Genomic DNA, 144,179 nt, shown 5'->3' with positions numbered 1-144,179 from the left:
GAATTAATTAGAGCAGGGAGGCTGAATTAGGCGAATTCACCAACCCCGTGTAAAAGGGGAAGTACTTGATAACTTTTTGAACAATGTTTCAGAAGAGCAACATAGACATGTCATGATTACACACACAAAGTGTTAAGTGAATGAGTATTAAAGCAACATCTTGTTGACATTTGACGTTGTCCACAAACTGAAAGCTGTGTCACTTGACCTTAGGATTGTGGGATAATAGTGGTTGGAATGCAATGGAATCAAATGAAACTTCTCAATTTTGGTTCAAAAGCAAATACCAAATTCTGGTTTAAGGTAACTTTTCGCATGTGGGCATCTTGGTAAACTAGTCACACATTGCTGGGGGCGCCGGGGGGGCGGGGGGGATATATATGTGAAAATTTGGGGACCAATAATTTTTAATAAGCACACTTGGTCTTTTTTTTTTAACATCATAAAAATATACTGATGGTTAAGTACTTACCAACAAAAGTAAAGAATAATATTAGATGATTATTATAATTTTTTATTAATAATTAGTTAATAATATTTAAAAATAGTAATAAAAAATATATATTAAATTACTAGAGTAAAGATATTGAACTAATAGTTAAAAGTGTTGATTAATATAAAATAAAAGTACTAGTCCTTAATCTTTTTTCAAAAGTAAATTGTGTTTGCACACCAAAATCTATAATTTTTTACACGGTCTAACTTATTTTTAGTATATATTTAATATTTTAATGTGGATTAATGTATACTTATATATATATATATAATATATATATATATATATATATTTAAAATTCATCGTTTTATTATTATATGACAAAGTGTGACACTTTACTATATAATAGTAAAATGAGAAATACCAAAAAAATTAAAATAAATCATGTTATCACTGCCATAAATTAGCTCATTCTCTCAGTCTCTGTTGTTCTCATTCACATGCCCTCATTCCCATGCCACTAGTTTTTTTTTTTTTCTTCATTTGAGAACAGAGACAAAAAAACACTCATTGGATTTGAGATGACCCTTTCTACCTCTTATTCTATATTTTTTTCTGGTTCTCCAAGATCCTATTCCAACCATAGATACACACAACCTTAGGACCAAATCCAACCGTTGGATACCACATGTTACTCATCTTTTTTTCCTTCAATTCTCAACAAAAAATTCTTACCATATTATAATAATAATAATAATAATAATAATATAAAAACATATTCCAGTGCATAACTGCACATATTATCTTCTCAGCATTTACATGCTTCATTTTGTTCTTTCCTCTGTTTTTCATGATGGATGCAACTGCTACCACCACCACCACCATGAGCACTGCACAGATTTTTGAAGATCATAAGAGCAAGAACAATGGCAAGCCTGAAATAAGCAGAGAAGAAATCCAAACAGCCATAGCCAAAGCAGTGGAGCTAAGAGCACTACATGCTGCTTTGACACAAGGAAGTAGCCCTGCCAATGCTAGATTCCCATCACCTTCCCCTGCTTCTCACTACTCTGCTCATGATTACCCTGTTTTCACACCAGTATGACCAATTCTCCTTCACTTTCTTGCTTCTCATCATGGCATTTTCACCCTCACCATTGTTTAATTTCTAGAAACAAACCAAGAAAGGAGTTGACTTTTGTTTTTGTTTTAAGCTTTTGCTTTGTCTTGCTTTTGTGATGAATATTATGTATCATTGACAGAGCTATGAAGATGACCCTTTGGCAGGAGGGTATCATCATCAGAACCCAACAAGATCGGAAAGTTGGGATGAGAACCCCTTAGAAGGAGGAAACACCACCATGGAAAACATTGCTCCAGATTACAAAGAGAAATCATGTTCAAGAAAGGGATTACCTTTTGGTTTCTCCAACTTAGATTCTCACACATGTTCTGCTGAAGATAGCAAATCCGTGACCGGTTCTTGTGCAAACAACATCACAGTTCTTCAATCCTCACCTGCCAATGACTACTTTAAATCAAGAAGAAGGAACAGCTTGGAAGATTTGAGGCCGGTTTCGTCGTGCAATCGGTGCAAGCCTGCTATCATTACTAGTGAATTTGAGAGCACAAGGAACAGCAGAAGCTCCAACATTGTTGTTCCACTCACTGATTCTCATGCTTCTTTCCAAACACAGCCTAAAAGTAAAGGTGTTATGTCATGGCTATTTCCTCGGTTCAAGAAGAAGCATAGCAAGAATGTGATGATGAGTTCCCCAAACAGAACTGAATCTGAGGAAGTTTCTCAAGTTCTTAAGGACATGGGAATAGTTTCAATTGAGACACTCAAGAGGGAGTTAATGGAAGCAAATGAGAGTAGGGATGCAGCATTAATGGAAGTTTCTGAGATGAGAACTTCATTGGGGGAACTCAAGCAGAAGCTGGAATACTTGGAGAACTATTGTGAGGAGCTGAAGAATGCATTGAAGCATGGTGTGGCAAGAAAAGAGTCAACACAGAGAGGAGCTTTACATGAGGGGAGCAATGGAGAAGAGAATTTGATGCCTGTGAATGAAGAAGTCATGGTTGAGGGATTCCTACAGATGGTATCCGAATCGAGGCTATCAGTGAAGCAATTCTGCAAGCAACTTATCTGCCAAGTTGAAGAAACTGATCAATGTTTGATTCACAATTTGAACTTGCTTCTTCAACCATACAGGCTTTCACTCAATTCAAAGTACTCAAAAGCAGTATTGTATCATTTTGAATCCTTCATAAACCAATCTCTCTACCAAGACTTCGAGAATTGCGTGTTCCAGAAGAATGGCTGTGCCAAGTTCTTGGATCCTAGGCAGGATAGGCAGGCGCAATTCTCGTCTTTCGTGGCGCTGCGAAACTTGAGCTGGAATGAAGTGTTGAAGAAGGGTACAAAGTATTACAGTGAAGAATTTAGCAAGTTCTGTGATCAGAAAATGAGTGGTATAATCACATTACTGAATTGGACTAGGCCTTGGCCTGAGCAACTTCTTCAAGCATTCTTTGTGGCAGCAAAATGCATATGGTTGCTGCATTTGTTGGCATTTTCTTTCAACCCTCCATTGGGAATCTTAAGGGTAGAAGAGAATAGGAGCTTTGATCCTCAATACATGGAAGATATGGTTAATGATAGGCAGAGATCACAGGGTCCAAATAGGGTTAAGATCATGGTGAATCCAGGATTTTATGTTCAGGATAGGATCTTAAGGTGTAAAGTTCTTTGCAGGCACAAGTCTGCACCTTAATTATTAAGTCATATCTATGTTAGTGTGCATTTTTTATTTTGCTTTTGTACTTTAGACTATCTCTTCAAGTTTGTAACTATCCTAAATTGAATGTCATAATTAATAATGGCTCAAATTTGTTGTATCCATTCCCAACTACATTTTATGAGGCTTAGTGAAATTCCATTTCCTAGGTAGGAGATATGCCATGTTAGCTAAGACTTATTGGCTATTAGAATTTAAGCCTCTATAAGTTCAACTCCTATTGGGCCTTGGAATAAGGGTATTAACCAACTCCTATTAGTGCCATTAACATTGGGCTTGATATTGCTTGGAATAAGGGTATTAACCAAGTAATTGCGGATTCAGATTTCAAAGGAGCATAAACTCTAGAAATTGTTATAAAATAACTAAATAAATAAATAAGAAAAAGGTAACAAATATAAAATAAAGAAATATAAAGAGAGAAGAATGTGGTAATCGAATGAGAGAGAGACAAAATTTTTATTGTTGTATAGAATATCTCAGTTGCTTCTCTATTTATAGGCAAGGAAGTTTTTTTTTTTCAACTTCAATAATTTGGTTTGTCTTGAGAAGTTAAACTATTCAGTATTGAAATCAAACGTCCATATTAATGATGGTCATCCACCTCATCTTTTATCCTTATCATAACACTCCCCATTGGATGACCATTTAAGATTATTGCCTCCTTAAAATCTTACTAAAGAAAAATCCAGTGAAAAAAAATTTTAGTGAAGGAAAAAGAGTACAATATCCTTTAGTGATGAGGACTGTCTCATTAAAAATCTTGTCAAGAAAAACCCAATGGGAAAAAACCCTTACCAAGGAAAAAAGAGTACAGTCTCCCCTTCTTGCCGACATTATTTTATATCTCAAAATCGGCGTATCCCAATCTATGTACCAATCTTTCAAAAGAAGATTTTGGGAGTGACTTTGTGAATAAATCTGCCAGATTATCACTTGAGCGGATCTGTTGGACATTAATTGTCCCTTGATTTTGAAGATCATTAATGAAGAAGAATTTGGGAGAAATATGCTTTGTTTTATCACCTTTGATATATCCGCATTTAAGTTGAGCAATACATGCTGTATTATCTTCAAACAGGACAGTTGGAGCTATCTTCTGATCAATCAGTCCACATGATGACAAAATATATTGGATCACACTCCTCAGCCAAAAACTCTCGCGACTAGCTTCATGTATCGCTAGTATTTCAACATGATTAGAAGATGTTGCTGCAATCGTCTGTTTCGTGGACCTCCATGATATAGCTGTACCACCATATGTGAATAGGTATCCTGTTTGAGATCTCCCTTTATGTGGATCAGACAAATATCCAGTATCTGTATAGCCAACTAATTGTGGATAAAACAATCACATATCAACCGTTCCATGAAGATATCGAAAGATCTGTTTGATTCCACTCCAATGTCTTCTGGTTGGAGAGAAACTATATCTTGCTAGTAAATTCACAGCAAATGACATATCAGGTCGTGTATTATTAGCAAGATACATTAGTGCGCCAATAGCACTAAGATATGGTACTTTAGGACCAAGGATATCTTCATTCTCTTTCTTAGGACGGAATTGATTCTTTTCCACATCCAAAGATCTTACGATCATTGGGGTACTCAAGGGATGTGACTTATCCATATAAAATCTTTTCAAAATCTTATCTGTGTATGTTGTTTGATGAATAAAGATCCCATTTTTTATATGCTCGATCTGCAGGCCGAGACAAAATTTAGTTCTTCCAAGATCTTTCATCTCAAACTCTTCTTTTAGAGCTTTTATAATTGTTGGAATCCCTTCAGGAGTTCCAATGATATTTAAATCATCAACGTACACAGCAATTATAATGAACCCAGATGCAGATTTCTTTATAAAAACGCATGGACAGATATCATCATTCTTGAATCCATTTTTGGCCAAATACTCAGTAAGACGATTATACCACATTTGTCTAGATTGCTTCAAACCATATAAAGATCTTTGCAATTTGACTGAGTATAACCCTTGCAAATATTCATTGGATGGTTTAAATATCTTTAATCCTTTAGGAACTTTCATATAGATATCACGATCTAATGAGCCGTACAAATAGGCTGTATCCAACAGGTTTACATCTTCTGGTGTACGGACTACAGGTCCAAAGACTTCACATTTTGCAAGTGAGTCTAATTCAGCCTTCATGGCTTCTTTCCATTTTGGCCAATCATTCCTTTGTCGACATTCTTCGACTGATCTTGGCTCAAGATCCTTACTTTCATGCATGATATTCAATGCCACATTATATGCAAATATTTCATTGACAATTGTCTTATTTCGGTCCCATTTCTTTTCTGTAAAGACATAATTTATCGAGATCTCGTCATTTTCACAATTTTCAGGTACCTGAACGCCTTCTGGCGTTAAAACTATATCAGAATTTTGGACAACTGTAAGTATTTTTACTATGTCTTTTTCAACAGGAATTGTATTTACCTCTTCTTTTTTGAGGATTTTTATCTTTGGAACCGATAAGCCTGCCACGCTTCTGGCGTGAATTTGCTTCAGTGGCTACTTATCCTACTAGGACATCAATTCGAATTAGGGCATTTTTCGCTGGTATATAAGATTTAGGAAAAACAACCATTTGTACCCATGAACTTTACGAACGCTGACAAAAGTACCCATTAAAGAAGGAAACTAACGTTGTATCCATCAAAGATAGATTCCGTACGACAAAAGTAGCCAAATCTTAAATTTATGTTGACTTTTTAATAAAATTCCAAAATTACCCCACCATTATCTTCAACCCCTCCTCTCTTCTTTCCCAAATCTCAAACACCTTCATTTCCTAAAAATCCTAATTTCAATACCTAAAAACCTCAAATTATCATTTTCTTAACCCTAATCTTAATACCTCTTTCAACAAATTTCAACCCTCTCTTTATTCAACAATTTAACCTTTCTTCTTCTTCTATGGCTTCAATGAACTTGCTGGGTTTCTCTCTCCCCTCAAGAACAACACACTACTACTACTCATCATCATCAAACTCGTTTTGGGCTATTCAATCCCACTGCACAAGATGATGTAACTGCTGCTGATGATGAAAATTGCTTCGATCTCACTCCTTCCACTCATGCCGCTACTACTCTCAACCTCTCTCCTTTTCCCATTTATCAAGAACCCTTCAACAATCATCATCACCTTTCTACTCAACAAGGTTTATTAATTTCTTTTCTCTTTTAATTTCTCTATTATTATTATTATAAATTACTCTTTTTTTTAATTTTCCTTTATCATCATAGATTGGAAGGAGAATAACTATATCAACCAAATCCTGCAATTGAAAACTTCATGCAACAACAATAATAATGTTGACAACAACCACCACCACCATCACCAACAACCCAAACTCGAGAACTTCCTCGGTGTACACTCCTTCGCCGATCATCATCATGATTACAGTGCCAACTCATCGGGAGACTATCTCTTCCAAAACTGCTCTCAGCCGGAAGTTACAGCAGGAGGAGGAGAAGGCTCTGCCGGCGGTAGTGGTGGAAGCACAAACTCAATACACCATCAACACATGTTGGTGAATGAGGTGGTAAAATTGAAAAGAATAAAGAGAGGGTTGAAATTTGTTGAAAGGGGGTATTGAGATTAAGGTTAGGAAAATGATAATTTGGTGTTTTTAGGTATTGAGATTAGGGTTTTAGGCAATGGAGGTATTTGAGATTTGGGAAAGAAAAGAGGAGGGGTTGAAGATAATGGTGGGGGTAATTCTGGAATTTTATTAAAAAGTCAACATAAATTTAGGATTTGGCTATTTTTGTCGTACGGAATCCATCTTTAATGGATACAACGTTAATTTCCTTCTTTAATGGGTACTTTTGTCAGCGTTCGTAAAGTTCATGGGTACAAATGGTTGTTTTTCCTAAGATTTATTTATCCTCTTCGTATCGAAAAATGCATCAGGCAATTCATTTGCTATTCTTTGCAAATGTATAATCTTTTGAACTTCTAGTTCACATTACCCTGATCGAGGATCTAAATGCATCAACGATGATGCATTCCAATTAAGTTCCTTTTCAAGAAGCTTATTCTCTCCCCCCTAATGTTAGAAATTTTTATTCATCAAAATGACAATCCACAAACCGGGTTTTAAATACATCTTCAGTTTGTATCTCAAGATACCTCACTATAGAGGGAGAATTATATCCAACATATATCTCCAATTTTCTTTGGGGTCTCATTTTGGTGCGATTAGGTGGTGCAATGGGAACATATATCGCACACCCAAATATTCTTAAATGGAAAACATTTGGCAACTGGGAAAAAGCTAATTGCATAGGAGAGAACTGATGGTAACTCGTTGGCCTCAAAAGAATAAGTGTTGCGGTATGTAAAATAGCATGCCCCCAAACCGAGGTTGAGAGATTTGTTCTCATAAGTAAGGGTCTAACAATTAATTGGAGGCGCTTAATAAGTGATTCTGCTTACCCATTTTGTTTGTGAACATAAGCTACTGGATGTTCAACACTTATTCCATTAGCCATACAATAAGCATAAAAAGTTTGGGAAGTAAATTTACCAACATTATCAAGACAAGTTGCTTTGATTGGATTTTCTAAAAATTGTGCTTTTAATCGAATAATTTGAGCCAGTAATCTCGCAAACGCCAGGTTGCGAGAAGATAATAAGCACACATGTGACCATCTCGAAGATGCGTCTATTAGGACCATAAAATATCTAAAAGATTCACATGGTGGATGAATAGCTCCACATATATTACCTTGAATCCTTTCTAGGAATTCAGGAGACTCAAATCCAATCTTTACTGGTGATGGCCTTAAAATTAACTTCCCTTGAGAACATGCAACACAACAAAATTCACTAGATTTAAGAATCTTCTGGTTCTTTAGTGAATGTCCATGAGAGTTTTTAATAATTCTCCTCATCATGGTTGTTCCCGGATGACCCAATCTATCATGCCAAGTTATGAATTCATTTGGGTTAGTAAACTTCTGGTTTACAATGGCATGTGATTCAATTGCACTAATCTTGGTATAATACAATCCAGATGAAAGTGAGGGTAACTTTTCTAATATAACCTTTTTATTTAAATCATGAGTTGTGATACATAAATACTCATGATTTCCCTCATTCATTGTTTCAATATGATATCCATTTCGGCGAATATCTTTGAAACTCAACAAGTTTCTCAGAGACTTGGTAGATAATAGTGCATTATTTATTATAAATTTTGTTCCTACGAAAAACAAAATTATAGCTCTTCCGAGCCTTCTATCACATTGCCTAAGGCAATAATAGTATTAACATATGCTTCTTTTGGTACAAGATAGGTAAAATATATAGTACTTTTAAGAATAGTGTGCGAACTTACACTATCCGTAAGACAAATATCTTCAAAATATGTCCTTGCCATTTAATAAAATGAGTAGAAGTACATGCACAGTAAAATTATTCACATGAATACTTAACAAACACATACACATATCAAACTATTCCATCATTGATCAAATAGCCAATATTTCCTTCAGAATATTTAAAGAATTAGATACATCATAATGAGTGGTAGAATTTTCATCATTTGAAACAAAATTTATTTCCTTTTCTTTGTCATCCTTTTTCAAGGATACTTGATCAAGATCAACTAAGTGCCTTGGGGTACGACAGATACGTGATCAATGGCCCTTTCACCACAACGGAAGTATTTATCCTCAATTGATATACTTTGCTCATTGTTTCTTTCTTTATCCCACTTCTGGTGAGATCTTTTCTTGTGAATATAATTTCTTTTCCTTCCATAATTTTTTCTTGTTATCAAAATCTTGCCATTTACCTATTCTGGGGTTATAATTTGCCGCATTTGCTTCAAAAAATGGGGTGGTGTCAGCTGGGCGCGCTTCATGATTTCTTAAGAGCAACTCATTGTTGCGTTCAGCAACAAGAAAGTAAGAAATTAGCTCAGAATATTTTTTAAATCCTTTTTGTCGATTGCTACTGCAGGAGCACATTCGAGTCATGGAATGTCGAGAAAGTTTTCTCTAACATATCGGGCTTAAGGAAGTATTTGATGATTGTACCTTTTTTTAAGGTCTTTCCACAGATCTGTAGGATCTTTTAATGTGGGATATTCATTTTTCAATCATACTTCAAGATGACGACAAAGAAAAATCATAGATTTGGCTTTATCCTTTTGGGGTGTATTATTTTTCAGCCTTAATGGTATCTCCAAGATCCATTGAATCAAGATGGATTTTAGTATTTAGTATCTATGATAAATAATTATTTCCAGATATATTAAGAGCATTAAATTCAAGATGAAAAAGATTCGACATAATGAAAATTTGTTATCTGGGGTCTTTCTAAAATTTCGTTAGAGTTTCGTGCTGATAACGTGTTATAAAATAACTAAATAAATAAATAAATAAGAGGTAACAAATATAAAATATAGAAATATAAAGAGAGAGAAGAATGTGGTAGTCGTATAAGAGAGAGAGAAAATTTTTATTGCTGTATGGAATACATCAGTTGCTTCTCTATTTACAGGCAAGGAAATTTTTTTTCAACTTCATTAATTTGGTTTGTCTTAAAAAGTTAAACTATTCAGTATTGAAATCAAACGCACATGTTAACGATGGTTATCCATCTCATTTTTTATCCTTATCACAACAGAAATTACTCAAATTAGTTGCTAAATATTTTAAAAGTGGATACTTTAGTTTTTTTAAAAAAATTAATATATAGATTAATTTTAAAATTTTACTCCAACAGATAAATCAGTTCCAATTTATTTTTTAATAGAATAATTATCCAAATCAGTCTCAATTTTTTTTTTTAAATTATAGTGTTATTCTCTTCATGTTGCTTTTTCCAAAAAATTAATTTGCAGCCTCTATCCATTGTGGATGAACCAAAAACTTCTTCTCTTTCACTGCCCACCGGGCTTTTTCAGTTCCGGCACCAGTAGCCACCACATGTGTCACGGAGGGGTCAAGTTCCAAACAAGTGGCTCCCAACTGCTCAGCCATCTTCCGGAGTGATGGTAATGCTCCATGGCAGATACGGCTGAAAACAATCACGCATCCGCTCAACACTTCCATTCGAACTGATTTCAAAATCTGCCTTACATCTCGTTCAGCAATATCTTCTTTAAGCTCATCAAAGAATTTATAATGGACTTGCTTAAGAACTTTAAGGATTTTAGTGAGTGCTCCTTTAGCTTCGTCTTTGTCACTCTTCAATTCAGCTAAAGATTTGCAATTGAAACCAAATTGCCGGCAACTTGAACCAAAAAGTGGTATCTTTCCATCAGAATCAAATTATCTTTATGCTTCACCCATGCCTACATCATTAGCACCGCCATTAAAATGGAAAGATCTTAGCACACATATGTCAATGAAGCACTTGAATTAAGTAATTCCGTATTACTTGACAAGTGTCAATGCACTTACGTGTTCTGTATTGCGCAGTCTAGATATCTCCTTATCATGGAGTCTCAGTCCCTGCAAATACAGAAAATTTCCATCACTATGTTTTTGTGAACCAACTCAACCACATGGCTGATAAAAACCATGAAAAGGAATATAGGATTTCAGATTTCCTAAGACTACGAAATGTATGTGCAGTTCAAAATCCACTAACTTAATAAATGTAAATACCTATAAAGCATAAAGAAGGAATTAACATGGAGCCTCAACAATCTAACTTGGACCTGATTCATTGTTTGTAAACTTATTGAATACGTTAGCATATTATGTTTTATTTATATTAGGGACAATTACTTCAAATACACTAGCCAAATTTGTAAATCTACAAACTATTGTGCATCATTCCTTCTGAGATGTGCATACCTTGTGTAACACCAGATTCACCATCCAACTTTTGCCCACAACGTATACACATATCTCCAAATGAACCAGGATGTGTACACACATCTTCTTCTACAGATTCTTCTGCAATAACAAAAAATAGTGGCCACTTGCACTTTCAATGGAAGGATTCTATTACTCAGCATTGAGAAAAGATAGTGACTAAACATTTAAAATTACCTAAATTCTGTTCACGATTCCTTCTGAAGTAGACTCCTCAGTTTCCTCGTCACTTTCAAACTTGCGCCTTTTTATTCTGCTTTAAAATTCATTGATTAAATAGTAGCCAAAATTATTAAACAAAAAAAAAAACAAGATCCATATAGATATATAATAACCCTCTAATGAATCATGACCTGATATATGAATATGTCTTGCAGCACATATACCTAATCCACAGCAATTAATTTGTGAAATTAACATATAAATTGTAACAGCTATGAAAAAGATCACCTGACACTTTCCAGCTCATCTTGATTTTCATCTTCTTTATGGGATCACGCATCTGGCGAACTTGCAGCTAATGCATCATCAAGATAGGCAATGAAGTCATCAATACTGGATGAATGTACCAGAGACAGAGAGTCTGCTGCAACACTTGACTCATGGAAATTACTAATAGGAGAATAAGTAAAATTTATCAGCTCGGCCATGGGAAGTGGGCTTGGACTGATGCATAAGGGTGAGGAGTTGGCTAGGTTCCACGCGACTAATTTCAAAGTCTGAGCGTCTAAAAAAATTCAACATCATTACAGTAGCAACAATCAACACTAGACCTTCAAAGAATCTGACAACTTAGATCAGATCAGAGGATGAAAACTAAAAGGTAGCATTTGTTTTGAGATACACTGAGATTTAGTATCATATTTATTGGTTCAGAGATTGGTATTGAAATTTCTGTCTCTGTCTTTTAAATTTTAGTATTTTAGTACCTCAAAAAGTGGGAACACAGAGACTAAAATTTTTAGAGATGGAGACTGAAATTTTAATAATATTTTATACCTAAAATACTCTCATTTCAATTAATTAATTCTAATTTTATCCTTTGTGCAAATTAAGTTAGAGTTTAATTCTTGTTTTAATTTTTGTCTCCATCTTGCACTAAAGAAAATACTGAAATTTATTTCAATCTCTATCTCTTAGTGTGTGTTTGGATTGTAGTTGGTCAAACTGGAGTTTGAATAAAAGTGATTTTATAGAATTGATTTTGGATAGAAGTAAGTTTGTGTCAACATGATTTATGTTTGGCAACTCTTTACTAAAATTGATTTTGATAAAATAAATTTTGTTTGGATAATATTAGTTAAAATTACTTTTAGATAGATAATTACTTAAAAGGACATGACATTAAATTATAATATTATTTTTTTATACATGTTTAATTTTTTTTATATTTTTTCTTATATATTTTTTATCTAGTATATTTTTAATACTCTTAGTACTCTTTTTTAGTATATTATAATTTTTAACTATTATTATTATTATTATCTAATGGGATCAATAAATTCTATTATAAAAAGATAATAATAAATATAATACACAAAAATTATAACTATAAAAATATATAATATCAAATAAAAAAATAATAAAATTTATATAGAGAGGAATAATAAGAATTCTATAAATAATGTAATAATATGTATAAAGGATAAAGTTGGTAAAAGAAAAATAAATATTGAAGGTATTAGCTAAAAGCACGTTAGTGCAGCTAGAAATTATTGCTTCTTGTAAACGTGGGTTTAGGAACAAAAGCACTTTTGCGTTTGTAGAGAAAAAAATTAGCCAAACAAAAAAGTGAAGCTTTCAAGAAGTTCTAACGTGCTTTTTTCTTTCAAACATGGTTACCAAACACACCCTTAGTCTGTCTCTCAGTCTCAGTCTTTCCGTCTCTGTCTCTCCCGCAAAGAGACTAGCACATATAATTACTTTAGTATTAGATCCTTCAATTTTTTTATACAAGAAGTCAAGTAAATTACTCACCTCACTTATTCACACTATAAAAATGCATAAAACAATTGAAAATTTTATTCATTAAAGTTATGTAGATGTCTCAACAAAAGTATTTAAATAGTCCCTAATAAATTAATTAAAAGATAAGATAACTTAATTTAAATCTTCTAAATATAAGATAACTAATTTAAATCAGATTTAATCTTATTAGATTTGATTTAAATTAGAATTTTTAAAAATATAATAGCTAATTTAAATTAAATTTGATCTTATTATATTAGATTAGATCAAATTTGATATAAATTTAAAATTTTTAAAAATATTACTAAATAAATTAAAAATAAATAAAATCTTTTAACAAATTCTAAAATAAAAATAAATTAAAATAAAAAATAAATTCAAAAATTAATAACTAATTTGTATCCTTCACTAGACTTAAAAATACCGTTGGATCTTCTACTATTTTGATATAGCCCCCAATAAACCTTATAAATTTAGATCCACCAAAAATGGCCTACCAATTACACTCATTACTCATTAGCATTAGCATTAACTTCTGCTAATTATAACACCCGAAATGACAAGCTCATCGTGCTTCTGTTTTAGATTCAGTCATTGTCCCCAATTCTCTTAGCATATAAGCCATGCATATAGAAGTAGTTCTTTTTTTTTTTGGTTTTTTATGGTATCTCCCAACCTGACAGGTCAAGGATTAATCCGTCGCTGATTTGAGTTTCATTTAAGGATCTGTCGCTAGTCAATGAGTTGCTGCATGCATAAGGCAAGATTTGATTTTTCGACACTTGCTTAAGCGGACGAGTGAGTTGACCGCTCGACCAATTCAAGTTAGTTGAATTCCTTTCCTTTTTTTTTGGTTTCCCACGGTATCCCCCAACCCGACAAGTCAAGGACTAATCTGTCGCAGATCTGAGCTCTATTTAAGGGTCTGCCGACTGCCACTAGCTAATGGATTGCTGCATGTATAAAGCAGAATTCAAACTCTCGATACTTGCTTAAACAGACGAGTGAGCTGACCACTCGACCAACTCAAGTTGTTGAATTCGTTTCTTTTTATCACGTTAGATCAGGATCTTTTCGGAGATTTTCACAAATGACTAAATTTGGGCCCAACTTGATAAATTTAGACATTAACCCAGCTTATAGACTTGGGCCAAGTATAGCACAACTATATACTTAAGCCAAAAATTCAACAATAGTTTTACCCAAAATCCAATCGGTTATCCAGCTAAGATTTTAGTTGAATGGCAAAATATAATGTCTTTTAATATGTTGTCAATAAATAGATAAAATGATTAAAATCCTTCAATATGTGAACGAGTGCAAAGTGTATAATGCTAATGATTGGGAGATGGGAGGTGTCTAATTCATCTCTATTCTGTTCGTGAGCAGTCGAGGTATGAAGATTTTTTCTGTTGACGTTTAGTTTTGGTGGATAATTATACATCGTTATGGATGAAGGATGAAACATCTCGGCGAAATAAAACACTACGGCAGAAGTACCTGCAAAAAGTACTCCAACGCTCAAATTAGAATAAGGCGTTAAGAAAGCGATGTAAAGAAGAAATAAAGTGGATTGTGTGACCTGTCGTTCTCCGAGCTTATTTGCTCGTTTATATAAATGAGTAAAGTATTAGCTTTCTTTTGTTTATTCTGATCTTTTAGTAATATTGTGGGTACCGTTATTATTGGTAACAGACTGTAGATAATGTTTAACTAATTTGAAACTGCAACTGAGTTGCGTGATTGAGCTCTTCTGTTATAATCCCCGAACTGTTTGATCAGTTTTGATTTGATCTTATTTCCAAGTTTATAGGGTACACGTCATAGGCCCAAGCTTGTCTTGCTTTGCAAAAAAGCAATAGGCAAGCTTTTAATATATTCGCCTTAGATATTTTTATCGGCTTTGTCCGAGGTGTTAGTAAATGAACAGTTTCGCGTTTAATGTTTTTTTTCGTGCCTATTGATTTGATTGATTTTCAGATGTGGCGCGTATTTCGGTGTATCCCTGACCACTGTATAAGTTGAGGTGCGAGTTGAGCTTTTTGTAGGTTATTCCTCGGCTTAGTGCATGACCTTTTGTTCTCCCCAAGCTTAATGATGCACCAAGTTTTATCAAGCTTGGGCTTTCCAAGAGTCGTTTTTAAATGGTGAAATAAAATAAAAAATATAAAAGAAAGAACAAAAAAGAGTTTTAAAGACAGTTTTACCTTGTTAAACATGTTACAATTAATGCCTTCTCTTTTCTTTCAACCTTCTCTCACCGTTTGGGTTTTTGATGCTCGAGCAGTTATTGCTTGCGTTGTCCACTAAGTTGGTGGACTTGTAATAATACATTGTTGCTGTTTTGGAATTGACGTTTTGATTTTTCAAATTTCTTTTTCAAGTTGAATTCAGTATGACTTCCAAAGGTTAGTGTCTTCTTCTTTGTTTTTTCCGGTTTTTAAAATGGTGAGAGAGAAAGAGAGAGAAAAACAGAAAGTGGTTGAAGTAAGAAAAGAGAATCCATATCATTGGGTACATGATGATGTGAGGACTCATTCCTCGTTGTATGTGGACGCCGAGTCTCTTCGTGAACTTAAGGGTTTGAAACTTGTGAAAGATTGTTCGGGTGTGGCTGTCGAGCTTCTTCACTGTTCTGGTGAGGATAGGGTTTGTGAGAGGAGAGTAGATTGGAAATATTTCTATATGTACACTCCTTGTCTTACTGAACTGCGCGTGAGGTTTCCCTTTTCTGGTTTCGAGTGCGATGTTCTTACTCAACTCAACTGTGCACCCTCGCAGTTGCACCCTAACTCTTGGGCGTTTATGCGTGCTTTTCAGTGTCTCATGGATTTTCTTTTGTTTCCTTGTTCTTTGTCTGTCTTTTTCTCGTTGTTTCAATCCAAAGGATTGCGAAAAGTGTTATGGGTGTTTCTGAGTAGTTTTCATGGTCGTTCCCCTTTTTCTGCTATACAAATCTTCCTTTAAAAACTTTAAGTCCCTGTTTGTTAAGGTGTGATCAGTAGAGACCGAGTACCCTTTTTATCTTGATGACGAACTTATAGAAAAGTTTCCCCTTTACTGGTGCTCCGAGCCGATTCAAATTCTTGAGGCTACTAAGCAGAGAGAAGAGGAGGACTGTCTTTTAGATTTTTTGATAGAGAGCTGTGCTATTGGGGAGTGTTTGTCGATTTCTGAACTTCTGCATTTTTATGATACTGATGACAAAGAGGGTTTGAAAACTTATATAGGTAATACTTATTTGTATTCTCCATTACAGATTTTGTATTTTCTGACTTTGTGTCGTATCTGTAGGTGGACGAGTGCACCTCCTTAATCCTTCTCGGCTTCGATCTTTTCTTAAGAAGAAAAAGGAGAAAGATGCGGGTAGCTCCGGAGTTCTGAAGGAGGGTGAGGGGGATGCTGCTTACTCTACTGCCGAGCCGGCGTCGTCATTTAAATGAAAAAGGGATGACACCGAGAAGTCTCTGGAAGTTATATCGGAAGGTGATAAGGAAGCTGTTGGTAGTAAATCCGCCTTTGATAGGCAAAAAAGGCTCCATGGTTTCATTCCTGGTACGAGTCCGCATTCACTGTGGAGTGATCAATTTCCCTTTGCCAAACTTTCTGATAGGGTTTTCTAATACCCTGGTGATATGCTTATGCCCGCCGAATTGGCATGGAGGAGATGGGAAAGTTTATTCAGGTCAACTGTATATTTTTTGGTATCTATGTTTTGCTTTGTGTTTTTTTTGTTATCTCATTGTTTGTCTTTCACTACAGATTGTTGCTTCACGTTTGATGTGTGTGGGTCGGACGACCGAACTGCTTGGAGCCGAGCGGCAGGTGGCCATGGAGAGAGTTGTTGAGTTAGAGCAGTCGTCAAAGGAGAAATACGACGTCATTATAGATGTGACGGCGAAAATGAAAAATTCCGAAGAGGAGATCATCCACCTTCAGGATCAAGTTCGGCTTCTTCAGGCAGAGATGAAGGAAAACGTTAAGAGTAAAGGGCAGTTGACTTCCAGGATCCATAAGCTGGAAGAGGAGGGAATGGAGATGTTTACCTCCAAATTTGATCGTGTTGTTAGTTAGGTTGCCGTGCTGGCTCTTGAGTTTGATTGCGGTCAGCTTAATATGACCAAGATTGTCATTGGCGGCAAGCTGTTTGTAGATGGAATTGTGGAGGATCACGATGAGAATGTTCCTCCCTCTTGATATATTATGGGTTGTTTGTTTTTTGTTAATACTTTTTGTTTGCTGATTCTAGATCAGATTGCTATTTTCTTTTGCTCTAACTGCGTTTAAGTCAGGTTGACACTTGGATATTTTGATAATTAAAAGTACGCATGTTTGACTACTGCTTATTTGCATTTGCGCATTTATTTGAAAGTAGAATAGGGATAAAAGATCGTTTATTCATACGTCAGTAAAAACTCTGTCCTCGTAATAATTGACAATTTGATATTTGGGCATCCGGCCTCATTAAAACCCTCCTTAGGTAAAACCCGTATTTGGGAAAAAACCTCTAAGGGGAAAAAGAGTACCTTCATCCGCAGATTGAAAAATTTATGATCTATACAACTTTAGTGAGGAGATATTCTAGTTCCCCGATAATGAGTCGCCTTTTAGTGTTTGTAATTGGTAAGCCCCCATTCCGAGTACTTTTGCAACCCGGAATGGTCCTTCCCAGTTTGCTGCGAGTTTGTCGTGTGATAGAGGTCGCCTTGCTTCCTCTGTTTTTTCTGAGGACGAGGTCTCCTTCATTGAATGTTCTGGGTACCACCTTTTTTATGTTGTCTTTCAATAAGTTGCTTCATTGCTCTTTGTTTTATAGCCGCGATCTCTCTGTCTTCCTCCATGAGGTCTAGTTCGGCTTTCCTTGTGTCAATATTGTGGTTTTGACTGTATAGCTCAGCCCTTACGGTCGGGATGCCGATCTCAATTGGTATTAGTGGCTCTGTTCCGTATACCAATTTGAATGGAGTCTCGCCTGTAGTGGTTTGTATTGTCGTGTTATAGCTCCACAGTATTTCTGGGATCAAGTATGCCCATTCACCTTTTGCATCAGTGAGCTTCTTTTTCATTGCCTGCAAGATTACTCGGTTAGCAGCTTCGGTCTATCCATTTGTCTGTGGGTGCTCGACCGAGCTAAAGTGATGTTGTATGTTAAAATTTTTCAGGAATGATGCAAGATTGCTGTCTGTAAATTGCCTACCGTTGTCTGATACTATTTCTTTAGGTATTCCAAATCTACATATGATATTTTTCCATATGAAAGACCATACCTTTTCGGCTGTTATTCTTGCTAAGGGCTGTGCTTCTATCTACTTTGAGAAATAATCTATTGAAACTAAAAGAAATTTTACCTGTCCTTGTGCTTTTGGGAATGGGCCGAGGATATCGAGCCCCCATTTATAGAAAGGCCAGCTTACCTCCATGCTGTGTAACACTTAGGCAGGCCTCATTGAAATAGCGGCGTGCTTTTGGCAGTTGTCACATGTTTTTACCTTTGATATGCAGTCCCTTTTCATTGTTGGCCAGTAATATCCTGTTCAGACAATTTTGGCCGCCAGTGCTTGTCCTCCTATATGGTTGCCACACACGCCCTCGTAGATCTCGGTCATGACTTCGTTGGCTTCTTCTTTGCCGAGGCATTTTAGTAGTGGTTGTGAGAAACCACGTCTATATAGCTCTCCTGCCACAGCTATATAAAAACTTGCTTTTCGTCTAAAGATTTAAGGACTGGTCTCGTCTCTGGGAATGGTCCCTGCACAAATATACTCAAGAAAAGGCATTCTCCAGTTGTTTGTGTGAGTGATGTTCATTATGCAAAGTGATTCGATACTAGGATTTTCTAGTGTAAGTTGTGCTAGTGCTGACATGTGTGTGTTTGCTCTAGTAGCGAGTTTAGACAATATATCTGCTCTAGTGTTCTTTTCTCTATGCACATGTGAGATAATGAATTCATCAAACTTTGAAATAAGATCCTTTGCTATGAGCCAATACCGCTCTAACAGAGGATCTTTTACTTGAAATTCTCCTTTGTTTGCTGAACTACCAATAGGGAATCACAGTATGCTGTTAGGCGGTGTACATGGAAACTGAGGGCCTTTAGACATGCTATGAGTGCCTCATACTCGGCTTGATTATTGCTTGCCGAGAAGTGGAATTGAAGTGATTGTTCGACCATTACTGTTTCTCCTTCCTTTAGTACTATCCCAGCTCCACTCCCCTTTGGTTTGATGCTCTATCTACCTGTAACTTCCAAACCTATTCATCATGTTGCTCATCTGCTGTATGTTCGGAAACAAAGTCTGCCAAGATCTGTGATTTCAGTGTGGGCCTTGATTGAAACTGAATGTCAAACTCAGAAAGTTCGATGGACTATTTGGTCAGCCGTTCTGCCAATTATGGCTTTGTCAGTATCTGCCGTAATGGGTGGTTCGTCCTTACCATTATTGTGTGGCTCTGGAAGTAGTGCCTTAGCCTCCTTGCTGTTGTTACCAATGCTAGGGCCACTTGTTCTATTCTGGGATACCTTTTCTCGGTTTGTTTCATGACTCTACTAATGAAGTATACTGGTTTTTGTGCCTTTTCTGTCTCGATAACCAGAACTGAACTTATAAAATGATTAGAAATAGATAAGTACAAATACAAAGGTTTACCGATCTCTGGACTTTGTAATACTGGTGGTGAGGATAGGATAGCTTGAAGCTCAGAAAATTCTGTTTCAAACTCTTTGGTCTATTCGAACTTTTTATTCTTGGAGATCGTCTAGAAGAAGTGGTATGATCGGTTTGATACTGCAGGCATGAATCGTGATAGTACGGCCACCCTTCCTGCTAACTGTTGAACTTCCTTGATTGTTTTTGGACTTGCCATATTGAGTATGGCCTCAAATTTTTTGGGGTTCGCCTCAATCCTACGTGAAGTCAGCATAAAACCGAGGAATTTTCCTCCTTGTACCCTAAAAGTGCATTTCTCTGGATTGAGTCTCATATTATATGCTCGGATCTGTTTGAATATTTTCTCTAGGTCGTCACAGTGCGATCCTTCTGATGGAGTCTTGGCGACCATGCCATTTATATAGATCTCCATATTCCGACCTATTTGCTGATGGAATACCTTGTTCATTAGTCTTTGATATGTTGCACCTGCATTCTTTAGGCCAAATGGCATTACCTTATAACAAAAATTTCCATGTTCTGTTATGAAAGCTGTTATGCTTTGGTCTTCTGGATGCATAAGAATCTGGTTGTAACCAGAGTATGCGTCCATGAAGCTTAAGATTTTAAACCCAGAAGCATTGTCTACTAGTTTGTCAATACAAGGCAATGGGTAAGCATCTTTTTGGCATGCCTTGTTAAGATTTGTAAAGTCGACGCACATGCGCCATTTACCTGAGTTCTTTGTTACCATTACCACATTTGAAAGCCATGTGGTGAAGCGGATCTCTTTAATGAAGTCGGCATTAAAGAGCTTCGTGGTCTCCTCCAAGGCTGCCTTCTCTTTTTCTGCTCCGAGGTTTCTTTTCTTCTGGGCCACAGTTCGTATTGTTCTGCCGATGGCGAGTTTGTGGCAAATGATGCTCGGGTCTATCCCTGGCATGTCTACTGGGGTCCAAACGAACAAGTTGGCATTGTCTTGTAATACCTTTATTAGTTTTGATTGCTCCTTTCCTTCTAGAGCTCGGCCAATATATGTAAACTGTTCTGCTTTTGAGGTCAGAGGAACTCTTTGGAATTCATCTGCTGGATGAGGTCTTTCTTGGGAATCTTCCCGAGGATCGAGGTCTACTAGTGACAGTACTTCATTTGTGCTGTGGACAACCTATATTTCTTGTTGAGGTTTTCCCCCTGTGTTGGCCCCTTTTAGGCTTGCATTGTATCATTGCCGAGCTTGTTGGCGATCTGAGGGTATTGTTGCTATCCTGCCATCCTGTACCTAAAACTTAACACATAGATGTAAAGTAGATGCCACTGCTCTAAATGTGTTCAGAGCGGGTCTTCCAAAGATAATATTGTAAGGACTAGGGCAGTCGACTATAAGGTATTGGACATCAATAGTCCTTGATAATGGGGTGTTTTCCATTGTCGTTTTTAGCCATATGTAGCATTTTATTGGGTCCCTTTCCCCAGAAAAACCAATCAGTTCTCCGGACGAAGGTTGATGGCTTTTTCAGATAGTTTCATTTTCTGGAAAATAGAATAAAATAGGACATCAGCGCTACTACCTGGGTCCAGGAGGACCTTTCTTACCAACAACTCTCCTGTTTGGATGGAAATCACTACCGGGTCGTCGAGGTTTGGGCCTGGAGAAGATAGGTCAACCTGATTGAAGGTTATTTTGGGCTATGCTGTATCCACCTTTCTTTTTGGTACTATTTCTTCAATTGCCAGCATTGACCTGTAACTTCATTTCCAACGAATCCTCCGGATATGCAATTTATGACTCCCTTTGGTGGATTAGGGTTGGACCATATGTTGTCATCTTTTTCTTCCGAGGTTCGTTGACGCTCTTCTCGGTCCCGAGTGCTTTCCTTATTTCTTCGTCCTTCGACATACTTGTCTAGGAGACCTTGTCGGGATAATCTCTCTAATAAGTCCTTGACAATTATGCATTCCTCTGTTGTGTGTCCATACTTCTGGTGGAAAGCACAGTGTTTGCTTTTGTCTACAAATCGCTGGTCCTGATAACTTCTTGCTCAGGCAGAGGGGTTTATTATTTTGGCATTGAGAATCTCTTTGATTATTTTTTCTCTCTTTGTATTGAATTTGGTGTAAGTATCAAATTTTGGTGTGAGCTTGAAAGGTTTCTTTGATTCCTTGTTGCTTGGCGATCTAAAAGTCTTCTCATATTCTCTTTTGGGCGGTTGTCTTTCTGTTTTCTCAACTTCACGGAGCTCTTCGACCTCCATTTACCTTGCAGCCCTTTCTCAGAACTCTTCCCGCGTCTTTGGTTTGGTTATTACAATCATCTCCCGGAACTTACCAGGTCTGATGCCGGTTTTAAGGGCGTGTAGGTGGACTGCCGGGTCTAAGTTTGGAATCTTTATGGTTGCCTCAGCGAACCAAGTCATATAATCTTTTAGGCTTTCGTGTTGTCCTTGTCTGATTGTGCCCAGGTAGTCTGATCCGTGCACATATTTTCTTGATGCGGCAAAGTAATCGATGAAAGATCTCGCCAGCTCCTCAAAAGAAGAAATTGAACCTGCAGACAATTTGGAAAATCAGAGTAATGCACCACCATCAATATAAGTAGGAAAAGCTCGACAAAGCACAAGTTCATTGTTAGCGCCGTTAAAAAACATCATAGATTGGAATTTCTTACCATGAGCGCGGGGATCGCCAAACCCCTTGTATGGTTCAAGGGTGGTAGGTAACACGAAGTTTTTCGGCATCTGATACTTGGTGATCTCCTCGAAGAAAGAGTTGTCCAAAGTTAACTTTTCCTTTGGCGGGCTAATGTTCAGAGGGTCTGTATTGCCCTGAGCCGAGCTTTTGGAGTTTCCAGCATTATTGGCGGATGACAATTCGGCTATCCTTCGAACTTCTGTCTGAAGCTCAGTAATCTGAGCTAGGAGCTCTGCCTCTATGGGTTGTTGGATTCCATTGTCGGCCATGCTTGAGGATCGAAAATCTTGTAAAAAAGAGTAAAAAGTCAGGCAAAGAAAATAGTGGGGTTAGATAAACTCGGGCCCTACGATGGGCGCTAAATGTTCTGTTCGTGAGCAACCGAGGTATGAAGATTCTTTCTACTAACGTTTGGTTTTGGTGGAGAATTATACGTCGTTCTGGGTGAAGGATAAAACATCTCGGCGAAATGAAATACCATGGCAAGAGCACCTGCAAAAAATATTCCGACACTCAAGTCAGAAAAAAACGTTAAGAAAACGATGTAAAAAAAAAGTGAATTGTGTGAGCTGTCATTCTCCGAATTTATTGGCTCGTTTATATAGATGAGTAAAGTATAAAAAAAAATGTTTGACTAATTTATAACTGCAACCAAATTACATAATTGAGCTCTTCTGCTATAATCTTGGAACTATTTGGTCAGTTTTGATTTGATCTTATTTCCGAATTTACAGGATACACGTAATCTCAAAAAAAAAAAAAAACAAAAATTGTTATAAAATAATATAATAATTTAATAAAGAAGAATTCAGTTAATGAATGGTTAGAAAATAGGATTGGCATGGGTTCCACGATAATTGAGGGAGATTCAACTACTACTTTGAACTTTGACCACGGTCCCCGCTTTTTCATAAAATCAACTTTCCATCCATAATCACTCTGAAACGGCAATGGCGGATCAAAAACAAACGATAGTGATGTTCCCATTCATGGCGCAAGGCCACATCATCCCTTTCCTCGCCTTAGCTCTCCAACTCGAAAAGCGATCAAATCACTACCGCATCATAATCGTCAACACTGCCCTCAACATCAACAAGCTCCGATCCTCTCTCCCACCGCACTCCGCCGTCACCCTCCACGAACTCCCTTTCTCCAGCACCGAACACGGCCTCCCTCCCAACACTGAGAACACCGACACTGTCCCCTACAACCTCGTCATCAAGCTCATCCAAGCTTCCACCTCCCTCAAGAAACCCTTCAAGAACCTCATCCAAAACCTCCGATCCCAAAGACTCTGCATCGTTGCTGATATTTTCTTCGGTTGGACCGCCACTGTGGCTAAGGAGCTTGGCGTCTTCCACGTCGTCTTCAGCGGTTGCGGCGGTTACGGCCTCGCGTGTTACTATTCCCTCTGGATGAACCTCCCTCACAAGCGCGTGGACTCACGCGAATTCACGCTCCCGGACTTTCCAGAAGCGCGTTCTCTTCACGTGACGCAGCTACCAACTAACATAGCGGAAGCGGATGGGACTGACCCGTGGTCAGTTTACTTAAGGGAGGATAATTTCTACCACTGGGTTAACTCGGACGGGTTACTCCTCAACTCGGTCCGCGAACTCGACGCGTTCGGATTCAGCTACTTCACAAGAATCTTAAACCGGCCGGTATGGTCGATCGGACCGGTTCTCCTCTCGACCGGAAACGGTTCACGTGGGAAAGGGGGCGGCATCAACCCGGAGCTGTGCAGAGAGTGGCTCAACAAGAAACCCTCGAATTCCGTTCTGTTTGTTTGCTTCGGATCCATGAACACGATCTCTGCATCGCAGATGATGCAACTTGGAACGGCATTGGAGCGTTGCGGGAAGAGTTTCGTGTGGGTGGTGAGGCCTCCGATTGGCTTCGACATAAACTCGGAGTTCAGGGCGGAGGAGTGGTTGCCGGAAGGGTTCACGGAGAATGTTCTAGAAAGTGGAAGAGGGCTGATCGTTCACGATTGGGCGCCGCAGGTGGAGATTCTGTCGCACTCGGCAGTGTCGGCATTTTTGAGCCACTGCGGATGGAACTCGGTGATGGAATCGCTGAGTGAGGGGGTTCCAATTTTAGGGTGGCCAATGGCGGCGGAGCAGTTTTTTAACTGCAAGCTTTTAGAGGAAGAGGTTGGGGTTTGCGTTGAGGTTGCGAGAGGGAAGAAGTGTGAGGTTAAGTGGGAGGATTTGATGGCGAAGATTCAGTTGGTTATGGATGAGAGTGAGAAAGGCATTGGGATGAGGAAGAAAGCTCTTGAGATCAGAGATTTGATTAGGGATGCAAAGAAAGATGATGGTTCTTCTGTTAGGGCCATGGATGAGTTCTTAGCAGCTGCTGCACTCTCCACCCAGCACATCACTAATGGAACTTTATGAATAGAGTTCTCATTTTTACTTGATAATAAGTTTTATAATTGCTTTTGCGGTTATGTTATGTATGTATATTGAATGAGGATCTACATGGTACTTTAACTAACTAGAGCAAATGCTTGTGTGTTTAAAGGGTCTTACTAGTGTGTAGAAAGAAAAGATCTTCTACATGTGTAAAAGACAGATGTCACTTCCTTGATTAAAGTTTTTGCAAAAAACAAGTACTCTGAAGGGACATTTGTTGCAGTGGTTCAGTTGATGCAGAAGGTAGCCATATGAATTAGTGCTATAACCATGGTTAATTAATGTTTGGTTTAAGTGTTTAATATAATCAATACAAATTTCATATTTGTAAAATATATATGTGGGCCGGGCGTTGGGTCTAATATAAATGTTTATCTTACAAAAATACTCTAATGACTTTAAGACAAAACTATAATATAATTTAATGATTTTTCTATAAAATATTAGAATAAAAATTAATCCTATTAAGGTTTAAAATTGCATGAATAAAAATATTATTAAATAACTAAAAATATTTAACTAATAATTATTCAATTGTCTTAACTAAATTTTTAATATATAATTTTAATATATAATATATAAACCAAACTTATATATATTATATAAATATTAAATTTGCATGTTTATATTAAAGACTAATAAGAGATTAATTAATCATTGTTTTAACATTATGGCAAATTTTATATTGCTTATAAGTTTTTGCCTAAACTTTGCTTAACTTATTTTTTGTAGTAAGTTTTAATTTTTTAAAAATTATTTATTCTTATATCTTTTAAATTAAATAATAATTTTTAACTCTTTTTAGTAAATAGGCACTACTTTTTAGACACCATAACATTCATCTAATATTATTTTATGTCAATTTTTGTACAACTGTGGAAATTGTCCCCTAAATTGAACATTAAAAGTAGCTGCTGCATCATTATTGTTTTACTATTAATATAAAAAATGAATTAATTTATATTATTAATTATTTTTAGATTAAAATAATGAGACTCACAAATAATAAATGTTACAAATTTAAAAAAATTAAAATATTATTTTATTATTTTACTAATATTATTATTTGAATATTTTTTTATAAAAAAAATAATCCTAATAGATATTGCTATATAGTTGTATATTAACAAAATTTACGTCCAAAAAGATAAATCTAAGTTAATATTAATATATAAAAGCCACATATTTAAGAAGTACTATAGAAAATAATATATATATATATATATATATATATATATAAATTAAAAAATAAATCAATTTACTTATTCTAAATCATAATATGAAAAATTTTAAGAATTAAATTAATATTGTAATTATTATGGTATTATTGGAGATTGGTCACTATAAAAAAATTAATATAATATTTCAATTTAAATGTTAAAAAAACAGTAAAAAATTAATTTAATAAAAAATTAATCTATTAAAAAGTTAAGTTAACAAATAAGATAAAAATAAAAAACAATAAATTTAAAAAAAATTTATAAGTAAAAAATTATATATTAAAAATTTAGTTAAGACAATTGAATAATTATTAGTTAAGTATTTTTAGTTATTTAATAATATTTTTTATTCATGCAATTTTAAACGTTAATAGGATTAATTTTTATTCTAATATTTTATAGAAAAATCATTAAATTATATTATAGTTTTGTCTTAAAGTCATCAAAGTCTTTTTTTAAGATAAACATTTATATTAGACCCAACACATCATATTAAACCCGGCCCACATATATATTTTACAAATATAAAATTTGTATTGATTATATTAAACACTAAAACTAAACATTAATTAACCATGGGTATAGCACTAATTCGTATGGCTACCTTCTGTATGAACTGAACCACTGCAGCAAATGTCCCTTCAGAGTACTTGTTTTTTGCAAAAACTTTAATCAAAGAAGTCTGGAAGTGACATCTGTCTTCTACACATGTAAAAGATCTTTTCTTTCTACACACTAGTAAAGCCCGTGTTTAAATTGCCGCAAGCACGCAATATGTAGTTCAGATTTACATACTAGACTCAGATTGGCTGCAGTGGATAATATGAGAATATATCTTGTGTATTTTAGTATATATTATATAATACTTCGTTTATGTTTATATATTTGAATTAATAGTGAAATTCATCCTTAAAAAATCACTTATTTTTTAAATTAGTCATCAAAATTTTCTTTTATCATATTAGTCCTTAAAAGATAAAACGTAAGTCAAATTAGTCTTTTCGTTAGTTAGATGATGTGGCAGGTTAATATCACATATCATAATATGATTGGTTGACATGTTATGTTAGTAACACTTAACATGTTACGTGTAAAAAAATTATTTATAATCAAAATAGTCTCGAAAGTTTAGACATAAGTAATTTTCATCCTTAAAATTTTAAAAATTAATACAACTAAATTTTTAAAGACTATTTTTATTATAAATAATTTCTTTTCATGTCAAGTGATTGTCACTGACCTCATGCATTAACCAATCATCCTGTGACACATAGCATTAACCTACCACGTCATCATGCCATTATCATTTAACTAACGAAAGGATCAATTTGACTTACATTTTATCTTTTAAGAACTAATATGATTAAAAAAAGAATTTTGATAACTAATTTAAAAAATAAGTATTTTTTTATGGACGAATTTAATTATTAACTCTTATATATTTCATATAATTTTGATAGTTGTAAAGAAGAAAGAAGTTCTAAATATAATATTCTTAATTTTATTAGATAATTAAATTAAGGGTGAACCGTTGAAAATGTATTCAATTATTTTGATTCTCATATAAATATTTTAAATTTAGTTATTGATAAAAATATTTTTAAATAATTTAAAATTATATCAAAAATGTTTAACTGTAATTAAAAATATAATTTGTTAATAAAAAAAGTATAATATAACTCACTTATCGCATAAAAAACTTAATTTGTTATATCATTATTTTTTATTAATGTAGAATGTCTTAATTTAAATATACATATTTTAATATTTTTGAATAATTTAAGAATATTTTTATTAATAATAAAATTTAAAAATTATCAGTAAACAAAAAGTTTGGGTAAATTTTTTGAGTTTATCCTTAAATTGATATTTTGATTTTTATATGGCGATTAAACTAGTCTTTTAGTTTTTAAATTGAGCAACTTGTCTAATTATATTTCAAGGAGCAGAGTTAATATTCTGCTTAAATTAATTGGGTTTAAATTATTTTATAGCGTTATGAAGGGTAAACGTGTCATAAAGAAATTTGGTTCATCAAAATAATAATTTCAATTAATAAAATTAAATTCAATTCCATAAGTTTTGTTAAGCAATTTTAGTGCTTGTTTAGTGTTATTATTTTAATAAAAAAAATATTTTTTAATAAAAAGAATTTTTTATTTTTTAATGTATTTAATAATTTTTTAATAATAAAAATAAAAATATTAAAAAAATAAAAAAATATTTTTTTAAAAATTTATAATTTATATTTTTTTAAAAAAAATATTTTTTATATAATAAATAAATAAAAAAATATTTTTATATTATTATATCAAAATATAATTAATAAATAAAAAAATAATTTTATATAAAATATTCTAACATAAAATTATTTTTACTATTTTATAAAATCTTTTAAAAAAGATAACTCAAAAAAAATATTTTCTTAAAGAGTTACCAAATAAGCAACCCTTAAACATTAGTAATATACTTTTTCTTCTTTTTGGGGGTAAACCTGATATGAACCTTCTCCTCCATAAGTCGGTCGGAAAACAATCAGAAAGTTAGAAAGGGCTGCGTGCCGCCACCTTGGTCGCAAGGTCCAGTTGATCAGTTGAAGCAAAACGGCGTCGTCCTTCAAGTCTCTCTCTCCGATTCCAACGTATTGAGCCTCAGCGTCCCCCTAATTTTTTAATATCGAAGCTCACTTTCGTATTTTCCCCTAAATTGCTCTGAACTTCACAATTAGGGATTTTTTTAATTCATAATTGAGCTTGGAGCTGCTCCTTATCCAAATCCAACTTGCATCATGGAGGTTAGTATCATATTCATGGTTATTTCCGTTTTTCAAGCTAAATGGATCGAGATTTTTGTTTCTAATTTATTCGTTATTGTTTATGAGTAGAAAAATGGAGTTGTTGACATTGACAAGACCACGGAGACCATGGAACCGGAGAAGTCCACTGGTGGTGGACTTTATGTTCCCGGCAAGGACAGAGTGGTGTACGTGCCTCAAGAAAGAAAATCTCGTTTAGGTATTGTAGTTTCTTATGCATTTTGAATTAGGTATGTTTCTGATTTAGTTCCATTGAGCATAGATTAATTGTTTGGTATTAATGAATGACTTCAATAGGACTAGATGCCCTTGCGATTGCAAAACGTGAAGGATCTCAAAATGATGGAGTGTTCAAGGTCCCGAAACCAAGGACCATTTCTATTGCAGCATCTGCAGAAGATGTAGATAAGTCTGAGTCTACTGTCATTGAGGATGAAAGCGGGCTTGGTGGAACTGCTAGTAAAGACAGACGAGCTAATACGAGATACCGGAAATCAACCAATGAATCATCACAAGCAGGTTATAATTTTTAAAAACCAATATCTCTTCGTTTTGCTATCGTTTGGATTTATTGATAGGTTTTTTCAGTTGTGAAAGATCAATGTGTAGGAAAAAAGATATTGTTCAAAACTCATACTAATGTTGGAAGTTCATGTTATTGTGTTGTGTTAATGGTGCCGTGTTTGAAGTTGCAAACGCATGGCATGTGTTTGGAAGTTTTGTTCTTATATTCATATTTGATGCAAATGAATGCATTTGGTAGCAGTAAGGTGGACCTTTTATTTTAGTAATGGGTACTCATGGTTTATGAAGGTGTCACACTTGACACTCATTAAGATAGTTGCTACTATTTAGGGGATTTTGTGTCTTGCTTAATATTGGAAAAAAGAAAACGGGGGGGGGGGGGGGGGGTCAGTATGGGAGTTATTGAAGGGGGAGATATAGATAAAATGGTCCTTATAAAGCTTTTTGGAAATGCAAAGGGAAAATGTGAAAAGCGTTGTTGTACTTACAAGGGCTAATTCAGTTATTATAAAGGAAAATTTTCAAACTCAACATGTTTAATCTATGCAGAATGATTATTTCAAGCTGTCTTAGATAAAATATGAATGTGTATGGGTTGTTAGTATGCATAAAAACAATTATCTCAGATGGTTCTCTGGCTTTGTACATGCAGAAAGTTCTGTGACTGAAGATCATGATGCTGATTCACATGGGACTCGTTCAAAGGAGCATCGGGGTTCAGATGTAAGATTATTCTCTCTTTTTCTGGGTTTTTGCTTTCATATTTCATGGCCCTATTCCTTTTGCTCTTTTAGGAGAAATATTTAGTTTGCCATGATGTTGTCCTAGTGCCTAGTATATTTTTTATGAAACTGACAGTGTATATTTGTTTTATGAAGGACATGAAGAATATTTTGAGTCATTATTGAATATGCTAATAATTGCTTTTGTTAATCTCTGCAATAAAAAATCAATACAATATTTTTCTGTCCAAAATAAGTGTTCCTACATTTTCACTGCTCAATATTATATCACTTCTTACTGTTGCTTTCATCAGTTAGCAATTTTTGTTCAATTAAAATTTAATATTTTGAAGTTTTGCTGCATGTCTCATTATGATATTTCAACTTTGAAGGTCCCTGCTTCACCTTCTGGATATGAAAGGGAGAATTATAGGAATGAGAGGAGGCATCACAGAGATGAGTCAAGAAGTGGTAGCAGAAGAGTGCAACATGTAGACAATTTTGAAAGTAAGGAGCCTTATTTTGAGAGGGATTCACGTAGTAGGTATGGCCATGAATACAACAGGAATAGGGAGCGTTATTCTGAGAGGGATTCACGTAGTAGATATGACCATGAGCACGGTAGAAGTAAGGAGCTTTATTCAGAAAGGGATTCCCGTAGTAGGTATGACCATGAATATGGTAGAAAGCGAAGCAGATATGAGGGTTCCAGGAGAACACCTGGTATGTTATTGTTATTATTCTGCTTCTTGTAATTTCCCGTATTAATCCAATTACTGGAGCCAGATATGCAGTAAATTAATCCAAATTTGAAATGCTAGAAAACTTTCTGCATTTTTAATTTTGTATCGTTATACCGAACAGAAATTTAAGAAAATATCATTTTCAGAGTATAATATGCAAGTAATCCCCAACACATTTGTAAAATCTGTCTTAGTATTATCATCATTATCATCATCATTATTACTTCTGAGTTACCAGTGTTTTATTTGCAGGCAGGTCTGACTGGGATGATGGGCAATGGGAATGGGAAGATACTCCTCGAAGGGACAGTGTCTCTAGTTCTAGACATCATCAACCTTCACCATCCCCTATGTTTCTTGGTGCCTCACCTGATGCACGATTGGCTTCTCCATGGTCAGGAGGCAATACTCCTTATTCTTCTTCTCCATGGGACCATGTGTCTCCATCTCCTGTTCCAATACGTGCTTCTGGATCTTCAGTTAAATCTTCTACTTCTAGACATAGTGGAAGGTCCCATCAACTTACTTTTTCTTCAGGAACTTCAAGTTCGTATGAGGTATATCTTGTGCTTAATAATATCTGTTTTGCCCTTGTTTAGTTGATAATTGATCTGAGATGCTTTAAATAGATGATTTTAAGCTGATCACTAACAAAATGTCTAGAAAGATTCCATGGTTTCATTATGGTCGTTTCTAATAATATGCATGTACATCTTGTCATGTGTCCAGGATGAAGTGACTGATAAGTCCGAGTTTGGCGAAGAACACAAGTATGAGATTACTGAAAGCATGCGTGCAGAGATGGAATATGATGCTGACCGGGCATGGTAATTATGCTAATTAAACTTCATTTTGAGAAGTATCCATTTTGATGTTGTGTTAAATCCTTGTATTTGACATGTGTGGTGTTAAGTTCTTGGAAAATAATTTGGTTCCTTTTCTATGCTCGTCTTCTATAATACGTGCTCGGTCAAATTTAGGTTAAAATTTAGTTCTTTGAATAGATCCAAAATTTGAGATTTTGACTCATCATACAAGTTTGACCTGTGATAGGGTTGAAGTTATAGATGACCTTTTAAGCCGTAACATATATTGTGTAATTTTCAAACTTTCACTTCTTGATGTATAATACATCAATCTGATTAAGATTATCTTTGTGTAGGTATGATAGAGAGGAAGGTAGCACAATGTTCGATGGAGGAGATAACTCATCACTTTTTCTTGGAGACGAGGCTACCTTTCAAAAAAAAGAGGCTGAGCTTGCCAAAAGACTGGTAAATAACTAAATATTAAGAATTCTAATTATATGTAAACTAATATTTGCTGCAAACTGTTATACATACAAAGCTTCTTGTTACTTGCAAATTTTTCTTGGATAAATTAAAGATAGTTCCTTGTCATAAGTAGAACTGATACATATTAAAACTGAAATGTCACATATGAAGATGTTCTATACACCGCGTTATATATCTTATATATGCAGCATGGATTGTGCATGGTTTTTAGCAACTTGCATTTAGTTATCTTGTTAAAGTAATCAGTTGTTGTTAACAAATAACAGACTAGAAGAGATGGGACCAAGATGTCCCTTGCTCAGAGCAAGAAGTTGTCTCAGCTCACAGCTGATAATGCTCAATGGGAGGACAGACAACTCCTGAGATCAGGAGCCGTTAGAGGTACAGAGGTTCAGACTGAGTTTGATGATGAGGAAGAACGCAAAGTTATTCTTCTGGTGCATGGTAAATCTTCATCTCGCTAATTGATGTTTTATGCAGTTTGTATGGCATACACCTCTTTAAACTGATTATTTTTACCGACATTCGCAGATACAAAACCTCCATTCCTTGATGGCAGAGTTGTTTTTACTAAGCAGGCAGAGCCAATTATGCCAATAAAGGATCCAACATCTGACATGGCTATAATTTCTCGTAAAGGATCTACTCTGGTCAGAGAAATACGTGAGAAACAGAGTTCAAATAAGTCTCGCCAACGTTTTTGGGAGCTTGCAGGCTCAAAACTTGGCGATATCTTAGGTGTTGAAAAGACAGCAGAACAGGTATTCTTCTGGAACAGTTGTGATCTTTGCTTTCTCTTACTGGTGTATAAAGACTTATCCTTTTTAAAAATCCTTTCAAATGCAGATTGATGCAGACACTGCTACAGTGGGTGAACAGGGTGAAATAGATTTTAAGGAAGAAGCTAAGTTTTCACAGCATTTGAAAAAGGAAGAGGCTGTGAGTGATTTTGCCAAGTCAAAGAGTATTGCAGAGCAAAGGCAATATCTGCCCATTTTTTCAGTGCGAGATGACCTATTACAGGTTGGTTTTTTCTTTATTGTATGTGTATCTCATAATCAGCTAAGAGAAAAAATGTTTTGCCCTCTCACTTGTGAAGAAAGTGAGAAGCAAATAGAGCCAGCGGTTCATATATGTTGCAATAATTTGTTGATATACACTTGTGTAGGTAATTCGAGAAAATCAGATCGTCGTAGTGGTTGGAGAAACTGGCTCAGGAAAGACAACCCAATTGACACAGGTGCATTGTCCTTTTCCTTTTCTTTTCAATTATTTACATGATCATGTTTGTCCAATCAAGACAGAAATTTGACATTTGAGTTTTTTGAACAGTATCTGCATGAGGATGGCTACACTATAAAAGGTATAGTAGGTTGCACCCAACCCAGGCGTGTAGCAGCTATGAGTGTGGCCAAGAGAGTCAGTGAGGAGATGGAGACAGAGCTGGGTGAGAAGGTTGGCTATGCTATACGGTTTGAGGATGTGACTGGGCCAAATACCATTATAAAGGTAAACACTTATTTTATAACACTGGAACTATTTTGCTATTGAGTGTGGTTTCTTTTCATTGTATTTATCCTTTGAGCATACACAAGTCTAACATATGCATTAGTTATGTGGACACATTAGTAACTTTTGTTGCTATATACTCTAAACTTAAATTGTTGAATTTTACAGTACATGACAGATGGGGTTCTTCTACGAGAAACACTTAAAGACTCTGATCTAGACAAGTATCGGTATGAAAATATTGAGAAAATTCACCCTCAACAATGACATTTATGGTGTTTCTGCAAAAAAAAAATAACGTTAGTATCTGAAACTGTTGCAGGGTTATTGTCATGGATGAAGCCCACGAAAGATCATTAAACACGGATGTTCTTTTTGGAATATTGAAGAAAGTTGTTGCTCGACGTCGTGATTTTAAGTTGATCGTCACATCAGCAACTCTGAATGCACAGAAATTTTCACATTTCTTCGGAAGGTGAGTTTCAGCTCCTCAATCTTGTCTAATATCTCGTTTTCCACATTTTGGTTGGTTCACGATCTAATTAGGGCATTCTTGCAGTGTGCCAATTTATCATATTCCTGGGAGAACATTTCCTGTGACTACATTATGGAGTAAAACTCCAGTTGAAGATTATGTTGAAGGTGCAGTGAAGCAGGCCATGACAATTCACATTACTAGTCCTCCAGGTGACATTCTTATCTTCATGACTGGCCAAGATGAGATTGAGGCAGCTTGCTACGCCCTTGCAGAAAGAATGGAGCAGATGGTCTCTTCTTCAAAGAAAGCAGTCCCTAAACTCTTGATTCTACCTATATACTCTCAGCTTCCTGCTGATTTGCAGGCTAAGATATTCCAGAGAGCTGAAGATGGAGCCCGAAAATGCATCGTTGCCACTAACATCGCTGAGACATCATTGACTGTGGACGGTATCTTCTATGTCATAGACACAGGTTATGGTAAAATGAAGGTGTATAACCCAAGGATGGGTATGGATGCTCTCCAAGTCTTCCCCGTCAGCCGTGCTGCTGCTGATCAGCGTGCTGGTCGAGCTGGTAGAACTGGGCCTGGTACATGTTATCGACTGTACACAGAGAGTGCTTACCTAAATGAAATGTTGCCCAGTCCTGTCCCCGAGATTCAAAGGACTAACCTCGGCAATGTGGTCTTGTTGCTGAAATCTCTTAAAGTTGAGAATTTACTTGATTTTGATTTCATGGACCCACCTCCGCAAGATAATATTCTCAATTCTATGTACCAGTTGTGGGTATTGGGTGCCCTTAACAATGTGGGTGCCTTAACAGATCTTGGCTGGAAAATGGTTGAGTTTCCACTGGACCCTCCACTTGCCAAGATGCTTTTGATGGGTGAACAGCTAGGGTGCCTTGAGGAGGTTCTGACAATTGTTTCCATGCTTTCAGTACCGTCAGTTTTCTTTAGACCCAAGGACCGAGCAGAGGAGAGTGATGCTGCACGCGAAAGATTTTTTGTGCCAGAATCTGATCACTTAACCCTGTACAATGTCTATCAGCAATGGAAACAGCATGATTACAGAGGTGACTGGTGTAATGATCATTTTTTGCATGTTAAAGGTCTAAGAAAAGCCAGAGAGGTGAGATCCCAGCTGCTTGATATTCTCAAGACACTGAAGATCTCTCTAACCACCTGTTGGCCTGATACAGACATAGTCAGAAAAGCAATTTGCTCAGCATACTTCCACAATGCAGCAAGATTAAAGGGTGTTGGAGAGTATGTCAACTGCCGGACTGGGATGCCATGTCATCTACACCCCAGTAGCGCACTCTATGGCATGGGTGCAACTCCGGAGTATGTGGTTTATCATGAGTTAATCCTAACCACGAAGGAGTATATGCAATGTGCTACAGCCGTGGAGCCCCAGTGGTTGGCTGAGCTTGGACCCATGTTTTTCTCTGTTAAGGAGTCTGATACATCATTGCTGGAGCATAAGAAGAAACAGAAACAAGAGAAGACGGCCATGGAGGAGGAGATGGAGAATTTGAAGAAGATGCAAGCAGAGATTGAGAGAAAACAGAAGCAGGAGGAGAAAGAAAAGTTGGCTAAGCAGCAACAGCAAGTCTCCATGCCAGGTTTGAAAAAGGGCTCTTCCACATATTTGAGGCCAAAGAAACTTGGTTTGTAAATAAAGTTGTATTTTCAAGTGAAGTATTTAGTTACAGACTCACCAGAGGTAGAAAAAGAAGTCTTGTGCCAATTGTAACAAGAAGTAAGAGAAAGCATGAATTTTCAATTCATTATTGCGGTCTCTTAGAGCAATACGAATTCTAGGTGAAGCACTTCACATTTGATTTTGCTTTGCAATCTTACTTTGATAGTGACATCTACTAGGTGAAACAGTATGTCAATATAGGCCTCAAAATTACTTTCATGGAAGATTCAAATATCAACTGGACATTGTTTCTTTCATTTCCTTTTAATTTATTTAAATGCTATCTTTGTCGGAGAGGACATTTCAAAGTGGGTTGGTGACGAAACTACCATGTGGCATCATAATTTTATTATGGTTTAGAGTTTAGACTGTTCGTGTGCAAGTGGATGAGGCGAAACAAGTTGCTACCATCGGAAAGCCGACTTTATCGAATTTAATGATGATGTCAGACAGAGAAGAGGAAGTAACCTGATCAAACATAAACATCAATAATACTACGTATGTAACTGCTTCCACCTTGAATGAATCTAGTAACAGGGACTTCCATTGTTATGTACAACTTGTTTCATATTTGAACAAAAGGTAAACTCCTCAAAATTATTTTTATAAGATTAAAATGATAAAGATATCTTGAAAAGCTTTAAAAATATCATAAAAATAATAAAATAAAATGCTATTCTTTTCATAAACAGTAAATGATTTTTCTATTTAATAAATAATTTGTAGATTTTATCTGAATTTTTGTAGAAACATTTGAATAAGTGGTGAACATTTCCATTGAAGCACTTTGCCTGCAAACAAGCTTCACAGAAACGGAGCCTTTGCTTTTCAAAATCAAGACATGATATGGGAGTAACATCCATGGTTCTACTTAAAATATCCAAATTGATATAAGAAAGTAAGAATACAACAACGGTTCTAATTTCTCATGCATCAATCAGCCTCTGAAATATACACAGTTGCACATCTTCCCAACCTACAAAGAGCACAGGAGGGAGCATGAAGACATTGATCATGAATTAAACTTGAGGCAACCCTTTTCCAAAGAAATTCACCTAAATATCCGTGATACTTTAGCTATTCCAACAATTGTCACATTTATACACAAAACCCCAAAATATATTTATTGTTGTGGAAAATGGGGCAATCAAGAGAACAAAATTATGTTATGATTCTCCCTGTATATGAATTGATGAGTTGTCAATTGTTAAGATTGTATTCCTCAACTTCCAACTTCATAAATACTACCACCAACAATCTGCGAACCCTCACGCAGCTGGGTAACAAGTTTTCGGATTTGAATAATACCTGGAAAACGATGAAACAGCCGCAGTACAAAGTCAAGATACATAGGATAACCGAGAAAGCATAATTTAAGAGAGGAATAGCACTTACAATCATTGCCGAGTCACTAGTTCCATTAATCTATGCTCCAAAGTACTGGATCATTTCATCATCACCCAAGAAATCATCCAAATGGAATGGTGGACTGTTGAATCCTCCAAAATCTAACGACATGCTACTGATTGGCGATCCAAAGAAAGAATGATCTATAGGTCTGTCAAGCTCATTTTGGAATGCATCTTTACCAAAATATTGCAAATCTCCAGTAATTTCATCTCCTTTCATATTATGTTCTGGTTGCATAGAGACTGCATTATCTGGCTGCATTGGTTCATCATTTCCGGGCTGCAACTGCTGTCCATCATGACTAGGGTCATACCCTGCCACTGGATTATAAATATTGTAATTAGTTCCTTGATGCATGTCGGGGTTTTGCACCTCAGGATAGTGCAATTGCCTCCCACTCATATACATGCTTTCCGAGGGAACTAAGTTGTTCGAATGAAGATAAGAGAAATGATCAAATCCAGTTGCCGGTAGTTGAGCTGGCACCTCAGGTCCTCTATCCACTAGTCTCATAGAAGTATCTGTATCATTACCGTGTTCATTTCCATGAATCTGCCCAACCACCTGAGCTTCTGTCTGGTTCTCACTGGGCAAAGTGCTTACTGGCTCAACTTGTAAAGTTTCATTGTGAGGTTGTGGTGGTAATTTGTTAGTGGTATTTGACCTCAATCGAGGTCTTTTTCTCCTGGGTTGTTTCTCAGCTTGATCTTTCTCTTGAATAGAATTCCTTCGCGAGTTATCTGATGGTTCAGCATCTGTAACTTGATTTCTCCTATCTTCTTTAGAAGAAACAGAACCAGCACCATCATCAACGCCATCAACATCATAATTGCTATCACTACTAGCGGCTGGTTGCTTATTTTCAGCAGGAACAGCAGGCGGCACGTCTGTAATTCCAGACGTACCATTATCAGTACTATACTGCCTAATAAGAGCTTCTTCTCGACTTAATACCCCTAACCAAATTGCACTTTCCTTTGCTGTCATCTTATCCTGCAAGCATTTTGACTGGCGAACATGCCTCCTTATTTTTGCAATATCAGGTGACATGTGCTTTATAACAGAAGTTAGCACTCCCACTTTCCACATCTTTTTCAAATCATGCGGCTTCTTATAAGGAGGACTCTGATTATGGGGTAAATTTGATTGGATCCACCAATCTTCATTCCCGGTTGGCCACCAAGGCGGGGGAATACCCTTTTCCAATGGATACTTCCTCTGAGGAGGATCACAATGTTGCATCAAAGAAGATAAGAGTGACCCAAGTGTTGCATCTTGCAGGTCTTGGAGAGTGCTCTGAGAGTTCCCATTTCGATTGTTATCAGCCTCACTCATAGCAAGACACTCTGCTTCATACTTTGTTATGGCAGCAGGGCCATTCTTATCGAACTTTACCTTCTCTTTCCACCAAGCTCTAATGTTATCGGAGGAACCACTCACCGGTTTTCCCTTTTCAGGAATGATTCCATACACAAATCCACGAGCTTTACAGACTTCCATAAGCTTCAGCATATACTTAAGAATACCATCTTGTGCTCTGGACATCTTCTTCCTCCGAGCTTGATCAGTGGTATGCCTCGGCTTTGCCTTCTCTGCAGCTTGCTGTGCTGCAATCTTTTGTTTTTCCTTGAGTCTTTTGAGTTTAATTCGATCCTTCCACATCCTCCTCTCCAATTCTTCTGCTTCAATCTCTTCATCACTGACATCTTTCTCCGCTATATTATGGCATCTAATATCATCAACATCTATATCTGAGCTGTAGTTCAACATGTCATAATATCAGAAGATGCTCTATTCAATAAATTGGGGAAGAAAAAAAAAAGCACCAAAGAAAAAACAAAACAAAACAAAATCGCTCAGTTAGGTTTCTTTTAAAAGGATTCTATTAACTTGGTCCCTCCAAAACCACGAATCGACATCGCATGTGCCAAATTATCATTGCATATATAGCAAATAAAATCTAGCTTGTTAGTTCCGGAATAAGTATAACTAATTAACAGTCAAAATTTCATTCCCTTCTCTATTCTGTAACATTTCCCCAAAAGTAATACACTGAAGCAGACATTGTTTTCAATCTATAAACTCCCCAACGAACACTCTATTCTGATGAGATATATTCCTCACTGAAATTCAAGAAAACTAACTGATATTCAATATGGAATTTATAGTTCAGCAACTATTGGACATATCTATAGGATGAATCCCAACAACACCAACACAGTTAAAGCTAATAGTGATTCACAGAGCAAATATATGATTCACCAAATATTATAGTACTAAAAAACCCCACACAAAAAAAAATATATATAAGCACGCATGAAAAATTGAAGTTGTGGGTGGCAATTTAAAAAAAAAAAGGAAAAAAAGGAATTTGAAGACATACCAAACATCAATTGCAATTTCTTCGATTTCTCCCATCTACAAATACTTAGAGGCACGTGGTTGGCGATATTATCTGCTGGTTGCAATCACCCAAAAGGAGAGGGAGAAAGTAAATACCCAGAAAAAAAAAACGATTTTTATTTAGGTTCCTTTTGCTTTTTGATTATGATTATTGATTATGATGGAGAGATAGCGAATTCAGCAAAAACAATAAGAACCCAAGAAAAGGGTTTTGCTTTCGCTACCCAAAGTTGCCCAAAATTGAATGCTATGCTAAGCTACGATTCTGCGGAGAGAGAGAGAGAGAGAGAGAGAGAGGAAATGATGAGAGAGACAGAAACAAAGACACAGACACAGAGGAGAGAGATGACAAATTTAGCTCAAAGTGTTCCATTCAATGTTTTCGATCCTCTGTGTTGCGCCCATTCTATCCACTCTGCACCCCTCTCCTTTCAAACCTCAATCTTTTATTTTATTTTATTTATTTTTTGAACCTCAAACAATAAAATTTATATAATACTTATAAAAATAAAATTAAAAAAAAAAGTAAAAACTTGCAGTTATTTTGAATTAATAAATTTTATTAAATTATTATTTAACAATTTTTAATTATCAATTTTACATAAAAATAATTATACGGAAGTCCCTATCAATAAAAAAATAATAAAAATAAAAGCCTTATACTTATTTGTTTTGATTTGATATTTCTCTGCATCTGTAATTCGGTATATTAGTTTTTGTTATAATAAATAAATAATAAGAACAATTGATATGCTTTTTTGCATGTAAAGAAAGCCATCACTTTTTTACTGCTTGATTCATGAACCATGGTTTTCCACACGTGAATACAGATACAAAGTTTTTCCCCAACTGCACTTTGAATTATTTCCATGTCCAAATTTGCAAACTAGTTTCTTAGTTAAAGATTTTTGAATTCTAACAGGGAACAAAATTTTAAAATTGTGTTCCACAATATATATTTAATTTTAATAGATCTATAAGTTATTTTTTCTTTTATTTTCTTTTTTTTCCCATATCAAAGAAAAGGGAGAATAGTAGGCTATATATATTATTATTCTAAATTTAAATGAGGTATCTAAAAGACTTAATTTCTAAATTATAGAGTCAATTGCAATAAATTAAATAAGTAGGTTATTTTAAAAATTAATAACTTTATTTTATATATATTGACAATGTACATTTATAATGTTAGTGTTATTTATATATAGTTGAACTATATACTTTACTTTTCTTTATATATTTTACTTGTCTTTGGAATTAAACGTTATTTAATTAGATATTGATATTGTCTTTCTGTATGTATATTCATATAACTATATTATATGTAAAAAAATTAGTTATCAAATTAATTATTAGTATAAACTATATATTAAAAATATGTAAAATAAGATATATATATATATATAATATATATATATATATATATATATAATTATATATAACTAATTTGATCATTAATTTTTTATATAGATATTTTTTATATTCATAGGACGTTTAAAATAATGAACTAAATTAATAAATTTTATTAACGTGGTAATGAATAATTATTTATTTATTTATTTTACTTTTTTGTCCTCACATATGTAGATAATTAATTAATTATGTTATCATTCATACCGATTAAATCTGACCTTACAGTATTATTTTGAAATAAAAATAGAAAATTATAATATTATATAATGTAATAAATATATGGAGATGGCCGATATGTAAGAAAATCTAAAAATAGTAAAATACTAAAATACCGTAATAATGTATTTAGGCAATTTAATGAAAAAACAATGAATTTGGACGGAATAACGTGTAGGTGCATGGTCAATTCTTTACATTCTATATTCGTCAATTCATTTTCTCTTTTCTCGTCACATGTTTTTAAATATATCTAACAAATAGATTTCGGTTCGAAGAAGCCAATTACTTCGAAATTCGAATCATCTACGTGAAATTTTATGGTAGAAATTCTGAGTACAGTTAATGTATCAATGAATTATGAATTGTAAGTTGAAAAAAGTTTGAGAAACAATAAATAAAAACTAATACAAAGCATTCTAAAATTATCTTATTTTATTATTTTATTTTATACTTATTAATTATTACTAAAATAATTGAATAATATTAAATATAATAAATTTATAATTATAAATATTATATATATATAATTATATATAATGATAAAAATTTATATACAATTATTTTTATATAAAATTAATAATTAAAAATTATTAAATATTAATTTTGTCAAATATTTTAAATTATCTAACTATTTTTAAATATCAACTTCATATAAATAACTGCATTGCATTGTATATAACTTTGAATATCATGTTTATCAATTTTTTCAGTCAGTGTTTCCTAAGAAATTGTTAAGAGACTTTTCTTAGTCATTGGTATCTTCCTGCTAACATCACTTTGTTATGTTCATTATTAGTCTTTGTGGAATTGTGGAATTTACAATTAAGTAGCTGTTATTTCTTTCCTTTTCCTTTCTTTTTTAGGTTAAGAATTCATTTTCTGAGTGAGCCTTATGTAGATTGTTACACCCCCATTGTTTCTCAAAAATGGAGATGCCATTGTTTCTCAAAGCTAGGGGTGACTGAAATGAGAGCTCCTTGCAGTATATCTATTTGCCATTTTAATTCATTCTCACTGTAATACCCTCGCTATCAGAAGTCACGCTTCCGGATGCGCTATTCTGATAGCAAGAAGTATTACGACCACTTTACATACTAAATACTAAAATAGGAGTCTGTGACTCGACACTATGTGACTTCTGATAGCACACTCACTCTTAAGTTTTGTTATGGTCTCATGTTGGATTTAAAGTTGTGTCCGGCTAAAGAACATTCTTTGAGGACATGCCGACGGTCCATAAAAAACATAATCTGAATCATGTTCACATAAGAGTTATTCGGATCTTTCTCAGATTTACTCTTCAAATACTATAAATAAATGGTTTAACGCATATTCAAAATATAATATCTACCATAATTCTTATACTTCTTAAGTTATTTCTTAAGCTATTACTGACTTAAGCGTTACAGTCTCTTACAGGTACACTTTTAGAGATGCCGACCCAATACAAAGAGACTCGCTGCAGCTTCATATCCCGATCCTATAAATTTATGACTATGAAAGGTAATCCTAATTTTACCTTCGGAGTAAATTTAGAACTCATTCTGTTGATATTGAAGTGAACCTAAATAGCAAACTAGAAAATAGATAAACATAAATGGAGCAATGATCATATCATTAAAGTTTTACATTGCATCACATGATTTATTCAAGGTGAACACAAAAACAGTCTAATAATATCTTTTGAGGAAGTTTTTGAATCATTTTGCAGAAAGCTTATTATATCTCTTCTGACCATTTTTTGTAATCCACATAATTTAGTCCAAATCTCACAGTATAACCTGCACTCCATTCAAAGTTGTCCAGCAATGACCATGCAAAATATCCTCTCACATTTGCACCATCCCTTACAAATGAAAATGGTAAAGTTTAACGGATTTGGATCTTCTAAATTTTGAATTTGTACTTTAGAGGGTAAAGTGTAATCTTCTACCCTTGAATGATTTCTCTCTCATATTTATTTTTGGTCTCATCTATGAAATAAATGGTGAGAAATCACACTTTACTCTCTAGAGTGAAATTCAAAATTTACAGGATCTAAATCTAAGTTTAACAGATACTTCAAAAAGAAAGAAAGAAAGAAAAGATTGAACAAATATATATAATGAGAAGCAATAACTTACTTAATAGCATGTTGAAGTTAAAAGAGATGACGATAATAAAAATCAACTCTGAAGGTATCTAAAAGGGCCTCCTCAAGTGACAGTGTTGGATCATTGTACTCATCAATACCTACAAATTCAACTATGCTATGATTCATAGAACAAATTAAAACATGCAATGCAATAATGTAATAAGTTTATTTTTACCATTTTCTGTGATATAAATCAAGGGGTTGTTGTACTTTTTCTTGGTGTGAAGCAATAGTTCTCGAATTCCTTTTGGATAAACATATAACCAAGTTGAAGCAGCCTGCACATAAATATGATAATGTCAATCTTATGTTATTGAAAATGAAACATATACATGCCCTTGGACCTATAGGAACACCATTGCATTCAGCTGCCATTATTATAGAAACAATTTACACACCATTAGTAAAGTCTAACACATATATATTGAGATTAATTGAAAGATAAAGAAAAGTGTCTTTGCTTGCAAAATTGACATGAGAATCAGTGGCATAATTTGGTTTTCCAGACAATAGCCTAGGTGCATTGGAACCATAGTTGGTGGTATAATAGTTCAATCCAATGAAATCATATGAATGTATGAGTTGCTTAGATCGAATTGCTGTTTAGAGAACTTAGGCAATCTACTTCCAACTATAGATTTCATGCTTTCTGGATAATCTCCTGTTGTCAAAGGTTCCATAAACCTATATAAAATAACAAATAACTGTTTTGCTTAGATTCTAAGAACCAATCAATAATTTAAAAGCAGGGGTATTAGTATTAATATTAGTATTAGTACTTACCATCCATACATAAAGTCAAGTGATCTTTCAGCAGCACTTGTATCAAGTGGACTATTTGAAAATGGCATGAATCAATGAGACACCAAGGTTATGCCTATGGTGCCTTTTTGAGATGCCTGCATTTGTCAAACAGATTTTATCTTTCCAATATGGCTAAACTTTGATAATCATTATTTCAAACTTGTAAGGCTAAAAATGAACCTGATATTTATTTGAGTCAAATAAATCTGCATAGTATATAGTATCTTTGATTCTTTGTGAATGTTGAAACTTTACGGTACTCACACAATGCGAGGACTTAAGAAGCCACCATACTCATCCTCCAAAGCTTGTGGAAGATCCCAATGAAAAAGAGTAACAAATGGTTTTATGCCTGCAAAAGAGAAAGAAAATTGTTAGGGAAAATTAAAAAGAAGTTGGATGGAATTATTTTGATGATGACCTTTAGAGAGTAGCTCATTAAAGAAGCTGTTGTAATGATCAATTCCTTGTTGGCTTATCCCTCCACTAAGCTTTCCTTCTGTTTGTGGCAAATGTGAAATGGTTAATCAATGCAAAAGAGTAATTAATTACTAATTAATTAACTAACTAAATAAACATCAGCTATTTACTAATTGGTGGAAATTCAAGTGCAGTTAACTTAATATGAAGTTAAAGTTAAATGATTTGACAAGTTTGACTGAGTTGTATATCTAACGATTCTTAACTATCAACTTCGCGTGAAGTTAACTGCGATGACTCACTTGAGCGTATCCTAGGCCAAGAAATGGATAATCTGTAAGCATCTAGATTCAAATCCTTCATGATCCCAACATCTTCCTTATAGTGGTGATATTGGTCATTTAATTTGCAACATCTCCATTGCTTCTATCTTCTATCTTTTCTGCACGTTGTTTCCACAGTAAGTTAATTATATGCTTAGTAAAGTAATTAAATATGAAAAATTACAGACTAACAATATATATCTTCAAAATACACAAGAAGATTATTATACACATAACCTTGTCCTTTTTCATTCAATAGGAAAGAAGAAAATCGAGTAATGAATACAGAGAGAAACAGAGTTGTTAAATTACCTGGATATTTATGGGTGAAGGTATCTCAAATACTTAAGCCTTTACCACCTTCAAAAGCAGCACCTTCATACTGTAAAATATAATGTTATTGTTATTATTATTATGAGTAACTTAATTGGACAACATTACTTGTAATTTAGAACATTTTAGATTATTGTTTTTGGAGGAATTTAATTACTTGTTGGAAAAAGGCATAATATATAGATTGCTAAACTATTGAATCATAGCTAGCCAGTTACCTACACATTTTAATAAACTATAAAAATAATCTCACTGGTTGTCAAACTCTCCAGTCAACTCCTAAACTCGTATGAATTTATGGATCCAGGTCATGGAATCAAGTTGACTTATTTAAAACTCGTTTCTGGATAAACTCAGGTCGAGTCGGGCTAAGCGAGTTTAACAGCCGTTTACTTGGCATTATTTTAGTTAACTAACTAACTAAATATGAATTTTGATCCCATAAAAACCTGGTAGGATGCAGATGAAGCTCCAAAGATGAAACCTGGTGGGAAGCTGCTTCTGTTGAGTGAAGAAACATCAAGAATGGCGGAAACCGGTGGAGCTATTTTTGAAGTAGAAGAAGAAGTGGTTAAAAGAGCAAAGAGGAGAAGTAAAACGTTGTCGAATTCCATATGGTGTATGTAACTATGTATGTGTGTGATTATTAAGCCTCTACCTTTATATAATCAATTATGGAAGTGGTGGATCACCCTCCTTACATTCACATCATCTTAGTCAAGTCAAAACTAAAAATAGGTTTGGTTAGGGAGATTGAAATTAAGAGTCAGAAATTAAAATTAAAATTTCAGTCTCAATTTCTAAATTTCAATTCTTTGAATATTTCTAAAAAGTGAAGATATAAAGGATTGAAATTTTAATAATATTTTTTATTAAAAATATCTTCATTTAATTTTTTAAATTCTAAATTTACATCTCAATTTTTATATTTAATTTAAATTAAACATAATACTGAGACATAACTTAATTCAGTATAATACTAAATATAATATTAAAACTTAATTCAATTTCATTTTTTTAATTTTTATCTCCCCATCTCAATCTTTTAATTTTAATCTTTCAATTTTAGTCTTTCTTCAAACACAGTCTCAATGATGTCAAAACTAAAAACAGGTCCTAACAAAAAAAAAGTGAAAAATACAATTATCCACTTTTATACTTCAATTCCATACACACAGAGATTTATATAATTTACATTAGACTATTAATCCGTCTATTATCAAATGAGAAAAGCCTTAAGACAATGTAGTATAACTAATTGAATTAGTTCATCATTATAATTGAATTAGCTCATGTTATTAAGGATTACTGGATTAGTGCCCACGTTAACATAAAAAATTCTTCAAAAGCCAAACAAATTGCTCCAGCTGTTCGTTCAGCTTGATCACATTTATGGAACTTGGAAGTTGAAAGAGTACTAGGGTCTCTCTATCTATATATATAGATCAGCTTTTCTTTTTTAATAATTTATGTGATTCACGCTACTTGGAGAATCCTTTCTTAATTATTATAGTACTGTTATACTGTACTCGAGGTCAAACTTTATGTGATTCACGTTTACTTTGATTTGGTGCACTTTTGTATATTCTGTTTTTATCTTTAGAGTCATTAGTGAAGTTGAAATTATTTACATTCATAACCAAAAGAGAATGAAGTTGTTCTTCCATTCCATGGATACAATGTTAACACTTCTACACTTTTAGATACTTACGGTAAAAAATTGTGAAACAAATCAAATTTATTTAAGATATACTTTGATATTATTATTTTTGTGAGTATATATGTATATAAATAGTTAGAATTTCATTCATGCAATGGTATTATGTGGTGATGGACCGGTAGTAACCCACATGTACATAATGTTGGAAAATATCAATCTACATATGCTTAGCACTTATACTCAAAATCGGCTTCTAAATTAACCAATAATATATAATATATATTAAAATAAAAATATACATTAAAAATAAGATTAAATATGATTTTGATTTCTAAAATGTAGATATAAAATTTTTTTTATTTTTAACCTTTTTTTTATACAAAATCGTCTCTAAAATTTAAAATCAAGTTTTAAAATTGTTCTTTTTACTTAAATATTAAAATTTTGGACCAAATTATTCAAAATAAAAAATTATAAAATTAAAAAAAATAAGAAAAAGAGAATGTTTCTGCTCCTCCGAAGAGAGAAGGAAAGAAGAAAAAGAAGCTATCCACGATTCACCTTGCCTCTGCTTTCGTCGTCACCTTGGTATATTTTGATTTCTAAGTTAAGCACGATTTTAAAATTAAGTTAAACTTTAGGGATAATTTTATATGCAAAAAAAATTATGGACAAAAAAATTTTTAACATATACTTTAGATACAAAAATCGTACTTAACCATTATATATATATATTAATTGATTTAGTAGATAATTTTCAGTGTGTTACAGTATTTGTTATATCCATATATATAAATTCATGGTTAAAATTTTTTCCTCGGTTTTTGTGAACTAAAAATCAAATTTATTTTTACCGATTGAATGAAGAAGCATGAAGAGTGATCATCAATAACAACTTAAATAAAAGAATTTTATATCTATGGCTATAGTTTCAATATAGTTTCAATAACAGCTTATTGTTGGATGCCATAATTTCTTAGCTTCGAATATTGTATTGCGAATTTGTGACCATTTTTATAACAAGAAAATACGTAACCTTTATTAGGCTTTTAGTTTTAGCTACATAGGTTTTATTTGTCATTCTTGTTGATCCACCCGTTATAACTTAGTCGTAGCTGTTATATAACTAATAATTTGGGTATCAAAACTACTCTATATATAATTTAATATCATATCCGATAAAAGAATTTTATATCTGTTATTACTAAATGGTTATAAGACATGTTTAACTTATAAAAATAAAACAAATAAAAAAAGATACCTTCTAAATCCATTTTTTAATCTTGCGCACAAGAACAATTATATTTCTTGTAACTACCAAAGCAAGAAAAAATGACTAAAACCTCAGAATAGGTAGGTTAATTTAAGAAAAAAGATAATAATTTTTTTATAATATTTGAAATTATATCCATAAAAAATTACTGCAATTAACTTTTATCATATTCATTTATAATGTTATATTAAATTTTATTAAAAATAATGCATAGTTATTTTAAAATATCATCTTTGACTTTTTAATTTTATTTGAAAAAATAGTTTAAGCCAAACTAAATACTAATTATATTGTGGCTTATACATATTTTTATCATTAACACAATCAAATATTTCCCTTTTAATTTATCCGAAAATAATTAATAAATGATAAACATAAATTAAAAAATAGCAAATATAAATTAAAACTATAAAAAAATACATATTGTTCATACACTGGCCCAACACTAAGGCCCAGGTCCAAATACACCAAAAGGCCCAATCCAAAGATTGGCCTTTGTTATTCACCGACCTCCTCAAAAGAGGTCGGACTCAACACAGACTTCTTTCCAAAGAAGTCGGGTTCAAGAGATAGCTGGCAGATAACGCTTATTCAAATAAGTAACTGCCCCTAAAATCTCTCTAACCACTTCTAGAAGCCATATCCCAACAATCCCTAGATAAAGGGACGGTTATCCACCTAAAAAGGTGGCACTACTCCAACGGTGGTTATTGGATCACCACTATAAATACCCTGACACCCCTCAGGTATCTCTAAGTTCCAATACATTCTAAACCTGCTTTACCCCATGCTGACTTAGGCATCGGAGTGTCTTTGCAGGTACCACCCCCCATCTCTTGGAACACACAACTCGGAGGCGGCTCCCAGACGTAAACCAAGTCGGAGACCACACTCCTCCAGCGCTTGGGCCTCAAACAAGTCCAACCACCGTCCGGTTCTAGGTAAGCCCCGGAACATTGGCGCCGTTGCCGGGGACCCGGAGCTCAATCCTTGATAATGGCGGATGATCAACAAGATGGTCGGACAACCTCTCGACATGAATAAGATGAAAGCATGTTAAAAAGAAGCTGGAGTACAGCTTCTATGGATACCAGAAATTCCGTAAAAACTTCTCCCAATGGGCAGAGGATATCAAATAGGGATGACGATTCTACTTCTACAGTTAAATTGGATTAAAAGAGAAGAAAACACCGTCCCAAGCCATTGTAGAAGGCAAACCAAAGACGAACTCGAAAGCCAATTGAATAAAAGAATTTTCAATTCAGAAAATTCAATTGGCAAAAGAAGTTACGTGAAAAAAAAAAAAAAGACGAACTTGAAAGCCAATTGAATAAAAGAATTTTCAATTCAGAAAATTCAATTGGCAAAAGAAGTTACGTGAAAAAAAAAAAAGACGAACTTGAAAGCCAATTGAATAAAAGAATTTTCAATTCAGAAAATTCAATTGGCAAAAGAAGTTACTTGAAAAAAAAATGAACTCGAAAGCCAATTGAATAAAAGAATTTTCAACTCAGAAAATTCAACTGGCAAAAGAAGTTACGTGAAGAAAAAAAAAAAGAGGAAAAGGGAACGTGACTAATCCCAACCTCTTCGTGAAATAGGATGGACAATGACATCTGTGCCGACTTACAATCTCGGAAAAGTCCATGATACCCACTCATGGAATGGAGCAGTTGCATGTTCCAAATTCACAGGTTTTATAAATAAATAAAATATCCCATATAGTCAGTAATTGAAGAAAGAAGGGAAAACGTTGTTGATAAAAACAATGAAACCTTTCTTTTCAACTTATGCCAAAAAGTGCAGCATCAATCCATTTGAATGCAACCCAATCCGACAATGAAGTGATGAATCCAGTTTTTTCTTCGTTGGATTCACATATCAATTACAACAGAGTAGTGAATAACACGAAAAATTCACATGGTACATCTTTCGTTGGTTGCTCACAAATTACATCACTGCCAATGAATATGGAAAGAAATATTCCTGCGGTAGAATTTGATGTTGTTTGCACACCAATAAAGATGGATGTCTTCCAGGAAGAAAACTGGAATCTGATCCAAAGAAAAAAGAAAGTCGGAGCGACAAAGGCCCAGTCTTCATTGGAGGGAATAATGGTCAGACTTTTCTTTAAAGGTCGGATGAGTTGGGAGCTCACCAAAGAAAATCCGACCTCTTTTAGAGAGCTCACAAATAAAAGTCCGACCTCTTTTAAAGGTCAGACTTTACAATAAAGTCGGATGAGTTGGGAGCTCACCAAAGAAAATCCGACCTCTTTTAGAGAGCTCATGAAGAAAAGTCCGACCTCTTTTAAAGGTCAGACTTTAAAATCCGACCTCTTTTAGAGAGCTCACAAATAAAAGTCCGACCTGTTTTAAAGGTCAGACTTTACAATAAAGTCGGATGAGTTGGGAGCTCACCAAAGAAAATCCGACCTCTTTTAGAGAGCTCACAAATAAAAGTCCGACCTCTTTTAAAGGTCAGACTTTACAATAAAGTCGGATGAGTTGGGAGCTCACCAAAGAAAATCCGACCTCTTTTAGAGAGCTCATGAAGAAAAGTCCGACCTCTTTAGTATCCGACAAAGAAAAAATCCGACCTCATTTTGGAGTCTGTAAAAATCCGACCTCTTTTACGATCAACTCTACAATGAGGTCAAAAACCTCGAAGAATATCAGAAAGAGGTTCCGACTTCTTTTAAAGATCAGAGTCTACAATGAGGTCAAAAAACCCCAAGCTTAGAAAGAAAGCCCGACCTCTTTCCAAGCTTAGAAAGAAGAATCCGACCTCTTCTAATATCCAAGCTTATGAAGATAATTTGACCTCCTCTGAGGATTCAAGTCTACAAATAAAAATCCGACTTCCTTTAAGAGCTTACAAAGAAAAGTCCGACTTCTTTCTTGAGCGGACGAAGAAAAGCCAACACCAAAAGGAAAAGATCCAACAAAGTCACTTAAGACTTGAAAAAGAACTACTACAACATACTCAACTTATTCGAAAACAATCTACCTAGATTGTGCCATGTTTACAACAAAAGGGATACTACAGCTAGAAAGTGCACCTTACTCCTTAATGCACACTTTTTCTGACTTGAAGTGATGAGATCCAAAGTGGCATAAGAAGTTATAAATGCAAATCGTGGTCCGACCCCATTAAGCCACTTGTACTAAATCAAACTGGCAAGGGGCAAAGCCTAAAACGAATTGCACAAATAACTTAAGGGCAACGTGATCATAATCAAACATCAACACGAAGAGGATGTAAACCCGACGTCACAACAATTTGTTTAAAACAAATTGAGAAAGGATGGCGATTTATAAGGATGCCTCCTCAAGCCAAGAGATAAGTATCCAACCTTGCTAAGTTGACACAACAAGTATAAAACAAGTTATCCGACCTCCCAAAAAGAGAGTCCAAAATAACTTGTAAAAGTCACATAGCAACAATAGTAAGATTCAAAGAATGGCATGACTGAATACTCGAGTCCGACTTTATGAAGCTCGACCTCGAGTAGGGGCACTGGCTTATCATGAAAGCTAAGTCCAAAATTATTAAAAACTAAAGACAACATTCTACAATGATGCTAGAGCACGAAAGAAGAACGTGGCCCCCTTCCAGAAATCTGAGAGCAAACTCAGATAAGGAAAGAGCTCTTGAGACAAAGGATGGCTACGAGATTCGCCGCAAAAGACCTCATCTTGATAAGAAAAATATCAGGCTACTGAGTTCGGGCGAATGAAAGCTGACAACAAAAAGGATAGGACCCTACAAGATTACTGAGATCTTAGGAAAAGGTTATTACAAGGTGACTGACTTAAACAGCACCGAGCTACCAAGGTCGTGGCATGAAAAGGTACTAAAAACGAACTCTACTCCCTGATGTACTCTTTTTCCAACTTCATGATTTTTCCCAAAATTAAAGGATTTTTTCTGAAGAAGGGTTTTTAACGAGGCATCGTAGTAGAGACTAAGGGATCATAGATAGTAAAAAACCCTTAGTAGCAATAAAAGTACCTTCGCAAATAAATAAAGATCTTTAATCTCTTATAAATTCCTTCTCGTTTTTCTTTCTTTCTACGAAACGCACCGACTTAAGCTCGACAAAGCGTGAAAATCCCATGAACCGACCTAGATGGTCGTCAGGATAAAACGACGAGGTACAAGTCGGTGTAAAGAGGTTATAAAAGTCGATCGTAATAAACTCGAAAATTATCTGACTTACAAGTCAGAAAAACCGAGAAAAAAAGAAACGCATCGCAAAAATAACCTAAATCATAAGAGCTCAATAAATCAAAAATTGAGTGTAAGGAATACCAAAAGAGATTAGGAAACCTATTGAAAGCACTAAGGCAAAAGGCTGTCCCGAGTTGTTAAAGAAAACTTAAAGAAAGGGACAGTCAGCCAAGTAAAAGGTTTTCCAAAAACAAAGATCAAAAAGGTTTTTTCTAAGATTACTGAAATCTTAGAAAAGGGCTACTACAAAGTGTCTAACTTCGAAGGTGAAAAACTATCCAGGTCGCAACACACCTCCAACATAAGGAGATAAAACAATTCCTTATGAAAATTGATTTTCTACAATTAACACACACCAATTGAAGCTCGATAAACCGCGAAAGTCACGGGCCGATCATATAGAAATCGCCTGGATGAAGCGACGAAGAACCAATTGGTGGAAAGAAGTTACATATGCGAATTGGAAAGAAAACACCTCGAAACAGCTCGGGCCAAACGGGTTGAAAAGTTGTGTTTAGAACAAGTCGCAAAAGTAACTTAATATGCCCCTTGAGGCATAAATACGATCTAACAACTCGATCCACACGGATAACAAATGGATCGTACAAAATCTCAAGCCCAGAATCTCATCTCTACAAGTTCTAAAAATAAACGACCTAGTCGTATAAAATGGAACACTTTCACAAAAACAAGTTGTTCCAAGAAAACTCGTTCTAGCATTCACAACAACATAAGGATAACTTGGATAAAACGAGTTATGCCAGTCAACCATATTTTCAACGAAATTGTGTCAAGCACAAGTCGTGTCTATCTAAAAGCAAAGCTTTAAAAGTGATTTGTATCAAAATGAATCACTTCAAACGACTCGTATAGAAACGAGTTAAAAAGGAAGGATTGTAAACGTTTTTGAGCAAAATCGAAACGTAAAAACTATCCTCCAAAACAACTTGGATAAAACAAGTTGTATCATACACAAGGACGACAACCTTGTAAAAACTAGAAAGGGGAGGGAATAAGCATATAATCCCTTCACCTAAGGCGCCAATTTATGCTCGACAAAACGCAAAAATCACGAGTTGGCCTTTTCAATGGTCGCTCGGATAAAGCGACGAGGTATAAATTGGTGTCCAATGGTTATAATACGGCTTGATGATTTAAAACAACTCAAGCCCATGAGTTGAACAAAATCGAGTAAGAAAATAACCATATGATCTAAGTAATTTAAATTGCGCAAAACAACTTGATATATAACGAGTTGTGCTTCAAAAAAGTGACTTGTATAAAAAACAAGTCATCTAGAAAACTCAGAATGAATGAGTTCAACAAAAAAAGGCTTCATTCGAAAATCCTTTCTGCTTGATTGCTCGAGTCCGACTTCATAAAGCTCGACCTCGAGCAGGGGCATAATGGATAAAGCAACGAAGTCCGATGGTTATAAAGATGATCTGATAGTTTAAAGGGACTCAAAATAAACAATTTGTACTTGAAACAAGTTGTGAAGTCCTAAAAAAACAGCTCGAATTCAAATGAGTTGTATGAAATTAGATCAAGAAATAGCCACGTTTTAATTAAACGATTTGAAATGAAACAAATCGTAAGACCTTAAAACTACTCGCATCGAACGAGCTAGATGAGGTTATACTAAAAAATACGAGTTTTGAAATAAACGATTTGTATCAAAACAAGTCGTAAGAAATCAGAATAAGTTTCAGAAAGGTGATTTGTATTAAAACAAGTCATGGATCCTCAAAACAACTCGAATTGAACGAGTTGTATGAAACTAGGACAAGAAATATTCTTTGGTTAAGTAAGATGTGCTAAAACCAATTATACAGAGCCTACAAGCCCGAGTTTAAATACTCGAATCCAACTCTTAAGAAAAAGAGATTGAACTCGAGTAGGGGCACTGTTCATACACTGGCCCAACACTAAGGCCCAGGTCCAAATACACCAAAAGGCCCAATCCAAAGATTGGCCTTTGTTATTCACCGACCTCCTCAAAAGAGGTCGGACTCAACACAGACTTCTTTCCAAAGAAGTCGGGTTCAAGAGATAGCTGGCAGATAACGCTTATTCAAATAAGTAACTGTCCCTAAAATCTCTCTAACCACTTCTAGAAGCCATATCCCAACAATCCCTAGATAAAGGGACGGTTATCCACCTAAAAAGGTGGCACTACTCCAACGGTGGTTATTGGATCACCACTATAAATACCCTGACACCCCTCAGGTATCTCTAAGTTCCAATACATTCTAAACCTGCTTTACCCCATGCTGACTTAGGCATCGGAGTGTCTTTGCAGGTACCACCCCCCATCTCTTGGAACACACAACTCGGAGGCGGCTCCCAGACGTAAACCAAGTCGGAGACCACACTCCTCCAGCGCTTGGGCCTCAAACAAGTCCAACCACCGTCCGGTTCTAGGTAAGCCCCGGAACACATATATATTTTAATAAATATCTTGCGATGTTTTCTACTCTAATTGTATTTTATTGCCAGCATGGGGAAAAAAAGAAGTTCAAAAAAAAGGAAAAAAAAAACGAGACCCACACCAAAGAGAAAGCCATACCTAAGTCACGAAGTAAAAAACAAAAAACAAAAAAAGACGACAAAAAAAACCATACTCACGGGCTTTTATACCCGAAACTGATCCCAAAACAAGAAGTCAAAAAACGAAAGAAATATAACCAAACAAAATAAGAAAGAACAAAAACTCATCTACACATGGGTGAGGGGGAACACCTCTGGGTGGTGACTGCTGCTTGTCTAGGTCTTCCTAATGCAAGGAAAGAAACCGCAACGAGAACTCCGAACAATAGGCCGAAGAAGAACGGAAGATCTTGGTCTTCTATGAACGCCCATGAAAAGGTTAAGTTGAAAAAGAAGGTTAAGTTAAAAAAGCCTAGAGGGAGATCGATTCCCACTCGCATAGTTGATGACAGACAGAACTCTAGCAAGTGATTTAAAAAACGGTAACAATTTCTAAGGAGTCGGAGTGAATAAGGAAGCGCTGCATGTCTTTATATAGGCGTATCTATGGATCGGATCCGATCCGTATATCTGCGGTGTTTATCCGAATCCGATCCAAAAATTGCGGATATGGATCTGATCGGATCTGCACACTAATAAGATCGAATTGTGGATTTTGTGTTGGTATCCGTGTATCCGCAAAAATAAATAAATAAATAAATAAATATTCTTTTTATATTTTATTTCAACTAATAATTATCATATATGTTATATTATTTTAATTTATTATTTAAGAAAAGTATGTTTAATATTATTTTAAAAGTAAACATATTTAAAAGAATAGAAAAAATAAATTTTATTGATATTTTTTTAATAAAAATAAGTTTTTAAAAATATTTTTGTGTTTTGCGGATATATCCGATATCGGATCCGATCCGCACATTTGCGGATCGGATCCAACCTTAAAAACTGCGGATATCGGATTCGATCCGATCCGATAATTTTAATGTGAATCAGATCGAAATTTTGGCCATATCCGATCCGATCCGATCCGCGTACACCCCTATCTTTATATAGATAATCCTAATTTGATTTCATAACTAACAAAATCATGATTTGATTCAAATTTTAAATTAAAAATTACTTAAAATTAATTAATTGTCTCTCATTTAATTTTAATTTCAATTTAATTCCATTATATATAATGTATAAAATATACATTGGTTCTCGTACTTTTCCATATAAAAAAAACTACTAAGACTTGGGCATATCTCTGAGCTTATTTCTAAATGCTACAAGCCCTCCCTCGAGTTTCCTTCTTCTAACCCCCTTTACCCTCTTCAAACTAAGTAATCTAATAACCTCTATCCCTACCAAGACAGATATCAAGGTTGATATATACTAATTCAGACAATACTATTATGGCTGGAATGGTCTGTTTTTTTGCAGCTCATCTTTTGAAATTTGTTTATCTAGATGAATATACCATTCTTATTTATACCATAGTGTATACTTTCTTCTGCTCCCTTTCCTTCGAAAGGGGAGTGGCATCCTACTGTAGTTCTTTGATGTATTTATTATCGTTGCAACTTGCAAGTGTTTTGGTGTTAGTATTAATTTAAGTACTTGTGGATTTTAACTCATCAGAATGGAGATGCCCGAAACTTGGGAGATGTTAAACCAAGAATAAGTCAAAGATATGTCTGTAAAGGAAGGAAAGAATGAGTTAATGATCACCAAAGAGAAACAAAACGATAATGGTGGAAGGTGGAAGGTGGAGGAGCACCTGGGGTGGCTGCGTGGATACACAAATTGAGAAGTGATGGACAATGTTATACCGTGACATTATAGTAAGTTAGTAACTAAAAATGGCTAAGCTTTGACTGACTAATGAACACATAACATGTGAAGAGTTGGGTGAAAGTTATTAGTTAGAGTGATAGGCCTTATTGTTAGTGAGTAGTAGGGTAAAAAACTACTTTTGAAAAATAAAAGTTTTTAGTTTGGTAAAATTTTTATTTTTTAAAAATAGCTTATAAAAGTTACTTTTTAAAAATGACTTTTTTAAAAGTTGTAACATTTATATTTGGTAAATCAAATTAAAAATTACTTTTAATAAACATAAGTAACAACAATTGCATTTAGTAAAGGATAATGCTAGGGAGACAAAAAAAACAGTCAGAACTTGCCTTGTTTAGCATTCATTAATTGTCGCAACAATTAATGAATGCTAAATGAAATAAGTTATGGGTGTTTTTGGCTGATTTTCTTTGGTTACCAAACATTTCCGTTGGTAAAATAGCTTTTAAAATTTAAAAATACTATAATAGACATAAATGAAAGCATTAAATTTGAAAATTAGTTAACATATGAGGTTATATTAGACTTTTAAATTTTGAAAAGTACAAGCCAACTTTAAAAAGTTTTATCATAAATGCTTTCAAAAGTACTCCGATCTTTTAAAAGCTACAAGTACAAGCACATAATCTTTTTTATTTACCAAACACAAAATGAAGTGCTTGAGCTTTTAAAAAAGACAAGCACTTCTTCGAAAAGCTTTACCAAACCAAGCTTAAATAAACTGACCAAAATGATGTGTATATCATATGGACATTTGTTTTGAAGGAAATAAATCTGTTAGTATTTTTTGAGTTGATAAATTTAAAATTTGAATGGTTGTGGTTTAGTGTGAAAATCTATTATAATGTTAGATCAATAAAATTAAAGTAGTCATGAACTATTAATAATGAGAATAATAAAAAAAAACAAGAACTAAATCATGTAATATTTATGTGAGCTCTTACTATTAATGTATTTGTGGCATGAAATTATGAGAGTATAAATTTATAAATTGTTAAAATTTTATAAGAAAATATTTTTATTTTGAATAAAAATAATTATTAAATAGTATTGTTGATATTATCATAGTTATTATTATTTTTGTTATTATTATTATTATTATTATTATTAAAAGAGAAATTTTTGAAAATTAGTATTTTTTAGTTGTTTTGTTTATCTTTTGGTGAATATAAATACTAAATTATGTTTAACAGATAAATTTTATTAATATATGTGTTCAAATTTTGAAAATTTTGAGTGCAAATGATAATGATTCATATGTGCAAAATTTTAATAAACATAGGTGTAAATTGTATGTTTATTGTGTACAAAATCTCTATAAATATGGGTATAAATTATTATTGATTAAGTGCTGACAAAAAATGATAATATTTATTAGTCATATAGCATTGTTCTTATTAAAAATCTTCATAATAGTTTTATTAATAAGATTTACTTTTTTTACTTTGTGAATCCACTAAAACTGGCATCCATAAATCTTGAATTCATAATGTCATACCTTCTATAATTTACTTAAATAAACTAGTTAAAAATCAATCATATCATATTGTCGTGAACAAATGGAAATCAGTTCATCCGTATATTCTGGTCAATAAGTATTGATATCCGACCAAAAAAGTTAACCACTCCCTGCATCTGTCATTAGAGGGAAATCAGTTCAGCATATGCAATGTTAAGTCTTCAACAACAAAGAATTTTTGTTCATGGCAAATGAAACCAAAGGGGATGGAAGTGAGAGAGACAAGCAATTTTTTCTTTTAATTGCACAATATAGAAAGGAGATTATGATGCCCGTTGTTCCCGATAAGCCCCTTTTGGATTGGTTGTTTGCCATCCAGGGAACTTGCAAGGCAGACTTATGAAGTGGTTGAGCAGTTCTTGAAACCTTTGAGGGAAGCCGGTTATCCGGAGCTGAGGCCGTTGCTTTGTCTTGGTGAGATGGACACGAGATCACAGGTGGATATTGTGAAGAAGGGTGTTCACATTGTTGTTGCCACTCCTGGAAGATTGAAGGATTTGCTGGCAAAGAAGAAGATGAATCTTGATAGTTGTAGGTACTTGACTCTGGATGAGGCTGATAGGTTGGTGGATTTGGGGCTTGAGGATGACATTAGAGAAGTCTTTGATCACTTGAAAGCTCAGAGGCAAAGCCTTTTCTTCTCTGCCACCATGCCAACCAAAATCCAGAACTTCGCAAGGAGCGCTTTGGTGAAGCCAGTTATGGTGAATGTGGGGAGGGCAGGGGCTGCAAATCTTGATGTGATTCAGGAGGTAGAGTATGTCAAGCAGGAGGCTAAGATAGTGAATCTCCTCGAGTGCCTCCAGAAAACCCCACCACCTATTTTGGTGTTCTGCGAAAACAAGGCTGATGTGCAGGGATGGTTCTAAGTGTAGTATTGTGGGGCAAAGCGTCTCGCTATAATTTGGAATATTTTGAATAGTACATAATAATAATATTTATTTGTCTCTGTTAGATTATTAAATTTGACTCTATATTAATTTTTTATTCAACTTTTAGTACTTAATTGTCAATTTAAAAAATTTCATATTAGATATTTGTTAGAATGAGCAATTCTCAAATTTAAACGAAATTAGTGTTCTTTCTTAAAAATCAGCTCAAAAGAATATTATTTATCTTCTTTTAAAATTAATTTTAATTTTTAAGTAATAACTATATTAATTGAAACAACTTTTTTAACTATGAATATCAATAAGAGTCGATTTCTAATTGTGCTGGAAAGTGAATTTCTAAATAATTGTTTAGTAATATATATAGAAAGAGAGAAATTTTGATGGTAGTGTTAAGAAAAAAATTACTTAATTTTTTAAAAATATAAAACCTAATAATAAAATTTTAAATAATATATTATTATTTAAATTTTTATTTTAGTATTTTAATTTATATATTAGATATTTTAAAGACTAATTGTATTTTACAATAACAAAATACTAGGGTTGTCAAACGGGTTAACCCAACCCATTTAGGTCCGGCACGTTAAGTCCGTGGGTTAATGGGCTGGCCCGTTTAAGCCCGCTTTATTCGCGGGTCAAAATTTTCTAGTCTGGACCGTTTATGGTCAGTCTGATGGGTTAAACGAGCCAGCCCATTTATCATTTTATTTTATTTTTTAAAAAATATTTTGAGAAAAAAATCACTTTTAGGTCAAAAACAATTAAAAAATATTCTTTTTAGTTGATGGGTCGGATTTTCGGATTGGATCGGAAAAAATATTAGCTAAAGTGTAACTTTTTTTTTAAAAAAAATTAAACAGACCATCCGTTTAGTCTGTGGGCTAACCCGTTTAACCCGTAATTTTTTTCGGATTAATCGGACTCAGCCCGTTTAGCCCGAAATTTAAACGGGCTTAATTTTAGAGGCAAAATCCGTCTATTTAAACGGGTAAATGGACTGGCACAATGAGTTTAGCCCATTTTAATAGCCCTACAAAATATAATCGTAACTATAATCATGCTAATTTTTTTTGGTGACTCTATAATCATGCTATATGTGCATAAAAAATAATTATTCGTATAAAATATATATTAAAATATAAAATACACATTGAAAATAAATTAAACAATATATAGTGATGAATAAATAATTTAATATTTAATTTTTTATATACCCATACTATTTTTATTATAAAAATTATTATTATTTTATATAAACTGGTCTCACCGCCAACTGCTCATGTGGATGACATTCGTGCATATCTTCTAATGAAAGGAATGGAGGCAGTTGCCGTTCATGGAGGCAAGGATCGAGAAGAACCCATAACAAAAAGAAAGAAGAAAACCCTCCCAAAAGAAAAGTCAAAAGAATAAAGAAAGAACAAAGTCTCACTGGTGAGATCAATACAATGAAAAAAGGAAGTTCAAAAAAGAAAAAGAAAAAAATAGATCCTAAATTAGAAGTGACAAACGGACTTAAACTCGTCGGATTGAAAAAATTGAGACCGCTAAATAGTAAAAATTTGTCTAATTCATACCACTTTTCCGTCAAGCTTAATATTTTTTTTACAAGGAATATTTTTGTAATTTTTGTTTGTCAAAACCCAATTCTTCCCACTCAACTTACAAGAAAATAAATATGAAAATTGAGTGTTTTAAATTATGTTTATTTTATTTTGGAGACAATATTTATAATTATGTTCGGGGTTATGTTTATTTTATTTTGGATAAAAACTTAGTTTATAATTATATTTATTAGATATTTATAATTACAAAAACTTTAATGTTTGTGAATATAAAAATCATAATTTTTTTATACCTTTAAAAATTATAATAATTAAAAGTAAAAAAAAAAATAAAAGAGATTTTTTATGCCTTTATATATATTATTTAATAGTTAAAAAAATATTTAGCGTCTTTAGCCCGCCAGCCTGCCAAAGAGTGAGCTTCTGGCGGGCGGGGCGGGCTTTTCCGCTCACCACCCCTACCCGAAACAAAGAGGAAGCCATATCCAAGTCACGAAGTAAAAAAAACAAAAAAAAACTAAGAAATTAAGCATTGAAGTTGTTCCGTTCTGCTTGAGCCGAGGTATAAAGCCCCGAAGGATTACTCGAGATTCAGGTGGAGCTATACGTCGTCTAGGGGCTGAATCAGGAACAGACCTCGGTCACTCGAAACACAGCGGCGGGAGCACCTGCACAAAGCATTCCTTTTGTGGCATATGGGGCCTGGCTTTATAGGTGCGAGTTGTGTTGGAATTCCGGTTTGTTTGCCAAGTGCTGTTATTGGTATCTTTGACTTGTGTTCGGTTATTCAGAGCTGATTCTTCGGCCGAGTATATCTCGGTTAGTCAGTGCTGATTCCTTGGCCGAGTATATCGGGGTTAGTCAGTGCTGATTCCTTGGCCAAATATATCAGGGTACACGTCATAGCCCCCAAGCTCGGCTGGTGTATGTTGTGCTAGGAACGGCAGCTGAGCTTTTGAGAATTTTGAATTTTTAGTTTTTCTTTTTGCGCGGTAAATATATGGTGGGCCTGCTTGAGGGGTTTTTTGTAGCTGGTCTTTCATTTTAGTAAACCGTGTCGTTTTTATTGCGCATTAATGTCGTTTTGGTTTCCCACGTTTGTAATGGGTATGATTTTAGTTTTGCCCACTAAAATAGTGGGCTTACAATAATCACATCTTTTGGAACTTACGCTTTACTGCTTTGTCTTCTCACCGTTTTATCCTTGCTATGTCTTCGAAAGGTTAGTGTTCTCTCTCTTCGTCTTTTACTGTTACTGCCTCTGTGAGTTCATGGCAGGGGAAAAATTGAAAGAGAAGCTCCAGGCTGTTGAGGTTAGGGAGGATGATCCTTACCATTGGGTTAATGAAGACGTTAGAACCCGGTCATCTTCTTTTACTAGTGTTGACTCCCTTTCTGAGTTGAGATGATTGAATTTCGTAAGGAGTGGTTCTGGGGTCACTATTGAACTTCTCCCGTGCTCTAGTGATGATAGGGTTTTTGAGAGAAGGGGGGACTGGTTATATTTTTATATGTATACCCCATGCATGATTGAACTTGGTGTGAGATTTCCATTTTCATCCTTTGAATGCGACGTTCTTATTCAACTGAACTGTGCCCCTTCGCAGTTACACCCTAACTCCTGGGCGTTTCTTCGCGCCTTTCAGATTTTAATGGATTATCTGTCTTTTCCTTGTTCCCTGACGTTGTTTTTCTCACTCTTTCAAGTGAAAGGTACTCGAAAAGGATTGTGGGTTTGCTTGAGCAGTTTTCCTGGTCGTTCTATATTTCTTCTTTACAAATCTTCCTTTAAAAACTTCAAATTCCTTTTTGTCAAAGTCCGGTCCATTGAGTCCGACTATCCATTTTATCTAGACGATGAGCTTAGTGAAAGGTTTCCTCTTTATTAGTGCTCTGAGCCGAGTCAGATTCTTGAGGCATCTGAGCGGAATGAGGAGGAGGAGTTTATGTTGGATTTTTTGGTTGAGAGTGTTGCCGCTGGGGAGTGTATATCTATTTCTGACATTCTGCGTTTGTATGATTCGAGTGACATTGAGGGTTTGAAAGTATATATAGGTAATATTTTGTTTGATTTTCGTCCATACCACTATTTGTTTGGTTCTACTGATGTTGTTGGTTATTTTGTAGGTGGGCGAGTACCTCTGCTGGACCCCTCGAAGTTGCAATCCTTTTTAAACAAGAAAAAGGAGAAAATTGTTGGTCCTGCCGAGCATAAGGAAGGTGGCGATCAAGCTTTTTCGTCTGTTGGTTGTCCGGCTTCTTCGTTCAAGAGGAAGAGGGGCGATGTGTCTTTGGAGGTTATTTCTGAGGCTGACCAGGAAGTCCTCGGCGGTGGTGACCCTGTCTTTGAACGACAGAAAAAATTTCATGGCTTTATTGCGGAGTCAAGTTCTCATTCTCTTTGGAGCGAGTAGTTCAACTTTGCTGAACTTTCTGATCGGGCCTCTCAATACCCAAGAGATATGCTTATGACTCGCCGGATTGGTATGGAAGGACTTAGCAAATTCGTTCAGGTTTGTTTCACGTTATTTGAAGTCCGCTTCATTCTTTCTTTAGAGTTTTGTCCTTATTTTGGTGTGGTGGTTACAGATCATTGGTTCCCGCTTGATGTGTGTCGGTCGCACTGCCGAACTCATAGGTGCTGAGCAACAGGGGGTCGTGGATAAGGCTGCGGTTGTGGAGAAGTCGTATAAGACAAAGGTGGAAGAATTGGAGAAGTCAATAAAAGAGAAGAATGATGTTATTGCGAAGGCAAAGGAGTCAGAAAAGGAGGTAGCTCGGCTGAGGGATCAGATTCGGCTATTGCAAGCTGAAGTGAAAGAAAGTGATGTTGCGAAGGGAGGGCTCACAGCTCGTATTCATGAGTTGGAAGAGAACGGTATGGAGATGTTCTCCTATGGCTTTGAACGGGCTGTGAGCCAGATTTCTTTATTGGCTCCTGAATTTGATATTGATCGACTTGATATGACGAAGATAGTGGTAAATGGGAAGTTGGTTGTGGATGGGACTGTAGAGGAGCATGATGAGAATGTTCCTCCTCCTTCTTAGTTTGGATGTTGTTCTTTTTGTTTTCTTTGTAAGCGAACTTATGTAATTGTGGACGAAGTGTTAGCTAGTTTGAACTTATTTGCTGGTTCCGACCATGTTTAGGTCGGCTTATGTTTTGTGTTTGGGATCTTACTTTATTATTATAGTAAGTATGATAGTTGGTAACGGTATCATTCGTAGTTGAATCTATATTTTGAATATTTTGATGATGAAATATGAAGTGTTTGATTAAATTTGAATATTGATGATGAAGTATATTGTGCGTCAGGCCTCGTTAAAACCCTCCCTAGGCAAAAACCCTTTTGGGAAAAAAGGCTCTAAGGAGAAAAAAGAGTACCCTCATCCGCAATTTGTACAACTTAAGATTGGTACATCTTTAAAGAGGAGATATTCCAGGTCCCAGATATTGGGTTGCCTTGTAATGTTTGTAATTGATAAGCCCCTATGCCGAGCACCTTTATTACTCGGAATGGACCTTCCCAGTTAGCGGCGAGCTTTCCATGGGCTGGGGGACGTCTGGCCTCTTCTGTTCGTCTGAGCACTAGGTCACCTTCTGTGAATGTCCTCGGCGATACTCTCTTGTTGTGTTTCTTTTCGGTTATTTGTTTTATTGCTCCTTGTCTAATGGCTGCTAGTTCCCTGTCTTCTTCGGCTAGATCAAGCTCGGCATTCCTTGCATGCAAGTTGTGCTGCTCGTTGTATAGCTCAGTTCTCAGGGTGGGGATGCCGACCTCAATAGGGATCAGTGCCTCGGACCCATAGACTAGTTTAAAAGGTGTTTCGCCCGTGGTGGTCTGTATTGTTGTGTTGTAGCCCCATAATATTTCTGGGATCAGTTCCGCCCATTCTCCCTTAGCATCATTTAGTTTTTTCTTTATCGCCTGCAATACAACTCTGTTAGCAGCTTCAGCCTGCCCATTGGTTTGTGGGTGTTCGACTGAGCTAAAATGATGCTTTATGTTAAAGTTTCTTAGGAATGAACCGAGCTTATTGTCTGTAAATTGCCTACCATTATCAGATATTATCTCCCTAGGTATTCCAAATCGGCATATAATGTTTTTCCATATAAATGATCGTACCTTTTCGGCCGTTATTTTTGCTAATGGTTGTGCCTCTATCCATTTTGAGAAGTAGTCTACTGCTACTAAGAGAAATTTTACCTGGCCTGGCGCTATTGGAAATGGGCCGAGTATATCGAGCCCCCATCTGTAGAATGGCCAGCTTACCTCCATGCTATGTAATAGCTCGGCTGGCCTTGTAGATATAGCTGCGTGTTTCTGACAGTTGTCACATGCTTTGACTTTTGCTATGCAATCCCTTTTTACGTTGGCCAGTAATACCCAGTTCGGACGATCTTAGCTGCAAGTGCTCGTCCTCCAATGTGGTTTCCACAAACTCCCTCGTGTACTCCGTCCATTACTTCTTTTGCTTCGTCTTTGCTTAGGCATTTTAGCAGTGGTTGTGAGAATCCTCGTCTATAGAGTTTTCCTCCTATGCTTATGTAAAGACTGGCCTTTTGTCTGAAATGTTGAGGTTTGAGCTCGTCTCTTAGTATGGCGCCTGTACTAATATATTCAAGGAAAGGAGTTCTCCAATCATGGAGGTGGTTAATATTTATCACATGTAATGTTTGGTGCTTGGTTTTTCTAGTGAGAGTTGTGTTAATGTGGATGTTTGTGTGTCTGCCCTAGTGGCTGCGAGCTTGGATAGTACATCTGCTCTCACATTTTTTCCTCTATTAACATGCAGTATGCTAAATGAATTGAATTTTGAAATGAGATCCTTTGCTATGAGCCAGTATTGCTCAAGCAACGGATCTTTTACCTTAAATTCTCCTCGGATTTGCTGGACCACGAGGAGGGAGTCGCAATGTGCTGTCAAGCTCTGTACTTGGAAGCTCAGGGTGAGTTTGAGTCCTGCAATGAGGGCTTCATATTCGGCCTGATTGTTGCTTGCTGGGAAGTGGAACTGGAGTGCCTGTTCGGCTATTACCTTGTCTCCTTCTTTGAGGATGACCCCTGCTCCACTTCCTTCTCGGCTTGATGCTCCATCGACGTGCAGTTCCTAAAACTTGTCGCGTTCATCGGTCGTTAGCTCTGAGATGAAGTCGGCCAGTACTTGTGCTTTTAAGGCCGACCTGGGTTGGAACTGAATGTCAAATTCTGAAAGTTCAATGGACCATTTGGTGAGACGTCCGGCCAGCTCTGGTTTCGTCAGTATCTGTCTTAATGGTTGGTTCGTCCTTACTATAATTGTGTGGCTTTGGAAGTAGTGTCTTAGTCTCTTCGCTGCGATTATTAGTGTCAGGGCGAGTTGTTCTATCTTCGGATATCGTTGCTCTATTGGTTGCATGACTCTACTGATGAAGTACACTGACCGTTGTATTTTCCCTGTTTCGAGGACAAGAGCCGAACTTATAGAATAATTTGAAACAGAAAAATATAAATATAGAGGTTTACTGATTTCTGGCCTTTGCAGCACGGGTGGTGCTGATAGGATTGCTTTGAGCTCGGAGAAAGCCTTCTCGCCCTCTTCTGTCCACTGGAATTTTTTGTTCTTCGATATTGTTTGAAAAAGGTGATATGCTCGGTTTGACGCCGCGGGTATGAATCGAGATAATGCAGCTATCCTTCATGCCAACTGTTGCACTTCTTTTATTGTTTTAGGGCTCGCCATATTGAGTACTGCCGAACACTTTTCGGGGTTTGCCTCGATTCCCCGTGAGGTGAGCATGAATCCGAGGAACTTTCCTCCTTTTACCCCAAAAGCACACTTTTCCGGGTTTAGTCTCATATTATATGCTCGGATTTGTCTGAATATCTCGTTGAGATCTTCACAATGTGATTTTTCTTTTATGGTCTTGGCGACCATGTCGTCTACATAGATTTCCATGTTGCGTCCTATTTGGTGATGGAAGACCTTGTCCATCAAGCGTTGATAGGTTGCACCTGCATTCTTTAAGCCAAACGGCATTACTCGATAACAAAAGTTTCCATGTTCCGTTATGAATGCTGTCTTGCTTTGGTCTTCAGGATGCATGAGTATTTGATTATACCCAGAGTATGCATCCATGAAGCTTAAACTTTTGAAACCTGATGCGTTGTCTACAAGCTTATCAATGCATGGTAAAGGGTAGGCATCTTTAGGGCATGCTTTATTCAAATCTGTAAAATCGACGCACATGCGCCATTTACCTGAGTTTTTTCTTACCATTACCACATTTGAGAGCCATGTGGTGAAGCGGATTTCTCTGATGAAGTTGGCTTGTAAGAGTTTGCTGGTTTCTTCTAAGGCTGCTTTTGATTTCTCTGCTCCTAGGTTTCTTTTCTTTTGAGCTATAGGTCGGCTTGCTGAGTTCGTGGCAAGTTTGTGACAGATGACGTCTGGACTTATTCCAGGCATGTCCGTTGGGGTCCAAGCGAACAGGTTAGAGTTGGCTTGTAGTAACTTTATGAGATCCGACCTTTCTTGGCCTTGTAGCGCCTGACCGATGTATGTTATCTGTTCTGGTTTTGATGTCAGTTGGATTTTCTGAAGCTCATCTGTTGGTTGAGGTCTTTCTTGTGCGTCTCCCCGGGGGTCAAGTTCGGCTAGGGGTAAGACTTCCTCCATAGTTTGTACTGCTTTGACCTCGTGTTGTTTCTTCCTCGTATCCGACCTTTTTAGGCTTGAGTTATAACACTGCCGAGCTTGTTGTCGGTCTGAGTGGATTGTTGCTACTCTGCCGTCTTGTGCCTGAAACTTAGCACATAGGTGAAAAGTTGATATCACTGCTCTGAACATGTTCAGAGCAGGTCTCCCGAGAATAATATTGTAAGGACTAATGCAGTCAATTATCAGGTATTGTATATCGAGGGTTCTGGATGATGGATTTTCACCTATTGTCGTTTTTAGCCATATATAGCCTTTTATTGGTACTCTTTCTCCGGAGAATCCTACTAGTTCTTCAGAGGAGGGTTGTATGAGTTTTTCAGATAAATTCATTTTTAAAAAGGTAGAATAAAAGAGAACGTCTGCACTGCTACCTGGGTCCAGAAGGACCTTTCTTACCAGTAACTCTCCTGTTTGGATGGAAATTACCACTGGGTCGTCTGCGTGCGGTGTGGCCGAGCATATGTCTGCTTGGTTAAAAGTGATCTCAAGGTCATCCACTTCTTTGTTACTGTGTGGAGTTGTTCCTTCGATTGCTAGCATGGTGCGGTAGCTTCGTTTTCGTGCTGAGGCTGTTTCTCCGCCACATGCGAATCCTCCTGATATGCAATTGATGACTCCTTTCGGGGGATTGTTGCTCGGCCATTTGTCGGTTTCTTTGTTCCTCGGAGTTTGTTGTTCATCTTGATCTATCTTTGTTCCTTTGTGCCTCGTGCCTTCGATGTATTTGTCTAGGAGTCCTTGTCGGGCTAATCTTTCCAGCAAGTCTTTGGCTATGATGCACTCGTCGGTGGTATGACCATATTTCTTATGGAAGGTGCAGTGCTTGGTCCTGTCCACGAATCGTTGGTCCTGGTAGCTTCCGGCCCTAACAGGGGGTTTGATGATTTTGGCGTTGAGTATTTCCTTGATGATCCTTTCTCTTTTTGTGTTGAACCTGGTGTAGTTGTCAAACTTCAGTGTAAGTTTAAACGTTTTTCTGGTGTCTCTGTTGTCCCCTGATCTGATTGTTCGGTTCTCTTCCTTTTGGGGTTGCCTTCTGTCTACTTTCTCGGCCTCGCGGAGTTCTTCAATTTCCATCTGCCTTGCGGCCCTTTCTCGGAATTCCTGCAGGGTTCTCGGTTTTGTGACGGCAATTGTTTCTCTGAATTTTCCGGGTTTGAGGCCGGCTTTTATGGCGTGAAGATGGACAGCAGGGTCTAGATCGGGTATCTCCATTGTTGCGTCAGCGAATCTGGTTAAATAGTCCTTCAAGCTTTCTTGTGGACCTTGGCGGATGGTGCCGAGGTAATCTGACCCGTGCACATAAATGCGTGCAGCCGCAAAGTAGTCTATGAAGGATCTTGCCAATTCCTCAAAAGAAGAGATTGATCCTTCAAGTAGTTTTGAAAACCAAAGGAGGGCCGCACCGTCGAGGTAGGTCGGAAAAGCCCTGCAAAGAATAGGTTCATTTTTAGGTCCATTAAAGAACATCATAGACTGAAATTTCTTAATGTGAGCTCGGGGGTCACCAATCCCCTTATATGGCTCGAGTGAGGAAGGTAATGTAAAATGTTTTGGCATTTGGTAATTGGTAATCTCCTCGGAAAATGGGTTATCCAAGGTCAGTTTCTCCTTTGGTGGGTCGATGCTCAGTAGGCTCGTGTTGCCTTTTCCGTTGTGTCCATTGTCCTCTTGCTTGTTGACGTTATTCTGAGTGGATAATTCGGCAAGTCTTTTTACTTCTGCCTGCAGGTCAGTTATCTGGGCCATGAGTTCGGCCTGAGTGGGTTGAAAGACTCCATTGTCCGCCATGGATAGGAGCTGTGAAATCCTGCGTAGAAGAATACAAAGCAATATGTGGTTAAACAAGAGTGGGGTTAGCGTAACTTTCGGGCCCCACGGTGGGCGCCAGATGTTCCGTTCTGCTTGAGCTGAGGTATAAAGCCCCGAAGGATTACTTGAGATTCAGGTGGAGCTATACGTCGTCTAGGGGCTGAATCAGGAACAGACCTCGGTCACTCGAAACACAACGGCGGGAGCACCTGCACAAAGCACTCCGACGCTCAAGTAAGTATGTGAGTAATAAGGTATAATAAGAATAATATCAGAGCAAGTTTTTGTGACCTGTCCTTTTGTGGCGTATGGGGCCTGGCTTTATAGGTGCAAGTTGTGTTGGAATTCCGGTTTGTTTGCCAAGTGCTGTTATTGGTATCTTTGACTTGTGTTCGGTTATTCAGAGCTGATTCTTCGGCCGAGTATATCTCGGTTAGTCAGTGCTGATTCCTTGGCCGAGTATATCGGGGTACACGTCAAAAGTATTAAGAACATCAGAAACTACGAGGATAACAGGGTACAATAATTTTTAATTTTATCAAAGAAAGGTAGTATACTTAAATGAAATTGAAGAGATATATATTTGAAGAATAGGGTGTTGTTTGGTATTGTTCATACCTAGTCCAATGCCAAGGTCCATATCCAAATAATATAAAAAGGTCTAATCCATAAAATTGGTCTTCTTCCACAACCGACCTCCTCGCAGGAGATCGGGATCGACACAGGCTCCATCACAAGAAAGTCGGACAAGGGGGTTAGCTGGCAGATAACGCTCATTTAAATAAGTAACTGCCTCTAAAATCTCCCACCCAACTTCTAGGAGTCAAACCTCAACTTTCGCAAGATAAAGGGACAGTTATTCTTTTTAAAAGGTGGAACTACTCCAACGGTGGCTGTGGGTTCACCCTATAAATATTGACACCCTTTAAGTATCCTTTTCCATATTCTCTAAACTTGCTTAGATCCTTGCTGACTTAGGCATCGAAATGTCTTTGCAGGTACCACCCCGTTCATTCAGACGCACACAAGTCAGACGGAGGCTCTCAAACGCGAATTCGGTCAGAGGACATCTCCTTCAAGTGATTAGGCCGGTTACTCATCGTAACAGATATTAATAAAAAAGATGTCATTGAAGAGTGTTAAGAGGAGATAATACATCTGACGTGAATAGGTTCATTTATTATGAGTTTGAGTTTTGGGGAAAGGTGAAGCATGAATTTTGGTTTGGCACTTATCATTGAAAGTTTATGAATTTTTTAGAAAGTGAAAGTCTAGCTATGTTAGTCTCTAAGAGTAAATATTTAATTGATATTTTTTTTTTTGAGTTTTTTTTGTAATCTTTAAGATTTGAATTTTCTGTTGTTGGTGTAAGGTTTTTTGTATTTGACTTTGACTTGATTAGTTTTTGATTGACTATTTATCTTTAATGGCAATTCTCAAGAGAATTTTAATTAATTAAAGATCAGTCTTCGTAGTTTCTCCCTATTTTGGATCGAGATTGTAACTTAATAATTGAAAAAAAAATAGTACTTAAAATTATATCCATAAAAAATTACTATAATTAACTTTTATTATATTCATTTATAATGTTATATTAAATTTTATTAAAAATAATGCATGGTTATTTTAAAATATCATCTTTGACTTTTTAATTTTTTTTTAGAAAAAATAGTTTAAGTAAGACTAAATATTAATTATATTGTCGTCTATACATATTTTTTTCATTAACACAATTAAATATTTTCCTTTCAATTTATCCAAAAATAATTAATAAAATTGACAAATATAAATTAAAACTACAAAAAAATACATATATATTAAAGTATATTTTTTATTTTGAAATTTGACAAAAATTTTAAAAATATCTATAAGTTTTATTTTGTTTTAATTTTGTTCCAAAAAATTTTTGATTTGCATCAAATATACCCCTAACGGCTTATTTTTTAAAAAATTTATCATGTATTATTATTAGATTGATCTTAAATTTTTTGAAAATTTAGCCATCGAAGGTATATTTAATACAAATCGAAAACTTTTAGGACAAAATTAAAACAAAATAAAATTTAGAGATATTTTTTAAATTTTTATCAAACTTTAAAGACAAAAAATATATTTTACCCTTTTAATAAATATCTTACGATGTTTCCTACTTTGATTGTATTTTATTGCCAGCGTGTGCCTCCTCCCCTTAATAAGATATCAATCCGTTCGTTTGTTAGTTATAAACACAATTCTATTACCCAATTTAACGTTGCAGATTTAATAACGTTGAAAAGTTTGCTTTCATGCTTTGTGTGCTTTGAAGTTTTACTGTGTGTATAGTTGGTTTAATTTGTACCCAATTGTATGTCTAGTTAATTGTTTATATGTGTATGTTTAGTTTAATCTTTTGTGCATTAAAAGTTTAATTCCGTCTATATATATATTATATAACTAGTATTTTTATTCGTAATAACATTACAAAAATGTAAATTTTTTAAAATTATGTCGATTTTATCATGACATTATAGATTATATTACAAAAAATTTATAAAATCAAATTACTTTTACAAAAAAATTGTAAGAGACAAAAGTTTCTATCGGTTGAAAAGATTGAGAAGACCTGAAACTTCGTAGATAAAAAAATTAAATAATAAAATTTTTAGTTATTATTTCTATGTGAAAGAGTTTAATTCTAAAGTAATAATTAATTTTAACATTTATTATCTAAAATTTAAAAGAATTTAATGTATATACTTTTATATTTGATTAAGTATTAAGTCTATTGCATGAATAGAAATAATTAATTTTTATATTTATTATTTAAAAATAATATTTTTTCTCTTTATGTATATAAAAATATAATTGGATATTAACATAAAAAATTTTATATCAATAATTATAAAATTAACTCAAATTTTTTTTAAATAATTAAATTTTAATTCTAATTTTTAATCATAATATTAATATTCTTTCTAAATTTTATATGTTTAAATGTGTATGTTTAGTTTAATCTTTTGTGCATTGAAAGTTTAATTCCATCTATATACATTATATAATGCAAGTCAATATCCATTTGTCTAGGAAGAATTTCCGGCGTAGAAAATAACCTCATGCCACTATTTTATCTTTATAGCTATAGTCTCTAGACAGTAATAAGAGGATCTTAATCTTATTTGATTATCATACTAATTGCGATACAACAACAAAAGTAATAATTAATTAATTAATTAATTGAAAAGATACATCTACATACAGTGACACAATAACGTAAAACAATTTTAAAAGAAAATTACATGCAAGCAATTATGATATATAATCATTCAAGGTTTACATAATATTGTTTGTTGGAATCACTAGAATTGTAATATAAGTCTAATATTTTTTGAGAAAGTTCTTGAACCATTTTGCGGACAGTTTATAATGTCTTTTCAAACCATTATTATAATCCACAAAATTTATTCCAAATCTCACTGTGTATCCTGAAGCCCATTCAAAATTGTCCAATAATGACCATGCGAAGTATCCTTTCACATTTACGCCATCCCTTATTATTATAATGCCAACAAATTGAACAAAATTAGAATTTTAAAAGAAAAATAATTGAACGTTGAATATATAAGATATAATTATTTTGTTAATCACTATAATTTTATTAAAATTATAATTAACTTTTTATATTTTTTAATTTTATAATTAGATTTTTTTTAACGTAAAATATATTAGAATATAATTAATTGAATATATATTTTTTTGTAAATTAAAAATATTTATAATTAAAAATTTAATTAAATTTGTTATCATATATATTTTAAAAAAAATATTTCGTTAATTTTAATATTTTTGACATAAAAATAATCTAATTATAAAACTAAAAAAATATAAAGATTTATTATATATATATATATATATATATATATATATATATATATATATATAGTGGTGGAGCTTAGTTCAGACAAGGGGGGTCATGGCCCCCCAAACTTTTTATAAAAAAATTAGTAATACTTTACTATGACTTAAAGTAATCAATAAGTTCAATAAGCAACACTTTCTCTACCTTTAAGTTCAAATATAAAAAATTAGATATTTTTATTTATTTAATTTAATATTATTTTATATTTTACTATTTATTTAATTTAATTTTTTATATGATAAAAAATAATAGAATATTCAATAAGTATTAATATTATTGTATTTGTATAAATTGATAAAAAATTCAATAAATATTATAAATTTTAATATTTGTCCTTCTAACTTCTTCTTTACATATTTTATAGGATATATATTCCAATTTTTATATAAAATAATAATAAAAATTCAAAGAATTGATGATTTTTTAAGAGGAAGGCTAATATTTAAGAAGGAGAACATATAACTTTTACAATATCAACACATGTAGATAGTTCTTCTACTTTAATGAATCACGAAAAAAGTAAGATACAACCTTCAAAAGTTTAAAAGTTACATCTGATGAGTTTGACCTTAATTTTTTGGAACGAGACATTGAAAAACGGCTTTAAATTTGACAATATTATCCAAATCAGAGAGATGAAATTAGACGAATTTATCTTAAATTGGATTTATATCAAAAGCTTTTTAACAATTATTTTCTATCATGGCCCCCCAAAATTTTGTTTCAAGTTCTGCTACTATATATATATATATATATATATATATATATATATATATATAATAACCTAATTAAAAATTGAATAAAATTATAGAGATTAACAGAATAATTAAATTATTATATAATAATAAGAAGCTACTAACCTTATTGCGGACTGGAGATAAAATAGATGACGATAATAATAATCAATTCTAAAAGTATCTATAAGAGCTTCTTCAAGTGATAGTGTTGGATCATTGAACTCATCTATTCCTACAAATTAAGACAAGCATATATAAAAATTAAGAAAAAAAACGATAATTTAAAGGTAACAAAAAAAAAATTAATGGTTTTCTGACTTTTCTCTCTTACCATTTTCAGTTATATAAATCAAAGGGTTGTTATATTTTTCCTTGGTGTAAAGTAATAGTTGTTGAATTCCTTTTGGATATACATATAACCAATTGGAAGCAGCCTACAAACGTGTAAAAAAAAATAATAATTACAAATATAATGCTAGGTAATAATAAATTATAATAAATAATACGTAGCTTTTTCAGTTATTTGATGAGACTATTTATACATACCCTTGGACCTATGGGAACTCCATTGCGTTCAGCTGCCATTAATTAAATAAAAAATAAAGAGGTGACATTTGGAAATTGAATATGTATTATGGTAATCAATTAATTAATTATATATTGGAACAATATATAAAATTAATGTGTGCTTATTACTTGTAAGATTGGCATGGGAATCAGTGAGGTAATTAGGTTTGGCAATTGTGAGCTTATGTGAGTAAGCAGCATAGTTGGTGGTATAATAATTTAACCCAATAAAATCAAATGAGTCTTTCACTACTTTAACTTCATCTGCAGAGAATTTAGGCAATCTTTTCCCTACTAAGGATCTCATGCTTTTAGGATAATCTCCTCTTGTCAATGGTTCCATAAACCTGTAGCAAATACATTTTCATAAGAATAACTTTTAAAAAATACATATTATTATTAAACATATTTTTGAAATATAGATAACTTTTGGAAATATATTTGATGACCTATACATGCAAATATAATTTTGTAAGTAAAAGACTGAATTTTAAATCTAAAAAAATTATATATATATATATATATATATAATAAAATTTAAATATTTAATATTTATTTAAGTGAACGAATAAACTAATTATTCAATCAATATAAGTTCATCAATATGGTATTAGTAAGTTCGTCAACAATATAATGCAGATAAAGCAATGTCATAATATAATAGAGGATTTTTTGGCTTTTGAAAAAGTTATACCGGATTTAAATTCCGAATTAAACTAAAAATCTATAAAAAATTTATAGTAGTGTAGGTAAGTAAATGTGTATTATGTAAGATAAAAAAAATTATAAATATATAACAAAACAAATTAAGGCAAGGTCAGTAGGCAAATAAAGTTTTCTTCCCTTTTTTTAAAAAAAAAACTTTTTATAAATCTAACACTTAATACAGATTAAAAGAGAAGTCCAAACATTATAATTTAGTTTAGTAGAGAACAGTGTTTGACAAAAAAAAAAAAACATTGTTTAGAATGGTGCAGTGGGAAAGATATATACATGAAAGGTTTTTCTGAAAATGGTTGGTAATCTGATAGTAGAATCGCTCTTTATAAATCAAAATTCATATTTAAATCTATATGACTGATTTGTTCCATTATTTATTGTCCACCATTGAAGAAACATACTCAATGAGCTAGGAAAATTATAGTAGTATTAATTAAAATTAAAGTTTAATTTCTCTACATGAATAATGATGCTGGATATTATTCTCCGACCAATTATTGAAAACTATGAATGCTTTATGACAAAATGATGTACTTTTTATATTTAATTCTATTATTCTATTTAAGTCATAAAGTAATAAAGTGTAATTTGTTACTAGAAAAAGAATTAGCGATAAAGCACCAATGTTTTTCAAATAAAGAGAACAAATTAAAACTATTATATATATATATATATATATTAAATGCAAGATTGCAAGTACTTACCATCCGAACATAAAGTCAATTGCTCTCTCTGCAGCCATTTGATCAAGTTTGCTATTTGAAGTTGGCACAAACCAATGAGACACCAAAGTAATACCTATAACACCCTTCTGAGATTCCTGAGTTATGCACAAATAAATAAATAAATAATATCATAAAATTTCTTCTCAAAAAATATAAACTAATAAAAAATGCATAAATAATTAAATATTTAATACATTATTTTATGCAAGAGTCTATCTTTTAATTTGTATAATTTTTTTTATTTTTTCTCTTTTTATTTATCTTCATGTAAACTTTTTTTACGATAAACAATAATTAAATTATAGATTTTTATCATAAAAATTTAAGGTTTAATTACTCTGTCAGTTCCTATAATTTTACTGAATTTTTAATTAGATTTTTGTACGGTTTTTTCTTTTCAATTGAGTTCCTATAGCATATAAAATTTTGTAATTAAGTCCCTACCATGATAAAAACGTTAGAATCAACAGAATATTTCATTAAGCAAAACAAATATATCTAACACTTAACTGAATATTCTATATAGTTTAACAATATATTTCGTTAATTTTAGAATTTTTGTCACGGTAGATATTTAGTTACAGAATCTAATATGGTATAAAGGCCTAATTGAAAAGAAAAAAAATATAGGAATCTAATTAAAAATTTAATAAAACTATAAAGACAAATAAAGTAATTAAACTAAAATTCAATCCATATCTAGTAAATATTTTAAAATTTTCATCTTTATCTTATTTTTATTCTTTTTTTTTTTTTGAATAAACAACAATTAAAATATAAACTTTTGATCATAAAAATTCTATATAATACCTGATAGTTTTTCTTGTAGAGTTGCACAGCAGAAGCATGAGAAAGAAGTTGATGGTGTGAAACCAAATAGGGTTCAGTAGCAGAATCACCAGCACTGCAATTTGGATTCACCCATTTTGAACATCTACCAGGTGCAAGCATGCCACTTGCATAGCCACCTTGGCTAAATGTCCATGGTTCATTCAAAGTGATCCAATGCTTCACTCTATCTCCAAATTCTTTAAAGCAAACCTCCGCGTAATCTCGAAAATCATTTCTAAAAAGAAATTATAATAATATATGATAGCTTGCTTTATTATTTTGGATGAAAATTATGTTATTTTATTTTTTTGTAGCACTTACATAATGTTAGGACTTAAGAAGCCACCATACTCGTCTTCTAATGTCTGGGGAAGATCCCAATGAAAAAGAGTTACAAATGGTTTTAAACCTGCAAAAATATAATTTTATTGAGATTATTATTCATAGATTTATATCAACTGTTACAAAAATAAAAAATGTAGGTATAATAATCAAAATAATAACTAAAAAATCATGTTTTTTGATAATTTGATTTTTAAAAAAATAGACGTCTTAAATTGATTTTTGAAAATACAATGATGTATTAAACTAGTTCTTTTGCTAATTGGTTGATAATAATGATTATTTCACATATCATTATGTGAGAAATAAAAAGACTAATCTAATTCACAATTATACTTTTTAAAGATTAATTTAGAATACTTAATATTTTAAAAACTAAATTAATACACATTTAATCTTTGAATAAAGCACTATTTTGATTTTAATCCTAAAACTTTAGTTATTCTAACCCTTTGATAATAATTCATCAATGAGATTGTTGTAATATTTGATTCCTTCTAGATTTATGCCTCCACTAAGCTTTCCTTCTGTTCACATCAAGTTTATTTAAAATAGTTAATAACATGAAAGATCCAATCAAGTGAAATTAAATGAAACTAGCTAACTGAAGTACATATGATGACTTACTTGGGAGTATTCTGGACCAAGAGATAGAGAATCTGTAAGCATCTAAATTCATATCCTTCATTATCTCAACATCTTCCTGTGCATATATGGACAAGATTCAATTTTTTTAATGAAATAATAATAATCAAAGAAAAAATAAACCTATATATGTGTAGGAATTAATGTGATGATTTTCTTTTTACTCTATATTTATATCATAGTGTGTTACTTTATATATATATATATATGTTGCAATCGATTCATCACTATTATTTTAATGTGGATTTTTATTTTTATTTTATTTTTTTGAATATTCTCCTTAATTTTGCTGTAATTTGGAATTTAATATATTATATATGATACCTTGTAGTGGTGATATTGGTCATTTGCAACATCTCCATTGCTTCTATCTTGTATCCTTTCTGCGTGTTGCATGCAATAATCGTCAGATATGATATGCCGATTAATTAAAGGTACTACTCCACTAATATAATAATAATAATCAAGACACAAGAAAAATAGTTTATAAACAAATATTTTTAATTACGAGATCAGTTGTCGTTATAAATTTAAAATAAATATCTTTCAAACGTTTTTAACACATCATGAGTATGATTTTTTTTTTTTATGGGATCCTCTAATTGGATAGAATAATTTTTTTTTTATTATGAATCTAAATTTTATTTAAAAATTTATTGAATTATTTAACCGTTTAACCTAACGAGTAAATTAATCAACCAACTAAGTTTGTCGGATATAACATGATATATATTTTAATTATTTTAAATATTATTGTTACAATTAACTCTTAATATTAAAGATTTTTTTTTTGTATGTATTTTAACGTGTACGTAATATAATTATGTTATAATGTATGGACACTAATACGAATACGGGACATGACATGAAATACATAAACACACAAATTTAAAATTTTTATAAAAGACGAAGATATGATATATATTATAAAATATAAAATATTTTTTAGATAAATTGTAATGATATTTTAATATTTTATTGATATTAAAATATAAATTAAATTTTTTAATTATTTTTAATATTTAAAATATATTTTGTTTTAATATAATATATATTATTTCTAAATTTATTTTAAAAATATATGTTAAAAATAAGATTGGATACTGATTCGTGATAGTATTTAAATATATTTAAAAAAAAATTTATTAAGATATAATTAAATACAAAAATCACACGTATTGAACAAATATTAATGTGTGTTGAATTCAAAATGTCTCTAAAACGACAAATAAAATAAATATCCGTACTTCTTAGCAGGTATATATATACACACTAGGATAAATATGAATCAGTAATGAATAGCAAAATTTAAATTGAGTTTATTTCTATTCTCTCATCTACCTAATTAGTCTACGGAGAAGAGGTTATTTTATATGTTGAGAGAATCATGGATTCAAGTGCTTCCTAATTTAATTTTATACAGTAGTCAAGTGCAATCATCCTATTAAAGAATGTGAAAAGATAAAATAATTCTACAATGGGGAACAGAATCATCAATCATACGATTCATATATATTCAAATCTCATTACAAGTTTATTTATATAATACTAAAGTGATAAAGTATCTGACGATATATTGAAGCTAATAGCTTAGAAAATAATGATGAGTGTTACACATATAAGTCATTTTTATTTATAAGTCTTACAAGTTAGGCCTAACACGCGTGTTATTGAATTATCTTCACGTGTTTCATCTTCGTTTCCTTTTTTACGAAAAAGAAGAAGAGACACAGAGAAAGAAGAAGAAGAGAAGGAAGAGGAAGCACGGAAAAAGAAAAAGAAAAAAATGCACAAAAAAAATGTAAAAATGATGTGAATATAAATAACTTATATGATTTGTATGGAAAAGCATTCTCTTTTTGTCTTCGATCTCCTTCTGTTTTTTCGATTTTTACGATTTCTGAAATCAAGTTTTGAAATTGTTTTGAAGATGTTGGAACTTCAAAAATACACCCGAACGATTACAAAAATACACCTAAACGATTACAGAAATGCATCCAAAGGATTACAGAAAAACACCCAAACAGTTACAGAAATAAACCAAACGATTACAGAAATACACCCAAAGGATTACAGAAATACACCCAATATAGGGGGAGACAGTATATTTCTTCTTGAAATCTTTTAATGTTTTGCTAGTTAAAGATGAGACACATGACAGAGACAATCTAAAAAAAATCTAGAAAAACAGTAAAATAGTACCTTGAATAATGTTTCTTCATTTTTTCTGATGATTTTGATGAAGGAGAAAGAGAAAACGAAAAGAGGAGAAGGAATTTCAATAAAAAAAGAGGGAGAAAGAGGTGGTATTGATGACGATGATAACGAGAGAGAAAAATTACGAAAAAGAAGAAAAAGAGACACGGAAGAAGAAAAAGAAGAAGAAGAAGATGATGATGAGGAGGAGGAAGAGAAAGAGGAAGCACGGAGAAAAAAGAAAAAGAAAAAGAGGCAAAAAAAAAACGTAAAATGGCATGAATATAAATGACTTGTATGACTTGTATTGAAAATTACTTGTACGTGGAGAATTACTCGAAAATAATTTCCAGGTCTCCATGTCATTATGACTACTTACTAACAATATAGATATATTATTTATAATTATGTACTAAATAAAGATGGATTTAACTATACTTAAAGATATACTTATACTTAATTAGTTTTTCAAAAGTATAGATTAGTATTTTGTATTTGATAAATTAAAATTTTATATCTATGTTTTGTGACTTTAAAATTTAGAAATATATTTTAAAGTACTTATAATTTTTAAAAGAAATATAAGTTATGAATTTTAAATTGAAAGGTCTAACATGATATTGTATATTAATAAATAGAAACAATTTATTATATATCATGGTCATTTTAAATTTAACAACAATTTTACCAAAAAATTTTATTATAATTTATACTTTTTAAGAATATTTATTTTATCTTACTAAATACAACTATTACCATTTTAATAAAAATATTATATTTATTTTTTGAAGAGAGAAAAACAATAACGATAATATCAAATAAACTCTATTAGAATTGAGATTAAATGTACCTAACTTTATACCAAAAATGTCTTATCAAATATTTATTTATAGATAAATAACCTAACAATATTGAACCAGATAAATTATTTTACACTATATTAGAATTGAGATTAAATAGATGTAACTCAACTTCAAAAATTAACTCATGAGATAGAAAAATATTTTATACTTAGCTTATAAACTATTTACAGATTTTATTTTTGAGAGACATAAAATTTATAATACACATTTAGAGTTTTCTCATATATACTAAGCAATGCCACAAGAATAATAATGAGGTGAGGCAAAGAGGGTATTTGGTGATTCTTTTGTAGAAAGTGAAAATATAATGCATGGTAGTAATATGTTAAATATATATAGTGCACAAGGAATATGTATACTTTGTTTTGTATCAATTGAGTGATTCGTGTATTCTTGATGATATGGTAATACTAAAAGAAAGAGATAAATTATTTAATTGATACGTTTTTAATTTTTTCTATTTGAGTCAAATTTATACTAATGATCTAAAAAAATAAGACAAGCCTATAACGATAAAGGCCACGGACAATAATAAGACAGTGCTTCTCTATATTATATTTTTTTTTTTTTCCCAGAGAGCGGCCATTATAAGATTTTATTTGAATATTTCCTTGACCTATATATATTGACATATATACTACGCTTAACTAATTAGTGCCAAGTTATTCTTTCAATTATTAAATATTAATCATGTAATTTTCAGGTAAAACTTTTTATCGGATTTTATTACATTGTTACTCTTGGAATAAATGTTAACCATATGCCCATATGGTATTTTCGTTTGGCCCATGTATAACTACTTGAGGATTAATAAGGGTATAAGCATTTTCGTGCTATTCTATAGCAGTTATTTACAAACGTTTTTTTATAACTAAATCTAATTAAATTGGTAAAAAATCAACGTAAAAAAATCGCATACATTTATCAGGTTGTTCTTTATTTTTGTACTTCTTTAACATAGAAATTTTATTACAAAATATAAAAAATTTATTATAGAGCAATTTTTTTGTATAATAGCAACGCTTACGTACGTACATATGTTTGAAAAAGAAGCGCGATGACGATAGCAACAACAACAAGAAGAAAATTGCACTAATTCGATATGATTGGATTTTATTTTTTGCAAACTGCTGTATTGAATTAGATTTCGGATCTACTTTTTATAATCGATCTAATTCAATCAAAACTGCACAATATGCTATATAGCATTATTATTTTATTATTATATTTACAATTATAGTTATAACATGTTCAATTTGTTATACATTTTTATATTATTCATGTATTATTATTATTATTTAATAAATATTTTATATATGTTCAAAATATTATTTATTTATTTATTTTAAATAATCTATAATTTTATTTTTATTGTTATGTTATCATTGGCTTTTTGAAAAATTGTTGAGACTTGTTATGTCATTGTTGATTATTTAAAATTTGATGTTGAGATTTAATTTATTATATATATTTAATTTTTCAATTTATAAAACCGCAAATCCAATCTAATTTAAACCGTTTGAAATTGGACCGGATTGGATCGGGATTTTTTTTTAAAAAACCATCCCATCCAAACCGCACCGTAAATAAAATTAGTGTTCGAATCCAATGAGTTTTTAATTTAAAATCGATCCAAACCGCACCACAAACACCCCTAATTACCGGTATTTTCTACTCTTTATTGCTTTGATTATTTTATATATTAAAAATTTAATATATTAACACTAGTTTTGCATCTAAATAAATTGTTTTTTAATATATTAAAAGGTGCATTCTATAATATAGAAAGAAAGATTCTTCTACATGTATATGTTTGTGTTATCAAAAAGATAGTGTGACAAGTGTTTAAAAAGAGAGTAATTGAAAAGACAAAATTTGACATGTTACAAGTAAAATGTAATGTATTTTATCTTATGTAACATATAAATGATGTACTGATTAAATAGGCTAATTATATTTAGGTTAATTAATTATTAAAGATAATATTGAACCTTGTATGATTTTTTTATCTTTGAACTTTTTGAATGAACACTCTCTCTCCAAAAATATTAATTTTACATACAAAAATTTATTAATATTTATTTATTTTAATATATACCTTTTTTCTTCTTTTTTTGATGACTTAGATATATTCAGTTTCACAAATATAAAAATGTATCTATATAATTTAACCAACAAAAAATATATAACTTTACGTATTTATATACATTTAAATTAAAGATAATATTTATATATATTTAATTTAAATATTATATCAATATATTTATCAATATTATTCTGGGTATATATAGATATTTATAAAAAAATATTATTCAAACACCACATACTCTTGACATCTTATAAAAATAGTTTGTTATTAATTATTTATATATTTAAATTTTTTTAAATTAATAAAACAAAAAAATTTATATTTAATTGTTTAAAAAATATATATTGATGTCAAAACAGCATTTGTAATATTACCATTTTTATAGTGTAAAAAGAGAGAATATATATTTTGGGAGAGTTTATTTTTTTAAGAATGAAAATTGTAATAAGAAACTTTGCTTTTTGTTATAAAAAAAAATTAAAAATAAATTTAATTTTAATGTAGTGTTAGTATAAAATAATTTTATATTTATATCTAAGAGTAAAGTATCGTTTTTGTCCCCAACGTTTGGGGTAAGTCCTATTTGTGTCCCTAACGTTTAAATCGTTCTATTTGTATCCCTAACATTTATAAAAGTGATTCAATGTTATCCTACTATCAATTATACTAATAAATAAGATTATATTTTTCAATTATTCTCACTTGGATGTATTCATTCTCAATTAGGTCTCACTTGGATGTGTTCGATTTTAATATTATACCCACTATTTGTGTTTAGATTCAATTATGTCCCTAGAAATGTGAATTATGTAAATGTTGTAGGAATTAATTTCAACTTTTGATGAGCTATTTTTTGGAGTGGATCATCGATTCTATCCCAAATATTTGTATTCTAACTTCAAGAAGAGATTTTTAAAACTCAAACTAAAGTGTTCATGATGTGTAATTGACGGCAGGATAACATTGAATCACTTTTACAAACGTTAGGATACAAATAGGACGATTTAAACGTTAAGGACACAAATAAGATTTACCCCGAACGTTGGAGACAAAAACGATACTTTACTCTATATCTAATGATGTAACACTACATTAACAAAAATAATTACTTTTTATAGATGGTGTGGATTGTCATCCAAAAGACCAAATATAATTACATGACTGTGTAAAACACATTTTTACATTATTAATACATTAAAATTAAACTCACAAAAAATATGTGCATTCAAAATTTGTATAACACCAGACATATAAAAAAACATAGTAGATACCAAAAAAATATAAGAAAACATAATTATTTTTCGGTACAAAATGTTATTTCTTGAGTCAATTTTAAAAGTAAACATAATTTTTTTTATATTAAAGTAAACATCAAATTGAAAACAATGGTGTCTGGTCTTTAATTTTTTTTTTTTTAAAGAAAGGATTTCTCAATTAAATAAGATGAAACGGCATATTGAAAGTGTTGGCCATTTCAAAGTTGGTGCATCTAAAATTTGATTAAATTAAAGAAATGAGTTAGCAAATTAAGAAGGCATATATATATGAAGTAGTTACCTGGATATTTGTGAGTGAAGGTATCCCATATGCTTGCTCCTCTTCCACCTTCCTTTGCTGCACCTTCATACTGTATTTCTTATATGCATAATTAGCTACATACCTTTCTTTAAACAAACACCTAGAGATATAATTATTTATATTTTTTAAAAATTTAAATTTTTGAAATAAAATTATTTTATAAAGTATAATAAAATTCTAGAATCTAATCATTATTACTTTTAAAAGAAAAAATAAAATAAGACACAAAAAAATTGAAATAAAAGGGTTTGTGCATAATTAAGGTTCAAATCTAGTTGAGGAAATATATTAAAAATATAAGGTTTAATTATTCTGTTGGCACTTATAAATTTACTAAATTTTTAATTATATTTTTATATTTTTTTTAATTGAGTCTTTACATTGATTTTAATTTTATAATTAGATATTTTTCATGTTAAAAACATTAAAATATAGAATATTTTTTTTAAAAATATGTAGTTAAAGATCTAGTTAAATTCTTAATTGTAAATACTTTCGATTTGTAGAGAAACATTTAGTTAATTTTAACAGAAATGACTTAGTTATAAAATTAAAAATAGTATAGTGATCTAATTAAAAAATAAAAAAATTTAATTAAAAATTTAGTAAAATTACAGAAGTCAAGAGAATAATTAAACCAAAATATAATTATAAACTTAAATTTTTGAAACAAATAATATCATAATACTACAAAGTACAAACATAAAAAATAGTTAAAATAAATTTCAAATAAAAAATATTTAATATACAAATACATATTATTTCAAACAATTTAAAATGACATTTCTGCTGATATTTTTATATGAAAACAACTATTATAACAATTTTCGTGTGAATAATCAGCTCAGCTAGCTCTCAGCTTTTGTTAGGAAGTAGTTTAGAGATGCAATTAATTAAGTTAATTAACTAAGTAAAAGTTAGTTACACACATCGCTATATCAATAATATTTGAGAGACCCTTTAAAAATTGTCTTAATTAGCATTCATTAATTATCGTTAAAATAATTGAATAATTTTAAATATAATAAATATATTTATAAATATCATATTATATAAAATAACTTTAAATATTGTGTTGTTAATATTACTTTATATGCGTATACATGCATTATGCATACCTGGTAGGATGAGGAAGCAGTTCCAAAGATGAAGGCTTTTGGAAAAGAAGTTCGGTTGAGGGAAGAAACATCAAGAATGGGGGAAACTGGTGATGCAGAAGAAGAGGAAGTGATAATAAGAGCATAGAAGAAGAAGAGAGAGACAAGTACCAAAATGCCCTTGTTATTATTGGGTGCCATATATTTCTTCATCAGTTGCGTGGTTATTGATTGTATTGAGAATTTGTGACCCTTTTTATAACAAAAAATAGGTAACCTTTATTAGGCTTTTAGTTTTAGCTACCTAGCTTGTCACCCACCTATGTTTTTTTTTTTTTTTAAAATTAAAAATGAGACTCGAATTCGGAACTTCTAAGTGAAGATAGAGAAATTATGTCATTTAGTGTTTGTTTGTGGACCATTAAATTAATAAAAAAAATTATTTTTATTTTTTAGTTTGTTTGATAAATTTCTAGTAGTAAAAATAAAAGTATTAAAATTTTTTTTTGAAAAACTATAATTTACATCTTTTTTTTAAAAAATATTAAAAATATTTTTTTATGTAATAAATAAACAAAAAAGTATTTTTATATGATTATATCCAAATATAAAATTACTTTTATTTTTCTATAAAATCTTTAATTTAAAAAAAAAAATAAGTTAAATTTAAAAAAAAAACTCATCCAAACAGATCCTTTGTTTGAGTTATAGTTTATTGGCCACCCCCATATTTTATTGCTTATTATTAATCCACTTGTTATAACTCGTATAATTCGAATATCGAATAAATTGCTATATAATTAATATCATAACCGATAAAAGAACTTTATATCTATTATTATTAAATATCATATTTGATAAATGGTTATAAAGCATGTTCAGCTTATAAAAAAGAAGGAAGGTATGCTTTATTTAAATCCAATTTTAAATTTTATACCAACTATTTTAAATATTAACTTAAACATTGAAGTACAAAGTATAACTCATAGTAATCAGAAAATTACAAATAATCATGGAAGAGTGGACGAATTATACAAGAAGCTAGACCATTTCTCCACACAAAAACAGTTATATTTCTTATAACTCTCAGAGCCAGAAAAAAAAAAATCCAAATAAAGCCTGAAATATACGTAGGTTAATTTAAGAAGAAAAAAAAATTATAATGCTTAAAATGATGATATCTTTTATAACGTTTAATATTTATTCATAGAATTTAAAATAAAAATATCAAAAATATTTGTACATTAAAATCAGTCACTAATGTATTTGTATATCAATATATGTGTGATTTAATTTATTTTTAATATATATTTATATTTTAATATATATTTTATATTAATGACTGACTTTAATAAATGACTAATTTTAATGTACATATAAATACGTAGCATAATCCTAAAAAGATAAGCCTCATTTTACTCTATTTTTACTTTTAGACAAATTAAACAAAAAATTTGTAGACACCGTCCACCTAAAATTATATCCATAGAAGAATCACTCTTAAATAAATGAGTATACACAATTAACGTTTATTATATTCATTTATAATGTTATATTAAATTTTATTATAAATAATACATATTTATTTTAAAATATCATCTTTGACTTTTTAAAATTTTTGGAAAAATAGTTTAACACGATAAAATATTTCCCTTTCAATTTATCTGAAAATAATATAAATAAAATTTAATATGTAAAATAGTTTTATCGTTCTTCAATACTTAAAAAAAGTTTAGCTACTCTTTATCTTTAAGACACCATATTAAAATTATCAATTATTAATAAATTTTTTTATAAAAATAATACGTAAAAAATTTAAGTTTTTAATATATTTTTATGCATTTATTAAAGTAAAAAAGTTTAAATTCTTTTACTAACTTTAGATGTATTCTTAATACACAAATTAATTAAACCTATACACAAATGTCCTCATCCAAAGTTATCTTTAGATATTGCCATCTGAAACCCCTTAATAATAATGAGTATCTATAGACCACACTATATAAAAACTTAATACATACATTGCTATATGTATGAAGTTAAAATTAAAGTCAAAACTTAATTAAAAAAATGACAAACATAAACCTACAAATGTACATATATACATTTATAACAAGTGTTTGCGATGTTTTAACTTGTTTTCTTTTCTTTGGTTGTATTGAATTGGCCTCACACAACTCTAGTCTCTATGTGTATGGTTAGTTTAATTTGTAACTTTGTATCCATTTGCATGTCTAACTAATTGTTTAGTGTGTATGTTTAGTTTAATCTTGTGTGCATTAAAAGTTTAATTCTGTCTATACATTGTTAGATAGTATTTGTCAATTTTTTATTATAAAATTATTTTTTAATTTTTATTATTGGATAATTTAGATTTAGAGTATAGAATTTAAGATTTAAGATGCAAAATTTAAAATTAAAAAATTTAATTGATATTGACCGAAAAAAATTGACTTTATAATTGAACTCGTATAGAAAATTAAATAATGTCACGATAACTATTTTAATTGTTTTCTGATTTAACTTTTTTTTTATTTTTAATAATACTCTAATAATTTGTTTAATAAGTATATATTAGAAGTTTAAATTTTATTTTATATTTATAATAATTTATTGACTAATAATAAATTTTTAAATAAAATTTAGATATATGATGAATTAATTTTTGATTTGATAGACTAGTTAGACTAAGGAATTCTTGTGAAACTAGTTATGATCTTAAGACGTTTTCAATCTTCATTTATGGCTAATAATAGGATTCCATGCGGACCACGTTAAAAAATAAGTAGGAACATATAAAAATAAATTTATTACATATGCTTCGTTGAATGGTCCATGTTAAATAATGCGTCAACGTCTAAATAACGTAACGAAAGAAGATAAAATAATTGACAATTCAATATAACTATTAAATAATAAAGAGTAGTTTTCTAAAAATATTAATCAAGGAATAAAAATAAAAAATTTTGATAATTCTAATATATTCAATGCATAAAAAGTTAAAAATTTTAATAAATGTTTATTCAAAATTTTTATTTGTTATAAATTCAAAAATATTTTTAAGACACATTAGTAAGATTTTTTTTTCTGCTAAATTACTATTCAATACACGCAAATTAAAAGACCATACCAAGTCATATAGGCGAGCGAGTCAACATTTTATGATATATTAATCCCAAGTAATAGTTGCCTCTCATTTTGTGACGTATATATTATTATGGTTTCTTAGATTACAAATCTCTTAAATCATTATTAGCTGAAGCCTATAATAGGTAAATTATAGTGTACAGAGCAAAAAGTGGTACAGATTTAAAGATATGTCTATGTGGTAAAATCTAAACTACACATTCTAAAGTCACACTTTTCACTTAAAACCGTTATTCTTCATAAAGAAAAGCGTCACCTAATAGAAAAAAGTAAATTAGAAGATTTAAGAGAAGAAATAATTAAGTTATCAAAATTAATAGATCAAAAATTAATGATTTTAACTAATGTTAACTGTAATGACACCAAATTTTTAAAATCAATACAAAATGATTTTTCTCAAAATCTTTATTTTACTATAAGTTTTATTGAAGGACTTCAAAAACCTGAAAAAAATTATTTTTCACACGGAATTTCTAAAAAATGTTACCATGGAAATGATTCACCACATCTTTATCATACCTTTAACCCACAATTAAATTCTATAGTAGACATGCTTGTAGAAATATTAGTATCCATAAAATTTCAAAGAAATAAGGAAAAAGAGAATCCCAAAGAAGAAAAGTTTCAAAATATAATCAACATAACAGATTTAAAAGTAAAACCACCACTAAAATTATGAATATTAAAGAAAAATTAGAAGAAGTTACAATGCTTTTTAAACAATTAAAAATGGCTCAAGAAAATAATATTATGGAACAGGGATTTCAAATAGAAGAAGAATTAGTAAATCCTGAAAATATAGAAAATGAAGAACACATCCTAGATTATTCAAGTGACGAAGAATCAGCAATTCCAATACAAGTAAAAAATAAAGCTGAAACATCTAAGGATAATCAATCTCAATTTAAATGGGAAACAGGTTTTGATAATTATGCTTTTAAAAAAGGGTTTATAAATAAAGATTCAAAATATACAAAAATACCATCAAAATATGTTCCTAAAATCCAGGAAATGGAAGGAGATAGAATGCTCGATTTAGACTGTAAAAAGAATGAAAAAGAAATTTTCAAAAACTAGTTAAATTCCTTCTTATTAGAAGCCTTTACCAATTCAAAACTTAGTGAATTGTCTGGAAGAGACATTTGGAATTACATAGGGTTTCATACTAAAGAAACTATAAGAGATTATATGACATCGATAGAAAACCAAATAATAGAAGAATTAGCAACAAAAACAACAGCTTATGATAAGATACTATATATAATGATGATTCTATATAAAGAATTTTTTGGAAAAAATATTATAGATCATAGACAAGAAGTCTATAATAAAGAATATCAAGAAGCAAAAAACCATTTAGCCAATATTCAAATATATGATTTATGTAATGTGGAATCCTATATATGTGAATATAGAATACATTATTACAAATTAAAAGAAGAAGATAAAAATCATTATCTTAGTATGTATATAACAAAACTTCCATATCCTGCTAATGAATTCATAATGGGAAGATTTATAAGAGAAATAAATAGAGGGACAATTGAAAATAATTTTGGTGGAGCAACCTCTGCAATAAGAGAGGAAATAAAAGAACGTTGTATGCAAGAAGCAACTCAAAAAAGATTTGCAAATATAATTAGAATTTGCTGTCAGGATAATGAAGAGATACCTCAAAAATATGGTCTTAATAAAAATCTTCAAAGAAAAAGAAAATATCAATTTAGAAAAAGAAAATACTATCCAAACTGGAGAAAAAAGAGGTATTTTAGAAAGGAAAATAGCAATAAAAATAAAAGACAAAAAAATGACTATTGCCCAAATAAAAAAGAAAATTGTAAGTGTTGGTATTGCCAAGAAGAAGGACACTATGCAAATGAATGTCCAAAAAAGAAGGATAAAAAGAATCTTACCAAACAAATAGAAATTGCTAAGTCTTGTTTCATGGAACCATTAGAAGAATCTGATGATAACTTTGACTATATTTTTGAATATGTCTCAGAAACAGACTCAGAGACTGAGTAATAATGCCACGTTCATTACTATAAAAATAACAGAAAAGTTTATAAATGTTTTCATAGATACTGGAGCAACACAATGCTTTGCTAGTACAAATATAAAACTTGATTGGAAAAAATTAAAGAAACCATTAAGAGTTAGAATAGCTGACAAATCAATACATAAAATTGACCAAAAAGCAGAGATGGCTGAAATTTTTATTCAAAATTATAGGTTCATTGTTCCATCTATATATATGTTAGACTCTGGAATAGATTTTATCATAGGAAATAACTTTTTAAAACTATATCATCCATTCATTCAAGAATTAACATATATAGTTTTAAAAGCTCCACACGATTCTTCAGTAAATCAAAAATCAAAACGTATAAAAATACCAACTACTACTATAGATAAGATCTTAAAATTCAAAATATTTTCTATATTAGAGACATGTTATTTAAATTTATACTTTCAGATAAATATTCCAAAAAATAATCTTGAAATAAGGATAGAAGAACTTTTGGATGAAATTTGTGCTGAAAATCCTTTAGATATTAAAAATACAAATAACGAATTAGTAAGCATTAAATTAAAAGATCCTACGAAAGAGATAAATGTTCCAAATAAAATTCCTTATTCTGCAAGAGATAGAGAAGAGTTCTCATTAGAATGTAAAGATCTTTTGGAAAAAGGAATTATAAGATTAAGTAGAAGTCCTCATGCGGCTCCAGCCTTTTATGTCGAAAACAATAATGAAATTAAAAGGAAAAAACGAAGAATGGTTATTAACTATAAGAAGATGAATGAAGCAACTATTGGTGATGCTCATAAACTTCCAAGAAAAGATTCTATTTTAGAAAAAATCAAAGGAGCAACTTGGTTTTCATCTCTTGATGCAAAATCAGGATATTGGCAACTTCGTTTAGACGAAGAAACAAAGAAATTAACTGCTTTTACTTGCCCAACAAAAGAATCAACAAGTATGTTGCTCTATGAATGGAATGTATTACCATTCGGATTAAAACAAGCCACAGGTATTTATCAAAGATTTATGGAAGAAAATATAAAAGAATTAATTGAATTTGTTTTAGTGTACATTGATGATATACTAATTTTTACAAAACAGAATAAAGAATATCATCTTCAAAAATTATTAATAGTTTTAGAAAGATGTAAAGAAAAAGGATTAGTTCTTAGTAAAAAGAAAGCAAGAATAGCAAAACAAGAAATAGAGTTTCTTGGATTAATTCTATCCACTCAAGGAAAGCTAAAACTTCAACCAAATATTTTAGAAAAGGTAAATTTATTTCCTAATAAAATAGAAGATAGAAAATAATTACAAAGATTTTTAGGGTGTATAAATTATATTTCTGATCAAGGATTTTAAAGAATATAACAGAATACACTAAAAACTTATTTCCAAAAATAAGTACTAAAAAAGAATGGAAATGGGATGAAAATGATAGCATGCAAATTCAAAGAGTTAAAGAATTATGTGAAAAACTTCCAGAACTTTATATTCCAGAAGAAAACGACTACTTAATAGTAGAAACAGATGCTTCAGACATAACCTGGTTAGGATGTCTAAAAGCTAAGAAAGTTATAAAAAGTTTGGAACAAGAAAAAGAATTACTAGATTCTAAATATTCCCCAAAGGAATTACTTTGCAGGTATATTTCAGGGACTTTTACTCCAACAGAACAGAGATATACCACTCATGAAAAGGAAACTCTAGCAGCAATTAAATCTCTTAAGAAATGGAAAATTGATTTACTACCCAGAGAATTTACATTAAGGACAGATTCAAGTTACTTAACAGGTTTCATACGATATAATTTAAAAGTTGATTATAATCATGGACGATTGGTAAGATGGCAATTATTTTTGTTACAATATCCAATAAAAATTGAATATATTAAGGGTGACAAAAATGTTATTGCAGATACATTAACAAGAGAATGGAGTCCGTCTACAACGCATTAGATCAAGAAATTAAAAAATATGAGCAAGAACTCGAAAAATGCAAGCATTGTCAGCAAATAAGGACACAGATCCAATCCCTCAAGAAGGCCATTGAAGCAATGAAATCAACACAACAAGCAAAATCATCAGAGTTCAACCAGCTAAGCATGGTGGACAAATCAGGTGAAGAAAAAATTTCAGAAAATAAAACAATTGCTGAAATCATTAAAAAATCCACCCAAGATAAAAAATATTATGTAATTTATAATGGCCCCATGAAAGGAGTATATGATGCCTGGAAAAAAGCAACACCATTTACACATCAATCAAGGATAATTTATAAAGGAGGGTTTCTAACACTGGAAGAGGCAAAAGAATCCTTCAGGGAATATGAAACTCTTCATCCAGAGCAAACCCTAAAAAGAGCAGATAAAGCTCCAATTCAAACCCAGAGAACAGGGATAATAAGAAACATTCCTACAAGGGCTGAAATCAAGAAAAAGAAAAGGGTCTGTAGATCAAATCTAAGAGAAACCCTTAACATAGTCCTGAATTGGACTGAAGAAAAAAGGGCAATTTGGGATATTATCCTATTGCCAAAGAACAGCTAACAAAGCTGGTTATATTTCCAGATGCTTCCCCATCGGACACCTATCAGTTTTTCCAGTATGGATTAATTGATACAATTTTAATTTTTAATGATCTAAAAATTATTAGTGAGTTTCTTGCAGGATTCGTTGATGTAGTAAAGAGATTTAAAAATATGATTGACAATGTAAATCCAAAGGATATATCCCTAAAATTTACAAACAGTCAACCTATTTTTAATGAAGAAGAAGAATGCTTGGTTCCAGCACACCAAGTAATATTCATGTCCGTCTTCTCAGGAAATTTTCAACCAATTGATCAGATTCAAGACTTAACAATTTACAGTCATGAAGGAAGGCTAGCCAGCACATTAGCAAGGGTCTTTGAAAGAACTCAAAGAATAACGAAGGAATCTCACACAAGGATTAATTATAAAAGTAGAAATACTCTGCTTGTGTCCAGTAAAAGAAATGAAATTGAGGAAAGAGAGATGAGACTCTTGGTGGAATTTGAATCAGCATTCTATAACTTATCCGGACTTTTAGAAAAGCTCCCTGAAGGGATAAAAAGGAATCTCTGCTATTTGATAAAAGACAGAGAAGACCACAAGTGCCAGCTATGTGCCTCAGAGTTATCTGAAGAAAGCAATAATGAAACGGAATCAACTCACATGATGAAAGAAGAAGACAATGCATCTGAGGGTCACATGATAAAAAAGGAGGACAGTGCATCTGAAGCATCTCTTAACATTATTGCATAGTGACATAAGCACTTAGGTCATAGAGCACCAACAATGTAGCTGGTGCAAGATAATAAACAATGACGTAAGCAATGACGTCATAAGAAGGGTAAGGATGGGAATTGTCCATCAGACCCAACCATTATAAATAGATTGCTTAGGCAATTGTAAGAGACATCAGACAATGGAAAGCAGGAGGCTAAGAGTACTCATATGCTAGGAGAGCAAGGAGGAAGCTGCCGAGGCGATTCTATAATCTGAGGAAGAATCCCCTTAGGGAAAAATAATTCTAAACTCCCCTCTGGAGTTAGTATCTACAATCTCCCCTCTGGAGATAAAAACATCTTATGTAAAATGTACTAAATAAAGGAATTTTTTCTCCAGAAAGGTACATCTTCATCCTAGTCTTTCAATTATGAATTATTTAGAAAGTTTAGAATTAACAGAAGAATCTGATTATTATAGATTAACTGCTTTATTAGATAATGAAAAACAGGTTGTTCTAAAAACAGAATTAAATCTCAAATCAAATGAAAATTTTAATAAACAAAATCTTTTAAAAGAAGTTTTTAATAGAAAAAATATAATATACTATGGAAAAATTCAACTTGAAGCCCCTATAAAGATAAAATCCGCCAATGGGGAACTTGAAATAGCTTTGATAAATGATGAAGAATTGTGTAAACAGATTGAGAAAATTAAGGATCAACAAAAAAGATCTAAAATTGGATGGATTCATATTAGTACTATACAAGTCTTAATCAAATCTACATATATGAAAGGAATTAATTCACCAATAAGCTTAGCAATCTGTGACAAAAGAATTACTGATGACCCAATAGATCAAATAATTGAAATTGTTCATGGAAACTTGACAAACGTAAATATTAAATTCAATGCCCATCTTGGATATGTTATACCTTTACCAACTGAACATCTTGGAAGATCTATAAGTCTGGCTTATAAATTTCACAGAAAAAATCTAATGGAACAAGACGATGAACCATTTTCAATTACATATGCAATAAGTTACGCTTTAACAAATAGCCATCATAGTATAATATTTAAAAACAGAGAAAGAATTTATGTTGATAAATTATTTCAGAAAATTGTAAAAACAGAAATACCAAAATATAAAGCTATTGAAAACCCAGTTCTATTATTAAAAGAACCATCAGAAAAATTAGTTTCATCGAATTTTCAAATAAGAGAATCTAAAATTAATAGCCCTTTAAGGTTATCTAAGTTAAAGATTAAAGAAGAAAATTTTGAAATAAAAGAATTAACAAAAAAGGTCGAAAAATTAAATGAAACCCTAAACACTAAATTATGACAATAAATAAAGAAAAAATATATGTAACTTATCAAGACAAGAAACAATAGCTCTTTGAAAGAGAAAATCGGTTGAATTATTTACAATTTTCTGAAATAAATCAAAGAGCATTTGAAGCTCTAAAAATAATTTATGACAAGTTGAAAAGAGAAGTTGAAGAGTTAGAAAGAACGATAGAATCTCTAGAAAATAGTGATGAATCGATGATAGAATTTACAGAAATTCTAAGATAAATAATGAAGCATACAAAGATTGAAAAACTAGAAAATAAAATAAAAAGAAAAAGAGCGAAAAAATTAAAAAGTAAAATAAAAGAGTATAAAAGGGAATTAAATAATCTTCATATTGAAATTAATGACCCTGTAATAAAAAGGATAGAAATAAAAATAAATATAAACAAGTTGGAGCTAAACTTAAAAAATTTATAAATGCCTGGAAAATCATATTATGACTTAAAAGAATTAAAGCTGTTGAAAGATAAAATAGAGAATGAAGTTGAAAAATTAAAAAGATATTTAGAAACAACAGAAAGTGTAGAAATAAAAGAAGTTTTTGAGGATTTGAGAAATTATATTAAAGAAAAAGACAAACAGATAAAAGATTTTATATACAATAATCCATGCAAAAAAAAATATTATAAACTAAAACAAGATTGAAAAACTATCAGAATTATAAATACTAGTAATAATCAATATTTTTTATTATGAATAAAGCACTACCAATCAAATCTATACAAATTATAAACTTATTCAAAGTAAAATATAAAGAGTTAATAGAAATTTCGAAAAAGAAATTAAAAGAAAAGTCGACAATAAAAAATTGGTATCAAAGCCAAGTTAACGATTAAGGGTAATACTTTCTCTTTAAGCAACACTTTTAGTGATACGCTTTTAAATCAATAAAACAAAAATCTATAAATCTGTACAGAAATACATCTTTACAGTAGATGGACCCCTATAATATTCTACTAGCTTATATCCGATCCGTTTTTATATTATTTTTTTTATGTACACTAATATTTAAAACAATGAAGCACTGAAAAGATAAATAATAAAGATTTCTAATATTATTTTTCCTCTCTCTAATAATCTTTGATCTATTATTCATTAATTAATACTTTAATTAATGATTTTTAAGTTAAAAATAACACTTTTTTTTTTTAAGAAAAGGATTAATATTCTTTTTCGTTTGTAGTGATTAGCGAACTAACCTAGCTAGTAGTTTGAATTTGAGCCCACGAATTTTTGTGAGCCTTTATTGTTAGCAAAATCCAATAACAGTACGAAGTAAGTATTGTTTTGGTTCATAACATTGAGGATCAGAAACGAAACCGTTTATGATATAATTTTTTATTTAGAATCGTCTTTAATATTGTATTTGATTTTAAAATCATTCTTTTTAATAATTTTTTTTTGTAAATGACGAAGCTATCCTTTTCAACTTTTATGTTTTGCGCAAAATACTTCATGTCTTCATTTGCATGTAAACTCTCAACATTAACCACAACGTTAATCACAACGTTTCATAAATCAATGTGATTGCAGCATGCCCTAACCCAGAATCAGAAACGAGATGTTCTTGAAGTGAAGAGAGCAGGCGAGTTCGGGTTACTGGAAGGAAGGGATGTGAACAGTCGGTCAGGCAATACTCACAGGATTGGCGTAGGTATGATTCCCTCCTTCCATTGACTATGGTAGTTCTGCTCATAGTAGTTAGTTTCAGATTAGAAGTTTAGGTTTTGGTAGTTTGTTGATGGTTGAATGGAGGCCATGTGTGTTGAGACTAGGGTTGAACATCACTGTGAAATAGGGAGGTCTGTGTGGTTCGTGTTTTTATTTTTTTTTCTATTGTTGCAATATGGTAATGTGTTCTGATAGTAATTTACTCATAGGGTGTTGGAGAAGACAATGGATTATTTTAAACTGAAAGTCTACCATGAAGGATGATTTACTTATTAGAACGGGCCATTACAGTATGTGGGAGGAGAAACAACAGTGATAGAAGAGATTGATAGTGATCGGTTGTCCGTATTTGAAGCCTATGCAGAGCTAAAGCAGTTTGGTTACGTGGAGGAGAATATCTCAGCGTTGTGGTTCAAGGATCCTACACATGAAAACATGGAGGAAAATTTGAAGTTGTTTAAAGGTGATGCAGATTCGATTGCCATGTGTAAAATAACAGAGTTGAGAGATTATGTAGAGTTGTATGTTGTGCACAAGGTTGAGGAAGAAGACGTGTTTCCTGCTGCTGGCTACATTGATGTTGAGGAGGATCATGGGATGGTTGATAAAAGTGAGGGACAAGAGCTAGTTGTGTATGGTGGAGAACAAGCAGGGCGAAACCAATCTGAACCAGGTGCTGATGATTTTAGGGCAGAAACTAGAGACAATGACGATGATGTTAATCAGGAAGCTAAGTTTGGTAATTCTGGTGATAGTGACAGTCTCGATTCAAAGTATAAACCATCTGAAGAAGAGGACGACAATAAAGATGATTTGCACTTTATCGACTGCGAAGATGAGCTTGATCCCGATGGAAGTGGGTTTCAGTATGTGAATGTCATGATTGAAAAACGCAGGGCTGTGAAAAAGAAGGGTGTGGCAATTGAAAACTTTGATAATGATGAGGGAGCAAACAATGATGAGTTAGATTTGGACCACGAGTTTGGAGTTGAGGGGTCAGATTCAGACCATCAGGGAGTGAGGTATCCAGTTCACAAGGCACAAAAAGACGTGACTGCATATGTTGTACAAACCGCAAGGGTAATTACATTTAGGAAGTGCGATCTAAAGAGGGTTAGGCCTGTTTGTTCCGGAGAGTGTCCTTTTTAGTTGTATGCTGCAAAAATTGGAGAAGAGAATACTTGCCAGCTTCGCAGCATGAATTTGACTCACACATGTACACAAGCACACAGGGTGGGCATTTAACGCTCGAAATGGCTTGGCAAGGCATTTAAGAAGAAGGTTGAATCAAATCTCAAGGTGAAGATAAGAGAATTGGTTTCAAAGGCTCAAAAAAAGTGGAACTTGACTGTCACTAAGTCAATAGCAATGAGGACTAAGCAGATTGCATTGGATGAAATTCAGGAAACCTTCCGAGAGCAGTATAAGGGGATTTATGACTATGAACATGAGCTCTTGAGGGCAAATCCAGGCTCCTCTGTTCGCATACAAGTGCAAAGGTCCTTGACTTTGATAATGAAGCACAAGCCTCATCCATGACCAATTACTGCATCATTCAAAAGATTTACGTGTGCTTGGAAGCATGCAAGCAGAGCTTCCAGCATTGCAAGTCCTTCATTAGTCTAGATGGTTGCTTTTTGAAGACACCCCAGAAAAGACAATTGCTCACTACAATAAGTTGGGATCTGAATGATCAAATACTACCCATTGCATATGCAATTGTAGAGACGGAGACCAAGGACTCATGGACTTGGTTCCTAAATCATCTTGCATCTGACATTGGGGTTAAGAATATGGGAAGATCCACATTCATGTCTAATCAACAGAAAGTAAGCATATTTCACCACATTTTACTTATGCACATTTACATTGTGAATTACTGCATATCAAGTATCCCTAGCTATATGCTCATTGATTTCATGAGTGTAGGGTTTGTTGCCAGCATACGAGGATGTTATATCAGGAGTGGACAATTGATTCTGTGTGAGACACTTATACAGCAACAACTTCAGGAAAAGGTTTCCATGGTTACAACTGAAGCAACTAATGTGGAAGTGTGCTAAAGCGACTCACTGCAAGGATTGGGAGAGGTACATGGCCGAACTGAAAGCTGTGAATCAGGAAGCTTTTCGGTACTTAATTGCTATCCCTCCTAGGTATTGGTCTAGATCTAGGTTCGCCTTTAATTCTAAAGTAGATACACTGGTTAACAACATGTCTGAGAGCTTTAATTCTACTGTAATTGATGCTAAAGAGAAGCCTATAGTTATGATGTTAGAGGAGATCAGGGTTAAACTAATGACTAGGTGGGCAGAAAATAGAGAACTTGCTTAGAACTATTCAGGGACAATCTTACCTAGGATTAGAATTAGGTTGGAGAGGAGGTCTAGATCAGCTGGGGAGTGGCGGCCATATTGGTCTGCAACTCAGAAATATGAGGTTGTTAACGAATTAGACAAGTTTGCTATTGACTTAGGCACTTATGAGTGTTCATGTAGAAGGTGGCAGATGAGTGGCATACCTTGTGTCCATACTATTAGTTGCATCAAATTCAAGGGGCTTGACTTGGAACCTTTTTTTGGCTGACTATTATAAGAAAGAAGCGTACTTGAAGTGCTACGAGTCAGTCATTCACCCATTGAACAGACCTAATTTCTGGGAGAGAACAGCACATCCTGATGTTATGCCACCCCCGTATAGAAGGCCTAGTCACAGGCCAATGAAAAAGAGGAGACCAACTGCTGAAGATGAAGAACAAAGCAGTGGCACTCACTTGTCAAGGAAGGGGGAGAAACAAAAGTGCTTTATATGTGGTTCAGTTGAACACAATAAAAGCAGATGCCCTAATTCTACTGAGGATGAGGTATGCTTTTTAATTTTTCTTGCTTCTTGTCTGAAGTTTGTCATATACCTAATATTGTTGTGGTTAATTGAAATTGTTTCTTAGGCCCAACATTCAAAGAAGTTAAGCAAAGGCAAGCAGAAGAAGGGAAGCATCAAATCACAGTCTCCAGCTGCCAAGGGAGGAAGGAAGACTGCATCTTCACAGCCCACTCCTAAACTAGGTGTCAAGCGGCAAGCTGCTTCAACAACACAATCACCATCTTCAGCCCAGTCCAACTCTGCAACACAGCCAAAAAGGCCTAGAGGCAAGCTCAAGGGAACCACTAAGCCCAACTGTTCAGCCCAACATGATCCATAACCCAAGAAGCTTGCCATCCCAATAAGTTCAGCACTTCCTTCATCCTCAGCACAGCCAACCACCAGAACTTTTCTCGCATCTCAGCCAACCCTTGCCACATCTTCAAGCCAACCTATTAAACACTTCTCTGTTATGCTTTCTGGAGCACCTCACATTTCTCCAAAGAAATTAAAGTTAATGACAAAGTTGCCTCCTGATGCGTGAGCATCTTGTCTATCTTTTCCTAGTGAATTTGCATCTAAATTATTGAGTTTAATTAAGAATTAATTATATTTTAGCCACTATGGCTGCTATTTTGAGTTTTACGCAATTTTATTTATTTTAGATAGCATTCGGAGGGATTTGATGAAGTTTCTGCAGAAAAAAAGAAGAAACCAAAAAAGATGACCAGCGAAGACCGACGCGGACGCATGGCTCACGCGACCGCGCGGATTGGAGAAATTGCAATGATGCGATCGCGTGCCTGACGCGAACGCGTGGACTGGAATCTACACAAATGACGCGAGCGCGTGGACGACGCGGACGCGTCACATGCGCGATCTGCAAAAATACAAATGACGCTGGTTACGAATTTTGGGCTGTTTTGACCCACTTTCCAACCCAGAAAACACAGATTAGAAGCTGCAGAATGGACAAATCAAGTGGTCCCCAACCATCAACTGAAGATCTGTTAATTAATTCGAATTTAAATTCAAATCTTATCTTCTAGAAAAAGATATTATTTTTTAAATTTTTTATTTCAAACCTATTAGGATTAATAATAAATAGAAACTCTGTACATTTAGAAAGGTATCAGATTGTTACCAGAATCATTATTTTTCTTCTCTGAACCATGAGCAACTAATCCTCCATTGTTAAGGTTAGGAGCTCTGTCTATTTGTAATGGATTAATTCGTTTGATCTTTCTAATTTATCCCATGCTTTGATTTATATTTCAATAATTGTTTTCGCTCTTTATTTTATGAACATGGGTGGAACAGAAGTATGACCCATGTTCTAATTGAGTTCTTGTAAAACTTGGAAAAGCTCTTTACTTGAACAACAGCTTGGAAACATATTATCCTAAATTTTAATTATTTGGATTTAATGGGATACGTGACATATAATCCCCTTATTTTTGGGTAATTAGAATTTTCGTGGCATATAAACTGAAAATTGATTTTACCCTCTAATTGGAATTAACTGACCAAGGAATTGGCAGTTAATGAATTTTAAAGGAGACTAGGAAGGTCTAAGGAATTAGGGCCTAGTCACATATAGTTTGCCATGAAATTATATCTTGCATGATTAAATTAGTTAGTAATAAAAATTAATCCGGAAAAAATAGATAACTCTGAAACTTGAACTATTTTCTACATATTCTATTCCCAACTCATTGCTGGTTTTGCTTTCTGAAAAGTCTAACATTAATGTTTAATGCTTTTGAACTTCCAACACCCTTTTCTGCTTGCCTAACTAATCCTGTCAAATGCTATTGCTGCTTGATCCATCAATCCTCGTGGGATCGACCCTTACTCACGTAAGGTATTACTTGGTACGACCCGGTGCACTTGCCGCTTAGTAAGTGTGGGTTATAAAATCCGCACCACCTCCAAAAAAATGGGAATTGCTTTAGGAAAATGAAAAACTTAGTATCATATTATCATATTTGTATACAATGTATGTTGATTTATTTTGAGTTAAGTTTGTGTTTAGATTCTGGTAATGTCAGTGTGGACTTGTTAGCTACTTTTTGTTGGTGATATTTTTTTTATGAGCTACTGAATGTTGTACGAATTATTGGCTTGGACCAACCAATCCTTTTGGGATTAATTATGGGTGTAAAACACTATGTTTATTATGTATGTTATTCTGACATTTACCATGTTGAGTTAAGTTTGTCTTTGTTTCATGTTTATGACATTGTTATGGAATTGTTCAGTAATAGAACCCATGTATTTGTCAAGCTAAAATTCTACTATCATTTTAAAAACTAACCATGCTTACATAATTGTCATTCATACATATTGAAACAGATTCAACAGAACATATTTAGAAAATCCACCTAATAAATAAACCCTAGCCCAATTTATCTACAACAACAACAGCAGCATACTCCTACACACTTTTCATACCAGGTTCAATAGAATTACACACTGTTGCGTTGCTTTAGAAAAATTCTGTAGCAGCAAATACACAAATCCAACCCACCCAAAAAACCCTAACACATCAACGACCTTCAGCTTCCACTCTGCCGCTCTCATTCTTCATTTCAGCGAGGAAACCTTCCTTCTTATTTTTGCAATTTCTGAGTGTTCCACCTTTGTCTCTGGATCTGTTCAATGAAAGAAGTTGCAGTCTTGTTGTACCTACACATATGCACCGACCACCGTGTTTACTCTCCATTCCATCACCCAAACGACTCACTTCAGAAGAAAAGAAAAAAACAAACCTCAAAGTAGACACAGCCCCAGAATCTGCGACCTGGGTTCTCCTTGGTCCCCGAGGTTTGCAACACCAGCCTCTCACCATGGGAACAAAGTAACAACCTACCATGCGAGGAAGATTTGCTTCGAGACGAGGTTGAGCTTTGGACAACCATAGCGTTTTCCCTCCAAGAGTTCGACGATTGTAGAATCTGCAACAGTGACTTTAACATTACTTTACCCTTTTTTTCCATTAAATATATATTTATAATGCTTTTCTGTTGTCATAACTACCGATAATGAACGAAAGGGCATTTATGTCCGAAAAAATTATAAAGAACGATTTTAAAATCAAATACAACATTAAAAATGATTCTAAATAAAAAATTACATTAGAGACGATTTCGATTATGACCCTTAACGTTAGAGACTAAAACAATACTTATCCCTAAAATAATAGTATGAGGATTTCTGCTTATTGCATAATATTATCATATGGACAAAAATAAATTTTCTCAATTTTTTAATTAAAGAAATAATATATAATCTTTAATTTGTTAATTTCTTTTATATTTTTTATTTATAAAATTAATAATAAAAAATTACGATTTATTCTCTCAAATAACAAAAAAAAAAAAAAAATCCCAACCCCTCACAATGAGCAAATGACTCATCAAATGGAAATTTGCACTTTGCCCCCCTTTTCTTTCCTCTTTATCTATTCTATCTCGGCATGAATCTTGATCATGATAAGATTTGGAATTTAATTAGTCAAGTTTCGCGACTATTTTTCTCACATAAGCTAATCAAATATTTGTCTCATGAGTCATCCATAAATAAAATATAAAAGGGAATGACTTTAGGATACCCCATAATAAATCTTATATCCTCTGATCTGTCATTTATTTTATTATTTATATGAAACTAAAACACCCCAATTAAGTTTTTGACTTATATTGCTTCTCCATCTACGTACGAAATTCCATCCGGTGCAAAATTACTACATATATTTTAATATATATAAAATTTAGTTAATATGTGTTTAAAGACATATGATAAAATTATTAATAATAGAAGGTTTTAAAAATTTTTAATAAATACAAAATAAATATATTAAAAATAAAAAAATTAATTTATAATTTTAAGATATATCAGCACAAGATAACAAAATCTTTCAATATATTTTCATTGTTTATTTTTTGTTTTTCTCAAATTTTAAAATTATTTGAAAGTATTTCTGTTGATATAAAATTTTAAGTGCATTTTTATCAATAATAAAATTATTCGAGTACATTTTTGGTAATTTATCTTATAGTATTTGTATCATTTTTAGATAGATTTTAGAAAATTAAAAAATGATATAATAATACAGTATTGGATAGTTATACGAAACTTGTAAACTTATAAATATTAAAATTAAATCCAAATTACAGTATATAAACATTATCATATATATTACAGTAATAAATTTAATATGATTACAATTATAAGAAAAGGTAAACGCCGCGCTGTTTTATATTGGGGTAAGTTGGGTTGTCCTTTTTGACCCCAAAAAAAAAACTCATAAATAGGTTTTACTACTTACTAGATAGAATAATTTTGATAGATCATTAATTTGTAAGGAATTTATTATTCATATTTAGTTACATAGGGTTGATTATATATATAACTTATAAAGCAATGATTATTAAAATGATTGGGAGTCTAAGTAAACTCGTGAAATTGACCTAAACTCGACTTACGAATTAACTTGTAGACTCGTGCGAGTTAACTCGTAGAGTTCACTTGTTATGAAGTTTATATATACGAGTTCACTTGTTATGAAGTTTATATATATATATATATATATATATATCATACATAATGTATATTTACTTAATTCTAACCCTTTGAAATTAATAATATCAATCTTAAAGCATATAGTAAATTAAAATAATAGCACACATTATAACAAATACTTTAAAATATACATTCAAATTTTCTACAATTATTCTTATACAAATACAACATAGAACAGATAAAATTAAAAATTTTAAATCTGTAATATTAAATCTTTAATTGAACATTGAACAATATCAAATAATCAAATTAGAAACCCAAAAATTAATCAAATTATAAATTATACTAACACTATAATTTACCAAAGCTGCAATAATGAAAGTAAAAAAAAAAATTATAAATCTTTAACTCTACATAACTAAAATAATAAACATTTGACAATTCAACATTCAACATAACTTCAACAATCTGTTTACGACGTATAATTAACTCTAATCAAAATAATTAATTACTAACAGCTATGAATGGATGAACCATCTGACTATCTAACATAAACAATAAGCTACAGGCTAAAATTAAAAGTAATAAAATTTAAAAAATAAAAAAAATCTAAATCAATAAGCAAAGGCTCAAAGAAGTGGCAAAGACAAACAAAAAATAGAGGATGCAGAAGCAAAGAAGGGGCAAAGTCCCAGCAACAGTGGACAGATGACAAGGGTGCAGCAGCACGAAACGATGGCGACAAAGAGTCATGGACTTTACAATGGCGTGAACCAGAGCAGAGATAGAGCTGTAGGAAAAGTAGTCGAACTCGTGAACGATGATAGCACGATGGAGTTGCGGATAGTGGAGATGTGAAGAAATACAGAGCAGAGTGCAACAGAGGTAAAATTCACAAAGACAATGGCGCAAATCAGAGCAGAGGTAGCAGACGCAGGCGAACCTCGACAGAGAACGACAACTGTGGCAAAACATGGAGAAAGTGAGAATTGAGAGAAACGATGCAGATGAGTGAGTTGTGAGTGAGTTTTCTTTCATTTTTTGGGAGTGTTATCGTAACCCTAATAGAAAAAGTAATTTTTTTTATTTCAAAATGACGCTTTCTTTGAGAAAAAATGAAAAAAAAAAAAAAACACAAACTCGCTAACTCGGTCCTAAACTCGCGAGTTTGACCGAGTCTAGCCGAGTTTATTTAGAATCTAGTTTATACCCGAGTTAACTCGATTCCATATTTATGAGTTAACTTGCGAGTTTGACAATAATAAAAATGATATCTCCTTAAATATAATGTTGTATAATTATCAAACAACTATTTGTATAATCAAATAGTACTTTACCTTTAATTATGTCAAGACTAATTGTCTATCGTGCTAGTCAATTGAAGCATTAATACTCAAAGGAAAAGGGCAAAACAAATTAAATAAATTAGTGCAGTAGATGGGGAGTAATTTTCCGAGTTGCTTTTTTCAACTACACACTAAACTGTATACATTACACGTAAGATCTTTTGAAATTTGAATATTGTCAATTTGTCATGCATAAGATTATATTCCATTTGAGAGTCAAAATCCAGCAAGAAAAAGACTACGTTTGCAGTTTTTTATTTTTTTATTGGATCGCGTATTTGATTTTCTGATGAATTTGACATTAGCCATGTTTTAAATGTTCATTAAAGATCATTCAGTATTATAAAAAAATTAACAAAATATAATTAAAGATCATTCGTTTCACGTGAGGTGGTTAATATTTTAATTTGTGTATATTTAATAAATAATAAATTGATATATATCACTTGAATAAGTTAAACTAATAGTATAAATAATACATACTCTTAAAAAGACAGATATATCATAATCACTTAATTAACTAATAACTATGATTGTATACTTTCATCCATATTTATCCGAGGCAATGCAAGACACATATATCATAAAAATTAAAGAACCATTAGGTGACTAATATTTTTCCTTTATATTTAAAGTAATATTAACTAAATTTTCAATATTCATAATAAAAATATTGAACTCCATACACTTCTCTATAATAAATAATGCTTACTATTACTTTAAAAAATTCTTAAGCCATTTTGCAGAAAGCTTTTCACACCTTTTCATATCATTGTTGTAGTCCACAAAGTAAATTCCGAATCGCACTGTGTAGCCTTCAGCCCATTCAAAATTATCGAATAATGACCATATAAAATATCCTTTGACATTTACACCGTTCCTTATGTAGCAAAAAATAAATAAATAAATAAAATGATAAATAAATTCTTAAAGAATTACACTTTGAATAAATTAGTTATAAAAAAAAATATTAATAAAGTTTTTTTATAATAGTAGATGTGGACACATTATCTTTAAATTAGTCTAGATAATTAGAGTAAAAAATTTTAATTTAAATTAATTTGTCCACATCTGTTATCGTGAAAGACTTTATTGATATATTTTTTCTTCAGCGATCAATTTATCCGAAACGTAAATCTTTAAAAATTTATTTGTCATTTTATTCAAAAGAAAAATTAATGAATCAAACTATATGTATAAATTAATATAAATATCAAGAAATTAAGTGGTCTCTATATATATATACAGAGAATTGAAAGAAAAAACAAAACTTACCAAATTGCTGATCGAAGATAAAAAAGATGATCAGTGTGAAATTTAATTCTGTAAGGATCAGCAAGAGCTTCCTCCAATGATAACGTTGGATCATTATATTCGTCCACACCTATAAATGATGTCAAATACATACTCTCATACATACCAAAATTAAAGAAAATACGTACAAGGATTGTTAGTATGTATTTATTACCATTCTCAGTAATGTAAATCAAAGGATTGTTGTGCTTTTCCTTGATGTAGAGCAGCAGGTAATAAAGCCCTTTTGGGTAAATATAGAACCAAAATGAAGCGGCCTGAAAATATAATTAAGTTTTAACGCGTGAATAATAATAATGTAAAATTTTTTATACAGTCAATTTATACTGTAAATTAGTATATCAAAATTAAATTTGTATATTAAATAAACATATAATATATATGTACTATGTACCTTTGGACCTATGGGTATCCCATCTCGCTCAGCTATATATATTGCATCACAAAAAATAATAAAATAGGCTAATGTTAAATAATTCAAGTTTTATATATATACAATTTAAAAGAAAAAATTATTAGAATAAAGTATATTTTTTATTTTTAAAATTTATTAAAAATTTTTAAAATATTTTTAAATTTTATTTTATTTTAATTTTATCCTTTTTTTTTGCATCAAATATATATTTCTGATGGCTAATTTTTTAAAAAATTTAGGACTAATTCAACAACGAATAATTTTACAAGAATAATCATTAATACAAACAAATTAGAGATAGTTATCATGTATTATTACTGGATTAGTCTTAAATTTTTTAAAAATTTAGCTATCAGCGGTATATTTAGTGTAAATCGAAAACTTTTAGATAAAATTAAAACAAAATAAAACTTAAAGGTATTTTTAAAATAAAAAAATATGATTTATTCAAAATATTAATAGAAGTGTGTCCTTATTCTTCCTTAATAATTACTTGTAAGAATGGTAAGAGAATCTGTGAGGTAAGAGGGTGTGGCATGCTGAAGATGAGGTGCATCGGCAGCATAATTAGCAGTGTAAAAGTTTAGTCCAAGAAAATCAAATGAGCCATTGATTTTCATGGCTTCCTCTTTTGAAAACTTTGGCAATCTTTTTCCAACCAAGGATCTCATGCTTAGTGGATAGTCTCCTCTGGTCAACGGTTCCATAAACCTGTTAAGTAACCAATCTTATATATTAATAATTTATTATTTTAAAGGAAAAAAAACTTCTATTATTGTATATATAAGCTTATTATTAAAATAATAGAATTAGTACTGACCATCCAAACATGAAATCAATTGCTCGTTGAGCAGCTTCTTGATCCAATTTGGTATCCGAAAGTGGCACGAACCAGTGAGATATCAATATTATACCTATCAAACCCTTTGGAGGAGTAGTTGTTTTATTTTGCCTTTCAAGTAACAATGGTACCTGCAATACATTTTAATTACACTACTCTTTCGATCTAAAATAATAAAAAAATGTTATGGACACACCGAAAAACAACCACCAAATTAATTATTATATATTTGTATAGTATACATATATACATACAAAAACATAATTAGAAATAATATAACACCTAATATTTTTTGAAATATTTAAAATTATAACCGTGTTAGGTGTATATCAAAATTAACTACTAGTATAAAATAAAAGTTAAATAATACATATATTTATAAGAATATATAGTAACTGATTTTAGTACGTGAAAAACTACAAATACTGTTTTTATTAAAATTATTTTCTTTTATTTAACTTTCAATAGCATTATTATATAAAGGGAAAGTATGAGAAGTTAATGGAATATTTGTACAATGAAGATTCAGGAAGTATTAGAGATATAACCATTAGTGTTATCTTTTTCCTGAAGTTTTTGGAAAAAGTGGTATTATGACATGGTATTAGAGCGCTAACTCCGAAAAGTTAAGAGTTCGATCCTTGGTGAACCCCAAAATAATTTACTCGGATGGTTAGATAGTACGAGAAATGTTCATTTTGTAAGTCAATAGTGCATTGTCTCCCTAACGGAATCCTTATATAAATTCTGTTACGGTACCTGATACTTTGCCTTGTACAATTGAACAACAGCTGCATGAGCAAGGAGAAGGTGGTGTGCCACTAAATAGGGTTCAATTCCAGAATCACCACCGGTGCAGTTTAGCTTTTGCCAATCGGAACAACGTCCCGGCGGAAACATCCCTATTACATAGCCAGCGGTGCTGAAAGTCGATGGTTCGTTCAGAGTAATCCAATGTTTTACTCTATCTCCAAACTCCTTAAAACAAAGATCCGCATAATCTTGGAAATCATCTCTACCAATTCATCGTAATAAAATAATTATTAATTTCTTAGGAAAATTGAAACAACAAGCTTTCCTATATTTTTTTTAATTTAATATGTCACAAAATCATTCCTTTTAAAAGTTTAATGAATTACAAAATGTAATTTGTGCGTCAAAATCAGATACTAAAATCAGTTATCAATATATTTGTATATAAATACATGTATGGTTTAATTTATTTTCAATATGTATTTATATTTTAATATATATTTTAGATTGATGGCTGATTTTAGTAGTTGATTTTGATATACATATAGCATAATTAAATAAATTAATATAAGTGGACAGCTTATGAATGATAACAAAAGATCAATTTTAAATCTTTAATTCATAGAAAGTATGATATTAAGAAATTATTTTTTTAAAAAATTTAAATCGATAAAAAAAATATACTAATAATTAATAGATATTTTAACATATGGAAACTAGCTTACACTATGCGAGGGCTTAAAAAACCTCCATAATCATCTTCTAAGGCTTGAGGAAGGTCCCAATGAAAGAGGGTAACAAATGGTTGTATACCTGTAAAATTAGTCATCCCGAAACAATTATCAACTATATACCGTTACCACCATAAACAGCATGAGAAATTAAGATGCAAACTCTAACCATTAGCCAGCAGCTCATTGATGAGGTTGTTGTAATATTTGATTCCTTCTTGGTTTATACCTCCACTAAGCGTTCCTTCTGTGGATAAGAATTGATTAAGGTGAGTTAATATGGACCTACATGTAAAGTTAAGTTTGGATAAGAATTGATCAACATTATTGTTCAACTTACTTGGGAGTATTCTAGACCAAGAGATAGAGAATCTGTATGCATCCAAATTAATATATTTCATGATCCCAACATCCTCCTACAATATAATCAAAATCAAATCAACTCATTTTACATTTAAGTGCACATACATGATACTTATAGTTAATAATTGCATTTATATAAAAATTACTACATGAAGTAAAATTCTTTATTCCTATAGTATTTTTCAATTCAACAGATTAACAATAACTAATAATTCGTCTAAATCTAAACTCTATTTAAAAGTATATTAACCATTGAATTGTTACGTACACAAGCTGAAATTCGAATATGGATAAATGCATGTATGCATACCTTGTAGCGGTGATATTGGTCAATGAGAACATCCGCATTGCTTCTGTCCATTATTTTCTCTAATCAACATTGAACAAAACAATGTCTAATCAATATCTATATAAATTTTGTTGAAGAAAATAAAATAATTATTGAAAGAAAGTAAAAAAAAAACCTGGATATTTGTGAGTGAAGGTATCCCATATACTTGGACCTCTTCCACCTTCATTTGCTGCACCTTCGTACTGCGCATCGAATGTAATAATTATTAATTAATTAATTATTAATTGAATGAAGTTGAATTCAAATAATTGAGATGGATAGATACATACATACCTGATATGCAGATGCGGATGTGGCAAAGATGAAACCTTCTGGAAAACTGCTCCGATTGAGCGAAGAAGAAGAAGAACAAGTAGCAAAGACCACGCCGATAACAACAACGCTAATAAACCCCTTCACTGTCATCTCAGTTGATCTCAATTCAGGATTTGCCTTTTTTCCTATATATATATAACACAACTATTTTTTACTAGCAACTTTTTTTCTTCTACTTTTTGCTGGTTGCAATGACTAATTAATCGTAGTTAAGCAAGTAAATATGTAATCATGAGAATTTCTTTTATGTTCTAGAGCAAATTAATACTCTTGTTCTCCATCATTTATTTTGCCAAGCCAATTAGTTAATTTTTTTTATTCTAAATTTTAAATTTTATAAAAGTGTTAATTTTAAACACTTAAAATTAATTTTTATATTTTTTCACTAAGGTACCGTCAGGGCACATAAAATTTTCATAGCATAAATTATTTTACATGGCAGCAAATCAAAATCAAAGGTTTTTTATGATTATTTAAGTTAACTTTATTCTTTCTTCCTTTCTTTTTTTTTTTTTTTTCTTGTTGGTTGAAAAACAGAATTTATATTTTTTATTAAAACAAATAAATCTCTAATTAGATCGTGAGCATGACTGGATGACAATAGTGATTAATTATCCTTGTCTGTATATTCAAGTTAAATTAGATCTATCTTCTAATCATACAATTACTACACCAACTAACATTTTGCACACAATAACTTTTCAACATCGGTTACTCTTCTTCTTTTTTTTTTTTTTTTATATTAAAGATGGATGACTAGAGCAAGTGACGATCATTCAGAAGTGGGCTGGATCAGAATGCTAGGCACCGACTAAGCCCAAATCTCTCTAACCCAATTTTCCTTTTTTTTTGGAATGGACCCAATTAGCCTTAAAATAGTGTATTAGCTCTGTGTCGTTATCATGAAAAAAAACAACTGTCATCATGGACCAAGACCAAAAACTAAAATAATGCTGTCATTATTATGGATGGCCAAATAGTTAAAAGAAAAGAAAAACACAAAACCCTACACTAATTTGTTTAAAATTTACACAATATTTATGATTATTCAATTCATACTCTGTCCAAAAAAATAATTATTCTTATCATTTGCGAACTTCTATGCCCAGTTTGCTTTCTTCCGAGAGAATGAACGGGCATTTAGCATATGGATATGAAGGAAAGTCAAAGCAAAAGTAACCCAAATTGTATCTCAGTCAAATATACAAATCTTGTGAGTTAGAATTCTTATGCACGCATTTTCATTATTATTTAATATTTATTGATTTGGACTTCCAAATTCCAACACATGAAAACACAATTTATGGAAACAAGATATCTGTTAGGCATAGTAGTTTGCCAAACATCTCAGCAAAGCACCATTGTTGTTCTCTTGTTTCATTCCTGAAAGAGTCACTTTATATTCTTATAATCTGATTCATGAATTCATCTGAATTTACTCTTTTATAGACCAAGAGACTATATAAAGCTCCAGAGTCCAGAGACAGGATATAGAAGGCTATTATTTAATTTGAAGAAATTCATACACAAAGACTAACAGGTACAGACTCAAAAGATAACAACTCAATAATAAGAAAGCTACACATAATCTAATAAATTCTCTATAACTCGGTGTCAAGAAATTTCTCATGAGACGCAAAGACAAAATTTCCTTTATTTTAGAAACTTGGCAAGCATAGCCTCTAAGGAGAGATAAGGGGAACATCAGAGGCATGGTCATAACTTCAATGGAAGATCATAAATTCTTTTTCTATCTCAAACTGAAAATAGAGTAAGGGACAAAAATTGATATCATGATATAGAACTACAACCAGCATAACAAACTCTCATATCAATGCTCGAAAAAGGAATTAATCACAGGGAATCAACCAATAGAACCCCTTTCAACCATCCCCAAAGAACAAATACGAAGTAAAATTAAGGTCAAAGAAATAAAACAAGATAATAAAAGTAAAGAGCTCAAAGATTAATGGGCCTCATTCCCTGTTTCGCAATTTCGACGGGTCACATGAGTAGGAAACCTATTGCACCATGTTCTTACTTGCACTGCACACCTGCTTCAGCAGCCCGACGAGGAGTGCTCTTACGCCGGCTTCCATTGTGCCGAAATCCATTGGACTTTTCCAATCCATCCGTGTTCAATTGATTTCCAACACCATTTTCTTCCTCAATAGAGTCTAATTTCTCTTTCACTTGTGTGTTTCGTTTCCTTTTCCTTCCATTCTCCACTACAATGGAACTTTTCATCTCTTTGCCACTAACTACATTGTTGACATTGACATTGTCATCCTCTACTTTTTCAACTTCTTCATCATCAAATTCATCTTTAAGAGGTTTTTGTGGCCTTCCTCTTCTCTTTTGTGTGGGAAGCTTTTCATCCTCACCACTTCCAGCATCTTCATGATTAGTAACATTTAGCTTTTTACCCTTTCCTCTACCTCTACCCATAATCTTAAAATTCTCAGCAAAGATATGATCATACAAACATGGATCTCTGCAAACAAATCAAGCCAAGTTACAAGACTTTCATTAGAGAACTAGAGATATCAAAGGATTATAAACTCTAACTTCAAACTAAACAGGGTGCACTAGCATATTCTTCCCACCAACACCTATTTATAATCGAGCATATGTGATATGTATGTACTCACAAAAACGAACACAAAAGACACAATCCTATAAGCCGCAGCAGCATAGTGAAATGAAAATCTAAAAGGTTAATGATATTAAGCTATGACTGAATTTGTGCATAGGCAAAAGAAGCCATAAGAAATATCACTCCCTCCCAAGTCCCAACCATTTCTATAGATGAACAAAGGACTTCTCATTGTTCTTGCACATTTTATTATTCCATTCATTCACAATAAACAAGTTCTTTGAAACCCTGATTTTTCAGTGACAGAATAGTAAAACCCAAAAGATATTGCAACCACAGATTGGTTTCACATGCAGCAGCTGATAGCTAGGTAACAGAAAGGTATATTCCCAAAAATTGAATCTGGTACTCTTTTAGTAAATAACAGTCAGATTAGGGCACATAAGAACACAGTAAGAGGATTTGGCGATTCAACGAAAAAAGAGCAAATCAAGTGAGAAATAATGCACAACTAAGCTTCTAATCTAAACAAAGTATCATTTGGAAGATCCACAATAAAGCATACAAAGTATTAAATCCAATAACAACAAAGCGAGACAAATAAGATGCATAAACCAACGAAAATACTGACCAAAAATGTGGATAACTCGGTTGACATCTCCAGCATAAGACTGAATGAATGGAATCTGCTGCAGCAGAAGAAAACTCTACAACAAGCAACATAAAAAAAAAGAGTTAATTTATATATCTCAATCCATAAAGCAAGTAGATTCAAACAGCGAAAAACGAAAAGCTGAATAAAGAGAGTTAAATAAGGAAAAGAAATGATCTGAATAATGAATGAAGCAGCAAATAGAATACCGAGCTATATGGTGAAAGAGTGAGATAGGAATGGATTGAAAGGAGTTGGAAGAGTGTTGGTGATGAGAATAAGAATGAAGAAATCGTGAAAATGAAACAGAGGCAAAGAAAGTAGGGATAGAATACAAGAGAGAACAAAACTGAAGAAGAAGAAGAAGAAGAAGGCGTGAATGAGAGAGAAAGAGAAAGAGAGATATTTGTCGATTGCCTCTTCACTCTCTACACAGACCTGTATGTAATTTGTAAAAATATTTTATTTATTTTATCATGGGGTCAATATGGTAATTAACTAGGAAGGGGTGAAAACTGAAAACAGCCTAGATAAACCAATTTGGATTCATTCATTTGTTGTTAGGTTCGAATCTCATCTTGTCTGTTGTGTACACATATTTCTGTGTATTTAGATTCATTTTGGATAAATAATCTAATTAATTTAAAAAAAATAAATAATAAATATTTATATTAAAAATAATTTATAAATAAATTATTTTGTATTTGATTTTTTAGTTTAAAAAGTACTTATTTTAAAAAAAATAATAAAAAAATTTTATTATGAAAAAAATTATTTTTTTTTATAAACACTAAAATAACTTCTTAAAAATTTATAATTTAATTTTAAAAATTGTATCTCACATTAATATTATACATTTTTATAAATAAAAAATTAAAAAATAACTTATAAATTTATCTAAACGGGATGTTAGAATTTAAAATTTTGATATTTTCTCAAAAAAATGAATAGATTAATTAGTCGACTAATTTAAATCAGATATAATATTCAATTTTATAAATTTGCAGATAATTTTTAAAATTTTAATTATCTCTAATTAGTTTTTAAATTGATGTAGATAATTGGATGTCACACTTGATTTTATAAAATGGTATTGTTTCAATTTTAGTATTTAAATAACCAAAAGACGACATGCAGCATCTAACTGATTATTTATGTCTTTTATATATTGAAAATTGTCTTAAAAGCTAATGCAAAATATTTATAAATTTAAAAACTAAATAAATACAATTAAAATTTTAAAAACTAAATTCACACTCACTATAAATTTATAGGCTAAATTAAGTATTAACTTTTTAAATTAATTATGCTAACAAATTTATTATTTTTAAATAAAATTTAAATTTGTAACAAATTAATTTTTTATTTGTTGAGTTTGGAGATAAAAAAAAATATAGCAAATAGATAGATCTCTCATCTCTTTAACTAAGATGTCCCCAACTGTCCCCTAACAACGGTACCCTGTGCCCTAAATCTAACGTCATTCAAATTTGAGACATTCTATCATACTACTAGTTCTGCTGCTTTGTCACGCCGCTCTAAAAATTTTATTTCTATCCTTAACTTATAAATACTTACGATTAACTAAATCACTTGATTTAGGTAGATTTTGAGTATAATGTAATGTGTTCGCATTATAAGGGCAGAAAAGTATAACAATAACAATAACAATAACAATAACGTTTCTTTCTTTCATATATTCACTCACTCGATATGACAGTGAGGCCTCATATTATATATTATTATAATTATAATAAATTAAAAAAAAAGTGAAAATGACGGTGGTCTCATTCCAAATATGGATAGAAGCTAGAAAGCAATACACGCTAAGCTAAATTGCATGTGTTATGGGTTACAGCTCATAAATAGAAACATCAATATGTTTGAAGGTAAAAATTTACATACAGTTATCAGTTGTCTTAATGTAAAATTTATATTTAAAAATTATAAAATAATTTAATTAAATTAATTAAATTATTATTTATAAAAATTATTTTTAATATAAAAAAAGAGATAATATTTTTTTATATAGAAAAAATAATCTATTATTTAACTATTTTTAACTATTAACTTTTAAATAAACAATGTACCTTAATGACCACTTTTTTACACATTTCAATCTCAATTTTCAAACAGATTCCCCAATATCGGGTTAAAAAAACACGTGCGCTTTCCACCGGTTAATGTAAGACCTGTATGCACCACATGATAAATTGCGATGACATGTATTGTATGTACTAGCTCTTTTTTGTGATCAGAGGATTTTCTATTTTTTATTTTTTGCGACTAAATTCAAATAAAGGAGATGGCTACAACATTATTTTTAAGAAAGGGACGATCAAATGAAATGAAAGTACTGTTTTTGTTCAAAGTTTGGATCAACTACTCTTATTATGTACTTCATAATATGATTTTCATAAATTTTGTATAAAAAAATTCAATTAATAATTTTAACATTAAACCTTTATATTATATTATTATAAGATAATAAATAAAAGAAATGTAGCATTTGACTTTTATAGTCCAAACCTAAAATGAAGCATAGTTGTCCCCCTTTATCATTGCGACCAGTTCTTTCTTTTCCGTTATGGACTAATGGCCTCGCTTCCATTACCATTTACCACATGACATGTTGTTTAGTAACTAATAAGAATCTTCCACCTGTTGGTGTTAAAGGGATGGGTCCTACGTTTAAATTTTCTGGGCTTCTCATGGGCCTGGTTCGGTCCACATGCAACTCACTTCAACAAAAACAATAAAATAAGAACAATCAATTTTCCGATCCAAGAGGAATAGAAATAGCAAATGGCTATATGTTTCACAAAATATTAATGCTAAAGAAAAAATAATCTAAAATTATCTTACTGAACTTAATATAATTTTATGTATATAATATTTAAAATTATATTTTTATTATATTTAATATTATACATTTATTTTTAAAATAATTAATAAATATAAAATAAGACAACTTTAAACTAATTTAGATTAATTTTTATTATCTCCTAAACACTTTTGTTCCATAAGAACTTATTTGAATGTACTTTTTCTTTCTCAAATAGAAAAAGACACTCAAACACTACTTTAAAAGTTGTCGCTGCCGCCTCAGCCTGGGCAGTGACAGCCCTCCGTCTCCTCTCTTCTTCTCTACCAAGTTTTCTTTCCTTCTCTTCTTCCTTTTCTTTCCCACACCTACATACCTTGTTTTTGTCTCCTCAATTTTCTTATATTTTTTTTCTTGTTTTTTTTTCTGTCTTTGGCTTTTAGATCTAGGATAGTCTCTTCGGATTTATAAATGAAAATTTGGTAAGAATTTAATGGTCTTATAATGTTTGGACTATTAAATAGTCCCATAACAAAATATATTTTTTAAGTTTTTTAATAACTGTTAAATAATTTTCTTCTAATTTTAATTACAAATTAATTCCATATATTTTATTTAATTATAAAAATGATTTTTTATTTTATAAATTATTATTTTATCATTCATCTATTATGTTTATTAACAATCAAAAACAAAAACAATAAGAAATTAGATCTTTTATTGATCGTAACAAACTTTTTGACAATCCCAATCGATTAAAAGTTTATCTTTGATCTGTTACATTTTTCCAGGGCTGTGAAATCATGTTTTTTAGAAAATCAATTGATTGGATTAACAAAACAATCAATTGAATTTCAAGTTTCCCATAACTCGATCGATTGGTCATATTATCCAATCGATTGAATGATGACTAGAATGTGGGTTTCTATAATTCAATCGATTGTTTATATTATCCAATCAGAAGTTATTTTTATAACCACCTGAAAGCTTGTTATTAGAGTGAAGAAAATGACCATTGCTGATATTTTTGCATTCTCGAAATTACTTGTGAAAAAACCATTTGCTATGCCCAATTTATCCATATAATAATCTCCTTCCACAAAATCATGGATGACAGGACGTCTTTAGCTGTGGTTAGCTCCCAATTTCATCCAACAAAAATCTGTCCATAATGGATAGGACATGAATTAATTAAGTTTAAGACAGTTTCATAAATTCATAATAGAAAAAAGATAGACAAGAGAAAGGTGCATACTTACATATAGTGCTTCTTATAGGAACAAACTTTAAGATTATCCTTGGATTCAACCTTAGCAAAAAAAATTACCATTGATTTGGAGCTAGACTCTGACATAAGGAACAATGTTAATACGATTACTAGAATCAGTAAATGACTCTTCCTCAAGATCCATTATTTCACCTAAATCAACGAAGACATAGATCAAACTTTTTTTGCTTGTGTGGTGACAACAAAATACATTAGACACTGTCTCAATTTCATTCAACGCATTCACATGCACAATTGCCACGAATTTCTTTTTAGAAAAGTCATAGATGTATCAAATAGTGACAAAGTCAATAATAAGAAGGTAATCACTGCAACCCAATCGAATGAGTTTCTTACAACAGTAATCATGAACCTGCAGAAAATTGCATTCAATGGAGTTCCAAATGTCAGCAGTGGTCGTTTTTTTTACTCTAATAACAAGCTTTCAAGTGGTTATAAAAATAGCAATCGATTGAATTATAAAAAACTCACATCCTAGTCATCGTTCAATTGATGGGGTAATATGACCAATCGATTGATTTTTGCAAAAATCATACTATCTTGCAATTTTCAATCGTTTGTTTTGTGATAACCTGAAGTCCAATAGATTGATTTTCTAATAAACACAATTTCACAGCTCTGGACGAATGTCACGGATCAAAGATAAACTTTTAATCGATTGGAATTGTCAAAAAATTTATTACGATCAATGGAAGATCTAATTTGTTATTGTTTTTATTTTTTATTATTAATAAACATAATAGATAAATGATAAAATAATAATTTATAAAATAAAAAATAGTTTTTATAATTAAATAAAATATATAGAGTTAATTTGTAATTAAAATTAGAAATTAATTATTTAGCATTTATTAAAAAATTTAAAAAATATATTTTATTATGGGACTATTTAATAATTCAAACGTTTTGAGACCATCGAATCCAACACTATAAAAGTTGTTATTCTTTCAAAAAAAAAATGCTTTGTATTTTGTAGTGTTTCTTAACTAACAAGTCCTAACTCCTAAAAGTAATTTAACATTATTTGGTCAAGTTAGACATTATAAATCATTAAATAAACAACCACGAAAAATATGTGGCTTAATGCGAAGACTAAAAGTGCCAATCACACTTGGTTCTGTTTGACTTGGCAAGATCACATCACATGCTAGGGAGTAGGAAATACCAAGTTTGGTTCATTGGCCGAATAAATAAGAGTAGGGTTACATCCACTCTTTCCCATATTCTCAAATTTCAAGCCACCATCCATTTAACCTGACCCATCTAAAAAAAAAAATTGCATACATCTCAAATCTAAACAAAATTAGTTTTTAAAAGATAAAATATTCTTTAAATTCATCCTTAAAAATTTTTTTAATCAAATTGATCCTTTAAAATTAAAAATTAATCATATTTGTCCTTCAGTCGTTAAATTAATAATTTTTTTCAAATATTAATATCGTAAATCGTTAATTGATAACATATATAATATCTGATATGTCTAATTGAATGTTGACCAAATATGTTATGAAAATTTATTAATTTAGTCATTTTTTTCAATTACAAAAATTCTATTTTCAATATGACCTAGTGACTAAATTGATAGATTTTCGTAAACATATTTAGTTAATATCCAATTGGACATGTTATGTGTCATGTATGCTATCAGTTAATATTTTACATTATTAATTGTTGACAAAAATTATGAATGGAGTAACTGAAGGATAAATATGATTAATTCTTAATCTTTTAGGTAGCGTTTGTTTTGAGGTACTGAGACAGAGATTGAGAGACTGAGACTCAGTATCATGTTTGTTAGTTCAGAGACTGGTGCTAAAATTTCTGTCTCTCTCTCTCTCTAAATTTTCAATATTTCAGTACCTCCAAAAAGTAGGGATACATGAGACTGAAATTTTTAGAGATGGAGATTGAAACTTTAATAACATTTTATACCTAAAATACTTTCATTTCAATTAATTAATTCCAATTTTACCCTTTGTGCAAATTAAATTAGAGTTTCATTCTTGTTTCAATTCCTGTCTCCTATTTTGCACCAAACAGAATACTAAGATTTATTTCAATCCTTGTCTCTTAGTCTCTGTCTCTCAGTCTTAATCTTTCCGTCTCTGTCTCTCCACCAAATGCTACCTTAAAGATCAATTTGATTGAAAAAATATTTTAGAGACGAATTTAAAAATGCCTTGTTTTTTATGGACTAATTTGAGTATTAACCCCCTAAACATAGCATCACATTTTAGACTCTCCAAGTTAAACAATAATTAGATTTATTTTACCGCACATATTTTTCGCTATTATATTGTCATTGAAATACTCATATATTTTTAACTTTTCATCCTAACATTCACAAATTCTATTCATATATTTTTTATTTTGCAACCTAATCTTCACAAATTTTAACATAAATACATCTCTATCACATATTAGGTATAAACTCTATATATTTATATTATTTTTTGTGCGTTATTTTTGTATTTTTTCAGTAGATCTATGATATTTGTTTTTGTATCTGTTCTTTGAAATGTAAACCAATCATAAAATTTTCTTTGCATGAACATTAGTCAAAATTATAATAACAACATATATATATATATATATATATAAATATAGATATATAATTATAAGAGTAGTTTATTTGAGATATGTCTCCCATTTTTTGTGATTTGTATAGGTGAGCCAATATATAAAATAAATTTTTATTTTAAAATTATTTTATTTTAAAATATTATATACAATTTTAAAAAATTAAAAAAAATATCCTTCGTTATAAATATGTTTATTATAATTTTTTTAAGTTTCAAAAGATGTTTTACAAAAGCAATTGTGGTGTTTATACTTATTAAAAGTCATTTTTAATTTGATTTTACTAAACGCAAGTGCGACAGCTTTTAAAAAGGTATCTTTTAGAAAGACAGCTTTCATGAGCTACTTTCAAAAAATAAAAGTTTACTAAACCAAAGTCGCATTTGTTGCCTTTTCCATCGGAAAGGTCATAAGGATACAACTTTTGGTTGAAGAAGACCGAGAGAACCATAAAATCTAAACTCTTTCAATTATGATTCATATTTACGAATTTAGTTAGCTTCCGCATTTTAATATTTTATTTCTTAATGATTTAGTATGGATAATCGTAATTCTTAAAAAATTCTAACATGTAGCTGAAGGTGAATTCCAGCTAGCGGTCGAAGTCGCTGTTAGTTCGGAAAACAAATGGTGGGAATCGCGGTAATGATCGGATGCATACGATATCCGAGAAGCAAAGTTATAGTAGCAACAAAAGGCAAAAGCATTAGAAAAATTGTTTTTTGCACGCCAGAAGCCCGAGACTCCAATGAATATCAAAAATTATTCATTGATGCGTATGTTTACCGAACCTGTAACAGCAAAAAAAAATTGGCTTTGTATAAGTTTCATAAGAACGGTGAAGTGACGCTGAGGAGTGTCATCCCCTCATGGTAGTATATATATACTAAGAAAGAAAAAATAAAAGGAAAGAAAGTCTTGTGATGGTCAACGCTGTTGGTTTGCTGTTACTGAATATTAAATTTATTTTTCCAATTGAGTTTGCATTCTTATTTTCTTAGTAAACAGCATGACCAATTAAAAAGTTATTCTAATCAATCGACCATAACATTAGAATCACGTTCAATATTAATATACACATATAATTTGTCATTTATTTATTACATATAGGTAGTTTAGGGTAGAAATTATTTTTGTTATGAAAAGACTAATGGTATTTTGGTATGATACTGGTAATTGGGGAGTTTTGTTAAATTGTGGGTCAGATCAACACGCGGGTGTGTTAGTAGCGAGCCGTCAGAGTAAGCCAGAAGGTGGTCGTTGTCAGCAGCCAGTGCAGCACACTACTTTGGTTCAAGAAGTTGGATCAGTACGAAGCCAGTGCAGCACACTACTTTTGGTTATGATTTATGTAACATAGTGTGTCTTTAAGAAACAGAATAACGAATGGTTCCAAGGTGTATGAAGTTTCCTCTCTATGTAAACAATTTCATATGTTAAGTTTATGGCCTGTTCTTATATTTACTACTACATTTCAACCTCCCTATTTCTCAGTTGTATGAACATTCAATTACAGCTTACTTTAAATATTCAACATTCATCCCGAATAAGAGAACATTATATAACAACCAATAAACATATACTTTACCCGAATAAATTAAAAAAGAAAAAAAAAAAGGAAAAAACCCACAAAGCACAAACCTACCCTCATGATGAGCTCTGGCCTAAGCTGAGCGATATTGACCTTAATTCACTGTACGTTTTGGAACACTCAAGGGAAAAAACTTTCATAGCCCTAATGAGCTCTGGCATACGATTCTTGAGACCTGCCAAGGTCTTTTGCCTCACTTGTGGCATTGAGTTGCATATGCTTCTCTGCAACAAGTTCGTCCGGTCCGGGCCATGACTACCTTCTGCATTTTCAGGATCAAATTCATCTGGTATTTTCTTTTGCATATACTTGTTATGCCAATCTTCGAATTGCTGCGTTTTCCGGGCAAGCTCCTTTCTTGTATCCTCACATTCTCGTCATGTTGCATGTTATAAATAGTATCCATCACAGTCTTGGCAAGCTCATCGGGAAGTCTCTCTAGTCGCTCCTGCCATGCATGGGTGGACTCCTAACTCTTGGGGGAGAAGAAACCTTTTCCTTCAAACTGCTCTCGATAGGGATAAGATTTAATTTTAACCAATTGTTTAAGGCCTTTATGTATTTCTTTTGATTGTCAACTAGCATCTCAAAATGTGAACCAACAATTGGCCTGGTCGGTCATGATGGTGTTCACTTGTGTCCTTAGGAGACTGGGAAATGTCCAAGGATTTCAAGCGACATCAATACAGCAGCATGGGTATCTTGCTCATCTGAGTCAGAATCATCCACATTAGGCATTCCTTTAAAGGAAACTCGCATGGTGATTAATGTGCCCTGCACAAGAAAAACGAAAATATGATTCAATAACCCAAAAAGAATCTAGGATGCAGTTTCACTGCTAAATAAGCAATAATCAAATATTGGACTTCATAACAACGTATCCTATTGGAATCAATTGAGCTTAAAGGTAGTATTCGCTGCACCACAACTACTTCCACCCCTTTTGCTTCTTCTTCTTCTCCTCAAAGACCCTTCATTCTCCAAATCCTTACATTGAATATGAAGATAATCAAGAACAATGATGATATATTCTATGAACACAACAGTTTTATATATAAGATTGGTACAAAGTACAATGCAATGATCAACATAACAGAAAACTAACTGGTAACTAACAATTGTAACTAGCTAACTGATAAATAATGTATTTGTTGTGTGATAATACCTTCTCTTCCTCGTCCTCCTCCATGATGGGCTTGGGCTTGGGCATGGGCTCGGGCTTGGGGATCTTCATCTCCGGCATGCTGACAGCGCGCTGCAGGGGAGGGGGCGGCGGTGGAAGGTTCTCAAAGGGCTGCGGAGGGAGGAGGTTGATTATATTTATTATTATATTTATAATATATTCAATTTGTTATAATTTTTATATTTTTCAATAATTATTATTACTTAATAGATATTTTATATTTAAAATATAATTTATTTGTTTATTTTAATTAATTTATAATTTTATTTTTATTGTTATATTATTATTAATTTTTTAATATATTATTAAAATTTATTATATCATTATTGATTATTTAAAATTTAATATTAAAAATTGTTATATCTATTTTTTTAATTTACAAAATCGTAAATTTAACTTAGAGTATACACAGGGGAGTAGTCTTTTTGTTTTGTTGAAGTATATACAAGGAAGTAGTGCTGACTGAATACTTGGGATTAGGGGATACGAATTCCTGATTACTAGTTAATTAATCAGAATTTATATAATCTATCTACTTTAAATTTGAATTTTTTTTCTGTTAATAAAAATATGGTGTCATTTTTTATGGTTGCATCAACTAAATATTGTTTCCTTAATTATAGACTCCATTAGCCAAGATCATAGCACAAAATAGTAAATAGCATTAGTGAGTCAGAAACAAAAATCAGCGTATGGTAAAGCTGACCCATCAACATCTTTCCTACTGCAAGTCTGCAATCATATAATAATTTGAGAAATAATATTTATATTATTTTTATTTGTATTTTTTATACATCTTTATTCTATAATATAAAAATGCTAAAAGTAAAAAATATACTAAAAAAAAGCACATATAACGTTCGCATAATTTCAGAGTCAAAAAGATATTAGTATTGGCATGCATAAATTAAAGTATACTCATTATACATTTCAAAAAAAAAAAAAACAAAAAAAAAACTCTCTACTCTCTAGTTTAACATAACACACGTCTGTTTGAATGCTAAAACAACCATAAGATTAAGTTTAGATGTTTTTTACTCATTTTTGTTGTTATAAAATATTTTTAATATTATATTTTTTTCAAGCTTTTGATATATATATAATATCTCATTATTAAAATTAAGTTTGATTGGTCTAATAGTTAATTTATTAATTCATTTAAATAAGTATTAAAATTTTAAATTTTACTTTATTTATGTAACAACTCATTAACCAACAACAAATAATATTTCATTGTCGACAAAAATAAAAATAAAATGAAATAATAATGCTAGGGAACCAAGATGGTTCCAGCAAAAAATCAGCCAAATGTCTCTTGGGTAGCGTTTGTTTGTAGAGACACGACAGAACAGGACACTGAGACAAAGACAATAGGACAGAGACATTAAAAATTATGTTTTGTGTATCATGTTTGGATACGATGGATAGGACACTAATGTAATGTCCAATATTATGTTTGGATACACATGGACAAGACTAAAATATTATATAAAATGACTAAAATAGCCATGTGATTCCAAATTTTTTAGTATAAACTAATTTAATAAATAATGAGAGTACGTAGGAATACAGACAGTGGGAACTTGAAAAAAATATTTGAAACAGTAAAAAATTTTAATAAAAAATTATATAATAGTATTTATATTAAAATAAAATTTATAAATATAATTGTTTTTTTCAAATTTATTATTAATATGTAGGAATACATATGGTTAATATTAACAAAAAAAATCTGAATTTGATTAATAAAAAATTTTATTTAGGTTAATAAGCCAAATTAATTTTAAATACAAAATCAGTTTTAAAAAAAGAATCCATTTTTAAATGAAAAAAAATTAATTTTTGCACATAAAAATCTATTTTTATTTAGAAAATTAATTTTTTTATCTAAAATTTTATTTTTCTCTTCAAAAAATTAATTTTTCTTTAAATTATATAAAATCAAGTACAATTTATAAATTATTTTTTAGCATTTTAAAATATCAATTTTACCTTTATAATATTTATCTTTTAAAAGTCTCCAGACTAATTATTTTTGTTATTATTTTTATTATAAATCAAATAATATAATATAAGGTTAAAATGACGTTGAAGTAAGAATGATAAGAAAATAGAAATTATCCAGTCCAATAAAAATTTTTATAAAAAGGAGAGAGTACCTGAGAAAAAAAGAGAGAAAGAAAAAGAACGTAGAGATAGAAATTAGAAAAATAGCATGGAGTAAAAAAAGTACTTTTTGAAAACAATGCAAAATAGAAAAAATAAGAAAGGGTAACAGTGGAATAATAAAAAATAGCACCATGGACAAAAAAGAAAAAAAATTCATAAAAACAGTCCGTGTCCCTCTTCCAAATCCCGTGTCCATCATTGTCCTTCGTAAAAGAGTGGACACAAAAGTATAAAAAACTGTCCCGGAGACAATATGTTCAGTGTCCATGTCTTTACTTCCAAACGCTTTCTAAGAATGTGCTGTCCATGTCTCCGTGTCCTGTCTCTGAAAACAAACGCTACCTTGGTGAATACAAAATCTTTACGTAGATAGTGTTTATGCTAGGTATTAGGATATTTCTTTTTTTTGTAAATTGAATGGTTCTGACTCTATTTTTTTATTTATCATATTTTAAGCATTTGGAGAAGGAAGGAGGATGAAGAGACGAAAGCTAATTGAATCATTTTTCGTGATTTACGTTTGAATATGGTGAAACATTTAATAACCAATATTTTAAATCATAAATAAATAAAACTAATTACTATATTTATAATTGGATAATGCTAGGTAGACAAAAAAATATAGTCAAAACTTACCTTATTTAACATTAATTAATTATCGCAATAATTAATGAATACTAAATAAAGCAAATTATGGCTGTTTTTAGCTGACTTTCTTTGATTATCAAACATTTTCGTTATCATTAATTAAGGTATTTCATTTTTGGCTGATTTGGAGTTAATTCCATATACTTTTCCTTTCATTATTATTTTGTCTATTTTCTTTGTGAGGGAGACTTTCTGTATGAATAACCATATGTAATAACTTGATTATCTATATCTATATTATTTATAAAATAAATTTAACTAAATCGCATTGGTCACGAATAATATGTTAAAGGTGTTAGCAACTCTTCACTATTAGATAACATACCTAGACATCATATGATTTTGTTCCAAATCCCAATCATTTAAATTTCATATTCTCAAATCACATACCCACAAAAAAAAAAAAGGTACGCACCCACAGAAACACAATGAGGATCATGAAATTAAATATATTCTTCTATTATAAATATATATACCTAAGTACGAAAGAGACATTTGAACACCTTCCATTATACAAAGTAACCAAACTTGCACCATGGTTATTTGAAGTGGACATATGTACATGCTTTAAAAATATTGGAAAAATTAAACGTCAGCTTACAACAAGTTAATTACACCAAGCCTTTGTTCAGATTCTTGCATGGAACGAATTTATCCCTGTTGCATCTTCTACTTCAAGATTTAAGGTAAATCGAAATTAAGTCAAATTATTTCATTACTAAAATAAAATGAAATTCGAATTTTTCAATCTTTTCATACACGACCCCATGTTTCTGCCGTAGAATGTGCTAGTAATTCATCATGATATATAATATACAACTTGCACATTATGTGCTACTATATGGTCGTTGTTTAATTATTGGAGTCATCAATATATATATACTTGACCTTTTACAATTCTGTTACATTATTTATATCTTTTATAGTAAATAAATATTAATATTTTATTAAAAACTATTAGGTATTTTCATGTTTTATTAATTAAAAATAATTTAAACAAATAATTAATTAATAGCAGCTATATTCTTTATAAATATAAACATTTTTGGTATATTATTATTATTATTATTATTATTATTATTATTATTATTATTATTATTATTATTATTATTATTATCTGGAGTTTACTAATTGTAGTACTTGATAGCTAAGTTTCTTCGCTGGACAAGTCAAATATATTGATATTGGATGGGAAATAAATAAATAATATTGATAGACTTGCCTGTATACAACAAGGAAGTAAATAATTTCACTTTTTTTAGATGATGTAAATACTAACTAAATTACATAATTGTAAAAAAAAAAAAAGTAATTCTGGTATTCACTTGAATTTAGTCACATTTCAAATATAGTCTAAATCAGCATACTGCATATCCTATTGTATATATCTCACCATAAAAAAATTAGATCATACTGTTGTAACTATTCAAAAGGTATAGAATTCTGTGGATTTGATTTTTTTTTTTTTGTGTGTGTGTGTTAAGTTATTATTGGTAACATAAGCAAGCATGACTTCAAATAATCATGTTCTGTTAACAATAAATACAATATTTGATAAATTTGCTTCTAAATTTTTAATATAATAGATACAACATAAATAATTTTGATATTTAATTTAGTAATTGTACAAAATAAAATTGAAATTGCTTTGGACTTAAATCAAATTCTTTGTTTGAAATCACAAAAAATATAAATTAAATTGATTCGCGAAAATTTACATTATAACTAAACGAACCTAAATTTTTTTTTATAGAATTTAGTTGAAATTGAAAATATTTGATATGTTAAAAATGTAAAAAGTCATTTTTAATCTTTACAATTGATATAAAAGGAAAAAGTTTGAAAAGAAAAGGTTCAAAGGATTTGTAGCTAGAGGTCTAGTGACTATAAGTCTATAACTATGGGTCTTATGTGTTTATTCCGAGTATAGATACTTAATTATTTTATTAAAATCGATTTAACCTGATTTAATTAATTCATGTATCCGTCGGCTAACCGGATACGACTCGATTAAACAAATTCTTAATGAGAAAGTATAGAGAGCCAATGGATTAAGCGTACAATATGTATAATAGAGATTTAGAAAATATTAGAGATATGACTATTAGTGTTATATTGTTCTATCAGGTTACGCTTTTGGGATGAGTGATTTCAGATAGGGGTGGCAAACGGGCCAAAACCCGCCGGGCCGGCCCGCGTAACCCGCCAAAAAAGGCGGGCTGGGCTGGAAAATCAGGACCGCCAAATAGCAAAAGCCCGCCTAACCCGCACCGCTTAAACCGCGGGTTTTGGCGGGCTTTGGCGGGGCGGGGCGGGCTTCCCCGCCGGGCTAAGGTTTTTATTAGTGAGGGGGTATTTTTGCAATTTTTTTGCCAATGCCTAACTTCCCCCAACCTAACTTACAAGAGTATGAAGATAAAAATTGAGTGTTTTGAATTATGTTTATATTATTTTGGAGACAATATTTATAATTATGTTTTGGATTATATATATTTTGCTTTGGAGAGAATATTTATACTTATATTTTGAATGAAAATTTGGTTTATAATTATATTTATTAGATATTTATAATTACAAAGACTTTAATGTTTGTGAATATAAAAAATATAATTTTTTATGCCATTAGAAATTATAAATTTATTAATATGGTTGTGAAATTATATATATTACTTAGTAGTTAATAGTAAAAAAAAAAAGAGGAGCTTTGGCGGGCTTAGCCCGCCAGCCCGCAGTTAGGCGGGGCGGGCTAGGATTCTAGGACCGCCTCACTAGGCGGGGCGGGGCGGGCCAGCCCGCCAAAGGGCGGGCTTCTGGCGGGGCGGGGCGGGGCGGGCTTCCCCGCTTGCCACCCCTAGTTTCAGATATGGTATTAGAGTTCTAGATCCGTCAAGAGTTCGATCCTTGGTAAACCCCAAAATCAGTTTAAGCTTTTGGGATAAGTGATTTTATGATATAAGATGTTTATTATCCTTGGTATCCGGATGGTTATTCTGGATAGTATGGGTAATGTTCATTTTATTCATAGACTAAAGATTTAATCAATTATACACATTATACGCTTAGACCATTGACTCCTTAGCACTACGTATTCTTAATTAGTTTGGATATTGGATTAATGATTACGGCATCAAATCAACTCAATTAAATTTATATTTATATTAAAAAATAATATATATATATATATATATATATATATATATATATATATATATATATATTAACCATGATTTTTTATTCGATTAGTAACCATCTCCTTCTTTTTCAAGTTATGGATATTGGAATTTGTTTATTTAACTATGTATTTGTTGATGCATTGTAATTTTTAATTCACCTATTTTTCCTTTTCTTTATTATTACATATTTACCCCTTATTTTTCATAGAATTTAATTTTCAACGGGATATACGATTACTTGAACTAACCCAACACAATTTTAATTTGTTCAGATGAATTCAGGTTGACTTACAAAAAATCATTTTACCCAATACAATTCAAATCAATTAAATTATATTGGTTTGATTTTCATTTGTCTATAAATTTAAACTAACCATACTTATGAACAAAAACTATCATTGATAGTTTGATAATAATTATTTATAATGATAAAAATTGTATTATAAATAATAAAAGTATAAAATAAAGAGTGAAAATCTCATTCCGATCTCGAAAAATTTTATGAAATTTCTTTTCGTCCCTTAATAAAAGCATAATTTTATTGCGATTTCTAACAATTAATTCTGTGAGATCTTTTGCCCCCTCCATTAATGTCTCCGTATAGAATTAACGGATCTTATCTACATAGACCGTTAAATCAACATGTTTAATCGGACAAATTGCCTCCTCTTTTTCTTCTCTTTTCTCCTTTTTCCTCTCCTCCTCTTTACGAATCAGAACACCATTAGGCCAATTTTCATTTCTCCTTCTTTTCAACATCATTTTTTGTCACTATCATCACTAACATTAACTACCATTCTCTGTTCTCGCTACATCAATCCACTGCCACTTCCTCCTCTCTTCCTCCTCCTCCTCCTCTTCTTCTTCCTCCTCCTCTCTTCCTCCTCCTCCTCCTCTTCTTCCTCTTCCTCCTTCTCCTTCTTCGCTACACCAACTCACTGTCACCTCCTTTGAATTGAATAATTTTATCTGTTTAAATACTTGAATTTCGTTTGGGATATGATTTTATGAGTTGTCCATTTTTTAATTTTGATGATTGAGTATGAATATTTATCTAAAGTATCGATTTTTATGTGAAAGAATTATTTGGTGATTACGGAGTGTGTCGATGTTTTAATTTATTCGATGTAAGATTGTTTACTTGGGATATAAATTTAAAATTTAGTGTAAAACCAAATAGAGACAGGAGCAAGATAATAAGGGAGGGATTGTGAGAATAAAGAGAAAAAAAGGGAGAGGGTAGCCGTGACGGGATTGGAATTGCCGATGGTGAATAGAGATGTAACATGTAAGGGGAGAAATATGACTTTGTAGTTTTGGTTTAGTCAAAAAGAAGAAAAATGAATGCAAGGCAGTGGTGTGGTGCAGCTAAAATAGAGAATGGTGGTGGATGTTGGTGATGGTGGTGGCCAAAAATGGTAGAGAGGAGAAAGAGAGAATGCAGAGAATGGTGGTAGATGTTGGTGATGATTAGGGACTGGGTTGGGGTTACACTCCTTCTATTGACGGATACTTTGACGGAAGGGTTAGAATGTCTGATGAAAGTGATGGATAGGAGTCGCATGGGATTATACTTTCGTTAAGAGGCAGAAATGAGTTTCATGAAATTGTTAGAGATCAGGGTGAGATTTCACTCTAAATAAATTAATTATACTAATTTCGAATTCAATTCTACTAAATTTTTAAAGTGGTCTCTTAGATTTTCAGATTTTGCTGCTTTAGTCTCTCAAATATAAAATTCATTATATTAGTCTCCGAGACCATGAGAAACCTTACTTCACCTATAAAGGTATGGTATTCTATCTTATATAGGACACATTGAATTCTCAATACTGACTTAAGTTTCGGAGTGCCTTTACAGGTACACTTTCCCCTTGTTTCTTACTCACGCTCTGCACAATTGGACATTCCTTCGGAGTAAAGCTCGGCTTTCCACAAAGCTCAAAAGTCGGCACCGAAGATAATAACTCGGCGTCGATTCCCAGGGACCGAGCTCTCCCTTCAGGTATCCATACAAGAACAATAGCATTGATCACTGAATGAAATACTTTGACTTGCCACGCTGGACAAAGAATAAGTGTGTGTTTGGATTACCGTTTGCAAATAGAGGTTTGTATAAAATTGATTTTGTAAAATTGATTTTGATCAAAAGTAAGTTGGTATTAACGTGGTTTATGTTTGATAATTTTTATTCAAAATGGATTATAGTAAACTAAATATTGTTTGGATTACATTATTCAAAATCACTTTTAGATGGAAAATTACAAAAAAGGACATGAATTTAAATAATTATTTTATATTATCTTATAATTTTATTTTAAATATTTAAATAAATTTTAATATTTTTTAGTACTCTCAATATTCTTTAGTACTCTAATAGGATTAATAGAATCATAATACAAAGTAAAAAAAAATATTCCATACAAAAAAGAAATAACAATAACGTAAAAAAAACTCATAAAAAAATCAGAAATTTTATAAAAAATAATAATATTTATAAGAGAGTATTAGAAAAAAATATTATAAAAAAATAATAAACATATGAATATGAAGGACATAATTGGTACATAGAATATAAAATTCAATCCAACGTGAAAAGATCAACGGAAAAGCTAGAATTTTTAACTTTTGATAAACGTGAGTTTGAAGACAGAAATCACTTCTGCGTTTACTGGATAAAATGTTGCCAAACATAAAGATGAAGCGTTCAAAGAATTCAAACGGGCTTCTCTCTTCTCCAACGCAAATCCAAACACACCCTAAACTGCTCGTTTTATTTTGGTGCTTAAACAAGAGAAAAAAAAAAGAGAAAATGAAGAAGAGTTTATATAATGTGCAAATCATTCTATCTTCTTTTATTATCCAAAATGACATTATTTTTACTTTGTTTAAGTGCCAAAATAAAATGATGTCATTTATCCTTATATTTAGTTTGACAAGTTAGAATTAGCTCAACATTTTTGTTAACTCAACACTAAAAAGGATTCACAGACCAATATAGTACTTCTCGAAAATCAGTATAGTAAATTTTGAATACGAGAGACTAAAATAATAAAAATCTTGAATCTCAAAATTACAACGAAATTTAATCAATTCAATTTATTTCAAATTAAATAAATTTTAATAATTTTTTATTTTAAATATATTCTTATGGATAAAAATAATGATTTACAAAAAAAAACTTGTCAAATAACTAATTACATATTATGAACCAAAACCGAGTTTAATTTTAGAGCAAAATTTACCTGCTAGAATTTTTCAAGTTCTGCTAGGGTTTGCAGAAAATACTTATTTTGCTAGTCAAAATCTCTAGAGTGTCAACGATAATACAATGGCAGCGCCTGCTGCCTCACAGGGAATGGGTAGAGGACAGACTAAATTAGAGGAGGAACAGATCATAGCTTTTGTAGATGAGGACATCAAAGAAGGATTGGAATTATGTACCAAAAGTTTGATTGGAAGATTACTGGCGGACAGATCATTCAGTGCAGGTACATTGGAGGCCGCTCTAAACACAATATGGAGACAACCAGAAGGCTTTCGAGTTTTAGATCACGGAGGTAATAAATTTTAATTTTTCTTCAAAGATGAAATCGAATTGCTCAGGGTGGAGAAAGGGGCTCCTTAGTTGTTCAAGAATTATATTCTAAATCTAAAAAGATGGATGGAAGATTCAATTATCAATGATGCAGAATTCTCTCATGTTCCTATATAGGTACAACTGTGGGGTTTACCGGAGCAATGTAAAACCAAAGGATTGGGAAAAAGGATAGGAGAGACGCTGGGAAAGGTGATGGATGTTGCTGTATTCTCTATAAAGGGGAAGGAGGAGAGGATTTTAAAAATTCAAATCCTCCTAGACATCACAAAGCCATTGAGGAGGAAGATGAGAATCTCGGGAAGTAACAACAAAATTATTGATCTTCAACTCAAGTACGAGAGGATTGGTAATTTTTGTTATTGTTGTGGGTGCATTGGGCATGAGATCAAGGCGTGTTCAGAAAACCTAGCAAATATAGCGCAAGGAGGAGAAGAAGACGCGGAATGGGGAGCATGGCTAAGGGCAGATCAATTCGGTAGGAGAGTGGATGATCAAAAAGAAAATAACAATCCAAATCAACCCAATGCTACACAGGGATACATACATAAACAGAAAAAATCAATCCCAGTTAACCTGATAAGAGAATTTGCAAGTCTCTCTGTTCAGGACCAGAACTCACAAATCAAACAAGAAGATCAAGAGGTGCACAATGGCCGAAAAATGCTAATAATAGAAAGGAATAAGGGGGGAGTTCAGAAACATGGGAAGAAGGAGATAAAGACAGCAACATAGTGGCCCAATCAATAGAGCCAACTCTGCCCAAATTAGATGATGGATGCTTCACCTTCAGTGCTACAGGAGGTAACGGGAGGAGAGGAGAAATTAAGAAACGAAATCTGAAGCAAATAGCAAGGAAAAAACATAGCTTTCAAGCTGTCTTAGGTATTAAGAGGAGATCTGGAGGATCGGAAGAGAGTATAGGTGTTAAAAAACTTTGTCAGGAAGAAGAGGAAGAGCTGAATAAGGGAGAGGGTGCCACCCAACAATTGGCACCCAAGGAAGGATAAAAGTGATGATGTGGAATTGTCGGGGTTTGGGGAAATCCCTGACAGTTCACAATATCAAAGGGATTTCTAGATCTCATTCTCCCGAGGTATTATTTCTTTGTGAGACAAAAAATAGTACCTTGACAGTAGAGAGAGTGCTAAGGAGGGAAGGCTACAAATCTATTTTTACAGTTGATACAATGGGCCTGTCCGGAGGATTAGCAGTGGCTTGGAAGGATGAAGTGTGGGTGCACATAGTGGAACATGACCAGTTCTTTGTGTATTTTTCCATAAAGGACCAGCAAGCGGGTTTAAAATGGAAAATTGTAGGAGTACACTTGCACACAGATGAGACAAATAGAGGGTTTCAATTTGCAAAACTATTACAGATATTGGAAGGAGGGAGTGAAACGCCGGCAATAATAGGAGGCTTCAATGCAATTAAAAATCAAGAGAAAAAGAAGGGAGGAAGATAAAAATCCAGTACTTCAATACAACAGTTTAGGGATTTCATCAATGAAGGAAGGCTAGTCGACATTGGTTATGAGGGAGATAAATACACTTAGAGCAATCGTCAATTTAGAGAGAATCATATAAAGGAGAGATTGGACAGAGCTCTTGTTACAAATGAGTGGAAAGGTGAATTTCCAACAACCACTCTTGCACACTTATCCGATTCCGGTTCAGACTATAAGGTCATTCTTCTCAACACGGATGGTGAAGAAAGGAGGGTAAAAAGGAGGTTCAGATTTTAGGAGCGATGGTGTGAAAATGAAGAGGTGATTAGTTTAATCAAACAGGCATGGATAATAGATATTCAGGGGTCTCCAATGTTTAAGCTAGCTGGAAAGCTAAAGTGTTGTAGACATTTAATTGTACAATGGCAGCAGTACTCTGAATCTAATTCAGGGAAGAAAATTCAGATTCTCAAGAATAAGATAGGATATGAAATGCAGAAAGGAGTTCAGGTAGATAGGAATGCTATCCGAATCTTAGAAACTGAACTAGAAGACGCATTAGAGGAAGAAGAGCGGTATTGGAGGGAGAAGTCTAGGGTGCAATGGCTCAACTGGGGCGATAGAAATACTAAATTTTTTCATTCCAAGTTTCAAACGAGGAACCGGAAAAATAGAATAAAGGAGTTGGAGGACGAGGAGGGGAATATGGCAAAGGAACCAGCAGAAATAGCGGAAGTTGCACAGAAATACTTTGAAAAGCTATTCACAACAAGCTGTCCTAGAGATCCGACTGCAGAATTGGATGGAATCCGCCAAAAAATAAATGCAGCCACTAATAGAATGCTGTGCAGGCTAGTGACTGAAGCGGAAATTAAAGCAGCAGTCTTCTCCATCAACCCTTTTTCGGCTCCGGGAGATGATGGATTCACAGCAAAAAATTTTCAATTCTTTTGGAGTACAATAAAGGGAGATGTGACAGTAGCTGTTAGAAGTTTTTTCTACGGAGGTAAAATTTTGAAAGCTTTTAATCATACTCACATATGTCTCATACCTAAAGTGCCGGCCACTAATTCTATGAAACAAGTTAGACCGATTAGTCTTAGCTCTGTTTTCTATAAGATCATGTCTAAAATTCTGGTGCACAGACTTCAATAAGTTATGAATAGACTAATCAGTGACTCTCAAAGTGCTTTTATAAAGGGCAAGTTGATTAGTGATAATGTTCTAATTGCACACGAATTCATGTATTTTCTCAAAAATAAAAGGCATGGAGATTATGATTTGGCATTAAAGATAGATATGAGCAAGGCTTATGATAGGGTGGAATAGAGTTTTGTTTGGAAGGTGATGAAGAAGCTAGGTTTTTGTGATTGATGGATGAAGTGGATTGAGGAACTTGTGACGACGGTATCTTACTCTGTTATTGTGGATGGACAACCTCATGGTTATTTTAAACCATGTAGAGGATTACGACAAGGTGATCCTCTATCTCCCTACCTATTTTTGTTTTGCGCAGAGGGACTCTCCCATCTGCTCCACAAAGAACAGGGGCTGAAAATTTCTGGTTTGAAACTCAATCAGAGGTGTCAGACAATCAATCATCTTTTCTTTGCAGACGATTCAATTCTTTTTAGCAAAGCTTCAGAAGTAAAGTACCAGAGATTGCTACAGGTCCTACAGACTTACGAAGAACTTAGTGGCCAAAAGGTAAACTTGGACAAATCATCAATCTTCTTTAGTAAGAACATACCAATTCCAGTCCGAGACCATTTGGCAGAGATTCTCCTTGTCCCTCATGTTGGCAATCAAAACAAATATTTGGGTTTACCCGCAGTGGTTCAGAGATCAAAGAAAGCAACATTTAACTATATTAAAGATAGAGTGTGTCAGAAGCTTAGCCATTGGATGAGGGCTCTATTATCTTCTAGTGGACGTGAAGTGCTTATTAAGGCGGTGGCAACTGCGATACCCATATACACACTAAGTTGCTTCAAGTTACCGGAGACACTAATTGAAGAGATTCAGAGAGCCATACTCCAATTTTGGTGGGGGCATAAAAGATCAGAAAACAGGATTCAGTGGATCGGATGGAAGATTTCTTGCAGACCAAAAATGCAAGGGGGACTAAACTTTAAAGATTTGAAGGTCTTTAATCTTGCCATGCTCGTAAAGTAAGGTTGGAGGTTAATTTCCAGACCTAATTCTCTCATCAGTAAAGTGTTACAGAGCAAATATTGTAGATATTCAAGCTTCCTAAGAGCAGAGGTTGGTAATAACTCATCATGGGGTTGGAGGAGTATTATCGAGGGCAGAAAGGTGCTAGAAAAAGGTATACTATAGGAAGTAGGAAAAGGATTTAACATCAGAATCCGAGAAGACTCATGGGTGAAGGATTATGTTTTAATTACTCCTATTACTACCACGACAATGACTGCTAATCTAGAATGGGTTTCACAATTACAGCATTCAAACAGAACATGGAACCAGAATTTAATTCAGTTCAATTTCAATCCAGAAATAGCTACAGCAATAATCAACACTCCAATTCATGAGACAGAGGGTAGAGTTACCTAGATGTTGGAGAAAGGGGGCGGCTTCACTATTGCTTCAGGATACAAAATAGCCTTTAACTTCTACCACCCACCAACTGAATACCTGCCAGAACAATGCAAAAGAAAGGACTTATGGAGGAGCATATGGAAAATTAATTGTCAACCGAAAATAAAAAATTTACTCTGAAAACTGATGCACGGAGGACTCCCTGTGAAAGAAAGGTTGAACGCTCGAATACAATCCATCGAACCCTGGTGCCCAAAATGCAATCGGTCACAAGAAAGCGTTTTTCATTGTTTCTGGGAGTGCCCAGATGTGACTGAAACTTGGAAATGTTTAAATCTGCCATGGCAAATTCAAGCTCGAAAACCATGGAAGTGGTGGATTCAGCTGGAAGAAGAATTGAGAATGGAGGAAAATCCAAATGAAAAAAGAGCAGTAGCAGCAAACCTCTTATGGCAAATCTGGTTAGCAAGAAACGCCTAAGTATTTGAAGGTAAAATCACCCCTTCAAGAACTATGGTGAAGATGGCTAGAAGAAGTGTGCTTGAGAGAAGATGAGACCCTTTAGTTTTTACTTTACATCTTTAGTTTCCTTATGCTTAAGTCATTTTATTAAAGTTGGAACTTCCTATTCTCTTTATTATAATTCTGCCTGTAGTCCAAATTGGACTAATTTTCAGTAATAAAATTGCATAACTTTGATAAAAAAAAATTAATTATATATTATGATATCAACAAAAGTAAATATTTTCAAATCTATTATTAAAAAATTCTATTATTTATAGTAGGTTTCTTTATTCATTGCAATTTCCACAGGATCTCATCCAAATTAAACTCTTTATTTTATCCCATATATAATCTTCCATTTTCTAAACCTGTGAAAGAAGGATCGAAGGGGAAAAAAAAAAGCAACACTTTATTATTTTGTTCGTTCTTCTCTTCCTTCTTCCTTCTTCCTTCTTCCTTCTTCCTCTACATTCCTAACCCCTCGGCTTTGCCCTAGATTTTCTCCGCCATCGTAATCCTTCATCGATTGCCTTCGAATTCCTTTGCACGTATCTAGGGTTTCCATGGATTCCGAGGACGATATGCACGACGCCAACGATGTGGAGTCACTCGACGAAGATTTCTACAGTGGCGAGACCGAAGAAGCTCCCATGGATTACAATGACTACGATGACGATGCCGATGACTACTTCGACGATGCTGATGATTCTGATAGGATTGAGTCTCGCCGCCCTGAGGTATAACTCTACTCTTTACTTCTCAATTTCGTGATTTTTTGTACTCTTCATTGTGTTGTTGAGCTGGGAATGTTGCTCTTTTGTTTTCACTATGAGCTCGACTGAGTTAATTGGACTTGTGAGTTGGATGATTTGACTGCACTCAAGTGTGGATGTAGAAGAAAGAGATAAAGGACTGATTTTGAAGCTTTAAACAATTATTATTATTATTAGTACTAATTTGGTTTACTTTAGTTGGAAAAATATTGGAATTATATCAGTGGAAGTGTTGGTTGGTCAGAAGTTTTTGTTCTCACTTGATCTTGATAGTACAGAGTAGTAAGTAATCGTTTACTGAAAGTGAAACAAGTTGATATGTTGAAAGGAAGTTGGTGTAAATGGTGAAGATGGTTTCTTTGTTCCCTTCTCTAATTTATGGTTCCTCGTCTGGATTCCAGCAAAATTTTACCATATTGAAGGAATCGGATATTCAGCAAAGGCAGGAAGATGACATCACTAGAGTGGCAACCGTTCTTTCAATATCACGAGTTGCTGCGAGTATCCTGCTTCGTCATTACAATTGGTAAATATCTTTTCCTATTGGTTATGTGCAATCTAGTTTGATGACTCTATCATGTACTAAACGAGAGATGTGCTGGTGTTGCAGGAGTGTTAGTAAAGTGCACGATGCCTGGTTTGCTGACGAAGATCGAGTCCGTAAAACAGTTGGTTTGTTGGAGAAGCCAGTTGTCCAGCATCCTAATCCTAGAGAGGTGAGATAGTGTATGATTCCAAAATATGTCATTAATGTAGCTGGTTTTTTTCGGTTTATTTTTCATTTTTTCTGCTGCTTGATCTTGATTTATATTTTACTTACGTTACTTATTGTTGTTTCTCCTCCGCTCAGATAACTTGTGGCATCTGTTTTGAAACGTATCCTCGTACTAAGATTCAAACTGCTACTTGTGGCCATCCTTATTGTTTTTCTTGCTGGGCAGGTATTGCTTATGTGCTATGATTGCTATCCTTGTGTTATTGTGATTACAGATACAGTCTGTATAAGATAATGAAATTATACATTTGGGATGTTATTATTGGGCATATGTAAACGCCCCCCGCGGGCGGGCGTGCGTCCTTTTTTCCCTTCCAGATGTATCCTCCCCTTCCTTCTTTTCTTTTTTTTTTAAAACCACATTCTTCTGTCTTTCTGATGTTCTAGGATATATTAGCACATCTATTAATGATGGTCCTGGATGTTTGATGCTGAGATGTCCCGATCCCACTTGTGGCGCTGCTGTTGATCAAGACATGATTAATCTCTTAGCACCTGATGAAGATAAAGAAAAGTATGCCCGTTACCTTCTTAGGTCATATATTGAAGACAATAAGAAGGTATGCTGTAGTTATTGTATTTTGACGTTGACTGATAGTAAACAAATGGCATTGTGTTACCCAAAGTATTTTTACCCGACTAGATATGGATATGAATGAATCTTCATTAGTTATCAGCATGTCACATATGACGATACCATGCTCTTCGTATAAACATTATTGTTGGTAGTAATAGACTTAGTTGTTGTTTCTGTCTCATTTGTCTTACTGCCAAAAAAATCCCATTACTTGTCTTTGCTTTGTCTAGACCAAGTGGTGTCCTGCTCCAGGCTGTGAATATGCTGTCAATTTTGACGCTGGCAGTGGAAATTATGATGTATCTTGCCTCTGTTCATATAGCTTTTGCTGGAATGTAAGTAGTCTATGGGTTTCTTCGGGTTTTTTTGGTTTTGCATTTCAGAACACTCGTTTCTGCTGATCGATGTGTTTTTGGATATACAGTGCACAGAAGAGGCTCATCGTCCAGTTGATTGTGGCACTGTGTCAAAGTGGATTCTGAAAAATAGTGCAGAATCTGAAAACATGAACTGGTATGGAAACATTATATTTTGATATCTCTAGATATAGTTTTCCTGCCTAGATTGCTTTGGGATAAGTTACCAGTTTACCATTTGAGATCTTGAGCTAGCTATTCACTTAATGACATTCAGGATACTTGCTAACTCAAAGCCATGTCCGAAGTGCAAGCGACCAATTGAAAAAAATCAAGGGTGCATGCACATGACGTGTACTCCACCTTGTAAATTTGAATTTTGCTGGTATGTTCTGTTTTTAGTATATTCCATTATCAGTTGTCAATTTTCATTGTTGTTGTTATGTGGTTGGGGGGGGGGGGGTTTTTAAATCTATTCTCTGGGGATTAATAATGAATTATATTTATTTTCATGTTTTATGTGTCTTTATTTTCAAATGCTTCAAGCTTATGTGGGTGCTCATTGAGTCTTATGATATATTATCTTAGGCTATGCCTCGGTGCATGGTCAGATCATGGTGAAAGGACTGGGGGTTTTTATGCTTGCAATCGATATGAGGCAGCAAAACAAGAGGGAGTGGTAAGGGGCACAGAAAGACTATTGTTGCACATTCTTCCCCCCAATTATATTTCAAATAATATCGGCTGATGATCTAAATTTTGTTCCATGTAGTATGATGAAACTGAAAGAAGAAGAGAAATGGCAAAGAATTCATTGGAGAGGTACACGCATTATTATGAGCGATGGGCCAGCAATCAATCCGTATGCACTACTTTATACTTATCAGTATTCTAGGAAAATGTTTTCTTCACATATCTAAATTCATTGATTAGTTTTATATTTGGCTAGGATTCTTACCATGTTATATGCTTTATGATTAATTTTCTTTCTATGGCAGTCGAGGCAAAAAGCTCTTGCAGATCTACACCAGATGCAAACTGTTCATGTATGTTACATAACATTTGCTATATTTTGCATTAGCTTGTATCTGTCTTTTGCAACTCTTTCAGAAAGAATGTTATATAAGATTGCACATTTTTCTTTTTAGTAGTACATGTTGCTGCTTTTTTGTAGTCCATTGATTATTTCAGTGTCAAGAGTCTGTTTACCTTAGAAGTTCTTAAACTGCTGCTCTAGAATCTTCATTCTTCTAAGTAGAGCTTAATATGGGGTTGCCAGGATCATAAAATCACCATGTAATCCTTGTGTTTTTTGGCAGATTGAAAGGCTTAGTGACACACAATGCCAGCCGGAGTCACAGCTTAAGTTCATAACTGAGGCCTGGCTACAGGTAAATAAGTATTATAGTTTGCTTGCCATTTTTTACTGTTGTGAAAAGGCAGTTTTCTAATCCCTATTTCATGTTTACAGATAGTTGAATGCCGACGGGTGCTGAAGTGGACGTATGCATATGGATATTACTTGCCTGAGCATGAACATGCTAAAAAACAGTTTTTTGAGTACTTGCAAGGTTTTATTCTCAACCTGAATTTATTAGGAGCGTCTTGCATTTGAAGTGGTTCCTGCAAGTTTGATTTTCCAGTCCATTTTTTCACCAGGTGAGGCAGAATCTGGTTTGGAGCGACTTCATCAATGTGCTGAAAAGGAACTACAGTTGTTCCTTAATACTGATGGCCCATCTAAAGAATTCAATGACTTCCGCACAAAACTAGCTGGATTAACCAGGTAGATATTGCTTGTGTTTTTGTTGATCATTTGCTTTGTTGCCTGTTTTTATTAACGAGTTTTTTCAGGTTATTATGATCATCTAACCTATTTTGTTTTGGCAGTGTAACTAGAAACTACTTTGAGAATTTGGTTAGGGCTTTAGAGAATGGTTTATCTGATGTGGATAGTAATGGAGCTGCTTCAAGCAAAGCGACAAGCTCTAAAAATGCCGCTGGGAGCAGCAAGGGGAGAGGTGGAAGAGGAAAGGGAACTCTTCGGGCGAGCATGGCTAGTAGTAGAATGACCGACGATAATCATTGGTCCTGTGAGCAATGTACCTATGCAAATGCGAAATCTGCCACCACGTGCCAGATCTGCAACCAACAGCGCCGATGAAAATTCCGGCCCGCCTTTAGAAACCCCTGTACATCTTGTAGACAAGGCCAAGGCACCAATTTACTTCTCCTAGTTATCATATGGTGGATGCATTTTGCAAGTCTATTTAATGTGAACAGGATGTTGGGGGGGGGGGGGGGGTCACTCAAAAAAAGATTCCTCCATTCACTCCTAATTTGAATACCTACCAATTTGATGTATATAGTGTCTTTATCCTAAAATTCACGTGTGGCCTTATGGCGTTTATGCTACAGGCTTATGTAACTGAATATATACAACACATGATAAACACAAATGTGCTTGTTTGTGTCTCCATTTCCTTTTTTTTTTTAAAGCAAATCATCTGATATTGCTTCTATAAGATACATTCAGTTATGTAAAAATTCAGGGCTGGTTGTTTTTTTAAGAAATCATGACGAATAAAGGACCATTTTGAAAGGAACATCATACCAACATAGCATTACATTTATATCACCTGTGAACTTTTATAGTTACATTGAGAATTTGGCACAGTTCTGTTGCATTTTGTGATGTGCGCATTAAATTCTATGATACTAAAAGTTTCCAGGCACTAATATTCACTGCAAACAAACAAGATTGTTGCTCCAGTTGGGCTCAACCTTATTTAATTAACATTCATCATTATACGTTATGTTAACAGCATGTCTGGATTCCGAAAAGTCTTAAAAGTGGACCAAGTTGCTATGTCCACTCCCATTCTTAGCTAACTCCACAAAATCAAATCCATAAAACAATATAATATTAATACAACGATTCATTATTTACGCCACTGGTAAAGTTTATGTATGCAATCCACCTTGTGCATGCAACAACTCATTAGTCCACGGCAGACAAAGTTTGTGTGTGCAATCAAATACGCGGAGGTCAAAGCTCAACCTTTACATACAATGATCAATGTTCTGTTCCGAAGCACAATTCAAAATTGGATACATAGAGTATAAACAATCAACGTACACACAAAAAGAAAAGAAAATAAATAAAAAGGAAAAAGATAAAGAAGGATTTAGCTAAGAGTCTCAAGTCTCAAATGTTGTTAAGACGGTTGTTTGAAGCGGGAAGTTGTAGTTATCTTGGTGCAACCAAACGCCACCATGGTTTGTCCATTGAGATTCAAGTGCTATGAGAGACACATACAAAATCGCCACTACTGAGATCGCCACACACAAATACATCTGTTCTGTGAAACTCGCCGTACTACTACTCATCATCATCACCTTCACTATGTTAAGTATAGAATTATAAGAACAAATATATAGTGGTGATGTGAGAGAGAAGGTGCTCAATTCAATGGATTTATAAATGTGAGACAGTGATGATGATGAAGTGAGGCGGTTAGAGACTGTTTTGGGAGGAGCAACAATGCGCCAAATCCACTGAATTCTCTCTGATCCCCTTTTTGTCACGTGCGCCAACTTGCACATCCAACTTGGCCACTGGCTACTGCAACATGCCAAATAAATGATTGAATATACTAGTCAAGTAAATGATATACCCATTTTGTATAATATATGTATTTAATTTATTAAAAAGTATTATTCCTTAATATTTTATATATAATTTTTTTGCAATCTATATTTATATAAATTTTAACCAATTTTATGGACAGTAATGGGAAGCCATTAGTGCCAAAGTGGTTTATTTACATGACCAACATTTTCACAATAACACATCTAGCAGCTGTTGGAGTGGTAAGTACTAAGTAGCACTGCAGCAATATTCTATGTAGTTTGCTACTTTTTGTGATTAATTAAGATACAAATAAGAGAACTAACATAACTATGGTAGTACCCAGATTAATTTTGAGGCCACTAAGTACAGCTATTGGAACTGCTGTAGCAGCAAATGCTTTTGGTCTTATGCC

The 144,179-nt window shown here is 32.3% G+C and overlaps 9 protein-coding genes, 1 long non-coding RNA gene and 1 pseudogene across 12 annotated transcripts; 5 read left to right on the top strand and 6 right to left on the bottom strand.

Annotated features, from left to right (window-relative positions):
* The first annotated feature begins 1,226 nt into the window (after window positions 1-1,226).
* On the top strand, window positions 1,227-3,349 carry LOC130943912 (IRK-interacting protein-like). Its single transcript, XM_057872001.1, has 2 exons — window positions 1,227-1,535; window positions 1,699-3,349. The coding sequence occupies exons 1-2, from the start codon at window positions 1,287-1,289 to the stop codon at window positions 3,214-3,216; spliced, it is 1,767 nt and encodes a 588-aa protein (XP_057727984.1). The 5' UTR covers window positions 1,227-1,286; the 3' UTR covers window positions 3,217-3,349.
* Window positions 3,350-23,235: 19,886 nt separating this feature from the next.
* On the top strand, window positions 23,236-25,166 carry LOC130943344 (UDP-glycosyltransferase 92A1). Its single transcript, XM_057871184.1, has one exon. The coding sequence runs from the start codon at window positions 23,358-23,360 to the stop codon at window positions 24,807-24,809; it is 1,452 nt and encodes a 483-aa protein (XP_057727167.1). The 5' UTR covers window positions 23,236-23,357; the 3' UTR covers window positions 24,810-25,166.
* Window positions 25,167-28,523: 3,357 nt separating this feature from the next.
* LOC130944131 (pre-mRNA-splicing factor ATP-dependent RNA helicase DEAH7) lies at window positions 28,524-36,099 on the top strand. The gene is made up of 16 exons (XM_057872299.1): window positions 28,524-28,841; window positions 28,932-29,061; window positions 29,160-29,381; window positions 30,040-30,110; window positions 30,502-30,832; window positions 31,105-31,409; window positions 31,582-31,679; window positions 32,015-32,126; window positions 32,414-32,591; window positions 32,679-32,908; window positions 32,994-33,170; window positions 33,316-33,387; window positions 33,480-33,656; window positions 33,825-33,886; window positions 33,979-34,131; window positions 34,216-36,099. The coding sequence occupies exons 1-16, from the start codon at window positions 28,836-28,838 to the stop codon at window positions 35,813-35,815; spliced, it is 3,924 nt and encodes a 1,307-aa protein (XP_057728282.1). The 5' UTR covers window positions 28,524-28,835; the 3' UTR covers window positions 35,816-36,099.
* Window positions 36,100-36,747: 648 nt separating this feature from the next.
* On the bottom strand, window positions 36,748-40,001 carry LOC130944611 (ETHYLENE INSENSITIVE 3-like 3 protein). 2 transcript variants are annotated; one of them, XM_057873011.1, is made up of 3 exons: window positions 39,636-40,001; window positions 37,238-39,003; window positions 36,748-37,150 (listed from the first exon to the last, which is right to left on the bottom strand). In XM_057873011.1, exons 1-2 carry the CDS (start codon window positions 39,640-39,642, stop codon window positions 37,268-37,270), a joined length of 1,743 nt encoding a protein of 580 aa, XP_057728994.1. In that variant the 5' UTR covers window positions 39,643-40,001; the 3' UTR covers window positions 36,748-37,150; window positions 37,238-37,267. The 2 variants fall into 2 exon arrangements, with proteins under 2 accessions (XP_057728994.1, XP_057728992.1); XM_057873009.1 differs by having other exon boundaries at window positions 37,238-39,008; window positions 39,636-39,999.
* A 2,095-nt stretch (window positions 40,002-42,096) lies between these two features.
* Window positions 42,097-45,978, bottom strand: LOC130943343 (non-cyanogenic beta-glucosidase-like; annotated as a pseudogene).
* A 10,715-nt stretch (window positions 45,979-56,693) lies between these two features.
* On the top strand, window positions 56,694-59,184 carry LOC130945655 (DEAD-box ATP-dependent RNA helicase 35A-like). The gene is made up of 2 exons (XM_057874357.1): window positions 56,694-56,755; window positions 58,635-59,184. The coding sequence occupies exons 1-2, from the start codon at window positions 56,694-56,696 to the stop codon at window positions 59,182-59,184; spliced, it is 612 nt and encodes a 203-aa protein (XP_057730340.1).
* A 13,346-nt stretch (window positions 59,185-72,530) lies between these two features.
* LOC130944641 (beta-glucosidase 12-like) lies at window positions 72,531-85,789 on the bottom strand. Of its 2 annotated transcripts, XM_057873063.1 has the most exons (13): window positions 85,594-85,789; window positions 84,455-84,524; window positions 78,074-78,132; window positions 77,732-77,807; window positions 77,554-77,631; window positions 77,084-77,171; window positions 76,742-76,997; window positions 75,911-76,026; window positions 74,616-74,833; window positions 74,466-74,497; window positions 74,251-74,353; window positions 74,043-74,151; window positions 72,531-72,813 (listed from the first exon to the last, which is right to left on the bottom strand). In XM_057873063.1, exons 1-13 carry the CDS (start codon window positions 85,783-85,785, stop codon window positions 72,642-72,644), a joined length of 1,569 nt encoding a protein of 522 aa, XP_057729046.1. In that variant the 5' UTR covers window positions 85,786-85,789; the 3' UTR covers window positions 72,531-72,641. The 2 variants fall into 2 exon arrangements, with proteins under 2 accessions (XP_057729046.1, XP_057729047.1); XM_057873064.1 differs by lacking the exon at window positions 77,554-77,631 and having other exon boundaries at window positions 72,532-72,813.
* Window positions 85,790-106,470: 20,681 nt separating this feature from the next.
* On the bottom strand, window positions 106,471-110,898 carry LOC130944734 (beta-glucosidase 12-like). Its single transcript, XM_057873227.1, has 13 exons — window positions 110,799-110,898; window positions 110,638-110,707; window positions 110,484-110,542; window positions 110,151-110,226; window positions 109,980-110,057; window positions 109,805-109,892; window positions 109,086-109,341; window positions 108,306-108,457; window positions 107,979-108,196; window positions 107,465-107,496; window positions 107,225-107,327; window positions 107,032-107,140; window positions 106,471-106,636 (listed from the first exon to the last, which is right to left on the bottom strand). Exons 3-13 carry the CDS (start codon window positions 110,532-110,534, stop codon window positions 106,471-106,473), a joined length of 1,329 nt encoding a protein of 442 aa, XP_057729210.1. The 5' UTR covers window positions 110,535-110,542; window positions 110,638-110,707; window positions 110,799-110,898.
* Window positions 110,899-112,344: 1,446 nt separating this feature from the next.
* LOC130943788 (uncharacterized) lies at window positions 112,345-114,506 on the bottom strand. The gene is made up of 3 exons (XM_057871808.1): window positions 114,298-114,506; window positions 114,068-114,143; window positions 112,345-113,334 (listed from the first exon to the last, which is right to left on the bottom strand). The coding sequence occupies exon 3, from the start codon at window positions 113,286-113,288 to the stop codon at window positions 112,878-112,880; it is 411 nt and encodes a 136-aa protein (XP_057727791.1). The 5' UTR covers window positions 113,289-113,334; window positions 114,068-114,143; window positions 114,298-114,506; the 3' UTR covers window positions 112,345-112,877.
* Window positions 114,507-125,859: 11,353 nt separating this feature from the next.
* Window positions 125,860-137,547, bottom strand: LOC130943610 (uncharacterized). The gene is made up of 3 exons (XR_009071856.1): window positions 137,324-137,547; window positions 137,160-137,244; window positions 125,860-126,048 (listed from the first exon to the last, which is right to left on the bottom strand). It is a non-coding gene; the product is annotated as an uncharacterized LOC130943610 (long non-coding RNA).
* A 470-nt stretch (window positions 137,548-138,017) lies between these two features.
* Window positions 138,018-142,743, top strand: LOC130944674 (probable E3 ubiquitin-protein ligase ARI7). Its single transcript, XM_057873119.1, has 15 exons — window positions 138,018-138,389; window positions 138,827-138,951; window positions 139,036-139,141; window positions 139,276-139,366; window positions 139,588-139,760; window positions 140,008-140,112; window positions 140,202-140,290; window positions 140,411-140,518; window positions 140,722-140,812; window positions 140,906-140,995; window positions 141,132-141,179; window positions 141,453-141,524; window positions 141,605-141,704; window positions 141,793-141,919; window positions 142,024-142,743. Exons 1-15 carry the CDS (start codon window positions 138,216-138,218, stop codon window positions 142,295-142,297), a joined length of 1,773 nt encoding a protein of 590 aa, XP_057729102.1. The 5' UTR covers window positions 138,018-138,215; the 3' UTR covers window positions 142,298-142,743.
* Window positions 142,744-144,179: the final 1,436 nt, after the last annotated feature.

Source organism: Arachis stenosperma, chromosome 8 (genome assembly GCF_014773155.1).
Source record: "Arachis stenosperma cultivar V10309 chromosome 8, arast.V10309.gnm1.PFL2, whole genome shotgun sequence".
Lineage (NCBI taxonomy): Eukaryota > Viridiplantae > Streptophyta > Magnoliopsida > Fabales > Fabaceae > Arachis > Arachis stenosperma.
This window is presented reverse-complemented; position numbering and strand designations above follow the sequence as displayed.

What these genes read in the sequence shown, in the direction of transcription:
- LOC130943912 (XM_057872001.1), top strand. Translation starts at nt 1,287, where the DNA reads ATGATGGATGCAACTGCTACCACCACCACCACCATGAGCACTGCACAG. An exon ending in ATTACCCTGTTTTCACACCA is followed by an intron (nt 1,536 to 1,698) that starts GTATGACCAATT and finishes TATCATTGACAG; the next exon opens with AGCTATGAAGATGACCCTTT.
- LOC130943344 (XM_057871184.1), top strand. Translation starts at nt 23,358, where the DNA reads ATGGCGGATCAAAAACAAACGATAGTGATGTTCCCATTCATGGCGCAA.
- LOC130944131 (XM_057872299.1), top strand. An exon ending in GAACTTCAAGTTCGTATGAG is followed by an intron (nt 31,410 to 31,581) that starts GTATATCTTGTG and finishes TCATGTGTCCAG; the next exon opens with GATGAAGTGACTGATAAGTC. An exon ending in AGACAACCCAATTGACACAG is followed by an intron (nt 33,388 to 33,479) that starts GTGCATTGTCCT and finishes TTTTTTGAACAG; the next exon opens with TATCTGCATGAGGATGGCTA.
- LOC130944611 (XM_057873009.1), bottom strand. Translation starts at nt 39,670, where the DNA reads ATGGGAGAAATCGAAGAAATTGCAATTGATGTTTG. An exon ending in GAAATTGCAATTGATGTTTG is followed by an intron (nt 39,009 to 39,635) that starts GTATGTCTTCAA and finishes GTTGAACTACAG; the next exon opens with CTCAGATATAGATGTTGATG.
- LOC130945655 (XM_057874357.1), top strand. Translation starts at nt 56,694, where the DNA reads ATGGTGGAAGGTGGAAGGTGGAGGAGCACCTGGGGTGGCTGCGTGGAT. An exon ending in GTGGATACACAAATTGAGAA is followed by an intron (nt 56,756 to 58,634) that starts GTGATGGACAAT and finishes TTTGCCATCCAG; the next exon opens with GGAACTTGCAAGGCAGACTT.
- LOC130944641 (XM_057873063.1), bottom strand. Translation starts at nt 85,785, where the DNA reads ATGAAGAAATATATGGCACCCAATAATAACAAGGGCATTTTGGTACTT. An exon ending in ACCAATATCACCACTACAAG is followed by an intron (nt 77,808 to 78,073) that starts GTATCATATATA and finishes ATATATGCACAG; the next exon opens with GAAGATGTTGAGATAATGAA. An exon ending in TTCCCATGCCAATCTTACAA is followed by an intron (nt 74,498 to 74,615) that starts GTAATAAGCACA and finishes AATTAATGGCAG; the next exon opens with CTGAACGCAATGGAGTTCCC.
- LOC130944734 (XM_057873227.1), bottom strand. Translation starts at nt 110,534, where the DNA reads ATGGACAGAAGCAATGCGGATGTTCTCATTGACCAATATCACCGCTAC. An exon ending in TTGGTCTAGAATACTCCCAA is followed by an intron (nt 110,058 to 110,150) that starts GTAAGTTGAACA and finishes TCTTATCCACAG; the next exon opens with AAGGAACGCTTAGTGGAGGT. An exon ending in TGTACAAGGCAAAGTATCAG is followed by an intron (nt 108,458 to 109,085) that starts GTACCGTAACAG and finishes AATGTATTGCAG; the next exon opens with GTACCATTGTTACTTGAAAG.
- LOC130943788 (XM_057871808.1), bottom strand. Translation starts at nt 113,288, where the DNA reads ATGGGTAGAGGTAGAGGAAAGGGTAAAAAGCTAAATGTTACTAATCAT.
- LOC130944674 (XM_057873119.1), top strand. Translation starts at nt 138,216, where the DNA reads ATGGATTCCGAGGACGATATGCACGACGCCAACGATGTGGAGTCACTC. An exon ending in CATATAGCTTTTGCTGGAAT is followed by an intron (nt 140,113 to 140,201) that starts GTAAGTAGTCTA and finishes TTGGATATACAG; the next exon opens with TGCACAGAAGAGGCTCATCG. An exon ending in GTTTTTTGAGTACTTGCAAG is followed by an intron (nt 141,705 to 141,792) that starts GTTTTATTCTCA and finishes TTTTTTCACCAG; the next exon opens with GTGAGGCAGAATCTGGTTTG.